Source organism: Oncorhynchus nerka, linkage group LG15, assembly GCF_034236695.1.
Source record: "Oncorhynchus nerka isolate Pitt River linkage group LG15, Oner_Uvic_2.0, whole genome shotgun sequence".
In the NCBI taxonomy this organism is placed as follows: Eukaryota; Metazoa; Chordata; class Actinopteri; order Salmoniformes; family Salmonidae; genus Oncorhynchus; species Oncorhynchus nerka.
The window spans coordinates 74,223,539-74,367,717 of record NC_088410.1 but is presented as its reverse complement, the minus strand read 5'-3'; the positions used below and the strand labels follow the sequence as shown (position 1 = coordinate 74,367,717).

The following is a 144,179-nucleotide window of genomic DNA, read 5'->3' as shown; positions in this document are numbered from 1 at the left end:
GTGTAGACTAACAGTGAAATGCTTACTCACGGGCACTTCCCAACAATGCAAAGAGAAAGAAAATAGAGTAATAAAAGAAAAGAAAAACATGTAATAATAAGTAATAATAAATACACATTGAGTAACGATAACTTGGCAATATACACGGGGTACCAGTACCGAGTCGATGTGCAGATGTACGAGGTAATTGAAGTAGATATGTACATATAACTAGGAATAAATGTACACATAATAACCAGTAGCAGGATCCTGTTGGTTCCAGACTTACCATGCAGTAGCAGAGAGAACAGTCTATGACTTGGGTGGCTGGAGTCATTGAACATTTTTAGGGCCTTCCTCTGACATTGCCTGCTATAGAGGTCCTGGATGGCAGGGAGCCTGGCCCCAGTGATGTACTGGGCTGTACACACTACCTTCTGTAGCGCTGTGCAGTCGGGATGCCAAGCAGCTGCCATACCAAGCGGTGATGCAGCCAGTCAATATGCTCTCAATGGTGCTGCTGTAGAACTTTTTCAGGATCTGAGGGCCCATGCCAAATCTTTTCAGCCTCTTGAGGGGGGAATAGGTGTTGTCATGCCCTCTTCACGACTGTGTTGGTGTGTATGAACCATGATAGATCCTTAGTGATCTGGACACCGAGGAACATAAAGCTCTTGACCTGCTCCTGTACAGTCCCCGTTGATGTGGATGGGGGCGTGCTCGGGCCTCTTGTTTCCTGTAGTCCACGTGGCGGATATGTTGTTGCTTACCCTCACCACCTGGGGGCATCCCATCTCAGTTCCTGAGGTAGGTGTAGATGTTCAGTCCCAGGCTCCTTAGCTTAGTGATTAGCTTGAAAGGCACTATGGTGTTAAATTTTGAGCTGTAGTCAATGAACATGATTCTCACATAAGTGTTGTGTGGGGATACCTAGTCAGTTGCATGCCTCTGAATCAGAGAGGTGTGGGTGGCTTCCTTAAACTACGTCCACGGGAGCAGTTGTTGGGGGTCTTGCTCAAGAGCAGAATGGCAGATTATGCACTTGCTGACTCGGGGGTTCGGACCAACGACCTTCCGGTTACTGGTCCAATGCTCTTAACCGCTAGGCCTCTTGCCGCCCCATCCCTGTTCCTCTTGTCCAGGTGGGAAAGGGCAGTGTGTAGTGCAATAGCGATTGCGTCATCTGTGGATCTATTGCGGTATACGAATTGGAGTGGGCCCAGGGTGTCTGGGATGGTGATGTTGGTGTGAGCCATGACCAGCCTTTCAAAGCAATTCATTGCTACATATGTGAGTGCTACGGGCTGATAATCATTTAGAAATGTTACCATGGCATTCTTGGGAACGGGGGCTATAGTGATCTGTTTGAAACATGTAGGTATTACAGACTGGAGAGCTTGATCACACAGTCGTTCAGAACAGCTGGTGCTCTCATGAATGGTTCAGTATTGCTTGCCTCAAAGCAGAGCATAGAAAGCATTTAGTTTGTCTGGTAGGCACATGTCACTGGGCAGCTCGCAGCCCGAGTTTCCCTTTGTAATCCACATTGTTCATATTTTCTGTCTGTTTGTTATTGTCTAACTCTGTAGCAGCATAATTTCAGGCTTACATGTTGCTTTGTGAGCAAAACTTTTTGTGGAAGCTACTAAGCTGCGTGTAATTTATGAAGTGAAACAGTTAATGCCAAAACATTCAGATCTGGTAAAAGGCTGACATTTGGTGGATTCATTTTAAGAAGACTCTTTGCCACATGACAATAGAAATGGAAACAATGTGATTTTATAGACACAAAGTAAGAATAGCCTCTATGATGAAAGGGATCGGAATCCATCTGTTACTGTGCTCTCACCATCATCATTATCATTATTTACATCATTCAAATTCACAAAGTCATTTTGTTTATAAGCCCGCTAGGCTACTCATTTGTTGTCATTAAATCTTTTGAATAATAGAAAGGAAATACCTTGGGTGTTCGCGAAATTGCCTAGGCTATCCTACGCAATAGGACACAGTAGCCTAGACTCAGTGTCCAATCCGACACACAGAAACATATAAAAACATGAACTCATTACCTTGATGCTTTATTTGTTAAATCTTCTAGACCATGCTCTAAATTAACCAGTCAATAGCTAATAATCAACATAAATAAAGGGGTATTGTATTGGACCCAACGTGGATCACAACTGTCTTCACTGTCGCAACAAACAAGACATCCAAACATTCTTCTGAACACTGTTTTCCCAGACTGTCTGTATTTTAATCATGTGCTATAGGCCTATCACGACAGCTGTTTGTCACTTGACTGTCATTCAGAAAAATATTTCCTGGATCAGCTGATGTTGTTCGACAATATCACTTGGCCTAGCTAAACAGCTGGATACGAAATGCACACCCAACAAATAGGTATATTAGCCTACACATAGAATTTTGGTTAGAAGCATTCGATTTTGCAATCGTAATTATTGGAGTTGTGTGACCATTAAAAACTCTTCACGGTGTAATATAAAATATCAATATGAACATTTGATAAAGCGGTGCTGCTGTTAATAGTGGACCATCTCATAGACTCAGCAATACTTTCGTCCCGCTGATGGCAATAAGGTGATTGATTGATGGGTTAAGCTTGTAAAAAAATCACGCCTAGCCTACTGGTCAATCAGCTCACAGTCATCTGGACACTCCTATGTGCAGTCCAGGTCAGTCATTTTTCCCTCTCCTCTCCATTTTACTAGGCAAGTTAGATAAGAACAAAACATTTTTTTCCATTGACGGCCTAGGAACAGTGGGTTCAGGGGTAGAACGAAAGATTTGTACCTTGTCAGCTCGGGGATTCAAACTTGCAACTTTTCGGTTACTAGTCCAACGCGCTAACCACTAGGCTACGGTGCCGCCCCTCATAGCTGTCACGGATCCCTCCGGAACTTTCATCACGCACACCTGTCCCCAATTCCCACTGATTTGTACTTGTGTAAGTGTGGCCTTTGGTTTCCGTTATCTGTCGATTATTGTTACTATGTCTGTTGGTGCGTGTGTGTACCTGTGCTGTGTGTTTTGGGCTTTCGTGCCCTTGTGGATTGCACAGATGATTACGGGTCTCGTCCCGTGTCTTAATCATTGTGTGCGTGTGTATTTATTCGAGGTACCCCTCGCTCTTTTGTTTGGGTTTCAACCCCGTGTTTTGTGTACGTGTTTGTTTGGTCTTCGTCCCGGTGCCTTTACACGGCACGCCATAATTCTGGCTGAATAAAAAAAACTATTACGCATTCCTGCTCCTGTCTCATGAATCTCTTCATGCCAACGTGAAAATATCGAGAAAATGCAGCTGGTAGCCTATTTATACAGACTTTACATAGGCTATTGGTGATTCTTTATATGTACACGTTTTTTTTTTTTTATGATTTAATGTATAGGTTTATGGATAACATTTTTCAAGTTATTTGCATAACCCTGTTTTATTTATTTTGTCTAAAAGGAAGGCAAGGAATGCAGTACATTTGTATTTATTTATTTTGTACAATATTCTCCCCCATATGAACAAATTTATATTCAATATTCTGCCCATATGATCGAATTGATATACAATATTCTGCCCATATGAACGCATTGATATACAATATTATGCCCATATGGACGCATTGATATACAATATTCTGCCCATATGAACAAATGTATATACAATATTCTGCTCATATGAATACATTCATATACAATGTTCAATATTCAATATTACAATATATATACATTTTTTACGGCATTAGTGAACCAATAGGCTATATACGAGCCTTCAAACAGGCTTAAAGGAGGTTCCCCATGGCGCCACCAACGCACACGCTTTGTTCCCTAGACAATGGCGAGCATGCGGGCGCGCGAATGGACGAAAGAGTCACTGACAAAGGAGTTCGCTTTTGCTGCAGCCTTTGCTGTAAAAAAAATAAACTCATTGGGGCGGTGATTCTGATTCTGCATCTGTTATGATGGCGAGAGGAAAAGTAAGACATACTGACTGTCGCACTCTGCCTTCAAGAAGAGCAGAAACTACGTTCAGCATTCCAGGGAGCAGCTTGTTATATGCCTTATCACACAATGGCTCTGATTATTGCCAGAATGAGACAGCAGCTCCAGACCAAACTCTTCATTCCTCCTCTCTGTGTATCTGATCTGTTTGCATGTGTACTGCATGCCTGCCAGTTGTTATATAGATTCTCGGAGACAAGCCTTCTGCCACAGATTTGCTCTTTGATTGCTTTACATTGAATAGAAACATGAAATACATTGTCCTTTAGGTAACAGCACACACTGTGGCAGAGACAGAGTAGGTTATCAAAATAATCCTGAAAATGTTATTACATTTATGTCTTGTGCTCTCCACCATTATAAAACACTTTGTCAAAGTGTCCCCCTGATGTTAGTGTGAGTTTGATTAATTCGCTGTGTTTACTGTTTACTGTGTGTCCAGAATATGAAATTGGCTACTGTAGATGTTGTTGGAACATAAGACCAACTTGTTTGCCAACGGACAGTAACCCCAGAACGGTCTGGGGAAGGCGTTGACAAGAGGAGACTCAGCAGATATGAATTTATGAGAATAATTGTTCGGAGGAGTTGGGGGGTCAGTGAGGTCATCGGTGGAACATGGAGAGCAATGATTCATCAGTTTAATAGCTTAAGCCTGGAGCCACTAGGAAGCAAAGCTAACCTGCTGTGAGTGGATTCGACACAAGGCTCAGTCTGGACCTGACGATGACACACCCAAGGCCACTGCTTTTTTTCTTCTCCTATCTCTCCTCATTCTAGTTGTGTTCTATGAGGCAGTGGCATCTGAATGGAGTAATATTTCAGCAGCCTCTGTTGCTGTGCAGCATTCTCCAAATGTTCCGAGATGAATACACAAAACCGCTTGAAAGTAGATCTTTTTGAGATCGGTGTCGGTTCTGATTGGTTCTTAACACAGTGCGCATCCAACCTGGAAGCCAGCCGCACCAATGTGTCGGTGGAGACACCATGCACCTGGCGACCTTGGTTGGTGTGCACTGCGCTCGGCCCGCCACAGGAGTCACTGGTGTGCGATGAGGCAAGGATATCCCTACCGGCCAAGCCCTCCCTAACCCGGACGACGCTAGGCCAATTGTGCGTCGCCCTACAAGCCTCCTGGTTGCGGCTGGTTGCGACAGGGCCTGGGCGCAAACCCAGGGTCTCTGGTGGCACAGCTAGCGCTGTGATGCAGTGCCCTAGACCACTGCCCCACCCAGGAGGCCCCCACCTTGTTTTTTTATGAACAAATAACACCTTTACCAAAGAGCACCCTCTATCTACAAAGATCTACTATTTTGTGTCCTAGCAGGGACTCCCTTTAGTATAGTATGGATGTGTGTGCTCAATAGATAGCAAGGATGGTGAACACTTGACTCCGATTTCAGTATTTTAAATCACATCCAACTATCCACATTTAATGTATACTGATTGCATGCTAGGGTGTGTAAGATGGGGAATGACAGATGTGTTTGATGATAATTACCTCCCATTTATGTTCTATACAGTGTCCCTGAGTGATACATTTTTCTCCCCATTCAAATGTGCATAGAAAATCTGAAAGGGAGGTACAGTATGTGGTGCTGAGGGTGAATTTAAATTATAACATGACAAACAGTAGGAGCATGGTGCTTTTTGCTGGGGAGGAGGAAGCCACCACCCACAACTGTACATGGTTCAACATGTTCGCTCTACCATGTAGGGCTCAATACCGTAGTCTAGTGAATACAGTCGTCTAGTGGTCTGTCCTGTTAGGTGTGTATGATTGGGAGTCCTGTACTATGGCTTTGCTTCACTAATCTGAAGATGGATCAACCAACGCCATATCATTTGAGGGTGAAATTGGACCGCTTTGCTCTATTGACCCACCCCTTTTGCGCAATAACTAGAACCACTCAGTGGCAGGTTGTCCTGGTGTACAGTACTTTCTTTTGATGTCATGATCTTCAACATGTACCAGTGACTAGGGTTTAACAAGTTAAGTCCTCTGTGATGGATCAGGATATTTAGTCATCTGGATAGACTAGCCTTGTGTTTACCTCTTGGAGAAAGGGTATTGGAAGACAGATGGTAACTCTGAAAGGTCAGGAAGGAAGGATGAGCCCAGTATAAGAGTCATTATCTGCCCCAGGTCCCAGTGGGCATCTTGGCAGTGCCACCTCCACCATTACTTAGACAGTATACATGGGTACCTTGGCTGGCACTGCGACCTCTTTCATTATCTAGACCACAGATGGATTTATCACCAACACCCTATCACTAATCACTTAAAGGCCAGGAAGACTTAGAGAGCTAATGGTTGGTTTCTTGGGGTGCTTCCCTGCTACATGATCTTTTCCAATTCAACATCACTGTTTTGTATAAGTGTGAGCACTTATAGCAAATTGAGGGCCCAGCAAGGCACCACTCTGTGCTTTCTGTAGTCTAATAGTCTTATGGACAGAAGAGTGATTATTGCACAGTCAAATCAGTCAATCAGCAAAGTAAGTTGAAGATCTCAGTGGTGTAAATGTAATTTCCTCTAAATGTCACAGTTGTGTATCCGTGGCCTATTGGTTGGAGTGGAATAAGGTTGTGGATACTGCAGAGTGCCGTCAAGGTCAAGAAGGTCTGTCCCATTATGGCGTCTGTGAGAGCACGGGCAGTGCCATTGAGGACTTCTCCATTTTAAAGTAGTATATTTAGTCTACTAAATGGCAAACAAACTGAAAGGGTGCATACTGCCACCAGGAGTGTGTTCTTTGAACAAGCATAAAGACAAGGTTGGCAATTTACTGCCATCTGCAGTTATGGAACGTTTGTATAAGTATAATTTATTGGTTTATTCCTCCTGGTGACCTGGGTGGAATTATGTGATCCTTCCTTAACCCACAGGAAGTCCCACCCAGTTGAATATTTCAAAATGGTGAAAGTCCTAAATGTCACTGCCTGTGCTAAAACAGGATTTTGGGAACTAGAGTTCTCTAACTATCTCTATGGACTAGACACTCCTGTGAAGCTTGCCTTCAGCATGATGACGTCGGGAGGAAGAGGAAAGGTTAGGTGGAGCTCTCTGCAATGAGTCACTCTTGTGACGAACAGATGATGACCTGTTTGTCTGCATTCCACGCCATCAAATGTCAAACACATCTCGGCTTCCCCGGATTCTCTTTCATACTGCTTGCTGCTGTGACATTGGTCATTACGTAACTGTCTGAACACTCCGGTGTTTGAAATGCACTTTTATCCTGACACACTCCCACATAGTGCAGTACGCACACGCGTGCGCACACACACACACACACACACACACACACACACACACACACACACACACACACACACACACACACACACACACACACACACACACACAGACAGACAGAGAGAGAGAGAAGATCCTGCTACACTGCCACATTGGGAGGCATGCACACAGCACATGCAGAGCACATGTTGAAGTGAAATGTCAAGGAGATAATCTAAATTGTTTTGCAGCTCCCCAGGGAGCAAGGAGTGCAGGATACAATTACCTTAATGATGGGTTAGTGCTGTCTGCACTGCAGGCTCACTGCAACACTACGCACAGAATGCAAGCTCATTCCAACACTACTCACAGAGGGCAGGCTCACTTCTCAACCATGTACTGTACGTACTTACACACAGACACACCCCTATGTTTGACCACAGTAGTAGGCCTCTTCGTGCTCTTTACGACTAGAAAAGTTTTGTTTTCTCTCTGTTTTGACTCAATCTATTTTTACATGGTAAAGACTCCAGGCAGGCTACTGAGTTTCTTGTATTGTTGTTTCTTGTCTTTACCATGTACATTACTTGTTTTGACTTCAGGCCAGGCTGTAGTTTCATGTTGACCCATATGAGTTCTTCATTCTCTTGTCAGTGTTATTCATCCGAAGGTCTACATGTTTACACAAATATAGTAATTTGGAACTTCTAAACATCAGGGAGAAATCGTATGGAATTACTGACTAACAACGTGGGCAGTCACCATCTACATGTGGGATTACAGCCGGACATGGAAGGCGAGCCTGCATACTGTCGAGGTTCAGGAGACGGCCCTACTGGCCCCCTCTCGCTGGCTTGTTAATATCGAACATCCAATCACTTAGGAATAAAATGTTTGTACTCCTGCATTTGAGCTGAACTAAGAGAAATGAAGGGGAATGCCTTACTGAGACATGGCTGGACCAATCTGTTCCGGACTGCCGTATCCCCCCCGGATTTTACCATCCACCGAGCCGACAGGTCAATCCAGTTGTCTCTAAAATCAGAAGGTGGTGGTATCTGCTTCATGATTAATCAGCGCTAGTGTACCAACTACACAAAATACTACATCAATTATGCTTCCCCTAACTATAATTTGTAAGCCATTATATCTCCCAAGGGAATTTGCTTCAATTGTGCTAACTGGTGTTTACATCCCACCGCAAGCTAATGCCAGCAATGTCATCGGCGAACTAGCACATCACATTTCCACAATGGAAAGATCTTACCCCGACCCCACAACAATCGTGCTGGGAGATTTTAACCCCTCCAATTTGTCCCACAAGTTACCTAACTATGAACAACTGGTGATATGCCCCACAAGAGAAGATACAATTCTGGATCACAGCTATAGTTAAATCTCATCTGCTTACCATGCATTCCCTAGAGCTCCGCTGCGATAATAATTATCTGTATGTTTTACACTGAAGAAAAATATTAACGCAACGTGTAAAGTGTTGGTCCTATGTTTCATGAGCTGAAATAAAAGATATCAGAAATTTTCCATATGCACAAAAAGTTCATTCCCATCAAATTTTGTGCACAAATTTGTTTACTCCCTGTCATTGAGCATTTGCAAAAATAATTGATCCACCTGACAGGTGTGGCAAATCAATAAGCTGATTAAACAGTATGATCACTACACAGGTGCACCTTGTGCTAGGGACAATAAAAGGCCACCCCACAATTTGCAGTTTTGTCACACATCACCATGCCACAGATGTCCCAAGTTTTGTGGGAGCCTGCAACTGGCATGCTGACTGCAGGAATGTCCACCAGAGCTGTTGCCAAGAACTGAATGTTAATTTCTCTACCATAAGTTGCTTCCAATGTCTATGCGAAGGAGATGTGTGGTGCTGCATGAGGAAAATAGTGGTCACACCGGAGACTGACTGGTTTTCTGATCCACACCCCTACATTTGTTTATGTTATCTGTGACTAACAGATGCATATCTGTATTCCCAGTCATGTGAAATCCATAGATTAGGGCCTAATGAATTTATTTCAAGTAACTGATTTCCTTACTGTAACCCAGTAAAATCTTTGGAAATGTTGCATGTTGCGTTTATATTTTTGTTCAGTATATGTTTTTGCCTGCACTATCATTATATTCATTGGCACCCTGTGGTGTTTCTTGCTGAATATTTAAATTTTGTTCCATTCTTTACTAGCTACTGCAATGTACTCCCAACATATCCATGTTTGTGTCTTCCCTGGCATTTCTCGCTTTGTTTCTGCCTCTCTTTTTCCAAATGTCTCCAATGCCTGCAGCTCACAGGGGCATCTGCCCTTGTTATTCTCTATTCCATCTGTCTGCTTTTGTATTTTACTTTGTATTTGTGTCAGTCCTTGGGGAGATTCTGCCGAAGCGTATCATTAGAGATTCATTACAAAGCATTATTAGATTCATGTCTCAACTGAACAGGTTGAATTATTCAAATATGGGAATACTCATCCATTGGAGATTGAGTACACAATTATGTATGCTACCATTCTGAAGAATCTAGATAGTTCTACCCATTCACTTTTAACAGTTTCATATTTACTAATTGAGTATAAAAATGGTTTCTGAGCAGCCAAAACCAGTTTATTGGAATAATGTTTACCGCACATGTAATGTCAAGTCCTATCATGTATTTTACCACAGTTAGGATAGCACTATAACATTGCCCATGCTCTCAGCATGTATCAGTTAATCTGTTCACATCATTTCACACTCATCCCAGTCTCTGTGGAGTTTGTTGGATGTGAGATAACAGTAATGTTCTCCTCCTCTTCTCAGCTTGAAGAGATTTCTCTGTAGCCTGCAGATGTAGGATCACAGCTCTCATCATCACATGAATGTATGTGGGTTCTGTTGTCCAAGGAGTTTTGTGTAGGTGAGGTTTTATAATCAACATTATTTTTGTGGAATGTGTCATGGTATTATACAAAGACATCTGGCGGTGAACATGTACTCTGAGATGTGAGGCTGCCTTGAAGTTTGAGCATCTTTCCCAGCTTGTCTTTGTTCTCTGCTTTTTCGGAACTTCAGCTAGAATGAGGGTCAGTTTGCTGTGGCCTTTCTGTTGGCACACAACTACAACCTCCATGCTTTTGATCGTGTGAATAATTCTGTCCGACTCTCCCAATCCCTGTTTTCTTTACCACAGTATAAGGGTATTCGTTCTTATCTCTGTATCCTTTGGCAGTGTATTATATGGGGTTGCTGATGTATAGATTTCCAAAAGGAAAAGTCATTGTCAGCCTCTGTAAACCCAGTATTTCACTGCCATTTCTCCTGCCTCTGGCTTAGAAAGAAATCCAATACTGCCATGTAATTTACCATCCAGAGGAAGTGGGCTAGTTATGTGCTTCTGAAACTGTGTGGAGAGGTGCAGATACATTGGCAGACCAATTCTTAATATGAACACGTCCTCTCAAACTACACCATGGAAAATCATGTCTGATCATGATGGAAGATAAGCAGAGAAAGTTAGTCTGCTTAACCTCTTAAGTCGACCCTCTACTTTTTCGAACATTCTGTTAAAAATCGCGCAACATTTCAGCGCCCTACTACTCATGCCAGGAATATAGTATATGCATATGATTAGTATGTGTGGATAGAAAACACTCAGACGTTTATAAAACTGGTTAAATCACGGCTGTGACTATAACAGAACGTGCGTTTCATGGAAAAGTGCAGGAAAATCTGATCACTGAAAATGGAAAAATATATCCATGCGCGACTTGAACCCATTTAATGGGGCCGAGCTTGCAATACCTACAGCTTCCACACGATGTCAACAGTCTTGTCATTTGCCTACCTTTTGTTTCTTGGTCAAAAAGACGCAAGGCAACGCCTTTCTTCCGGTCTCTGACCGGATATTTTGGTTGAGATTTACCCGGACATTATTTCCAGACGTACAGCTATAGAATTTACATCGCCTCGTGATCAATTTGATCGCTTATTAACGTTTACTAATACCTAAAGTTGCATTACAAAAGTATTTCGAAGTGTTTTGTGAAAGTTTATCATCAACTTTTTTAATTTAAAAAAATGACGTTGCGTTATAAAACAATGTTTTTTTCCTTGATTACAGTCTTCATAGATTGATATCTAGGCTATATATGGACCGATTTAAACGAAAAAAAGACCCAATAGTGATGTTTATGGGACATCTAGGAGTGCCAACAAAGAAGATGGTCAAAGGTAATGAATGTTTTATATTTTATTGGTGCGTTTAGTGTAGCGCCGACTATGCTAATTATTTTGTTTACGTCCGATGCGGGTCTTTTGGGGTGTTACATGCTATCAGATAATAGCTTCTCATGCTTTCACCGAAAAGCATTTTAAAAATCTGACTTGTTGCCTGGATTCACAACGAGTGTAGCTTTAATTCACTACCCTGCATGTGTATTTTAATGAACGTTTGAGTTTTAACTAGTACTATTAGCATAAAGCGTAGCGCATTTGCATTTCCAGATGTCTAGATGGGACGCCTGCGTGTCAGGTAGGAGCAAGAGGTTAAACCTCTTTTATGGCTAGCGGAACCCCTCGACAACATTCTTCTGAAAAGGCGCGCGAAATTTTTAACTTTCATACATTCACAAGTGCAATACACCAAATTAAATCTTAACTTCTTGTTAATCTACCCATCGTGTCCGAATACAAAAAAGGCTTTACAGCGAAAGCACAACATATGATTATGTTAGGTCAGAGCCTAGTCACAAAAACACATACATCCATTTTCCAGCAAAAGAGAGGAGTCACAAAAAGCAGAAATAGAGATAAAAATGAATCACTAACTTTTGATGATCTTCATCAGATGGCACTCATAGGACTTTATGTTACACAATAAATGTATGTTTTGTTCGATAAAGTGCATATTTATATCCAAAAATCTCAGTTTACATTGGCACGTTATTGTTCAGTAATGTTCTGCCTCAAAAACATCCAGTGATTTTGCAGAGAGCCACATCAATTTACAGAAATAGTCATCATAAGCTTTAATATGAGATACAAGTGTTATGCACAGAATTAGAGATATACCTCTCCTTAATGCAACCGCTGTGTCAGATTTCAAAAAACATTTAACAAAAGAGCAAACCATGTAATAATCTGAGTACAGTGCTCAGACAACAAAACAAGCCATACAGATATCCGCCATGTTGGAGTCAACAGAAGTCAGAAATAGCATTATAAATATTCACTTACCTTTGATGATCTTCATCAGAATGCACTTTGAGGAATCCCAGTTCCACAATAAATGTTTGATTTGTTCGATAAAGTCCATCATTTATATCCAAATACCTCCTTTTGTTAGCGCGTTCAGTTCACAAATCCAAACTCACCACGCGCAGGCAAGTCCAGGCAAAAGTTCAGAAGAAAAGTCATATTACCGTTCGTAGAAACATGTCAAACGAAGTATAGAATCAATCTTTAGGATGTTTTTATCATAAATCTTCAATAATGTTCCAACTGGAGAATTCCTTTGTCTGTAGAATTGCAATGGAACGCAAGCTAACTCTCACGTGAATGCGTGATCAGCTCATGCCACTCTGGCAGACCTCTGACTCATTCAGCTCCCATTCTCCCCTCCTTCACAGTAGAAGCATCAAACAAGGTTCTAAAGACTGTTGACATCTAGTGGAAGCCTTAGGAAATGCGTTGAGTTGAAATGAGTTGAAAAACTACAAACCTCAGATTTCCCACTTCCTGGTTGGATTTTTCTCAAGTTTTCGCCTGCCATATGAGTTCTGTTATACTCACAGACATCTTCAGAGTGTTTTCTATCCAAATCTACTAATAATATGCATACCTGAGTAGCAGGTAGTTTACTCTGGGCACGCTTTTCATCCAAACATGAAAATGCTGTCCCCCTATCCCAAACAGGTTTTAAATGTAAAGTCCCCATATTTGGGGACCTTATTAGATGTTTTAATGTTTTAATTCAGTCTGGCATGAGAATGGTATCCCCTATCTGTAAAAGCTGGGTGTCTGTGGAAACCTGAGTATCTTGGCTGTTGATTGGTGCCTGCAAATCTTTTGTGTGACTTACTACCATATATGGGCATACTAATAAATAAAGGCAGGCTGAGCCGATGACCTCATTTCAAGATGGCTGCTACCTACATTCCGGTTAGCGTTGTGAAGCATAAACAAATTACACACAGAAAGCCGGAACTCCAGAGATTATGAGGATATCTTATTTGTCTGCCTGTGACCTACCGTTATTGATCACCAGCTCCAAGAGTTAAAATGTTTATTTTACATTTTACATTTTCACCAAAAAGCAAACATCTTACAAAGTAAGCTTCAATTTGGTCGTTTGAGCTATAGCTACATGGGGGGTATCAGTCACACCCTGATCGGTTTCACCTGTCTTTGTGATTGTCTCCACCACCCTTCAGGTGTCACCCATCTTCCCAATTATCCCCCGTGTATTTATACATATGTGTTTTCTGTTTGTCTGTTGCCAGTTCGTATTGTTGTCAAGTCAACCAGTGTTTTATCTCAGCTCCTGCTTTTCCCCAGTCTCTCTTTTTTTAGCCCTCCTGGCTTTGACCCTTGCTTGTCCTGTCTCTGAGCCCGCCTGCCTGAGCTGCCTGCCGTCTTGTACCTTTTCCCCACTACTATGGATTATCGACCCCTGCCTTGACCTGTCGTTTGCCTGCCCTGCTGCTATAATAAACATTGTTACTTCGACATAGTCTGCATCTGGGTCTTACCTTCAAACCTGCATCTGGGTCTGAGCTATTATCTGGTGATGTATGACTTAATAGCAACATCGAATGTCCACCGAGTGACTATTTCACGCTCTGTAGGCATCCATTACACAGGAGATTGGCTACTATGGCACCTTGACAGTCTTGCAGCCAATTAGATAAGCTTTCCAGGGATATGCAGTTGACCTGAGTGGGACAAAACAAGGCCTAGAACCTTTTATAATACGAACTATTGCTGCCTGGCCAGGAAACGTCCCGACTAGGAAACGTCCCGTGACCACACCTGACACCACTTACTAAAACTGCTGCCCATTTCGAATTGTTAGGTCTATCAATACCATTTTTTTCTGATATAATTCACTTTGTGGAAGCCATCTGATGTGTTTCCAGCTCTGGGAATCAATAATTCACTTATATCTTGTCAATGAAAGATGAAAATGAAAACAAAAAAAATCAAAACAGTTGTTCTGTGTGTGCTTGATCTTGTGTATTCTGAACTATGTAACTCCTATCTCCTGATGTCACGATCGTCGTATGGAGTAGACCAAAGCGCAGCGTGGTTAGAATACATAATACTTTTAAAACTTGTTAGGGAAGTGCTCCCGCAGTGGGGATCAAATCAGCGGAAATTTCAAGTGCGCCACGTATAGTTTTTGATAAAACTCAAACTTTCATTAATACACACATACAAGGTACTGAATTAAAGCTACACTCGTTGTGAATATATCCACCAAGTCAGATTTGTAAAATGCTTTTCGGCGAAAGCATGAGAAGCTATTATCTGATACCATGCACCCTCAAAATACTGCAACGTCACCTAAAACGACAGATTTTGCGTTAGCCGTCTCCTATTCTCGCAAACCAAACGCTGAAATAAAATATAAAACATTCATTACCTTTGACGAGCTTCTTTCTTGGCACTCCTAGATGTCCCATAAACATCATTTAGGGTCTTTTTTCGATTAAATCGGTCCATATATAGCCTAGATATCGATCTAAGAATACTGTGTGATTAACGAAAAAATTAGCATTTCATAACGTAACGTCATTTTTTAAAATTCAAAAAGTCGACGATAAACTTTCACAAAACACTTCGAAATACTTTTGTAATGCAACTTTAGGTATTAGTACACGTTAATAAGCGATAAAATTCATCAGGAGGCGATGTGAAATGTTTAGCTTGTCCGTGTAGAAAAAGATGTCTGAAAACGGTCGACCAAAAAAATCTGGGATGAGACAGCAGGGAAGGAGTTCCCTTGTTTGCATCCATTAGACCAAGAATCAATTGCGAATCAAATGACATGACTCTAGACAACCTGTGGAAGCTGTAGGCAATGTAAACTCGGCTCTTTTAATTCGGTTCACTTTGAACAATTGCCTGTAGTCGCAATAATTCACTTATATCTTGGAAGGATATATTTTTCATTTTCAGCGAACAGATTTCCCTGCACTTTGCGATGAAACGCCCGTTCTGTAAATGGCACAGCCGTGATTTAAACAGTTTTGGAAACGTCTGAGTGTTTTCTATCCACACATACTAATCATATGCATATACTATATTCCTGGCATGAATAGCAGGGCGCTGAAATGTTGCGCGATTTTTAACAGGTTTAAAGATAGACACCAAATAAACTATAAAAAATAACAAAACGAACGTGACGCTAAGATACAAAAGTGCAAACACAGGCAACTAGACATAGACAATAACCCACGAAATACCCAAAGAAGATGGCTGCCTAAATATGGTTCCCAATCAGAGACAACGATAAATACCTGCCTCTAATTGAGAACCAATCTAGGCATCCATAGACCTACATAAACACCTAGATGGTAAACAAACCCCATAAATCTACAAAACCCCTAGACAGTGGCCACCCTAGATGGTACAAAAACACACATACCACCCTCGTCACACCCTGACCTAACCAAAATTAATACAAAGTATTAACTTAAGGGGGCTGAATAATTTTGCACGCCCAATTTTTCAGTTTTTGATTTGTTAAAAAAGTTTGAAATATCCAATAAATGTTGTTCCACTTCATGATTGTGTCCCACTTGTTGTTGATTCTTCACAAAAAAATACAGTTTTATATCTTTATGTTTGAAGCCTGAAATGTGGTAAAAGGTTGCAAAGTTCAAGGGGCCGAATACTTTCGCAAGGCACTGTACATCACCCATGTCACACCCTGACCTAACCAAAACAATAAAGAAAACAAAGAATACTCAGGTCAGGGTGTGACAGTATTAATGCTGGATCATTACATTACATTTTTAAATCCTGGATTTCTACAGATACAATTTTTTTGAATAATTTCTTTAACACAGGCAGTAAGCTTATAGGACGACTATTAGAACTAGTGAAGGCAGAATCTTTTGTCTTGAATTATGTTTTGTGTGCTATTTGTTCTATACAAGACCAAGGTAATGTTGATTAGAAAGGCTTTACTTCAGCATCCCTCGGTAACATGCATACAGCTCCATTCAGTGCACAGTAAGTAATGCCTAACTTGGCTTGCTAGTACTATATAGTATCACACTCAGATACAGATAACAGCAGCGGCATCTATTGGCTTGGCGACATCTTGTATCACCTTCCTTTAAACAACATATGAAGATTACTGCTCCTTGACTCAAACAGGAGAACTGGGGTTAGACCCTTGCCAGTGAAAACATTACACTGTTAACAAAAAACACATAACTGTGTTCTTATTCAAGTACCTTCAATAAGCATCGCCTTTAAAGTCAATAAGCAGACTACCCTCTTCCCACTTACAAAACAAATACCAACCATTTACAACCTTTAATATTAAATATCATAGTCTCTGGAGTATCTCACGGGCGGCCTGATATTTGCCCTGGTTCTGGTGTGTCTCAGAGTTATATTTTCAGGAAGTGGGGCTGCTTCCATATCAGCAGCCTGTTGTTCACCACCTGCTTGGATGGCAGGTTCATTCCATGGTCCCCAGTCATCCTCATCTGTGTATGTTTATTGGTCGTTCGGGAGGATCCTGAGTTGTTCAGTCACTGCACAAATGTCTTTTCTGTTTCTGCTGTACTTTGTACCATTCACAAGTACCTCATACGACTGGTCACTGAGTTCGTAAGTGCATATTCCCAGCGTCCAATTGCTGGCTGAGTTGTTGGGGTGGAAAATAACCCTTACTGTTAGTGAATGATGTTGGGCATGTCACAGGCATGTGTGTCAGTGGTGTTTTGCTGTCAGCCCTTTTGCTTGTTTTCTTGGAATGACATTTTGTACCACTTGGGGTTAGAGTTTTTTCATGGTGGGTAGGATCATGCGTGTGCGTCTGGACATGATTTTCACACATTTTCAGCTCTGATTCTGCTTTTCCATTACTTTGGCTGTGATACGGTGATGACGTCACATGTTTAAGATCGCACTCATCAGCACATTTTTGAAAGTCCATTCCAGAAGAGGAGGCCATTATCAGAAACAACAGTGTGGCAACGCTATGTCTGCTGAACTGCTTTTTGCAGCATTCAATGATGGTGTCTGATGTGGTGTCATTCAGCTAGTGAGCTCCCAGTAGTCTGAGTAATAATCGACCATGATGAGGTAGTTGCTTTTGTTGACTGTGAGTAAGTCCATCCGGATCTTGGACCATGGGATGGGAGGGGAGGGATTTAGTGGGGGATGAGTGTCTGCTTTTGTTGTCTCTTCTGGATGGAGTTACAGGTGGCATATTTGCTGATAAAATCTTTACATCCTCTGTAATCCTTGGCCAGAAAACAGCATCACATGCCTTTCTGAGACAGGCCTCTATGCCTGAGTGGCCAGAGTATAGAAGTAGAAAGTCTCAGCGTGTAACATGTCCAGGATGAAGAACCTGTAAATATCAGTTCATTTTTTTGTGGTGAGCTCCTCTTTGTACGTCCATAAATCTTTCAGTGCGTGACTCACAGCCTGTTTGGTTCCAGGCCAGCCGTTGTTGATTTGTGCGTACAGAGCCTGAAACAGTGCGTCCTGGGAACATTGTGCTTTGATTGACTCCATTGTCTTAGTTGAGATGTTGACATCACTGCTGTGATCCATCTGTTCCAGGTCAGTTGTGGCTAGACACATAGCGTAGACCGTGGCTGGTGTTTGCATTTGTCTGTGCTCTGTGGTTGATTGAGCTGTTCTGGACAGGAAGTCAGCTACATGTAGTTCTTTGCCTTGTTTGTATTACACATGGAGTTGGTATCTTTGTAGCCTTATCAACATTCTCTGCAGTCGCTTGGGCGCTGTGAGTAGGGATTTCTTGAAGATCATCTTAAGCTGTTTGTGGTAGCAGTGTATTGTGATTAACTCTCTGCCATGCAGATACTGGTCTCTTTTGTCACATGAAAAAACAATGGAGAGACATTCTTTCTCAATCTGTGAATATCTTTGCTCTGTCTGAGTCAATGTTCTGGAGGCAAATGCAACAGGTTGTCCTTTCTGTAGCAGGGCTGTGCCCAAATCTGTCTCTCTGGCATCACACTGCAGTGTGACTTCTTCATTCAGGTCGTAGTATTTGAGCACTGGGTGTTGTGTGACTAACTGATTGATAGTCTCAACTGCTGCGTCATGCTGTGGTAGCCATGTCCAGTCAATGTCCTTGTCAGTCAGTCTTCTGAGCGGCTCACACACATCAGATAGGCGGGGCATGAATTTTGCAAGATAGTTCACAAACCCCAACAGCCGCTGTAGTGACTTGACGTCAGTCGGTGTACCCGTGTTCTGAATGACTGTTATTTTCTCGTGGTCAGGGCGAAGGCCCTCTGTGGTGAGAAGATGACCCATGTATGTTACACTCTGCAGCTTTAACTGGAGTTTCTTTTTGTTCAGCTTCAGGTTGACTTATCTTGCTCTCTGCAGGAGAGCTGTAAGGTTTCTGTCATGATCTACCATCACCTTTTCATGTGTGTCACCACATCCATAGAATAGAATGTCATCCGCGATCACTTTCTGCGCTGGTATACTTCAGCTGCTGGCTTGATTCCAAATGGCATTCTCGGCCATCTATATCTGCCTACATATGTCCGGAAAGTTGTTAGATAGCTGCTCACGTAATCATGTTTGACTTGCCAATATCCATCTTTGGCATCGAGTACTGAGAATATCTTTGCGTTGGATATCTCTGGTAGAATCACTTCTATTGTGGGCATCTGGAAGTGCGATCTCAGTAAGGCTTTGTTGAGTACACTGGAGTCCATGCATATTCGTAGTTTATCAGGTTTTTCAATGACAACCATGTTGCTGATCCCCGGTGTAGGCTCGTGATAATGTCTGCATTGTCCATTGAATGTATGGCCTTGGTGATGCTTTCCTTCAGTGAAATAGGTATCTGTCTTGGTAGCTGCTGCACAGGCCGGGCTGCATTGTCTACTTCAAGGTGTAGCTCTCCAGGAAGGCAGCCAAGCCCATCGAACACGTCCTTGTACTTGGAGATGATCTCCTCAGTTGTCATGATGACCTCAGTGGATGTGGTGCTTGGGGTGTCAACGTAATGTAACACATGGCTGCATTTCTCATGTAGTAGGCTGAGTCTTTCACATTTGTCAGCTGACAGCAAAGAAAGCTGGGATGTCTCCATGACCTGAAATTTGATATGAAACATTTTTCCATCATGATCTGCTTTGAGATTGCATTCTCCAGTTGGCTTTATCAGTGTGCCGTCATATAGCTTGAGTGGAGCTTTGCTGGGTAGGAGAACTGGATTGCTGTCTTACATGACTTGCTGTAGGTCCCCATAGCGTATGACATTCACTGTTGATCATGTGTCTAGCAGACATTTAATTGTATGGCTGGGGTCATATGTCAATGGCTCATCACTGAGTGGAGTTAGCTTAAGGTTAATGAACTATTTCTTTGCTTTGCTTTCCACAAAATTAACCTTTGAGATGTACCACATTGCATCTGTTGTTTGGTCATCTGACTCATTCTCTTCCTCTACTAGATTGAGTTGAGGTTTGTGTTGTGCTTGTTTATAAACTTTGGCAAAGTGGTTTCATTTCCCACATGCTTTACAGGTGACACCGTATGCTGGGCATTTGGCTTTGGCATGTACTGAACCGTAGTAATGACTGGGTACTTCGTTTAGCATTCTATGTTTGTTATTATCCCCTGTAAACGCTCTGTTTACGACCATATTGTCGCTTTGATTCTGAACGTTGCTCATCGGGAGGTATAATGTACAGTCTCTGGTTCACCTCCATCAATTTTCCTGATTTGCCTTTGTGCTTGTTCACTTGAACGACACATGTCAACAGCTTAGTTCAGTGAGGTTCGGTTCTCTGAGGAAGCACGCTCGCGCAGCTATATCTTTAGTGCCTATGACAAGCCTGTCACGGACTAGTTCCTCTCGTAATGCGCCATATTCACGTGTCTGCTAGCTTTCTCAGATTTGCAATGTACTGCTCTGTGGTTCACATTGACTTTGTTGACAAACATTAAACATATACCTCTCCTAGATCACGTTCCTGGAGGGCTCAAAGTGTTTCTGTAGCGCCTCTATAATTTTTACCGGGTCAGTTCTCTCTGCTTCTGGCATATACAAATGCCGCTGTAAGAGATGACATTCCTTTCCCATCACAGTTAGCAGAGTTGCAATGCAGACTTTTGCTTCCTTTTTGTCCGGAACCTATTTGGTTCTGACTTCTGACACCATGTTTTGAGTGCTATTAGTTCTATACAAGACCAAGGTAATGTTAATTAGAAAGTCTTTGCTTAAGCATCACTTGGTAACATGCATACAGCTCCATTCAGTGCATAGTAAGTAATGTGTAACTTAGCTCGCTGGTACAATATAGTATCACACTCAGATACACATAACAGCACCACCATCTATTGGCTTGGCGATATCAGGTAACAAATGAGTGGAATAGCCTTTAACTCGTTCCAGACTTTTGGGCACAGCCCACACATCAAGAACCTACACTGCATGGCCAATAGTATGTGGACACCCCTTCAAATTAGTGGATTCGGCTATTTCAGCCACACCTGTTGCTAACAGGTGTTTACAAATCGACCACACAGCCTTGCAATCTCCATAGACAAACATTGGCAGTAGAATGGCCCATACTGAAGAAAAAATATGACAAATTGGGGTGGATATGTGGTTGGCTGTAGCTCTAAGCAGTTTGCCATCAAGATGATCTGTTTCTGGTAACTTATCATCGGAAAGAGACAACAGCATCCTTTCAACCTCTTCTTTTTCTACTTGTTAAAATTCTAACTTGCAATGCCTCTCATTCATTATTCAGCCTTTTATAAGTGTATATGACAGAGAGCCATCAGTTGGACTCATGGCATTTCTCAACTTGTCCAATTAGCACGTAAAAATATCGATTTAAGTAATTTGAAATGTCACGTGGTTTCATAATAAAAATACCCTCTGATTTAACAAAAGAGGCATCCTACCCATTATGACATTCAAAGTTCTCCACATTTTTACCCCATCACCCTTGACTTAATCGATTTTGTGATTGTCCTTGGTCTCCCCCTCCAGCTCCTCATTGCCTAGGAGTAAATGAGTGCAGCTAGCCCAGACCTCCATCCTGATAAGAGACAAACTAATTACCTACATTATTTGCCACTGACTACATATAGGCTGACAGATTACAGGATAACTGATGATGGTGGTCTATTCATAATAATAGTGGTCTGAGTACATTGTTTATTACTTGTTCAACACGTGACTGTCTGTTTTAAATACATAATAATTAGATTCAATAAACTCATCTCTGCAGAAAATATACTGAGGTTACAAAACATTGGGAACACCTTCCTAATATTGAGTTGCACCCCCCTTTGCCCTCGGAACAGCCTCAATTCATCGGGGCATGGACTACAAGGTGTTGAAAGCGTTCCACAGGGATGCTGGCCCATCTTGACTCCAATGCTTCCCACAGTTGTGTCAAGTTGGCTGAATGTCCTTTGCGTGGTGGACCATTCTTGATACACATGGAAACTGTTGAGGTTGAAAAACCTAGCAGCATTGCAGTTCTTGACACATTCAAACCGGTGCGCCCGGCTCCTGCTACCATACCCTGTTCAAAGGCACTTAAATCTTTTGTCTTGCCCATTCACCCTCGGAAAGGCACACACACACAATGTCCATCCATCCATGAGAAACAGATGTACTATCTCGATTAAGGAAGCTAAATCAAGCTACATTAAGTGCTATCTCTGACTGATGATCCTTCTACATGTTGGAAAACAGTAAATGCACTGAAGTGTACAATTTCCTCATCTTCCCTGCACAAGAAAGTTCTGTCGGGCTCTGGCATCATAACTGAGAAGAATGGGATAAGTGATGCTTTTAGTCATCATTTTATCTCGGCAGGCTTTTTATTCAAGTGAAACTGTGGTTTACTTGACCCTGGTCAGTCAATCGACTGCTCTACCATGTGACAGCCTCTAGCTGACTCGACGGTTAACCTGTCAACTTCTAGTGAATCTATGTTTTCATTTCAACAATTTACTATATGTGATGTGCTAGATGCCTTGCTTAAGATTTATGTTTTAAAAAATCACTGGGACTGATATGCTGGATCCAGCTCTCTGGCCCCCTGATTTGCTGAAACATTAACCCATATTTTTACATGACGATTATATTTGGTACTATCCCCAAGGTTTGGAAGGCAGCCCATGTACTCCTACTTCACAAAGGTGGTTACCTAAATAATTATCGCCCTATTTCTACATTTCTTGCCTAGCTAAAATATTTGAATCCTTGATTAATTCTCAGCTAAGATCTTATCTTTGAAAGGTATTCTAAATCAGTCGGGTGTTAGATCAGGTCATAGCACAATCGCTGCTGCATCCCTATTTATGAATCATGTAGTTAACTTTATGGATAAAAGGCAACATTGTGCTGCACTCTTCATTGGCCTGTCAAAGGCTTTTGACCAATTGAGTCTTTCCTCAATTGGCATAGAACAGGCTGCATGTAACTGGTTACACTGGTAAAAATTATTTGACAGATAGAACTCAATGTGTGTCTACTGATGGTGTTAAATTCAATTTCCTGGATATTATGAAAGGTGTCCCGCCGGGGTTGATTCTGGGTCCTGTACTTTTTACTGTTGACATTAACAATATCGACTGTAATTTTTTTACCTGCACTTGTATGCCGATGATGATGTTGTGTATGATATTGCTCCCACAGTTGACCAGGCTCTATCTGAACTACAACCTGCCTTCATTGTATTACAGAAAAGCGTTGACCTGAAATGAGTATTGAATGCAGTTAAAACTATGTATATGTTGTCTCTAGAGTGCATAAAAATAACTCTGATGATTTTAAGCATATGTCATTTGGATTGTGTCCATATTGATTGTGTCCCTGCTTACAAATATCTTGGCATCTGGATCGATGAAGAGTTGTCCTTTAAAAAGCATATTGATGAGTTAAGAAGCTGAGAAAAAAATGGCTTATTCTATGGAAATAAATAGGTCCTGCCTCTCGCTAAATAGTAGAAAGCAGATTATTCAGTCGACATTCCTACCGGTCCTAGACTATGGCGACATCATCTATATGAATGCAGCTGCCAATTCATTTAAGCCGTTGGATGCACCGCACTTTATTACAGGCAACAATTTTAGTACTCATCACTGCCTTCATCACTGCCTTCATCACTGCCTTCTCTACCAGAAAGTTGGTTGGCCCTCTTTGATGTTACATAGGTTGATACACTGCATCCTGTAGCACTAATTCCAAAAAGTTGTGGGACACTGTAAAGTCCATGGAGAATAAGAGCGCCTCCTCCCAGCTGCCCACTGCACCGAGGCTAGGAAACATTGTCACTACCGATAAATCTACGATAATCGATCATTTCAATAAGCATTTTTCTATGGCTGACCATGCTTTCCACCTGGCTACCCCTACCCTGGCCAACAGCTCTGCACCCCTGCAGCAAAGCTACCCAAGCCCCACCTGCTTCTCCTTCACTCAAATCCAGACAGCTGATGTTCTGAAAGAGCTGCAAATCTCTTTCTCTTTCTAAAACTATCCGCCGAAATTGTTGTAACCCCTATTACTAGCCTGTTCAACCTCTCTTTCGTATCGTCTGAGATCCCCAAAGATTGGAAAGCTGTCGCGGTCATCCCCCTCTTCAAAGGGGGAGACACTCTAGACCCAAACTCTTATAGACCAATATCCATCCTGCCCTGCCTTTCTAAAGCCAAGTTAACAAACAGATCACCAACCATTTTGAATCCCACCGTACCTTCTCCGCTATGCAATCTGGTTTCCGAGCTGGTCATGGGTGCACCTCAGCCACGCTCAAGGTCCTAAACGATATCATAACCGTCATCGATAAAAGACAGTACTGTGCAGCCGTCTTCATCGACCTGGCCAAGGCTTTCGACTCTGTCAATCACCGCATTCTTATCGGCAGACTCAATAGCCTTGGTTTCTCAAATGACTGCCTCGCCTGGTTCACCAACTACTTCTCAGATAGAGTTCAGTGTGTCAAATCGGAGGGCCTGTTGTCCGGACCTCTGCCAGTCTCTATGGGGGTGCCATAGGGTTAAATTCTTGGGCCGACTCTTTTTTTCTTTTTTTTTTCTCAGCTTCCTATTTCGCAACAAAGCCTCCTTCACTCATGCTGCCAAACATCCCCTTGTAAAATGGACTATCCTACCAATCCTTCACCTCGGCGATGTCATTTACCAAATAGCCTCCAACACTCTACTCAGTAATCTGGATGTAGTCTATCACAGTGCCATCCGTTTCGTCACCAAAGCCCCATATACCACCTATCACTGCGACCTGTATGCTCTCGTTTGCTGGCCCTCGCTACATATTCGTCGCCATATTCGTTGCTATGGTGACCAGCTCACTGGTCACCATAGCAACACCTACCCCTAGCACGCGCTCCAGCAGGTATATTTCACTGGTCATCCCAAAGCCAACACTTCCTTTGGCCGCCTTTCCTTCCAGTTCTCTGTTGCCAATGACCGGAACAAATCCCTCTCTAACTTTAAGCATCAGCTGTCACGCCCTGACCTTAGAGAGCCGTTTTATTTCTCTATTTGGTTTGGTCAGTGTGTGATTTGGGGTGGGCATTCTATGTTGTTTTTTCCTATGTTTTGGCCGGGTATGGTTCTCAATTAGGGACAGCTGTCTATCATTGTCTCTTATTGGGAATCATACTTAGGCAGCCTTTTTTCCTTTTGGTAGTTGTGGGTAGTTGTCTTTGTTTGTGCATGTATAGCCTTACGGAGCTTCACGTTCGTTTTTGTTGTATATTGTTTTGTTGGCGACATTTGCAAATTAAGAAAAATGTACGCTCACCACGCTGCACCTTGCTCCATTCCATACGACGATCGTGACAGAACTACCCACCACCAAAGGACCAAGCAGCATGGAGAAAGGGACTCTTGGACATGGGAGGAGATCCTGGACGGTAAAGGACCCTGGAGGCAGGCTGGAGAATATCGCCGTCCAAAGGGGGAGATAAAGGCAGCGAAGGAGGAAGGGCGACTATATGAGGAGGCAAGTCATTGACGGAAGCCCGAGAAGCCACTCCCCAAATATTTTTCCCCATATTGTCATCTTTTTGCTCTTTTGCACCCCAGTATCTCCACTTGCACATCATCATCTGCACATCTATCACTCCAGTGTTAATGCTAAATTGTAATTATTTCGCCTCCATGGCCTGTGGCCTATTTATTCCCTTACCTCCCTAATCTTCTACATTTGCACACACTGTACATATATTTTCTATTGTGTTATTGACTGTACTTTTGTGTGTGAGTAACTCTGTGTTGTTTTTGTCACACTGCTTTGCTTTATCTTGGCCAGGTCGCAATTGTAAATGAGAACTTGTTCTCAACTGCCCTACCTGGTTAAATAAAGGTGAAATAAAAATAAATAAACAAACATCGCCTTATTTTCATTTATAAAGCCCTTGCACAAAAAGTCCCACTATACCTAACATCTTTACTAAACTAGACATATGAGTTACCATGCCCGGTCTCAGGGAAATTCCTTTTGTCTCTGAGTTAGATAAATCAGCTTTTACTTCTCTTGCACCTTGTTTGTGGAACAATCTTCAAAATGATCAAGGCTCAGGAGAAGACCGAGATGCAGACAGTTCGAAGTAACAAAAGTTTTACAAAAACAGGGGGCAGGCAAATGACAGGTCAAGGGCAGGCAGAGGTCAGTAATCCATAGCAGAGTCCGAAAGGTACAGAACGGCAGGCAGCCAGAGTTCAGTAATCCAGGTAAGTGTCATAAGGTACAGAACTGCAGGCAGGCTCAGGGCAGGCAGAATGGTCAAAATCAGGGACTAGAGGAAAAACAGGAGTGCCCACTGGTAGGCTAGGCAAGACAAACTGGAAACAGACAAACAGAGAACACATGTATAAATACACTGGGGATAATGGGGAAGATGGGGAAACACCTGGAGGGAGGTGGAGACAAGCACAAAGACAGGTGAAACAGATAAGGGTGTGACAAAAATGTTCTTAAATTTGATGTTTTGGTGCCAATTTTTGGCAATTAAGAAAGCTAATTGATGACCTCATTACTGATGAACTTGTTTGTTTTTTATGACCATGTTTTTCTTTCTTGCATTTCGTATTTTTATTTTTATTTTTATTTGTGTATTTTCTGTAATTTATGTAATTCAGGGCTCAACTGTAAAAGAGACATTGGTATCATTATGACTTCTTGATAATATAAAGGTTTTAAAAAATGCCTCAATTGTCTCAAAAATCCTTCTTTTACCTGATTTAGATTTGACTAGTCTCAACTGTGTCTGCATTATCGAAGTACAGCTCAATTTACAGACTGCATACAGTATCTATAAGTCTTTCTCACAGGTGTGAAACAGACCTCAGGAGCCCCTGATACTATATGGATGGGAATCACATTTTTTAAGAATTAGAATCTTCAGAGGCTCCAGAGATTGAAAGGCATACTAGTTTTCATGGGTTGGCTTGTACATCACTCCAGAGCCTATGCAGATACACACAATGTAGCCTATATAATGTACATATAGTTTTTTTTCATGCTACAGTATATTAATTATGTACAGATTTTCATGCACAGTGTGTTTTTTACTATTTATGTTGCCTTCCATATCAAGTATCCGGGCCCAACGTGAGAATTGTCATTGTGGCTTTGCTCTGGCATTAACCTGTGATGTTAACTGCCCATGTGCATTCCCATTAACACACACAATGAAACCACCTGCTAATTTTCCTAGCACTTTAGGAATAATTGATTTTCATGATGCAAACAGCTGACAGTTCAATTCAGTTTACTTGTGTAGAAACATTAAAAGCACTATGCTGTCTAGTGTGTAGTCAACCAATTATTTTAAGCAAGATAAAATTATTCCGACACTGATGATGCTGATAGTGGAATACACCAAATCCTGAAATGGGCCCATCACAGTAAGGTGTTTATTAAGATGTTTACGTTTTCTTTGTGATTTAAAGGTATTTTTCGGAAATCAGGAAGAGGAGAATACACAGACATAAAACAGGTAAGACAATGAACATGTTATCATGCTGTTTAACTTCTGACAATATTGAGAGAGAAATTAAATCAAGTTGTTTGTTGAACCTGTGCTGTGTTTGTTTGGTGACCTGACAGACACTTTTGGGCTTGTCAGCTTTGTCTGTTGGCCAGGAACAGGCACACTTGCTGCTCTATTTCCTGCTCTTGATGTGAGCGGCAGAAGCAGCAGTGAGGACGGCTCAAGGTTATGTCCTGTGGCGTTTGAAATGGGGCTGGCCAGTCTGGTGACTCTATGGGCTCAGATTATTGCCCCAGCATGGAGGCAGCAGCAGGAGGAGTATGCATGGCTTTAGTCCCTGCTGTCTGTCACGCATCTCAGTACTGAATCCATTTGGAGAGGGATGGATAGTTGTGTTTTGATGTGAGTGTTTCATCTGCCCAGAGGCAGCAGGAGCTTTGCCTGTGTGATGTTCTATAGTACTATGAGGCCTCCTGTATTTTCAACTGCAATGAGTACACTGACCTGCCATGCCTGTCTTCTCAGGAGTTTCAGAGAATGGCCTATACTCAGAACTCCAACCAGGCTGTATGATTGTTCTATTTATAGGAGCAATAGGTCTTCCATTTCCCTGCCCAGCTAAAAACTCTAGGGAAGAGAGAGCATTTTTACAATGTTACCCGTAATGTTTGAGCGTCAAGTTTTCCATTAGTTAGGGGAACGAACATTCTATCTATGTTAGCAAAAACCTTTTTTTAGCATATTTTGGTGTTAAAGTTAGAACATTCTCTTACGGTTGCCATGATCTCACAATATACAATATGTTCTGGACACGTTTCATGGGACATTGCATTACACATCACGCCTTGTTACAGTTGCCAAGCCTGCCAAGGCCGTAATTGGTGAACCCTTGATCCATTTACAGCTTTTTTTGTCCGTTTGCAAGGTTAGGAACACACACACACGCACTCTGCTTTTATTTATTATTATAATTTTTTAATTTGACCCCCTTTTCGTGGTATCCAATTGTTAGTAGTTACTATCTTGTCTCATCGCTACAACTCCCATACGGGTTCGGGAGAGACAAAGGTCGAAAGCCATGCATCCTCCGAAACACACCCAACCAAGCCGCACTGCTTCTTAACACAGTGCGCATCCAACCCGGAAGCCAGCCGCACCAATGTGCCGGAGGAAACACCGTGCACCTGGCGACCTGGTTAGTGTGCACTGCGCCCGGCCTGCCACAGGAGTCACTAGTGTGCGATGAGACAAGGATATCACTACCGGCCAAGCCCTCCCTAACCCGGACCATGCTAGGCCAATTGTGCGTCACCCCACTGACCTCTCGGTCGCGCCCTCCAGCGTCACCGGAAGTTGTTCCGCTAGCGGGACGCCTTATTGAAAAATACAACTTTAACATTACCCTGCAGTTTACCTATAAAATGGGCTGATGGTGAAGTAGACATACTTGGTATTCATATCACAACATATATAAATAAGCTCACCACAATGAATTTGATCAGAAAACTTGTAAAAATAGACCAGATCCTGCAACCATGGAGAGGTAAATACCTGTGTATTTTTGAGAGAGAAAAAAAGAAAATAAATTGCCCTGATTAACTCCTTAGTCATATCTCAGTTTACTCACTTACTTATGGCGTGGCCTATTCCTGATATGAGCAAAATATTTAGCTTTATCTGGGACGCTAAACCAGACAAAATAAAACATGCCTATGTATATTATGAATATGAATTGAGTGGGATGAGATCAAATATAAAAGCACTAAACCTCTCTCTAAAATCTTCACTTATTCAAAAGTTTAATTTGAACCCTAAATGGTTCTCAAGTAGATTACTAAGAAAAGCATTGTTTGCCTTTATCCTCTTTGCCTTTGTGCAGATTGCCATGTCTCATTTTCAATTAATTGAAGTATCTCTCTTTTTCAAACAAGCATTGCAGAGCTGGCTACAATTTCAATTCCATCCCCCTGAAAGGATAGAACAAATATTATGGCTGAACTCAAATGTGCTGGTTGATGAAATACCTGTATTTATAGGAAAGATTTTTGAAAAAGGTATTTTGTTATTAGAGTTATGTTGTGAGTTATGTCCTTCATGGTGTTATCAGAATTGTACGAGAAGGTCTGCTCATTCCAAGACTATAACCAATTGATTACAGCATTACCCCCAAAATGGAGGAGGCAGGTGGCAGCTGGAGGAGGTAGGGAACTGGTCTGTCTGCCCAATATAAAGGATCAAAACTGGCGGAGAAATAAAAATAGCATAAATAGGAAAGTATACCCGTTTCATTTGAGGACCAGGATGTTGACAACTGTGCCATACAGATTGCAAAATAGTTGGGAAGAGATTTTTGATGTACAGATTCCATGGAACAGGTGTATGAGTTGATATATAAAACAACGCAAGATTCAAGACTTCGTGCTTTTCAACTAAAATTATTATATAGAATTCTTGCCACCAACAAAATGTTGAATATTTGGGGCATAAAATCATTGAAGCTCTGCAGATTTTTTTGCGAGGATACAGAATCAATAGACCATTTATTTTGGTATTGCCCTCAGGTAACCTGTTTCTGGTCTCAGCTTCAGGAATGGCTGAAAATGCAAAGCGTTGATCTAAAATTGACCCTAAAATGTACTCTAAAAGTACGATCTTTGTCCTCATGTACAGTTGTAAACCGTAGTCTGACTTTTTTTATGCCGGTTTTGGAGCAGAGGCTTCTTCCTTGCTGAGCGGCTTTCAGGTTATGTCGATATAGGACTCGTTTTACTGTGGATATAGATACTTTTATACCTGTTTCCTCCAACATCTTCACAAGGTTCTTTGCTGTTGTTCTGGGATTGATTTGCACTTTTCGCACCGAAGTACATTCATCTCTAAGATACAGAGCTTGTCTCATTCCTGAGCGGTATGTCAGCTGCGTGGTCTCATGGTGTTTATACATGCGTACTATTATTTGTACAGATGAACGTGGTACCATCAGGTGTTTGGAAATTGCTCCCAAGGATGAACCAGTCTTGGCTAATTTCTTTTGATTTTCCCATGATGTCAAGCAAAGAGGCACTGCGTTTGAAGGTAGGCCTTGAAATACATCCACAGGTACCTCCAATTGATGATAGGCTAATTTATGTCAATTAGCCTATCAGAAGCTTCTAAAGCCATGACATCATTTTCTGGAATTTTCCAAGGTGTTTAAAGGCACAGTCAACTTAGTGTATGTAAACTTCTGACCCACTGGAATTGTGATACAGTTAGTTAGAAGTGAAATAATCTGTCTGTAAACAATTGTTGGAAAAATGACGTGTGTCATGCACAAAGTAGATGTCCTAACCAACTTGCCAAAACTATAGTTTGTTAACAAGACATTTTTGTAGTGGTTGAAAAACGAGTTTTAATGACTCCAACCCAAGTGTATGTAAACTTCCGACTTCAACTGTATACAGTTGGCATTGCTGATATGATTTTAGTTGCCCTTGATGTCCTTTGTTTTAAATGTATTATTATTTTATTTTTATTTTTTTGCATTGTTGTTTAATGTTTTCTTCTGTCTTTTTCTTTTTCTATTTAGTTCATTCTCTTGGTTGTTGCATTGGGGGGGTTCTTGGGGGAATGGAATGAACTGTATTTTTTTATTACATTTTTTTCTTCTTGGGGGGACTGTGGGAGGAGTCTCGAATTGTTGAGGGACAGCTATTGGGGAACTGTGGGGGGGATCTTGAAGGGTTCGGGTTCACTTTTTTTGGGCCTGGTGGTAGATCTGTCAACATGCCCTTGAGCAGGACATTGACCCTGGATGCTTCTGTGTGTCACTCTGAATGGGAGTCTGTTGGATGACTGGTATGATGTCGTTGTTGAGCGGCTTCACTGCAAGTATATTGTATGTTTCAGATATTTAAAAAAAACACACAAAAAACATACAGTGCAGATAAATTATTCAAATTAATTATTTTACACTACCTTATCACAACACTGGCAAACCATGGTTGACCAACTCCCTGACCATGTATATGGCTCTGGGTATAACCAACCTAGGACCAAGATTCCAAATCATGGACCTAATAGCAACTAGCCGAATTTCCATCAGAAAATATCGCTACAGAATATGGTTTATTAAATCAATCATACAAGACAACACTAATAATGCAGTTTCTAAAGCAACATATTAAAATTCCATTCCAATTCCTCTTTAAGGCATGTAAAAAGCCGTTTTAGACAGTGGACTTATGAATTGATTCAATGTGATTATTCACCATTATGTAGCTCTTTTCTACCATACTAAAGGTCTAGGGAATATTATTTCCAATGCTACGGTTTAGTTTGTTGTATCCAGCTGGTTGTAAAACCAGCACTGCTGTGTGATTTAAAAAACAACAACATTTACTACAGCTTTAATGGGTCTTAGAAAAGTGTTCAAGTCTCAAGTCACTACTTTACACTGCATTAAAACATCAAGCTCCATTCAAATAACACTTTGCTTTTTGGTTTTCATTAGACCGTGGTAGAAATACCGCTCAATTATCAAGGGGCCAAATCACTGTGTGGATGAGTTGGATTTCTACAAGCTTAGATGCCATGAAGTCAAATCCAAACTCGTATTTTACCCTCAGCATCTCCCAGCGCCTCAGGTCATCCATCATTCCCAACACATGATGATTGGGTTTGGTTTGGTGTGGACTGGGGGAGAGGCAGTTTTCCATCCCTGAGCAGAATACTATTATGATTAAATGGGATGTTGCTGTTCACCCACACCTCTGTCACTCTGCTTTAGTCGCCCCCTCATTCTCCAAAACTATTTATAGCTTTCACAGACACTGTTCTCCAACCCATTCCCTAATGGATTATACAGTACTACAGTGCCTTGCAAAAGTATTCATCCCCTTGGCGTTTTTCCTATTTTGTTGAATTACAACCTGTAATTTAAATGGATTTGTATTTTGATTTCATGTAATGGACGTACACAAAATAGTCTAAATTGGTGAAGTGAAATGAAAAAAATACTTGTTTAAAAAAATGATAAAAAATAAAAACCGGAAAGGTTTTGCTTGCATATGTATTCACGCCCTTTGCTATGAAGCCCCTAAATAAGTTCTGGTGCAAACAATTGCCTTCAGAAGTAACATAATTAGTTAAATAAAGTCCACCTGTGTGCAATCTAAGTGTCACATGATCTCTCACATGATCTCAATATATATACACCTGTTCTGAAAGCCCCCAGAGTCTGCAACACCAAGCAAGCGGCACCATGAAGACCAAGGAGCTCTCCAAACAGGTCAGGGACAAAGTTGTGGAGAAGTGTAGATCAGGATTGGGTTATGAAAAAATATCCGAAACTTTGAACATTCCACAGAGCACCATTAAATCCATTATTAACAATGGTAAGAATATGGCACCACAACAAACCTGCCAAGAGAGGGCCGCCCACCAAAACTAACGGACCAGGCAAGGAGACCTTTAATCAGAGAGGCAACCAAGAGACCAAAGATAACCCTGAAGGAGCAGCAAACCTCCATAGCGGAGATTGGAGTATCTGTCTATAGCACCACTTTAAGCTGTGCACTCCACAGAGCTGGGCTATACGGAAGAGTAAGCCAGAACAAAAGCCATTGCTTAAAGAAAGAAATAAGCAAACACATTTGGTGTGCGCAAAAAAGGCATGTGGGAGACTCTCCAAAAATATGGAAGAAGGTTCTCTGGTCAGATGAGACAAAAATTGAGCTTTTTGGCCATCAAGAAAAACGCTATGTCTGGCGCAAACCCAACACCTCACATCACCCAGAGAACACCATTCCCACAGTGAAGCATAGTGGTGGCAGCATCATGCTGTGGGGATGTTTTTCATCGGCAGGGACTGGGAAACTGGTCAGGATTGAAGGAATGATGGATGACACTAAATACAGGGAAATTCTTGAGGGAAACCTGTTTCAGTCTTCCAGAGATTTGAGACTAAGACAGAGGTTCACCTTCCAGCAGGACAATGACCCTAAGCATACTGCTAAAGCAACACTTGAGTGGTTTAAGGGGAAACATTTAAATGTGTTTGAATTGCCTAGTCAAAGCCCAGACCTCAATCCAATTGAGAATCTGTGGTATGGCTTTTGCTGTACACCAGTGGAACCCTTCCAACTTGAAGGAGCTGGAGCAGTTTTGCCTTAAAGGATGGGCAAAATTCCAAGTGGCTACATGTGCCAAGCTTATAGATGTCACGCCCTGACCTTAGAGAGACGTTTTATGTCTCTATTTGGTTTGGTCAGGGTGTGATTTGGGGTGGGCATTCTATGTTTTGGCCGGGTATGGTTCTCAAACAGGGACAGCTGTCTATCGTTGTCTCTGATTGGGACCCATACTTAGGTAGCGCTTTTTCCCTCCTTTCGTGGTGGGTAGTTAGCTTTGTTTGTGGCATTTTGTCCTGTAAGCTTCACGGTTGTTTTCTCGTTTGTTGTTTTGTTGGCGTCATTTTTAAAATAAAAGGAAAATGTACGCTCACCACGCTGCCCCTTGGTCCACTTCTTTCAACGGCCGTGACAATAGAGACATACCCCAAGAGACTTGCAACTGTTATGCAAGCTCAAGTTTTTCCATTTTTTTTGTCTTATTTCTTGTTTGTTTCAAAATAAAACATATTTTGCATCTTCAAAGTGATTTTGTGTAAAAAAGCATGTTGTGTAAATCAAATGATACAAACCCCCCAAAAATACATTTTAAATCCAGGTTGTCAGTCAACAAAATAGGAAAAATGCCAAGGGGTGAATACTTTTGCAAGCCACTGTATGTACTGTACCGTATAGTGAAAGGAAAACTGCTGTCAGAGTAATGGAGTGTGCGTGATTATTTTTTGGAAATAAGCACAAAGAAAAATGTTTATGAAGTCAGCTTTCTGGGCCCGAAGTGGAATTGTGCTGTATTACATTTCGTATGGATGGTGCATGTTTTTCTGACATTTTATGTCAACTCGTCTTTGCATTTTCAAATGAGTTTGATGATCTCTCTCTCTCATCGCCAGGACTCACTTGTTGAATATTCAGAGAATGTGGTCTGAAACACAGTGGTTCATGATACTATCAGGGATGTTTGTACATACCGTACTGTATACTGAAAAGAAGACTGCAGTCAGAGTAATGGAGGGGCGGCAGGTAGCCTAGTGGTTAGAGCGTTGGGCCATTAACTGAAAGGTTGTTAGATCAAATCCCCGAGCTGTCAAGGTACAAATCTGTCGTTCTTCCCCTGAACAAGGCTGTTAACTCACTGTTCTTAGACTGTCATTGTAAATAAGAATTTGTTCTTAACTGACTTGCCTAGTTAAATAAATGTTGCATGTTTTCAGGCTTAATGCAGTCATTGCCCATGTTTTATGGATGTGTGAAGTGTGTTAGTGGTTATCTGGCTGTGATCTCCCTCAGGGGGGGGGGGGATACAGGGATCACACTGCACACAGGGGCCATTCCTTTACAGTACTGTCCATACCCTCAGCAATACAGCTGGCATTGAAAAGCATCAGGTTCATGATCTGGAAAATACTCATAGATATTTCCTCCCACTAATGTGTGCTTATTTGAAATTGCTTGAGTTTGTGAATTAAAGAGTGTATGTGGTACTGTATGTTTCCTTTACTCTACTCTGGCCCCTTTCCAAGCTCGTGCTGCTGTCCATGGTGCTGAAACACTCGAGCAGAAGAAACAATAGAGCCCATTGTTGAGTAAACCCCAGAGTGGCTTGTTGCCGGGAAACCGCACCTGGCATTCTTCCAAAAGCTCCCAGTGAGATCAGTCCTTTTGAAGCAGTAGTATTTTCAACCTCTCCTTTTCCATGTGGTCTGATTGCCACTATTGCTAGTATCCAGGGATTCAGTTGGGATTTTGTGGAAGTTCTGTTTTTGATTGCTTTTTCATTATGATTTTCAAAATGTATATGATGCTGTTACAGTAGCTATGACCAACTCAAGGTTGTAAAAATATATTTTATTTATTAATGGTGGTGAGAGCTAGTAGGCAGGCCTGTGTTATTTTAATAAAGAAGTGTGATGAGACATCCCCACTCTGTCTGTCCCTCTCTGTGTCTGTCCCTCTCCTCTGGATAAATCAAAGTAGGTCTCAAATCTGTGTCCCTCCCAGTATGTGTCTGCAGACTCATTAACCCATGCCTTTGGTCTGTGGGTGCTCTCCTTCTAGTTGAGCTGAAATATAGTTCAGCTTTGGTCTTTTCTATCCCTCCTTCTCCACCTCTCTTTTGTTTCTCCTAGAGGCCTCTGCCTCTCAGTATTCCCCTCTGAAAATGTGTTGCATGTGGTGTAGATGTGTTGTCCTGTAGTGTGTACAGTATGTTGGTTGGTCCAGTTGAGACACACAGGCAGGCAGGGATTTTCTCCATGTCTCTCAGCAGTGTTGCCATACTTCCAGTTCCACAGGATTTGTGTCTTCATATATCTTCTTTATCTCCTCTCCTCTGTCTCCCACCTCACAGTTGTAAATCTGATCAATGTAGGTGTGGAGAATAAAGGTGAATGGATCCTTATTTCCAACCACATTTTCCAGGCTTGAATTGTGCCTAGGTAACAATAATTAGGTGGGCACTTACATTTGTCCTATTTCACACATGCACAAGTGTGTGAATTGGAAATTCGTTTTTTTGCATATCCCACTCCCCCTGAAACACGCTTGGAGAGTGTGGCCACGGCTAGCCATTAACGGTGACCCTGAAACACGCTTGGAGAGTGTGGCCACGGCTAGCCATTAACGGTGACCCTGAAACACGCTTGGAGAGTGTGGCCACGGCTAGCCATTAACGGTGACCCTGAAACACGCTTGGAGAGTGTGGCCACGGCTAGAGACCCTGTGAGAGTGTGGCCACGGCTAGCCATTAACGGTGACCCTGAAACACGCTTGGAGAGTGTGGCCACGGCTAGCCATTAACGGTGACCCTGAAACACGCTTGGAGAGTGTGGCCACGGCTAGCCATTAACGGTGACCCTGTAGCAATTAGGGTTAAGTACCTGTAGCAATTAGGATTAAGTACCTTGCTCAGGGGCACATTGACAGATTGTTCACCTATTCGGTTCAGGGATTCAAACTAGCGACCTTTCGTGTTACTGGCCCAACGCTCTTAACCGCTAGGCTACCTGCTGCTCATGTGATATTCAACTCTCTCATACACTGAGCCTGAACCCCTTCCTCATCCTTTTTTTCTCCTCACACGGCAAAGTCAAGAATGTCCTTCTCTATCCAGCAGTAACCTCATTTTTTAAATCCCTCTACCATCTAATTACATACAGTACCAACCCTTTTTATCTCTCTCTCTCTCTCTTTTCATCTCCCCTCTCCCCTCTCTCACTTTCTCTGTCGCTCATTCTTTCTTTCGCTCTCTCGCTCCACCTCTCTCTCTGTTCTCACCAACCCAATTATTTATGTTGTAATATGCATACATACTTTTCTCTAGCAGTCCCAGAGAAGACATTTGTGGAATTCACAACATTCAGTGGACTAGGCGAGGCTGGACAATAATAGCCTTATTAAAAAAGCAGTCTGTTTGATGACTGGGTTATAAAATGTCTGTATATTTATCTGTGTTTTGCAATTTGAGGCAGGCAGAATCTCATTTGTTTCATTAATTTATGGAACACTGGCTTTCGCTGCATCCTTCCATAATTATAATACTCCTCTAATGAGTGTACAGGTCCTGGCTGGAATAAAAAATATATTATTTTAATATCATTTTAATCTCTGGCTTGGTCAGATAATGAATGGGAAAAGTTTTCTGGAGAGGTCTTTCCTCTCCTTGTTATTCTAATTCCCTTCTGTTGATATATTCTGGGTGTATAGGGGCCTCTGATACTGTAGCATCTGCAAATCCTCCTAAAGAAATTGATTGCGGTCTTGGAATTTCTCGAAAGATCCTTTTGCTCATACTCAAACAAAGAACTGTAGTTTGCAAATGACGCATCACACCATGCATGAAATTCAAACTTATCTGGCTCACACAGCTTTGCAAATAGCCCCTGATACGATCCACTCCATTGCACAACTGAAATGGAAAGTAGTTCCTCTTCTGATCAGGGGGGATGCTCTAAGAGGACTGCATTAGTCCGCTACTCCTTGACTGTTATTGCTTTTCAATTCATTGTGATTTAGTAGTAGTATTAAACTTAATGTCACGCCCTGACCATAGAGAGTCTTTTTATTCTCTATTTTGGTTAGGTTGGGGTGTGACTAGGGTGGGTGATCTAGTGCATTTATTTCTGTTGTTGGCCTGGTATGGTTCCCAATCAGAGGCAGCTGTTTATCGTTGTCTCTGATTGGGGATCATATTTAGGCAGCCAATTTCCCCACTGGTTTTTGTGGGATCTTGTTTTTGTGTTGATGCCTGTGAGCGCTACAGAACGTCACATTTCGTTGCTCTTTATTGTTTTTGTGACTTTCAATTAATAAACATGTGGAATTCTACATACGCTGCGTCCGAGTATGATTACCACGACGATCGTGACACTTAAAGTAAAGGACTATAATAGTACAGGGTACACATTGTATGAATTCTGATTTAGACCAATCTAACCAAATAGAAAAAAGTGCAATATACCATACAATACACATGGTTGGTTAACAGTATTTTTGACCCAACCCAAATTTATTCATCTCTTTTTCTTCCAAGGAAAGGTGCTCTCACACTCATGCCATCTCCCTGTCTGTGTCTCTATGTCTCTTCCTCTTCCAATTTTTCCTCATTTAATTGGTGCTGAAGGCTTCTGACTGATTTATCAGGTGTGATGGGATGGTGTGCGGCACAAGGAATACTGGGCCACAAAACAACAGTGTGGAACTGTGATATGTCAATCAGTGGTGGAGAGGGTGGAGAACACAAAGTTGACATGACATTCATGTAATGGGTTGTTAGCCCTGCGGACCTCTATTAGACGAGGCATACTTTTTCATTTGAAGAAATAGTGCTGAGATAAATTCTTAGTGATTGTCTATACAGTAATATTTCTATGTGATGTTATGGTTCTGTAAGTAAAACAAACAAACATGACCTGGCACACACCCAGAAAAAGCATTTTGCGTGGAGGTGCTGACTAACGGCGAATAAACTATAAAAATAGAGTCGCACATAACCTGGTTCAAGTAGGGTGACATCACCCTGAAGAGTGTACGATGATGCTGAAGGGTTGTTGATTTACCCAATAAATTACTGGGAGTTTATATATGGCGTGTGTGACTCTTTATTTTTTTTATAGTTTATGGTTCTGTAAGTCACCTCTGTCAGATGGTAGAGAAACATGTTATTGTATAGGCCTACCAACCCTTACAAAAAAAACAGTGAAAAAACAGAGGCGTCTCAGGGTGTACTCAACCCCATCTCTGAGGGCAGTCGCTTATTACTGTGCTGCCCTTGTTGCCGTCTGAGACCGTCTCAAAGTTGCGTCTGACCCACTTTAATAGGAGCACAAGCAGCACCGTGGCATTTTGAGACTGGTGGACAGACTAATTATGCTAACGTACCTGTCCCTTTTCACCTGCCCCACACACATTACTCTGGGTAATTGTTTTTGGAGAGGGGCATTGGTCATCTCTGGAGGGGAAAAGCAATAGTCAAAAGACCTCTTCAAAGTGCATTACCTTGTAACATTGACGAGGAGTTAGGAGACTGCAGTACAGATCCAGAGGATCCTGCTTTCATTCTGTTGGAGAAATTACATTTCAGTTGCTATGGCTATCACACACAGCGCCCAGACAGCATACGGTAGTTGGTTAGCTGGAACAAAGTGCAGGCTTGTCCTTAAGATTTCACCTGGTTTGACTCAGTATACAGTATCGCTCATTACTTGTTCAAGACTAGACATGAAACATACTCCCCCAGAGGAACATCATGGGATCTTTATCATTCATCTTGAAAATATGATCCATAAACCATTACGCTGGATAATCAGTTGCCAAATGAAAGAGGTTCTAACATGGCTAACTTTAATCCCACACAGAGCCTGGGTTTTCTTCATTTATGACCTCAGCCCACTTTATATAGAGATTACTGAAGTATGAAAGTGGAGTCCACATCCCATTCTTCTGTGGCCCAACAGATGCGAAGGCACGCCCTACAGACATATCTGCTGTGGAGGTTGTCTGACCAATCTCCACTCAATGGCGAGAGCAAACAAGGGTCAGGCAGGCGAGCGGATGAGAGTGGAGGGGAGCAGACAGGTGCGGGCAGAACAGTCCTATGCTGTGCGTGTTTGTGATTTGATTAAGAGCCAACATCTGGCCACCGTCCATTCTGGCCTAATTGAATAAGAGGAGGTTCAATGGGCACCAGGGCACCCCAACACCACAGCTGATGGAAGGGGAACAGAGTATGAGAGGTTGCTCTGTACTCCTGGACAGGACACTCCTGGAAAAGATGCTCTGACCACAGGACAGCAGGCAGGCTAGAGGGGAATCTACTGATATAGAGGGCAGAGCAGAGGAAGGGAGAAGAGGAATCTGTATGGTGATCCATCCCTGTATCCTTGGTTGACCTTAGGACAGGCTTAGGACCCACTCTTGTCAGCAGATACTCCACCTGCACCACACCCTTAGCCAGCTTTCTATACAATCCACATTTCTATGTGAGATGCAATGCTATTTGTTTGGGTTTGACCTCCTTAACCGTTTAGTTTGCTGGGTTATTTTTATGTAGACTTGTCTAACTTGACTGTAGGGTAGGAAAAATTAATGGGATTCTAATTTCCAGTAGGGGTGAGCTGATTACCACAAGTTCAGTGCAAGTCATTTTCTTCCACTATTCAACCTGTCAGAGCCTTGAATCTGGCTGCTGCTACTAATGAATACACATGTTTTCCCTTGTACAATATTAAGACTACTTGAGTAAAGGGCATATTCTATTCTAGTGATAATACGACTGAGGTTTTAAGATGAAACAAGAATTTACCTCTTTTTAGAATGAGGATGGGAATTGAGGACATGTGAGTGCATAGAAATGAATTTAGTCTAAGTGAGGGAGAGAGGGGCACCTGCTCGTTACCAGGGCAACGGAATGGTTGGACGCACCTTTCTCTTAGTCTGAGGGAGATATGACTTACTGAGGGAGCGGAGGAGAAAAGTGAGGGTGAAAGGAAGAAAGGAGAGAGGGAGGTGGCAGGCAGTGATGCTTATTGACAGAAATGTAGTCTTGTAAAACACACAGCCTCTGTCAGCCTAGAGAGTTTAAAGAGTATAACAGAGAGGAGGTAAGGAGAGAGGGAGGGAGAGCGAGGGAAGGAGGGAGGGGAGAGGTATGAGTGCTCCCATTGCTCACTTGCTGTGAACTCCACTGATGTGGACATTCTCCCCAGAAAGCATCAGCAGCCCAAGCAAGTAGGATGTCACAGAGAAAGAGGAGCTTCACTTTCGGAGCATATGGAGGGTAAGGATGAAAGCCATTCGGACAACAGATAACATTTACTTATGTGTGTCGCTCGGCAGGCTAGAAATAGCCTTGGTGGGGGATAGTAATGGGGAGGTGTTATAGATAGCAATACCTGGTATGGAATTAACTCCATCACTGAAGAATTAGGCCTGAGATCTAATGAGATCACCTGGGGTATAATGCTTTAGATATTGAGCAGACTAGCAGTTGAGAGAAAGATACCAAGGTCAGACAACAGTGTCTGCTCTGAACTACAGCTCGTTAACATCTATGATTAGCTCTGAAAGTGATTTCATAATGAGCTCAATGAAACAGGAGTTGAGTTGGAGATAGAAATAGAGGGGCAATGATGAAATATTCTCCAACACACATTTACCACTGTGATCATTACCTCTTAAATTACAATAGTAATGTGTGTTGGAGAGTAATGTCTTTCCTTTATAACCAACCAGTGAGTTTTATTGTTTTTATTCTCAGCACCGGAAAGTTAGGCATAGTGGGTGTGTGTATGTTTATTTGTTTGCCTGCGAGACAGAGGTTCACCATAGGTTTTAGGTTTGATTCAGGGTACTATTAGATGCTGCTGGGAATTTGTAGCATTGCTGAGGACAAGAGTTCAACCGGTTCAACCGGTCTATATGGGGCCTCCCGAGTGGCGCTGCGGTCTAAGCCATTGTATCGCATTCAAGACAAGACTAACTACCAATTGGGGAGAAGGGGTAAAAAAGTACCCCAAAAATATATAAAAATAAATAAATAATAGTCTCTATATAGTGTACGGTCTCTGTGTAAAACACACATTGACAGATCTGTTACAATTAATTGTGTTTTTGTGGTCGGTGGGTGGCATATGAAGAGTTTAGCTAGATGTGGCTTACATCAATGCATTATAATGGTATGAATGTTGGTTAGTGAGTTTTTACTGTAAATTACACACTTTAGCACAGAAATGATGTGCATTCAAGGATGTATGATGTTGTGTAGACTAGCTGCATCGAAACCCCTTGGCACTGGAATAACTCTTAACTTCCATCATTATGTTGCCCTGGCCCTGGGCACTGACAGCTACATGCAGGAAAAACATTTCCCTCATGAGACTCAGAGTACAAACTAAGCCTTTGGCTGACCCTTAGGCCCTGTGTGAATAGTACAGTACAGTGTGTGGGGAGTTCCATGGACACAGTTTGATTCAAAGTTGAACACAATCGCCCACCCTCCAGCCAAGCATCAACCGATTGTTCAGGCTCTAAATGCTGTGGTTGGCACTGAAGTGAATTCCATGGATAGAGTGAGATTCTTAGATATTTTTGTGCGTCAGGTTTACGCAGCTATAGAAGTGGGGGAGGAACCACCATTCACATGCATGTGTACACACACACAGAGACACGCACACGCACACATACAGCTCTGAGTAGTGGAGCACATTAAATAGTCCCACTGACCGCCATCTGCACTCTGAGAAATGGAGCTTGTCCCCCTGTTAATGGAGATTTTATTCCTCGAATTTGTTTTTTTTTGTCACATCTTTATAACCGCATGCATCTTTCCATACACAGCCTCCCCGAGCATGTAAATCAAACTGTGCCAAGAGGTACTCAGGACATTGGGGGAGAATAATACATAGGGCGAGAACACTAATACATAGAGCCTTTGTCCATATGAAGAAATAAAACACAACAACACTGTTCAGATCAGTCACGTGGTTCAAAATACTATACTGCACCTTATAGAAGGTGTGGGCCTCAGGGAAGAATAAGGAATACTGTATAGAAGGCATGGTGAAAAGCCATGCTGACATTACTGTACAGTGCATTCGGAAAGTATTCAGACCCGTTGAGTTTTGTCACATGGATGAAGCTGGAGAGACGAAGCAGGTACGGGGAGTAAAACATTTAATAATAACGGACATGGCACCAGACAGGAACAGCATTAGCAAAATTAATACTGACACAAAACTATTAATTCAGCAGTGGGGAACAGAGCAGGGAACTGACAAATATAGGAGGGAAATAAAAAGGAGATAAGTGAGTCCAGGTGAGTCCAATAATGTTGATGCGTGTGACGAGGGAAAGCAGGTGTGCGTGATGGATGGCAGGAGTGCGTGATGCAGGAGTGCGTGAAGAGCGGGAGCAGACGTGACAAGTTTATCCCAATGTTCTCTGCAGATCCTCTCAGATCTGCTATTTTCAGGGGTCTCCAGAGATGTTCGATCGGGCTCTGGCTGGGCTACTCAAGACATTCAGAGACTTGTCCCGAAGCCACTCCTGCATTGTCTTGGCTGTGTGCTTAGGGTCGTTGTCCTGTTGGAAGGTGAACCTTCACCCCAGTCTGAAGTCCTGAGCGCTCTGGAGCAGGTTTTCATCAAGGATCTCTCTGTACATTTCTCCATTAATCTTTCCCTCGATCGTGACTAATCTCCCAGTCCCTGCCGCTGAAAAACAACTGCATAGCATGATGCTGCCACCGCCATGCTTCACCGTTGGGATGGTGCCAGGTTTCCTCCAGACATGTCGCTTGGTATTCAGGCCAAATAGTACAATCTTGGTTTCATCAGACCAGAGAATCTTGTTTCTCATGGTCTGAGAGTCCTTTAGGTGCCTTTTGGTAAACTCAAGCGGGCTGTCATGTGCTTTTTACTGAGGAGGGGCTTCGTCTGGCCACTCTACCATAAAGGCCTGATTGGTGGAGGGCTGCAGATTGATGAGGGAAAAAATCAATTTAATCCATTTTAGAATAAGGCTGTAACGTAATAAAATGTGGAAAAAGTCAAGGGGTCTGAATACTTTCCGAATGCACTGTACACTGTACATACTTGAGTGTTCAGGCTGGACATGGTTTTCTATTAGTTTTCTTTGACTGTATGCATTTATTTGTTCATTTTTCAAAAGGAACATTAGCTTTTAGTATCAAGAGAAATTCTTGAGAGGAAGAAGGCCCTGAAAATGTAACAAAGGACATTTCAACCTTCAGTTTAGCCATGAGCTAGAACAACCCTGGAGTAGTACATCCCTGGGAGGAAGGGAGGCAGGTAGGGAGGGAGGTAGGTAGGAAGAGAGGGAGGGAGATGGGGTAGTACAACCCTGGGACATAAGGGAGCTACGGAGATAGGTAGGGAGGGAGTAGTACAACCCTAGGAGGGAAGGAGTTGGGGGGGTCTCATTATCTTTAGATTTTTCTTTTCCTCTCCCTATCCCAACATAAAGAGGGTAAAGGTGACATTGTCCTTTTTTTATGCATAGCTGACTATCATATATTAAATTACAGAAATGCTCCTATCTTTGTGTTACTGTACCTAAAAATGTATTTTCCTTCTACTTTTTATTTGCATATAAGCAATTTATAAATGTTGTACAATCTAAGAGGAAACCCCCCCAAAAAGTGTGTGTTATTGTAACATTGTACAATATAGTATGTTGTGTTTATATTTTTGTTCCGTGTATATAGCAGTCAGACATGAGAGTGCATATTGACACACATGCACGCACACACACACACACACACACACACACACACACACACACACACACACACACCACACATAGCCTATAGGTCCACGCCGAAAGATAAAGGCGTCATGCAAGACAGTATGATTCCCTTGACAAACCCCTAGATTCAGTAGGCTTTAGATATAACTTCCTAATTATGTTACTGACATTTATTTGATAAGATCAAAATAAATGTTTTATATTATTATGGTTGATTTGATACCATGATCTGTATTATTATTATTATTATTGTTATGCTGGCTGCCTGGTTGTGACATTGTTTTTGTGCAGGAGTGTTTTCCACTGTGTACCGTTAACACCAAAACAGAGATTTCCCCTCAGTCAGCAGAAAGAGGAGCAGAGAGCGACTCCTGAGTGACAGCCTGATATTTGTTATTGCTAACAGTCAAACACAAGCAGAACGTGAATGGCCGTTTCCTGTTGTCTTACAACAGCTTTCAAGTTGTGCAGAATGTCATACTCTAACAATGAGGTGGGACTACTTGTTTGTATAAACACAACTATAAACACATCTTGCGAGAGAGTTTAACAGTTGGTTCTGGTTTTTGGATTGTTAAGCAACATGTTGCATTTTTCACGTTATACCTATCTTATAAAACAGGTAGTGCGTCTATAGGTAGTTCCTCATCTCCTTATAGCTGTAGTTCCTCATACTGTATCTTCAGCCATGTAGAGACAAAGAGGAGGTCCTGAGGGAACCTATCACTCTTCTCTACAGACCACAGGAGGCTGCTGAGGGGAGGACGGCTCATAATAATGGCTGGAATGGAATGGTATCAACCACATAGAAACCATGTTGTTGATGTATTTGATACCATTCAATTTATTCCGTTCCAGCCATTACTATGAGCCCATCCTCCCCAATTAATGTGCAAAAAAACTCCTGTTCCAGACTGAACCTTCAGCTCTACTGAGCCATCCAGTGGCACAGCCATTCTACTGCAAGATGCACCCATACATCTAAAGCATGTTTCACCACTCCTCCTGCCTGTCCTGTCCTAAAACCCTTAAGAAGGCCAGAAGCCAAAATGTGTTGGTTCTACTTTTAACAATAAAGAAGCCTTTTTATTTAATTTCATTGTCCTCCAAGTGTTGATGAATATCCTGTCGACTTCAGTTTGCTCCTCAATTCATGCTCCTTGGTTGGAGTAGTAACGTCAGTGATCCCTTTGCACTGTCCTGTCCTCAGGACAGGGATTCATCTAATCTCTGCTGCTAATATCCCCTAGAACTCAAACAAGGCATGAATGGATCACTTTAAATTGTAGAAAATGCCCTCAGAATAGATTAGATAAGGGAGATAATATTAAACCATGCTGGGCTTAAAGTATTCTATTAGGATGCACGTTGGGTCACTGGCTTGGCATTGGAATATCTGAACTGCTTCAGGGGCCGTCGCTTGTCTCATTCATCAATCTGATAGGGCCTGTATGAAAAGAGAGGGAGAAAGGTAGGTGTGTGAAGGGTACCTGTACCTTTTATTTCATCTCTCTCTCTCTGATACTTTCTGATGGATGGCTTTTGTTTGAGTTTGATTTGCTATGAATGACATACATTTGTTTGATTGGCTTAGGATTCAGGGGGGCAGGGATAAGTGGTGATTAGCAGTTGATTGATTGACCGTATTAAGCATTTATTCAGCATTTACTCCATGACGGCTCCTGTGATTGATCCAGGCAGAGCGTTTGCCCGGTTTGATTTGTATGCAGCATGGTAAATGTAGTCAGAATTTGAACCACTATCTCTCTCTGTGCAAACACCAAAAACAATTCCATGGAAAATGGCCAAGAGAATAAAATGGGCTGTTTCTCTATCTATCTCATCCATAGAGATCCTATTAAATTACTAGTGGGGCTATGTCATATACCCTTTTAGTTTCCGAATGGGTTGGTGACAGCCATTGTGGCCAGGGAGAAATCCAAACTAGTCTAATTGGAATGAATGGCCGTAGAGACAAAATCCTGATTTTACTTATGCAGGAAAATAAAAAGCATGTGATATATCAGAAATGGTGTAATATAATTATTGTCAACCTAAAATATTGTCATATCATGTATGAATAGCCTCTAAAATGCATGTAAATAGACCAGAAATGTAAAAAAACATATTGGAAGCTAGGCATGCATGTCTCAATGTTTTCTTGGAAAGATGTGAGTGCTATTATATGATACAATATCAGTACTAGTTGAATTTAAATCTTGTCTAAGTCCCATCATCAATTGATTTCAGCCAGTGTATGGCTGTGGATTGACTGCATTTTCTGTTGGCATATTTGCATTTAATTTGAATAATTCCTCTAAAACTGGCTGGCTAGCTAGCTAACAAACATGCAGTGCAGATAAATTCTTCAAACTCATTGATTTACACAATATCTTATCACAGCACAGGAAAACCATGGTTGATCCACCACCTGACCAAAATGGCTGACCTTTATCCCATCATAAGAAGGTTCATGTCCATTATAGTATTCTATTTTCTAATTCTATGATTCTCGTCATCCTATCCGCTGTGGCTTTTCTCATATCTTGGGCACGACAATGGTTTCTGACTGTCTGACTGGCACCTCAGCCAGACTGCCTACTCACCTAGGAGATGGTGCCAGCCTCAACCTGAGAGTGTGCCCATCGGCTGGTAGTCAGGCAGAGGGAGATGAAATTATTAACCCATTAATCTGGTGCCATGGGTTCATGGAGGTTGATGCTGTTTTAAATACAGACTACGATTAAATTCTCGTTCTAAATGATGATTTTAACAGGCATGTGAATGTCGTAGATATTATTTTCAGCCAAATTAGTCCTCAGCCAAAATCCCTGATGCTTTCACCTTTTTAGATGAAACTCTGTTTACATTTGAGTCATTTAGCAGATGCTCTTATCCAGAGTGTAGTAGTGAGTGCATACATCTTCATACTGGTCCCACATGGGAATGGAACCCACAACCCTGGCATTGCAAGTGCCACGCTCTACCAACTGAGTCAGTCATTTGGTTATGGCATTGTTCTAGACTCTTCTTTAGTCTGGTATCACTTGACACTCAGTGGAACCCATTGATTAAACCAGACCAGTGAAGATGGTGGGAGACCATAAGTCTGATCTGATATCTCTCTTTGTTCTTTCTCTTTCTAGTGTCGACAAGACCTTCTCCAGGACCAGAAGTCTATGGTGAGTTTACCCCCCCCCCCCCACTCATATGTCTATGCTCAATGTGCCATACTGCTGTTGTAGCCACAATTGGGATTCCTTCAGTAAACTGCTACATCAGGCAGTAACATATATGGCACTGAGGAAGCCTAATGTCATGGCTGTGGATCAGGCCATCTGGTAACATAATTAATATTGAGGAGGCCAATGTAATATTCCATCCTTGGCAGCATGAGAGAAAGATGTGTTCCCTGTAAATACAGGCAAGGTAACAGATGGAGAGGGTGCTAGAGAAATGGAGCGTTTGGAAAGAAGGCCTGCACTTATCAGACATCTTTCCTTTTGCCAGGGTGGCGTAGGGCGGGCAAGGAGCTGTGTGTGTGTCTCACACATGTCCTTTTCACAGGTACAAACAGAACACTCACAACCCAGTCTGATTACAGATCAATTCTTCTTTTACCACTGCCACAGGGTGACACATGAGTGATTTAACATAGTACTAGAGAGTAGTAAGAGATTGGGAGTGCTTATTGTCTCACCGGACCCTAATGTATCTAGGCCACTCTACCACTGTCTGTACAGTTTTTGGCCAAGCAGTGTTTAAGCATGAAATAGATTACCTTTGACACAGCACATTATAATCTGAAATGTAATATCTCTGTGTAAAGCAATCTTATAAGAGCTTTGGAAAGGGCTTATAATACGCTGAAAAGAGATAGGGAGAGGGGTGAAGATGGGGGGATGTGAACAGGGTCAATAGAGGTGCAGGATGAAAGACCATCAGAGGGTAACGTTGGGCCCGTATTGCTGCTGAATTTAATTAAGAGGGGATGTGGGGGTTCATTCTGCACTGTGTTCCAAACATGTCTGTAGCGCATGCTAATATAGCGGGACACCAAAGGAAGGGAATGCCTTCTAGCCACTGAACAGTGCTGCTCTGAACAGTGCTGCTCTGAACAGTGCCGCTCTGAACAGTGCCGCTCTGAACAGTCCTGCTCTGAACAGTGCTGCTCTGAACAGTGCTGCTCTGAACAATGCTGCTCTGAACAGTCCTGCTCTGAACAGTGCCGCTCTGAACAGTGCCGCTCTGAACAGTGCCGCTCTGAACAGTGCCGCTCTGAACAGTGCCGCTCTGAACAGTCCAGCTCTGAACAGTGCCGCTCTGAACAGTGCCGCTCTGAACAGTGCCGCTCTGAACAGTGCCGCTCTGAACAGTCCTGCTCTGAACAGTCCCGCTCTGAACAGTGCCGCTCTGAACAGTGCCGCTCTGAACAGTCCTGCTCTGAACAGTGCTGCTCTGAACAGTGCTGCTCTGAACAATGCTGCTCTGAACAGTGCTGCTCTGAACAGTGCTGCTCTGAACAGTGCTGCTCTGAGCAGTGCTCTTGCTGCACTCAGTAAGACATTATGTTCGATTATATCAGCCACTACCTGCAGGCAGATAAGAAACCCATCGTCATGAAAAGCCCTTTTTGGGTTTGTATGTGAGAAAGTTGTATTTTTGAGAAATAAGACAAACATTCTTCTGTATTTATTAAATGCATTCATCACTGCTATAAATCATTTAGGAAGGCTGGCCATGTATGACTTACTAAGAAGTCATAGGAAGGATGTCCCAGACTGACTCCATCTCCATTATAAAGGACTGAAAGTTGTCACTGAATAAGAATAGCAGGTTGATACTCAGATTTACCAGAGCAGGTTTAAAACAGACACAGTATGCTGTCGCATCCCTCTTAAATCCATCAGAGCCTCAGTCATCCTTTCTCTCAGCAGCCGGCAGAGTGTGTGTGTGTGTGTGTGTGTGTGTGTGTGTGTGTGTGTGTGTGTGTGTGTGTGTGTGTGTGTGTGTGTGTGTGTGCTGTTTTTCCTCTTATGGTTAGCAGTGATAATGGTAACTTGACACACACTACATAGTAAACTCCGTCCATGTAGGTTGTGTTGTTTTTTTATCCCTCAGCGTATGTCTGCCAAGTGCCCTCTAGTGGTTAATGATCAATCATGAACATAATGTTCTTCAACATTCTTCAATGTTCTTCTTGCAGTGAAATAGTTGTAAATCTTCTTCACTGCCATGCTGAATATATAACCATACAGTCTCTTCTGAATTACATTTTTTTGTGTTAGTCTTGCTTTTGGAAATAACACTTCCCCAAGGACATAACTCAGATATAAACCATGGTAAAGTACTCCGTTTGTGTGTGTATAACAATTTGATTGTGTGAGGGTTAGAGAGTGTTCATGAGGTGGTGTGGGCATGTGTGTGTGAGTATGCATGCATGTATGCGTGTGTGTGTGCGAGTCAGTGAACACCATGGGTATCTCTTCTGACTGCTGCCGACGCCCTGTTCCCATTCAGGCCCCAGAGCGCTGTGTCATGAAGTCATAAATTGATGGTGAGTGATGAGGAGGGGGAGCTGAAGTAGGACCTCATTACCAGGATGTCTTACTCCTGAGTTCCTCTGTAATGGCTGCCATCCGCCCAAATGCAAGAATGCAGGCAGCAGGTCTTGAGGGGAAAGCTGAACCCAGCCCCAGAGAGAACAATTGTGGATCTGGGCACCAGTGTCAGTGTGTCTTACCTTTCAAACTGGTCCCTGTAGTCCTCTTGGCATCTCTAATGACACAGAAAGAAGGTGAGGGTGGAACTCACTTATTCAATTGCTATTGGGAGTGCTTAAGATCCTGATTACTTGAGTGTTTCGGATTATACATCGGAATGGGGTCTGGTTATTTTGGGGGTACTGTAAGTCACTGAGCATGTACTCTTAGGCCTCATGAGGCCCAGACAGAGTGGTGTCTAGGCTAGTTAGATAAAACCCATTTGGTTGTATGACCTCCATTACCATGAGGTGACACTGGTGGAGGTTGTAGAAAATATAGACCTCTAACGCAACAATGAACTAAATTTGTTGAGCAGAAGTCTTTACACTTCTTGTCTAAGCACCTGTTCTGTTTAATGCATGCTAGACAGCAGGCAGCTGGAGGGGGAGGCACACACACACACATCCGCCCCTTTTGATAATCGCACCAATCGTGCCCTGTTCAACTGGTGTGCCAATCCCATCCCCACAATAACGGACAGCTGCAGGTTTTAAATAAAATATGACCAACTTGATATCCCCAATGGGCCCTGTTATAGTTATATAGGTTACTGTAGATACCATAGGGAGAAACACCCCAATCACCAGCACCCACATTACTAGTCAATGATCATTTGTCTCCACCAGAACACTTACCTTTAAATCATCATCTACGTGCATCATCATAATTTAGGAAGATTATGTGTTGAAGACTGACATAGGGAGGGAGCGGTCTAAAGCGATGTGCACTTTCCCTTCCCATTCTTTTTAATGACTCGATGCCAATTCATCACATTCCCTCTCCAGTTTCCCCTCATATCTGATGACATGATAATGCATGGGGCTGTGAATACCATCTAATCATGTAGGTTAATGCTTCTCAGCGACAACACATAGCACTAACAAATGCCTCCCTTGAGCGTCTAGTTGAGTGGATTGAAGAGGAAACTCTTTCGCGCCTCAGTGTGTCCTGTCCTCTTCACCCCATCCCTCCCTCACTCCCTTCCATCCCTTCCTTCCTCTCCCATCACTCCCGCCGTAGAGGCTTGCTGATTTGCGGCATCTAGCTTTCTGCATTTGCATTTGAGAGTGCATTCACTAAACTGTGATCTAGTTAATCTGTCAAGAGGGCCTCCACTCAGGGTCCATATATTCATGCTATTAATCAATAAGATGAGACTCATTGAGGGAGTAATGTCCCTTGCAGTTGTAGGCCTTCCCTATAGTCTGGAGGTAATTCTCATCTAATCAAGGGTCGATAGAATTGGTTAAGTATGAGCACAGGGAATTGGCCAGAGTAGCGTCCGCCGGGTGAATTCAAGTGTGTAGTGTAGTGTCTTTGGCTATGCCGGATTAAGTGATGTGACATGCTATTCTATAAAATAATTTCTCCGTAATTAATATGACCTGATTGAGCTAATCATGTAAATGTAATTAACTAGAGAGTCGGGGCACCACAAAATAATATTTATAGAGTTGTTATCTTCCGAATAAACTCTTAAAGACCTATTAATATTTTACATTAATAGCAGTCAATATTAATCGTCATCTTAATTCAGTCTCATCTGAAAGTTGTAAATTCCTGGTTATCTGCACGAACCCTGGCTAACAAGTTGAATCAGCAATACAACATTGGGTTTAATTATTTATTTTCTAAATACAGTGCCTTGCGAAAGTATTCGGCCCCCTTGAACTTTGCGACCTTTTTCCACATTTCAGGCTTCAAACATAAAGATATAAAACTGTATTTTTTTGCGAAGAATCAACAACAAGTGGGACACAATCATGAAGTGGAACGACATTTATAGGATATTTCAAACTTTTTTAACAAATCAAAAACTGAAAAATTGGGCGTGCAAAATTATTCAGCCCCCTTAAGTTAATACTTTGTAGCGCCACCTTTTGCCGCGATTACAGCTGTAAGTCGCTTGGGGTATGTCTCTATCAGTTTTGTACATCGAGAGACTGAAATTTGTCCCATTCCTCCTTGCAAAACAGCTCGAGCTCAGTGAGGTTGGATGGAGAGCATTTGTGAACAGCAGTTTTCAGTTCTTTCCACAGATTCTCGATTGGATTCAGGTCTGGACTTTGACTTGGCCATTCTAACACCTGGATATGTTTATTTTTTAACCATTCCATTGTAGATTTTGCTTTATGTTTTGGATCATTGTCTTGTTGGAAGACACATCTTCGTCCCAGTCTCAGGTCTTTTGCAGACTCCATCAGGTTTTCTTCCAGAATGGTCCTGTATTTGGCTCCATCCATCTTCCCATCAATTTTAACCATCTTCCAGGTGGCTTGTGGCAAACTTTAAACAACACTTTTTATGGATTACTTTAAGAAATGGCTTTCTTCTTGCCACTCTTCCATAAAGGCCAGATTTGTGCAATATACGACTGATTGTTGTCCTATGGACAGAGTCTCCCACCTCAGCTGTAGATCTCTGCAGTTCATCGAGAGTGATCATGGGCCTCTTGGCTGCATCTCTGATCAGTCTTCTCCTTGTATGAGCTGAAAGTTTAGAGGGACGGCCAGGTCTTGGTAGATTTGCAGTGGTCTGATACTCCTTCCATTTCAATATTATCACTTGCACAGTGCTCCTTGGGATGTTTAAAGCTTGGGAAATCTTTTTGTATCCAAATCTGGCTTTAAACTTCTTCACAACAGTATCTCGGACCTGCCTGGTGTGTTCCTTGTTCTTCATGATGCTCTCTGCGCTTTTAACGGACCTCTGAGACTATCACAGTGCAGGTGCATTTATACGGAGACTTGATTACACACAGGTGGATTGTATTTATCATCATTAGTCATTTAGGTCAACATTGGATCATTCAGAGATCCTCACTGAACTTCTGGAGAGAGTTTGCTGCACTGAAAGTAAAGGGGCTGAATAATTTTGCATGCCCAATTTTTCAGTTTTTGATTTGTTAAATTTTTTGAAATATCCAATAAATGTCGTTCCACTTCATGATTGTGTCCCACTTGTTTTTGATTCTTCACAAAAAAATACAGTTTTATATCTTTATGTTTGAAGCCTGAAATGTGGCAAAAAGTCGCAAAGTTCAAGGGGGCCGAATACTTTCGCAAGGCACTGTACCTAACTAATCACACAGAATTACACATACACATACACATAATTAAATCATAATTTGATTACAAATTCCGTCATAAAGGAAAACGTCCCTAGTGGGCGGAACAGATATGACAGCTGGTTACACAAAAGAAAAGGGGCTGGGTTTGAGTGAAAGAGCGGGAAGACTGAGGAACAAAGGGCGAAGCTGTGCTATCGTAAATACAGTATCTTATGCATTCTAAATTACCGCCCATTTGGAAAAGGAAAATGCAATAAATATTTACTCTGAGCTGCGCTTCAGTAGGTTGGTGGTAGATGGAAGGCCGTGTTGCCAAACCAAGTCCTTTGTCCTATGAAGAATGTCTCTGGTGGTCAATTGGATACGTTGTAGTAACGTCATTGTGTGGTAGATGGGATACTCTGTCTGTTCCTTCCTAACCTGCATTTGCAGCTGCTGTTGCTAACTCAACGGCTAGGAGGTATCACTTCTGAAGTGAATAAGAGTTCAAAGTTCATACCATTCGCAACCAAAGCTCACGCTGATGTTGGCTTCGTTCTGTAGTTATTAACTGAACCATTCTGACATCAGACCGTTGTCCTCACATCCTCGGAACAGATGGTTATATTGTCGTCAAGGCTTTATATAAGAAGGTTAGAGGAGGGCGTGTTTGAAAAGTTTTATAGCCCATGTCCCTTCACAGGGGTGGGCCACTGATTGAGCAGAGCCCTACCTTATGAAAACCCAAATCTCACATTTTAGAAGCTAAAATCACATTTCATCCCATCACGAATAATTTCATATTCAAACATTTAAATTGAATAACAATTCCATGTGAATCCGATAACTCTGATGTGTAGACTTTCCACTGTAGAGTTTATGTCATCTTCATTGATGAGAATGTCTCAGATGACAACCCGAACTGACATCATATTCATTAAGTACCACTGCATATGTTCAATTTGTCAGATTACCAGAATATAGTTCATTTCCCCCCACCTTCTGATGTTCCCAGAATCTCTATGTTAACCAAGGGTTTTGCAAATGTAACATCAGTCGGGTAGAGAGAGGAAAAAGGGGGGAAGAGGTATTTATGACTGTCATAAACCTACCCCCAGGCCAACGTCATGACAGTAGGCTGCCTCAGTGACGATACAAGGAGAATGTCATGGATCTGGTCTGGTATTGTCAAGGATCTGGCGTCGATAGAGAGGGCATACGAGCCTCTAGCCCCTAAGCAACTTTGCAGTATTTCATTTTTTTATGTAATATTTCTTACATTATTAGGCCAGAAATGTTTTTGTGTTATTACATACAGCCGGGAAGAACTTTGGATATCAGAGGGGCGGTAACTCATCAGCATTACCAGCATTACGACCAGGAATACAACTTTCCTTTGTTCGTACCACCCAGGACAATTGAACTGATTCCAGAGGCTGACCGAAAACATCACCGGCGGAGAAAAGATGCTCACAATGGACTTCTAGTCCCACTCGGGAGGCGCGCACAACACCCACCACATCCGAGTATATTACTCGCTAATGTTCAGTCTCTGGATAATAAAGTTGAAGAGCTGAGGGCGAGAATTTCCTTCAGGGATTGTAACATACTCTGTTTCACGGAAACATGGCTCTCTCGGGATATACTGTCTGAGTCCATACAGCCAGTTGGTTTCTCAGTTCATCGCACAGACATACCTCTCCGAGAAGAAGAAGCAAGGGGGTCTATGTTTCATGATTAACTACTCATGGTGTTATTGTGATAACATACAGGAACTCAAGTAATTTTTGTTCACCCGACCTAGAATACCTCACAATCAAATGCCGACCGTATTACCTCCCAAGAGATTTCTCTTTGGTTATAGTCACAGCCATGTATATTCCCCCTCAAGTCGATACCACGATGGCCCCAAACTGGAAACCACATATCCCGAGGCCGCATTTATTGTAGTTGGGGATTTTAACAAAGCAAATTTGAGGAAAATGCTACCGAAGTCCTATCAACATATTGACTGCAGTACTCGCGCTGCTACAGTAAAACACTCGACCACTGCTACTCCAACTTGTGGGATGCCTACAAGGCCCTCCCCCGCCCTCCCTTCGGCAAATCTGATCACAACTCCGTTTTGCTCCTCCCTTCCTATAGGCAGAAACTCAAATAGGAAGTACCTGTGCTAAGGACTATTCAACGCTGGTCTGACCAATCGGAATCAACACTTCAATATTGTTTTGATCACTCAGACTGGGATAGACTCTGAGAATAACATTAACCTCATAGTCCGCCCCCCCCGCATGCGGTAGCGTAAATACAGCCTCAAGCTCATTACCATAACGCAACGTTAGCGATTTCTAAAAATCGCAAATGAAATGAAATAAATATGCCTGTTCTCAAGCTTATCCTTTTCTTAACAATCCTGTCGTCTCAGATTTTCAAAATATGCTTTAGAACCAGAGAAAATCACTAATTTGTGTAAGAGTGGTGATAGCTAGCTTAGCATTAGCGTTAGCATTTAGCACGCAACATATTCACAAAAACCAGCCAAGGAATCAAATAAAATAATTTACCTTTGAAGAACTTCAGATGTTTCAATGAGGAGACTCTCAGTTACATAGCAGATGTCCAGTTTTTCCTGAAAGATTCTTGTGTAGGACACATCGTTCCGTTTTGTTACTATGCATTTGGCTACCGAAACTAACCGAAAATTCAGTCACCTACATGTCGAACTTTTTTCCGAATTAACTCCATAATATCGACTGAAACATGGAAAACGTTGTTTGAATCAATCATGAAGGTGGTTTGTCATATTTCTCTCCATTGAAAGCACCGTCCTTGTAGCCTGGTTTGTTCTGAGATTTGAATGGAAAAATACCGGGACCTGACTTTTGCGCACCAATTGCCACACAGACACCAAGGGGGACACTTGGCAATTGTAGTCTCTTATGGTCAATCTTCCAATGATATGCCTACAAATACGTCACAATGCTGCAAAGACCTTGGGGAAACAAGAGAAAGAGTCCGTTCATTCCTGTCGCATTCACAGCCATATAAGGCGATCATGGAAAACGTAGCCTCAGAAATCCTGTGCATTTCCTGGTCGGTCATACATCTTGGTTTTGCCCGAAGCATTTGTTCTAAGGGACTCACAGTGAAAATCTTTGCATTTCTGGAAACGTAAGACTGTCTTCTTTCCAAAACTATCAATTCCAAGCATATTCGAGCATCTTTTCGTGACAAAATATTGCGCTTAAAACGGGCACGTCTTTTTATCCAAAAATGAAATACTGCCCCTAGAGTCTTAACAGGTTAACGTATATACTGATACGGTGACTGAGTTTATCAGGAAGTGTATAGTAGATGTTGTACCCACTGTGACTATTAAAACCTACCCTTACCAGAAACTATGGGTATTTGGCAGGGTTCACGCAAAACTGAAAGCGCAAACCATCACATTTAACCAAGGTGACTGGCCTGATTCCAAGGACCATGGACTCTCTTTCTCCATAGCCGACCTGAGTAAGACATTTAAGCGTGTTAACCCTAGCAAGGGTGCCGGCCCAGACGGCATCCCTATCCACGTCCTCAGAGCATACGCAGACCAGCTGGCTGGTATGTTTACGGACATTTTCAATCTCTCCCTATCCCAGTCTGCAGTCCCCACACGCTTCAAGGTGGCCACAATTGTTCCTGTACACAAGAAAGCAAAGGTAACTGAGCTAAATGACTATCGCCCCGTAGCACTCACTTCTGTCATCATGAAGTGCTTTGAGAGGCTAGTCAAAGATCATATCACCTGTACCTTACCTAACAACCTAGACCCACTTCAATTTGCTTACCGCCAAATAGATCTATAGACGATGCAATCGCCATCTCACTGCACACTGCCCTATCCCATCTGGACAAGAGGAATATACCTATGTAAAATGTTGTTCATTGACTATAGCTCAGCATTCAATACCATAGTACCCTCCAAGCTCATCATTAAGCTCGAGGCCCTGGGTCTGAACCCCGCCCTGTGCAACTGGGTCCTGGACTTCCTGACGGGCCGCCTCCAGGTGGTGAAGGTAGGAAACAACACCTCCACTTCACTAATCCTTAACACTGGGGCCCCACAAGGGTGCATGCTCAGCCCCCTCCTGTACTCGCTGTTCACCCATGACTGCGTGGCCACACACACCTCCAACTCCATCAAGTTTGCAGATGACACAACAGTAGTAGGCTTGATTACCAACAATGACGAGACAGCCTCCAAGGAGGAGATGAGGGCTCTGGGAGTGTTGTGCCAAGAAAATGACCTCTCACTCAGCATAAACAAAAAGGAGATGATCGTGGACTTCAGGAAACAGCAGAGGGAGCACCCCCCTATCCACATTGATGAGACCGCAGTGGAGAAGGTGGAATGCTTCAAGTTCCTCGGCGTACACATCACTGACAAGCTGAAATGGTCCACCCTCAGGAGGCTGAAGAAATTTGGCTTGGCACCTAAAATCCTCACAAACTTTTATAGATGCACAATTGAGAGCATCCTGTCGGGCTGTATGACCGCCTAGTATGGCAACTCAACCGCCTGCAAACGCAGGGCTCTCCAGAGGGTGGTGCTGTCTGCCCAACACATAACCTGGGGCAAACTACCTGGCTTCCAGGACACCTACAGCACCCGATGTCACAGGAAGGCCAAAAAGATCATCAAGGACAATGCTGCATCAAATGTACATGATCTTAGGGGCATTGTTAAACACAATGTAATTCAATTAATTTATGTACCCCTAATTGCACCGAATACATCTGTTTATCCTACAGCTGTTGTAAGCAGTAATCATGAGCCTATAAACCAGAGTTACACTGTTAGCACTGAGGCGGTGTGCAATAGTAGGAAGACCACGTTATGCAGCTCACCCTGCCCTATCAGCTCCAATGTAATTAACATGAGTAAGTCTACCTCTGATAAGCTTCCCAGTGAAGCATTAAAAACAATCAAGAAACCCAAACAAGTGCAAACAAATAGCCCATATTAATATATGTAGCCTAATAACAAGGTCCATGAAGTCAATAACTTGCTTGTAACAGATGACATTCATATTCTGACTATCTCTGAAACTCACTGGGCACCGGACTGGGCACCGGCGCAGAGGAAGAACCACATTCATGTAAAGATAATACAGTGGTAGCAATACATGGTTAAAACATCTACCGAAAAGACAGAAATGCCAATGGAGGCGGTTTTGCAGTCTATATTTAGAACCACATTCCTGTAAAGCTTAGAGACGATCTAATGTTAAATACTGTTGAAGTAATATGGCTACAGGTTCATCTGCCTCACCTAAAGCCCATTCTTGTGGGAAGCTGCTATAGACCACCAAGTGCTAACAGTCAGTATCTGGATAACATGTGTGAAATGCTTGCTATGTCACATTTGTTGTATACATAATAAGCGGACCAAGGCACAGCGTGAGTAGAGTTCCACATATGTATTAAAGTGAACCTTCAAAAAAACAACAAAGAATAAACGAACGTGCAGTTCGTAGCGCACATAGCACTAATCCAAAACAAAACAATATCCCACCACACACGTGGGAGAGGGCCACACCAAGTATGATCCCCAATTACAGGCAATGATCATCAGCTGCCTCCCAATTGGGAACCATAGCCACACCAACATAGAAATTAAAGACTAGAACACTCCCTAGTCACGCCCTGACCTAAAACACCATAGAGAACCCTGAGGGCTCTCTATGGTCAGGGCGTGACAGTTCCCCCTTCCCAAAGGTGCGGACCCCGACCGCAAAACCTGAACCTGGATGGGGAGGGTTAGGGTGGGCAACTAGCGTCAGTGACAGCGCTGGTGCGGGACGTAGCACCCGCTCAGACCGCGGATCCAGCCATGAGGCTGGGCTGAAGAGGAAGGAGAGAGGAAGGCTCAGACCCTGGAGTGGGACTGGATGCTGAGCCTGGACTGAGCACTAGCGCAGAGGAAGGCTCAGGCCCTGGAGCAGGATGCTGTGCCTGGACTGGGCACCAGCGCAGAGGAAGGCTCCGGCCATGGAGCGGGACTGGACGCCGTGCCTGGACTGGGCACCGGCGCAGAGGACTCAGGGCTGGTGACACACTCTTCAGGGCGAGTGCGTGGAGCCGGCACAGGACGTACCTGGCTGGGAAGGCGCACCGCAGTCCTGGTGCGTGGAGCCGGCACAGGTTTCACCGGACTGATGACACGCTCTTCAGGGCGAGTGCGGGGAGCCGGCACAGGACGTACCGGGCTGAGGAGGTGCTCTTCAGGCCGAATGCGCTGCAGAATACACCTAACCAACATCTCCGATCTCCCTCCTCCAACAGCTCCATCGACTCCCCGACGGTCTCTGGCTCTCTCCTCGGCTCAACCGACCGCCCCCTGTGCCCCCCCCCCAAAAAAAATCTTGGGGTTTCTGTGGCCGCGGACCCCGGCGTCAACGCTGTTCTCCTATACTCCTATAAGGGTCTTGCATCCACTCATTATTTCCTCACATGTCCAGCTCTCCTTTTCCTCCATGGCACGCTGCTTGGTCCTGTAGTGGTGGGATATTATGTCACGTTCGTCGTATACATAATGAGCGGACCAAGGCGCAGCGTGAGTAGAGTTCCACATATTTATTAAAGTGACCCTTCAAAAAAATAAAAAAAATAATAAACGTGCAGTTCGTAGCGCACATAGCACTAAACCAAAACAAAACAATATCCCACAACGCAGGTGGGAAAGGGCTACACCAAGTATGATCCCCAATTCGAGGCAACGATCATCAGCTGCCTCCAATTGGGAACTATACTCACACCAACATAGAAATTAAAGACTAGAACACCCCCTAGAACCCCGAGGGCTCTCTATGGTTAGGGTGTGACATGCTAATGTATGTGATATCAACAGGGAAGTATATTTTCTGGGTGATTTAAATATTGACTGGCTTTCATCAAGCTGCCCACTCAGGCAAAAACTTCAAACTATAACCAGTGCCTGCAACCTGGATCAGGTTGTCAGTCAACCTACCAGGGTAGTTACAAACAGCCCAGGAATTAAACCATCAACATGTATTGATTTTTACTCACGCTGCAGATATTTGCTTTAAAGCACTATCCAAATACATAGGATATAATGATCACAATATAATAGCAATATCTAGGAAAACCAAAGTTCCAAAGGCTGGGCCTAATATAGTGTATAAGAGGTCATACAATAAGTTGTGTAGTGATTCATATGTTGATATTGTAAATAATATTTGCTGGTCTGTGGTGTGTAATGCAGAGCAACCAGACGCTGCACTTGACACATTTATGAAACTTATTCCAGTTACTAATAAGCATGCAGCCATTAAGAAAATGACTGTAAAAACTGTTAAAACCCCTTGAATTGATGAGGAATAAAAAAAATATGATTGAGAGGGACGAGGCAAAAGTATGGCAATTAATTCTGGCAGCCCAACTGATTGGCAAACCTACTGCAATTTAAGAAGTGACTAAACTAAATAATACACACTATGAAACAAAAATGTATTATATAAGAATGATAGTAAAAAACTTTGGGGCACCTTAATTTAAATTTTTAGAAAAAAAGCCAACTCGGTTCCTTCATTTATTGAATCAGAGGGCTCATTCATCACAAAGCCCACTGATATTGCAAACTACTTTTGTGACTTTTTCATTGGCAAGATAAGCAAACTTATGGATGACATGCCAGTAACAAACGCTGTCACTACACATCCAAGTATATCGGACCAAATGATGAAAGACAAGAATTGTACATTTGAATTCCGTGAAGTCAGTGTGGAAGAGGTGAAAAAATTATTGTTGTCTATCAACAATGACAAGCCACCAGGGTCTGACAATCTAGATGGAACCTTACTGAGGATAATAGCAGACAATATTGCCATTCCTATTTGCCACATCTTCAATTTAAGCCTACTAGAGTGTAATGTCTGGCGTGTAGTGGAGGAAGGAGTCAGACGCAGGAGACAGAGAGTTCAGAGTAGGCACGTCTTTAATACACCGACCAAGTGAAAAAGCAGATGCCACTCAACACAAATACCCAAAACCACAGGGGAACTAAACTGTATCCAAAAAACAGCTCACGTACACAAAACAGCCGTGACATACATGCGGGCACGACAAGTACACATAGAACAATCCCGCACAAAGAGCAGGCGGGCCGGTTGGCTAATAAAGCCCAACTAATAACCAAAAAATAACCAAACAGGTGTAACCAATAAACAGACAAGGAGGGGGAGGAAAGAATCAGTGGCAGCTAGTAGGCCGGTGACGACGACCGCCGAGCGCCACCCGAAAGGGAAGGGGAGCCACCTTCGGTAGGAGTCGTGACATAGAGAGCGTGTGCCCTCGGGCCTGGAGGGAAGCTAAAGTAATTCTGCTACCTAAGAATAGTAAAGCTAACCTAAACTTCTGGGAAAAAATGTGTTTGATCAGATACAATGCTATTTTACAGTAAACAAATTGACAACAGAATTTCAGCATGCTTACGGGGAAGGACACTCAACAAGCACAGCACTTACACAAATGACTGATGATTGGCTGAGATAAATTGATGATCAAATGATTGTGGGGGCTGTCTTGTTAGAATTCAGTGCAGCTTTTGACATCATTGATCATAGTCTGCTGCTGGAAAAACGTATATGTTATGGCTTTACAGCTCTTGCTATAATGTGGATAAAGAGTTACTTGTCTAACAGAACACAGAGGGTGTTCTTTAATGGAAGCTTATCAAATATAATCCAGTTAGAATCAGGAATTCCCCAGGGTAGCTGTTTAGGCCCCTTGATTTTTTCAATTTTTACTATTGACATGCCACTGACTTTGATTAAAGCCAGAGTTTTTATGTATGCGTATGAATCAACACTATACACACCAGCTACTACAGTGACTGAAATGACTGCAACACTCAACAAAGAGCTGCAGTTAGTTTCAGAGAGAGTGGCAAGGAATACGTTAGCCCTAAATACTTCTAAAACTTAAAGTGTTGTATTTGAAACAAAACACTCACTGAACCCTAAACGAAATCTTGTAATAAATAATATGGAAATTGAGCAAGTTGAGATGACTAAACTGCTTGGAGTAACACTAGATTGTAAACTGTCATGGTCAAATAAAATAAAATAAAATGTTATTAGTCAGATACACATGGTTAGCAGATGTTAATGCGAGTGTAGCGAAATGCTTGTGCTTCTAGTTCCGACCGTGCAGTAATATCTAACAAGTCATGTAACAATTTCACAACAACTACTTTATACACACAAGTGTAAAGGAATTTTATTTTTATTTTACCTTTATTTAACCAGGCAAGTCAGTTAAGAACAAATTCTTATTTTCAATGACGGCCTAGGAACAGTGGGTTAACTGCCTGTTCAGGGGCAGAACGACAGATTTGTACCTTGTCAGCTCAGGGGTTTGAACTCGCAACCTTCTGGTTACTAGTTCAATGCTCTAACCACTAGGCTACCCTGAATAATAATATGTACATATAAATATATGGATGAGCGATGGCCGTGCGGCATAGGCAAGATGCAATAGATCGCATAGAGTATAGTATATACATATTAGATGAGTAATGTAGGGTATGTAAACATTATTTAAAGTGGCATTGTTTAAAGTGACTGGCTAGTGATACATTTATTACATCCAATTTTTAATTATTAAAGTGGCAAGAGATTTGAGTCAGTATGTTGGCAGCAGCCACTCAATGTTAGTGATGGCTGTTTAACAGTCTGATGGCATTGAGGTAGAAGCTGTTTTCAGTCTCTCGGTCCCAGCTTTGATGCACATGTACTGACCTCACCTTCTGGATGATAGCGGGGTGAACAGGCAGACTTGAAATCACTTGCCACTTTAATAAATTAAACACTAGTCACTTTAATAATGTGTACATATTTTGCATTACTCATCTCATATGTATATACTGTATTCTATTCTACTGTATCTTAGTCTAAGCCACTCTGACATTGCTCGTCCATATATTTCTATAGTCTTAATCCCATTCCTTTACTTAGATCTGTGTGTATTGTTGTGAAATTGTTAGATATTACTGCACTAGAAACACAAGCATTTCGTTACACCCACAATAACATTTGCTAAACGTGTATGTGATCACAGTGCTTTGGGGATTGTGTGGCTAGATGCATCAGCATAACAATACCTGAGTGGTTCAGATACATCTCTAACATTTGTTTTGAACACAATTTCTATATTTAACTCTGCTGCTTTCAACTGGTGGTATTGTCATGGCTAGCCTTGAGTATGGCTAGCTTTGCTTTTTGCTGCTTTTGGAGTTGAATGCACTTCAGTCAGCCACTGATGTCCACCTGGAGCACATGCTGAGATCACTGGCCATCCTCTTAATGACTGTAATCACCTAATTAGTCACCTTGTCAGCAGAGCAAAAGCCACAGCTGTGCTGGGCTCCCATCGGACCCACAGGGACAAAGGATGACCTGGGTTGGGCCGGAGCTCATTACGGAGCAGAGGAGCTTACCTCCATCCCCAGTGGTCAGGGTGACTGGCGCTGACACTGGGAATGAACTACGAGGCTGCTGCCTGCCTGTATTCCATCATCAGGTTGGGCTTCAGGGGACTGGGGACAGGGGCCATGGCCTTGCCTGTCTGTCTGCCGGGCTGTCGTGTTGTCTCACACCACACTGTTTCCAGCACAGGACTAACAAAATCAATGGAGTTAGAGTTCCAAACACAATTGAATTATGAGAAGCAGAGGTGGTAAGCAGGGTTGACAGGGTTCTCATTTGATGTGTGTCCAGCCATGTGTAGTCCTCCTAGTCCCAGCAGACTCAGAGGGAACGATGAATCCCACAGCCCCAGGACAGACCAGACAGGAGTTACTTACTAATAAAAAAGTGATAAAGTTACTCCTTCAGTCACACTCAGTGAGGAGGCCATTGCCCCTCTCCTTACCTCTCTCTGTCACACACACACTCAATATAGTATCTGTGCCTCCTCCCACATAGGGATTGTTAGTCTCTCAGCACGGAGTGAAGTATCTGCAGTATGACAGTGTGTAAATGTGAAATTTAGCCTAGCTGGCTCCACAGATGACTGCAGGGGCTGAAAAGACAGTGAGAGAGGGAGTGAATGGGGAGGGAGAGAGGGAGAGAGAGAGAGAGAGAGAGAGACAGAGAGGGAGGGAGGGAGTGAATGAATGAATGGGGAGGAAGTGAATGGGGGAGAGAGAGTGAGAGAGATTATGGAGGATCCCTTTAATTAGCACAGGCCAAAGAGCATTCTTTTTCCAAGTATTTCTCAAATACATTGATCTTTGTCTGGGCTGACAATGAGAGTGATTTAGGATACTGACTCCCTATGACCTGGTTTGACTCCCTCATTCTCACTCTGTTTGGGAACAATGATACCTTGCTCATCCTATTGTCAGCTTTGCCAATTGGAGAGGCCCAGATTGAGATATATTTCTAGCCTCACATGCCACGCACCTCATCAGACCCTTCCAGGCTGCCTGGATCTCGGTCTGGTTGCCCTCTCATCAGGGGAAAGGTTATCAGAGGTAAAATGATCTTCCCTGTGTGAGTTCCAAAGTAGTTCACCTGGGAGATAGACAGGGGGAAACTACTGGCTGTGAAAAACTAAGACAAAATGGTTTTGTGTGTCTATTGAGACTGGTGTGGAACCACACCCAAACAATGTGCTTTAGGGAGCTCTGGGCAGGCCTGTAAGACTAAACTCTGAGCTGGGTGTGGACCACTAAACTCTGAGCTGGGTGTGGACCAGGAGGAAGACTAAGTCTTCCTCCCGTCAATGGCCTTTAGTTTCCTCACCAATGGGCATCCACCCTGGTCCTTTGTCTAGCTGAGCCTGCGCGGTCCAGGTAGGTCCAGGTGGAACCCTCTTCCAGTGTAGAGCTGCAGCAGGCAGCAGCCAGAGAACATGCCTCAGAGCAGGAGGACAGGAGCAGGTAGCATGGGCCTTGGAACCAGGAGAGGGAGCTTCTCTGACACAATCCTCCATAAGGTGCAGCATATCTGGTAAATACTCATAGGGGAGGTGGAAAGAGACTGAAGTCTGGCTCAATGGGGAATGAGATAGACTTCTGGTTCTGGTAGACATCGTTTGAAGATTGTGTTATTTACAGATGCATTTGACTGTGTTTTATTTGAATTGTCCTCTATGAAAGACAGAATATCAGCAGAATCAATGGTTAATAGCTGACAGGGTATTCTTGCCTATTATGCTATTTTAATCTCCATATGTGAATCCATAATCTATGTTAGAGATTAGATATTTTTTTTGCGCTTTTCAGCTGTCCGCTACAGAGTCAAATGGAGCATGTGCTGGATGGGATAATTATTGTCAGAGGGATGAGGTAGATAATGGGGAATGAGTGATTTGATATCTAGTATGGTAGATAATGTCCTTCTTAGCACTTCGCATCATGAATCTCACTCATGTCCATACGCCCACTGCACTCTGCTCACTCATGTCCATGTGGTGTGTGTGTGTGTGTGTGTACATGTGAGAGAAGGAGAGAGAGGGAGAGGGAGGGGAGAGAGAGAGAGTAATGAGGAAGGGAGGGGGAGAGAGGGGAGCTTTCCATAGCATCATCTGACAGGAGAGGCTGCGATCTAACAGCAGGTGTTAGAGCTCTAACACTGAATCAGACAGAGAAGTAGAAGGAGAGAAGGAAAGAGAGAAAGAGGGGAAGACATTTGGAGGTGAGCGATAGCAAAAGACCACTCTGAAGCAATTAAGTAAAATGAGAGGAGAGGTAGAAACTAAGAGCCTGTGAGAGACGGAGACAGCGAGAGGGAGAGAACATAGTTGTATCCAGCACTTTCCTGGCTAGGTTCTGCTGCATAGAGCAGTGCTGATCGTCCACTGATCTCTGCATCCCATGCTGGACCTGCCTCTGCGCTCCACTCGCTCTGCTCACACTGGTGCCTAGAGTAAGTAACTCTGCTTTCATTGTGCATTAGCTGCTGCGGTTGATTAGATAGCCTGCTGTCTGTCTGTCTGTGTTCTGTCTGGCTGGACTGGCCGGTTAAGCTCCGGTAACTATCAGTGTGTGTGGGTAGAGGACAGGTGGGTTTGGGCAGTGGAATAGAAAGACGGGACCATTATGCTAGATGTTAGCTATAAGAATACAGGTGATTACTGAGTATGTTGGTGTAGTAGAGGGGTGTTTGTATACTTGATGTTGATCCAGGAATCTGATAGTGCTTGGATTCATGGTTTTATGTCTCTTGGCTATGTTTGCAATCCCAGGCCAAACAGGCATATTGAAATAATGGCATGGGGTGTCATTTTATTTCCATTGCAATTTCCTACCGTCATTACAGGCAACGCAAGCGCCTATGGCCATCCAGTAGGTTCACGACGAGCTAGGGTATTCTGGGTGGGGTTGAGGACGGGCTCAAACCGTGAGCTACGGCTCAGAGGATCACAAGTTCAATCCCAGCACTAGGTACGTGTTTTGTCATAACCCAAACCTTAACCAATGAATACCTAAACTTAATCGTCAAGGTTAACCCTATCCCAAACATTCAGCTTAACCACTCAGAAATTATACCAAAACTTAACTGTCAAGGTTAGTTTTGGGTTCACTGACAGCTGACATATGTCAGTTAACATACTGCAAAATATGCCATAATTAAAATGGCAACACACTCCATAATCTGCAGACTGCACCACAGACAGCCCCACAAGCCATAATTTACGGCCCCACTTGCCCTAATTAAAAGGGCCAGCCATGCCATATCTCTGTTGCTGCAGTTATGGCCAGATATGGTGTTTTCTTTGGAGATTTTGCTGTGCAGTCCTGATGAGATAACAGTCAGTGACGCATTAAATACTCAATGTCTTCATGAAGCTTTATTAGGGACTATGTCCCAGACCCCTGCATTGATACTATACCTCATTAAGTACATGTTGATATGATACTGTATAATATAAGCCCTCCTCAACAGACTTGGTTTGCTGCTGAAGTTAAACACTAGATCAAATTGGATTTTTACTGCATCTTGAACCATAGTATCGATCTGTTGATTGCACCAATAATTAGTGAATGTTTGCATTTAACATTACATTTACATTTAAGTCATTTAGCAGACGCTCTTATCCAGAGCGACTTACAAATTGGTGCATTCACCTTATGACATCCAGTGGAGCAGCCACTTTACAATAGTGCATCTAAATCTTTTAAGGGGGGTGAGAAGGATTACTTTATCCTATCCTAGGTATTCCTTAAAGAGGTGGGGTTTCAGGTGTCTCCGGAAGGTGGTGATTGACTCCGCTGTCCTGGCGTCGTGAGGGAGTTTGTTCCACCATTGGGGGGCCAGAGCAGCGAACAGTTTTGACTGGGCTGAGCGGGAACTGTACTTCCTCAGTGGTAGGGAGGCGAGCAGGCCAGAGGTGGATGAACGCAGTGCCCTTGTTTGGGTGTAGGGCCTGATCAGAGCCTGGAGGTACTGAGGTGCCGTTCCCCTCACAGCTCCGTAGGCAAGCACCATGGTCTTGTAGCGGATGCGAGCTTCAACTGGAAGCCAGTGGAGAGAGCGGAGGAGCGGGGTGACGTGAGAGAACTTGGGAAGGTTGAACACCAGACGGGCTGCGGCGTTCTGGATGAGTTGTAGGGGTTTAATGGCACAGGCAGGGAGCCCAGCCAACAGCGAGTTGCAGTAATCCAGACGGGAGATGACAAGTGCCTGGATTAGGACCTGCGCCGCTTCCTGTGTGAGGCAGGGTCGTACTCTGCGGATGTTGTAGAGCATGAACCTACAGGAACGGGCCACCGCCTTGATGTTAGTTGAGAACGACAGGGTGTTGTCCAGGATCACGCCAAGGTTCTTAGCGCTCTGGGAGGAGGACACAGTGGAGTTGTCAACCGTGATGGCGAGATCATGGAACGGGCAGTCCTTCCCCGGGAGGAAGAGCAGCTCCGTCTTGCCGAGGTTCAGCTTGAGGTGGTGATCCGTCATCCACACTGATATGTCTGCCAGACATGCAGAGATGCGATTCGCCACCTGGTCATCAGAAGGGGAAAGGAGAAGATTAATTGTGTGTCGTCTGCATAGCAATGATAGGAGAGACCATGTGAGGTTATGACAGAGCCAAGTGACTTGGTGTATAGCGAGAATAGGAGAGGGCCTAGAACAGAGCCCTGGGGGACACCAGTGGTGAGAGCACGTGGTGAGGAGACGGATTCTCGCCACGCCACCTGGTAGGAGCGACCTGTCAGGTAGGACGCAATCCAAGCGTGGGCCGCTCCGGAGATGCCCAACTCGGAGAGGGTGGAGAGGAGGATCTGATGGTTCACAGTATCGAAGGCAGCCGATAGGTCTAGAAGGATGAGAGCAGAGGAGAGAGAGTTAGCTTTAGCAGTGCGGAGCGCCTCCATGATACAGAGAAGAGCAGTCTCAGTTGAATGACTAGTCTTGAAACTTGACTGATTTGGATCAAGAAGGTCATTCTGAGAGAGATAGCGGGAGAGCTGGCCAAGGACGGCACGTTCAAGAGTTTTGGAGAGAAAAGAAAGAAGGGATACTGGTCTGTAGTTGTTGACATCGGAGGGATCGAGTGTAGGTTTTTTCTGAAGGGGTGCAACTCTCGCTCTCTTGAAGATGGAAGGGACGTAGCCAGCGGTCAGGGATGAGTTGATGAGCGAGGTGAGGTAAGGGAGAAGGTCTCCGGAAATGGTCTGGAGAAGAGAGGAGGGGATAGGGTCAAGCGGGCAGGTTGTTGGGCGGCCGGCCGTCACAAGACACGAGATTTCATCTGGAGAGAGAGGGGAGAAAGAGGTCAGAGCACAGGGTAGGGCAGTGTGAGCAGAACCAGCGGTGTCGTTTGACTTAGCAAACGAGGATCGGATGTCGTCGACCTTCTTTTCAAAATGGTTGACGAAGTCATCTGCAGAGAGGGAGGGGGAGGGGAAGGAGGATTCAGGAGGGAGGAGAAGGTGGCAAAGAGCTTCCTAGGGTTAGAGGCAGATGCTTGGAATTTAGAGTGGTAGAAAGTGGCTTTAGCAGCAGCGACAGAAGAGGAAAATGTAGAGAGGAGGGAGTGAAAGGATGCCAGGTCCGCAGGGAGGCGAGTTTTCCTCCATTTCCGCTCGGCTGCCCGGAGCCCTGTTCTGTGAGCTCGCAATGAGTCGTCGAGCCACGGAGCGGGAGGGGAGGACCGAGCCGGCCTGGAGGATAGGGGACATAGAGAGTCAAAGGATGCAGAAAGGGAGGAGAGGAGGGTTGAGGAGGCAGAATCAGGAGATAGGTTGGAGAAGGTTTGAGCAGAGGGAAGAGATGATAGGATGGAAGAGGAGAGAGTAGCGGGGGAGAGAGAGCGAAGGTTGGGACGGCGCGATACCCTCCGAGTAGGGGCAGTGTGGGAAGTGTTGGATGAGAGCGAGAGGGAAAAGGATACAAGGTAGTGGTCGGAGACTTGGAGGGGAGTTGCAATGAGGTTAGTGGAAGAACAGCATCTAGTAAAGATGAGGTCGAGCGTATTGCCTGCCTTGTGAGTAGGGGGGGAAGGTGAGAGGGAGAGGTCAAAAGAGGAGAGGAGTGGAAAGAAGGAGGCAGAGAGGAATGAGTCAAAGGTAGACGTGGGGAGGTTAAAGTCGCCCAGAACTGTGAGAGGTGAGCCGTCCTCAGGAAAGGAGCTTATCAAGGCATCAAGCTCATTGATGAACTCTCCGAGGGAACCTGGAGGGCGATAAATGATAAGGATGTGCCCTCCACATTGCAATCTTTTCAATCTTCTGCAGGAGATGTGTTGATACATTTGGACTGGTATGTATTATACCAAACAGGGAACACCTTACTGAGGATATTGAGCTATTGTCTTGGTGCAAACATGCTCTCTTACTCTCTCACTCTCTCACTCTTTCTTTGCCGCACAGGGACTAGAAAATGCATTTGTCATTCCTTTTTGTTGCAATATATGCAAACCAGTCCAGCTCATTTGTATTTCCAGGTATACTCCACACCCATCAGAGGAGTAGAGAGAGCTCATTTGCATCATCTTATCAGAGCCCATGACCCAGCAGTAATGTGTGGAGGAAGGCTTTTCAGGTTTAAAATGTTCTCCTTGACTAGAAGTTTCCACGGTGTGGGACACCCAAACGCACACACACACACACACACACACACACACACACACACACACACACACACACACACACACACACACACACACACACACACACACACACACACACACACACACACACACACAGCATTCATGGAAGTGGCATCTTAATCATATTGTGGTTGAAGGTTGGTGACCTCTTCACCGGGGGATATTTTTGGACAGCTGTATTATGTAATGGCATGACTCTCATTCTCTGATTCAGTTCTCCAGATTAGACCTGGACCAGGACATGCTCTCTCTCTGCCAATCACTCCTCTACTGCAGTATGTTAACTTATGGATGACTAGCTGCACCAATCACTTGTTTCACACAAAGTTCTGTCATTTAGGCCAGTGTCACTATTAAATAAAAATAGTTCAATAAAATAAATGTATAAGATTACTGTACGTAGTGCTAACTCGAGGTGCGCAAAACCATTGCTCTGCTCTGGATTTTTTTTAACATTCATAGTGTGGCAGGTGTCCCTGTAATTGGTATTGGGATGTGACACACTTGGGATAGTATTGTTACTGTCACCAGTCACACTGAGACCATCATCTCTTCTCTCTGTAAAGCTCACCCTTAGTGTTGAGATGATAACACACTCACTGGATGTGTGCTTTGTTTGGTGGCTCATTGATGGGTGCACACACACACACACACACACACACACACACACACACACACACACACACACACACACACACACACACACACACACACACACACACACACACACACACACACACATTCTGCTCCCGTAATCCGATCCATTAAGCAGGCTGTGTGTGTTCCTGGGGTGAGGTGACCAGTTGTCAGGCTGAACCCTCTGATCCCTCCCTGTGTAGTAGTGCCTGCTTTACCCAGCCGCCATCTAAACCAGCCTACTACCAGATGACAATGTGTCGTACTGTTGTAGGATGGAATAAGCACTGCAGGGCCCTGCTTTGTAGTGGGGCAATATTATGATGTGCCATGCTTTGGTTAAGAAAAGCATTTGAATTGAGCTCTCCGACATGATTGTGCAATGTTTTCATATAGAAGATATGAAATAATGCTGTTAAAGGAGTGTCTGCTCCAGGTCAACAGTGTGTTGTCAGTGATGTTCAGTGGTGTGCACTGCCGGTTTCTGAAGGGTTAATGGGCAGGGAACCCGTCAGCTGAGTAGAGCTGCAATTTAAGCATAACAACACCACCTGGTAAATAGGCTTATTGAACCTACAAACCACCCCCTGTTCCATGTGATTGAAAAGTATGCATGTGTATGTGTGTGTGTGTGCGTGCGTACCTGTGTGTGCGTATGTGAGAGAGAGAGATTTACATATTCTCAGCAGCTCACCTTCCCTGCCAGCCAGGTTGTTGTGCCAAGCCTTACTCCTTAATAGAATGCCTCCTACTTCAAGCCTCAGTGTGGTGCCCTCTGTTCAAGGTTCTGTGTATAGAAGGCTCTTCCATTTATTTAATATGGGCCGTTAAAAGCCTGACTGCCAGTCGATCCAGCAGTTGACTGCTTTGTGAGATGTTGTGTGAAGTAACATGTTTTGACTCAATCATACAGCTCTGGCCAGGCTGCTAATAAGATCTTGTCACCAGAGAAAACATGATCAGACAGAGGGAGGGAGGGAGGGATCATGTCCCTTTTCACTCTGTGTTGTTCAAACCAAAGAACAACCCAGTAATTTCAAATTCTATTTCAATGGTTCAGACATTCCAGTTGCCTGACAGCCCTAGTTATAGCCTGTCCTCACCACTTCACAGGCTCAGGAGACAACACTCTAGGCCAGTCGAGCAAGACAGAAAGACAATTATGGGTTAATCCCAAGTATTTACTGGGGAGAGACTGGAAAGACAGTCAGCTCGGTCACATCATCTACAGTGTGCTCCTCTCTTTAATGTGGTGAGGTCCAATCTCGCACCTCCGTGATTGCCAGAATTTACACTACCGTTTCTCTGATCTCTACCGGAGATGTTCAACTCAAAACCAACCAAACATGATTTTTCCAATGTAATCGACCCTAACCCTAACAGTAACCCATAATGTCATAATATATGTCAATAACTCAAACTTTTCCTTTGTGATTCACAGCAAACAGGATGGAAGGATACCTCGTATCTCTGACACACTAGAGCCCTTGCTGTCACACTCCCATCCTCCATATCGCGCTCGCTCGTTATCAAAGGTAGGAGCGGGCTCCAAGCCCCAACTGCACCCTGTCAGCTCAACCTTGACCTCTCAACTATTTTCACAAGTCTCTCTCGTGCTGTCTTTTTCTTTCCTCTTTTCTATTCAGCCCCACTCCTCCCTGTGTTGTTCTATTGCCCTACACTGTGTGCAGGTGAATGGCATCACCAATCAGACAGGGGTGGCAGTTAGCCTAGCGGTTAGAGCCTTTGTTACTGGAAGGTTGCTAGTTCTAATCCCCCATCCAACAAGGTGAAAAGAAAATCTGTCGATGTACCCTTGAGCAAGGCAAAATCAAAGTAATTATCAAGGGCCTATGATCTACTACTTTTAGATAAAATAATATATAGGTTGTTCCAACAGCCAAGGACAAAGCTTTTGTTTTATAGATGCTAGTAGGTGCTAGTAGGTGCTAGTAGGTGCACTTACAAGATGCTAGTAGGTGCACTTACAAAACACCTTAAATAATGATATGATACTGGGGGCTGAGGAATATAGAGAATGCTCTCAATTTTACACATAAATAAATATTTTAGCAAATTGTTTTGATTCTTGGGTCCCAGCTCATCACAGGTACATAGGGTCTCCTAAAGAATATCTGTGTCTCAAAAACCCACATCTACCCCTTACATTATGGAACTCGGGGGAATTGGAGTGTTAGAGTGAGGCAAAGAGAGATTCAGTGGTCTAGACACTGGTGGTCCGTCCTCAACCTCTGTAAACCTGCTGTCACTCACTCAGATGACTGATTCACTCTCTGTGGTTTTGGCTCATGGGAGTTCATTTATGCTGATCTACGAACCCAGGTGATGTGATTCGTTTGGACATGAGGAATATTCAATGATTAAATCTGCAGTAATGCACACATTTTTAGGTGAATGTCCTTGTCAAGAAGCTGTCAATGATATAATGCATTATGCATTATCTTGTAATATATGAACAAATTCAGCAGACTATAAATCATGGAGTTCTTCATCAATGTAGCTGTATCAGGTAAATGCCTTTGGTCCAGACTGTATTGCTGTAGTATCTAGGCATATTTTCACTGCTGTGTGCTGTGGCTTAGTGCCTTAGTACCTCAGCCTGCAGATTTTTCTCTGGTGGTGGTGGTGGTCCTGGAGACACTGCTGCCCACTGCATCAGTCAATCCCTCTGATGGAAGGATGTGTGGAGAGCAGAGCAGACCATACCAGAGCAGATGCTGTAGTGTAAATGTTGTGCTCTACCACTGCTGGCCAGAGGAAGGTCATGCAGGAGCCTGCCGCTGACGGCCACGATGAATGATGGATTTTCTCAGAGGACATGATTGGAGAGGAGTGGACGGTAGGTTGGCGTGGCCAAAACATTGGCAGGTCTCACCACAGGTAGAGGATGGGAAATTCAGATATCTGGTATTGGAGTGGTGGGGCGAGATGAAAGCTGTGATGGGGGCTATGAGTTATAGTGGTGATGGAATAGACCAGGGAATCAGGTCCATCTTCCTCAGCCCAGTTTGTCAGGTCCCTTCCATTATACTATGGGTTTGAAATCATCTGAAATAGTTTGGAATAGCTGAAAGTGTCAAGTCCTTTTATGCAACAGCCTTATAGTGGTCGTAGTCATTGATTTGTGGTCAATAGGGTCAGTGTAAGTGCTGTCATAACGTTGCCCTGTTGGGTGAGATTTATGACCATCCCATAAATACCTTCCCCCCTTTTCTCTTCACTCTACAGAATGGACTCTTGGAAAGCCCTGTGTTACCTCAGTGAAAGTATGGCACCATCAAAAGGTTGAGGAAAGAACAATATTTCCCTTTCTCAACCAGTTGAAAATGTCCGTTGGTACTTAAAGAATATGATGTCTGATCAGTTGTTGTCTGTCTTTATCTGATGATAGGATGACATAAATTGTATCTTGGAAACTCTACACATTCTAGTTATCAGATTCACATGGAATTGTTGTGCAATTTAAATGTTTAAATGTGAAACTATTTGTGAAAAGATTAAATGTAATTTTAGCCTCCTAAATAAGAGAATTGTTTCATAGTAAAACGTAGGCCCACTCAGTGGCCATGCCCAAGTGAACAGACATTGGTTGAGAACTATGAAACATGCCCTTCTCCCTCCAGTACAAAAGCCCGTTGACGCAAGTCAAACCTTGTTACCGATGATGTGAGGACTGGTGTCCATACGTTTAAAAGGGCTCATTTCAACTACAACCGAACAAAATGAACATTTAGTTCCATAAATGTTAAGACTGCTACCCTAAGCTTTAAAAGTGTGAATTTCAACATGAAGGTGACGATCACCACACTGGAATGGTGAATTTCGACTAGACCAGCCAGAGTACAGCGCGAGCTGATTAAGGCAACTTGGTATGATCTTTGAACGTTTATTCACTAAAGAAGAAGTGATACATTCTAGATGTTGAGTTATCAGCTGCAGCTGTAAACATACGTGGCCTAGAAAAGGACAGACAATCTCAGAAGAACGACAGGGTATTTTAACTTATCCACTCTACAACACAACGACCAGAAAGATTCTTCAAAGGACAATGGCGATCTCTGCTGGGTAAACCAGTCTTCCATCTTTGACCCATCTATCGAGGCGCAGCTCAGAGTAAATATATATATCTTGCATTTTCCTCTTCCGAATGGGTGGTTATTAGAATGCGTAAGACTCTGTATTTACTGTAGCATAGCGTCTCAAGGTCCGATAGAGATTCAATCCCTTTGTCCCTCAGTCTTCCCGCTCTTTCATTCAAACCCAACCCCCTTCCTTTGTGTAACCAGCCGTCATATCGGGTTAGCCCGCTAGGGGCTTTTCATGACATGATTAGTAATTGATGTGTGATCTCTCCTGTGCATATAAATATATACAGTATGTAATTCTGTGTGATTATTTAGGTATTTGTAAATAAATAAGACAATTTGTGTATTGCTGATTTAACCTATTAGCTAGGGTTCGTGCAGATAACCAAGTATTTACGACAATCAGAATGAGACCGATCGAGGTGACGATCGAATAATTGACTGCTTTTGATATAAAAGATCTTCAGATCTTTAAGAGAGTGGATTCAGGAGATAACCACTCTATATAAATGAATGCTTCCGTGGTGCCCCAGGTTATTAATGGTATAATTGTTGCATGGTTTCATTCAATCACGTAATCAATTAATCGATTTCATAAAATAGCATGTCATATCATTTAATCATAGTCAGACACGACAGTGCTCGATAATTAATTGATATCAGATAAGCCTCAGCGACTGTCTCTCCCTCCAGCCTGGTATTATACATATTTCTAAGCACCTCCAAGACATATGATACCTACTAATATTCTAGTTACTTTAGACAGAAACAAAAGTAGTGAGGTTGGTCGCAGAGGATGTTTAGGCGTATACTGCGACCGTCTAGCAATCCAAAGGTTGTGCGTTTGAGTCATGTCGGGGACAACTGTAGAATTTTTATTTAACCCTTCCCATAACCCTGATTCTAACCTTAACCCAATTAATCTAGGCCTTGGGCCGTGAGGCGCCTTCTCACTGAGCTCCACCAAGCTGTTTTATTTAGGGTATGGGGAGTGTCATGCCACTCAAACAGACCAGATCTGGTAATTAATACATATAAAATATGCATAGCGTTAGGCTCCCAGGCCAGGGAGGCAGCAAAAGTGATTCAGTGGGAGAGAGGCTCGTTATTGCATCTATTCTAGAGCACTAACCTGGAGTGTTTAAATCAAAGGACTCGTAAAAGGAAATTAAGGTAACGTGTACTTGGAGTCTCAATATGATGGTGGGGCTTGAGAAAGAGTGCTGTGATCTGTTCACTATGCTGTCTGGTTATTACTTCTCTCTTATTAATTTGCCCAAATCCCTTCTCTCTGTGAATACATGGTTTCCATTTTAAGCTACATTGTGCAGTAGACAGACAGCGAGCTGAGATTTGAGTAGTTTCTACTTCATTTTAACATTACCTATGCAGGGTATTTCACTTCCCATCACATCTAGTGGAGAATCGTAACTTCATCTTAGGTCAAATTTTCACACTGTGCATGGATGTCAATGGGAAGCATGGCTTTGACCACAAAGCTAGCATGACTCAGTCTACCCATGTCATTGCGTTTGTGTGTAGGCTACTTTAAATGGTAATACAGATTTGTTGTCTCAGTGTGTTTCAATATCAAATGTTTGCTGTATGTCACCCTGTAGCCTTTGTTGTTCCACAACACCTCAAACATTTGTACACATCTTTGCAATATCAACAGGATTGACCTTCTTTAGGATATTAATGCTGAACAAAGGTTTGGTTATGTGTGTTCTCCTACAAAATCCAACTTAGTCTGCTGCCATTTTTGTAAATGTACACTTCACTCAAAGCTCTTCACACAACAGAAAGTCCTTTACAGTAAAGCCTCCATTTTATTTAACAAAGGACATCAATCTGTATTATAAGTTTAAAGTGGCATAAATACAGTGCCTTAAAGTATTCAGACCTCATTTGTCAGCGATTACAGCATCGAGTCTTCTTGGGTATGACGCTACAAGATTGGCACACCTGTATTTGGAGAGTTTCTCACATTCTTCTCTGCAGATCCTCTCAAGCTGTCAGGCTGGATGGGAAGCTTTGTTGCACAGCTATTTTCATGTCTCTCCAGAGATGTTCGATCGGGTTCAAGTCCGGAATCTGGCTGGGCCACTCAAGGACATTCAGAGAATTTTCCAAAAGCCCTCCTGCGTTGTCTTGGCTGTGTGCTTAGGGTTGTTGTCCTGTTGGAAGGTAAACTTTTGCCCCAGTCTGAGGTCCTGAGAGGTCTGGAGCAGGTTTTCATCAAGGATCTCTCTGTACTTTGCTCTGTTCATCTTTGCCTCGATCTTGACTAATCTCCCAGTCCCTCCCTCTGAAAAACATCCCCACAGCATGATAATGCCACCATCATGCTTCACCGTAGGGATGGTGCCAGGTTTCCTTTATTTTTTTATTTAATCTTTATTTAACCAGGTAGGCTAGTTGAAAACGAGTTCTCATTTACAACTGCGACCTGGCCAAGATAAAGCAAAGCAGTTCGACACGTACGACAACACTGAGTTACACATGGAATAAACAAACATACAGTCAATTTTATAGTAGAAAAAAATCTATATACATTGTGTGCAAATGAGGTTAGATAAGGTAGGTAAGGCAATAAATGGGCCATGGTGGCAAATTAATTACAATATAGCAATTAAACACTGGAGTGATTGACGTGCAGAAGATGAATGTGCAAGTAGAGATACTGGGGTGCAAAGGCGCAAGATAAATAAATAAATACAGTATGGGGATGAGGTAGTTGGATGGGCTATTTACAAATGGGCTATGTACAGGTGCAGTGATATGTGAGCTGCTCTGACAGCTGGTGCTTAAAGTTAGTGAGGGAGATATGAGTCTCCAGCTTAATTGATTTTTGCAGTTTGTTCCAGTCATTGGCAGCAGAGAACTGGAAGGAAAGGCGGCCAAACTGAGGAATTGACTTTGGGGGTGACCAGTGAAATATACCTTCTGAAGCGCATGCTACGGGTGAGTGCTGTTTTGGTGACCATTGAGCTGAGATAAGGCGGGGCTTTACCTAGCAGAGGCTTGTAGATGACCTGAAGCCAGTGGGTTTGGCGATGAGTATGAAGCAAGGGCCAGCCAACGAGAGCATACATGTCGCAGTGGTCGGTAGTATATGGGGCTTTGGTGACAAAACGGATGGCACTGTGATAGACTGCATCCAATTTGTTGAGTAGAGTGTTGGAGGCTATTTTGTAAATGACATCGCCGAAGTCGAGGATCGTAGGATGGTCAGTTTTACAAGGGTTTGTTTGGCAGCATGAGTGAAGGATGCTTTGTTGCAAAATAGGAAGCCAATTCTAGATTTCATTTTGGATTGGAGATGCTTAATGTGAGTCTGGAAGGAGAGTTTACAGTCTAACCAGTTGTAGTTGTCCACATATTTGTCCACATATTCTAAGTCAGAACCATCCAGAGTTGTGATGCTGGACGGGCAGGCAGCGATCGGTTGAAGAGCATGCATTTAGTTTCACTAGCATTTAAGAGCAGCTGGAGGCCACGGAATGAGAGTTGTATGGCATTGAAGCTCGTCTGGAGGTTGGTTAACACAGTGTCCAAAGAAGGGCCAGAAGTATACAGAATGGTGTCGTCTGCGTAGAGGAGGATCAGAGAATCACCAGCAGCAAGAGCGACATCATTGATATATACAGAGAAGAGAGTCGGCCTGAGAATTGAACCCTGTTGCACCCCCATAGAGACTGCCAGAGGTCCGGACAACAGGCCCTCCAATTTGACACACTGAACTCTATCAGAGAAGTAGATGGTGAACCAGGCGAGAAACCAGATTGCATAGCGGAGAAGGTACGGTGGGATTCAAAATGGTCAGTAATCTGTTTGTTAACTTGGCTTTCGAAGACCTTATAAAGGCAGGATAGGATAGTCTGTAACAGGATGGCCGGAGTGTTAAGCATGTCCCAGTTTAGGCCACCTAGCAGCACTAGCTCTGGAGATAGATGGGGGGCAATCAATTCATATATGGTGTCCAGGGCACAGCTGGGGGCAGAAGGTGGTCTATAGCAAGCGGCAACGGTGAGAGACTTGTTTCTGGAAAGGTGGATTTTTTAAAGTAGAAGCTCGAATTGTTTGGGTACAGACCTGGATAGTAAGACAGAACTATGCAGGCTATCTCTGCAGTAGATTTCAACTCAGCCCCCTTTGGCAGTTCTATCTTGTCGGAAAATGTTAAAGTTAGGATGGATATTTCAGGTTTTTGGTGGTCTTCCTAAGCCAGGATTCAGACATGGCTAGGACATCCTGGTTGGCAGAGTGTGCTAAAGCAGTGACTAAAACAAACTTAGGGAGGAGGCTTCTAATATTAACATGCATGAAACCAAGGCTTATACGGTTACAGAAGTCAACAAATGAGAGCGCCTGGGGAATGGGAGTGGAGCTAGGCACTGCAGGGCCCGGATTAACCTCTATATCACCAGAGGAACGGAGGAGTAGGATAAGGGTATGGCTAAAGGCTATAAGAACTGGTCGTCTAGTACGTTCGGAACAGGGAGTAGAAGGAGCAGGTTTCTGGGCGTGATAGAATAGATTCAAGGCATAATGTACAGACGAAGGTATGGTAGGATGTGAATACAGTGGAGTTAAACCTAGGCATTGAGTGATGATGAAAGAGATATTGTCTCTAGAAACATCATTTAAACCAGGTGATGTCACCGCATGTGTGGAGGTGGAACTAAAGGGTTAGCTAAGGCATATTGAGCAGGGCTAGAGGCTCTACAGTGAAATAATACAATAATCACTAACCAGAACAGCAATGGACAAGGCATATTGACATTAGTGAGAGGCATGCGTAGCCGAGTGATCATAGGAGTCCAGTGTGTAGTTAGGCTGGCTGGAGACACAGTGATTCAGACAGCTCACGGGCCGGGGCATGCAAGCTAGCAGAAGGGCCTTAAGAGGGACGTCGTGACGGAGGAAGTCTGTTATAGCCTCCTCATGCGGAACCTCCCCGTGCTGTTACGTCGGTAGTCCAGTCGTGATGAATAAGCAGTGCTCCGTGTAGTAAAAGGGGTCCAGGCCAATTGGCAAAATAGTTAAAGTGGCCCAAGAAATTGGCCGATGGACCTATTCAGCTAACAGTCCGATATGCTCTAGATGGGCATTCAAGGGTCGTCGCAACGTAGTAGCCAGGTGAAGAACCCCCGGGCGGATTACGTCGGTAGTCCAGTCGTGAAGGATCGGCAGGTCTCCAGAACGGCAGGAAAAGGGTTCCAGGTCAATTGGTTAAATATGTAATGTAGCCCAGGAGTGGCTGATGGACCTCTTCAGCTAGCTGGGAGATGGCCCTAGCATGGGCTAGCTGCAATGATCCAGGTGAAAAGGTTCAGAACTTGCGTTTGGAATCCGGTGATATGGAGAGAAAATAAGTCCGGTATGCTCAGGTTTGAATTGCGTTGTGCAAACTGGCGAGAGTTTTCCTAGCTAAAGGTTAGCTGATGACCGCTAGCAGTGGTTAGCTGACTTCTAGCTAGTAGCTAGTTAGCTGGCTAGCTTCTGTTGGGGTTCCGGTTCAGAAGTAAAGAAAAATACTTTAGAAAATGCAGATCCACACCACATTGGGTGAGGCGGGTTGCAGGAGAGTATTTTGAAGTTGAGGTTTAGAAAAATATAAGAAGATATGCGAAGAAAAAATATATTAAAATATATATACATGGGACACGACAAGACGAGGACAAAGACGTGTGACTGCTACGCCATCTTGAGTATACATGCACTGTCAACTGTGGGAACTTTATATAGACAGGTGTATGCCTTTCCAAATCATATCCAATCCATTGAATTTACCACAGGTGGACTCTAATCAAGTTGTATAAACATCTCGAGGATGATCAATGGAAACAGGATGCACCTGAGCTCAATTTTGAGTCTCACTGCAATGGTCTGAATACTTCTGTACATTTCTAAAAATCTGTTTTTGCTTTGTCATTATGGGTTATTGTGTGTAGATTGCTGACGATTTTATTTGATCCATTTCAGAATAAGGCTGTAACTGTGGAAAAAGTAAATGAGTCTGAATAATTTCAGAAGGCACTGTGTAGCCTCCTCATCACAGAACCTCAGATCTCTCCCTGCTAGAGTGTTTTGCCCATTGATTTCTCTCTGCTGAAATCAATTTTGGTGGAAGAACTGATAGTGTTTCTCATTGTATAAATGCAGACCATTATAAAATGGGTCCAATCTGTTTTCATTGAGAGGTTCCTGAAATGTGTTTCCCTGTGGTATGAAATAGGGCAGTATTGGTTGGACATGTGATAGTGGGAGAGTACCTCCGAGATGAGGAGTTCCACAGTGTACACTTTACATAATAATACAACTACTCTTCCCCTATCCTCCCTCTCACTCTTTCTCTTCCTCTTATTAAAACATGTCATCCAACATACTACACAATGACTACCCTTCTTTCTGTTCTGAAAGTTGAAAAGATGAGATGATGAGACCCTGATCTCAGACCCTGGACCTGGCTGTGTCAGCAGACCCTCTCTGGCCTCCTGCAGCCTGCTGACTCCTCTCAGACCCGGCCCATGAAAACTTTCACAGGGTCATTAAAGGCCCCTGAAGAGATGTGCTGTGTCAATAAAGGAACAAGGAGGGTCTTCCTGTAACATCAAGGTCTTTACAGAGCAGTTTATACACGTTATTCAGACTTAAAGGTAGACTTACTTTACTTCTGCATTGTAAAGGCTTTGAGCACAGACTACTCTGAGAGAGAGAGAGAGAGAGAGAGAGAGAGAGAGAGAACAATATGCTTACCATATGAAAGGGTAAAAAAGAGAAGTCCACAAAGCGAGAGAGGAGGTGGAGAAACGCTTTTCCTTGAAAACAGACAGAGTGTGTGAGAAGAGGAAGGGAGGGATGAGGATCTTTACAGTCAGGCACATGCTCACACAGATATAGTACATACAGACCTATACAAACCCATGCATTCTAATGGGCATGCAGACCTGTTAAGAGACCTGAGACGCAGCAGTTCTTGTCTTGTATTTAGGGGCAGTAGAATACAGAGTGTAAAGTGACAGTAGTAGTTAGACCTCTGACACTCCTCTGGTCAATATACACACAGAAACAAATATACCCATACTCTGTTTTTGGAGTCGGAGTTTTGGAGTTATGAGTGACTTCAGGATGACTAAGAGTGGCCATGTGTTCCTCAGTCCTTCGGTTATTACATGGGGCCAGAGGAGAGGACACAGTGATGTAAGTATTCATTCTTACTGTTGTATATGAGTAAGAGATAATGTAGTGCAGATAACTGTGATCTTAGGTATCTTACAGTGTAGTGTTGTAAATCCACATCTGTTCACCATTACTCTGTTGCAGTCAGAACAGCTGTTCGTTACTTGAAGGCACAGCTGTGTCTCTTACTGTTAGTCTTATCACCTATATTAATGTGTAATTTCTCATGTGGACAGAGATTGGTTTTGGTAGGACTCTGTTTCCAGTAGCCACAGTGACAGTGGAGATGCTAGGAAAGGAGATCATTAGATCAGGGTCAGTCTTTACCGCTGTTTCCAGTCCCATCACTTTTACTCGTTACCATGGCAGTACCTCTCAATGGTACCTCTCAATTTGTCTCTGGCAGAGAGTTCAGTCACCCCACATGTGTAGGTTACTACTGCACTCACATTTTTGATAAAGGAGTTGGTGAGGTGAATATTTGTGTTTGGAAAACAGTAATATTTCTGTTTTTGGTTCTGATCCTCACTGACCGTGTTAGTTTGCACTCGTTTGCTTTCAAGGCAGCAGCAGGATCGGCCAGCGTATCATATGACACTGTTTGTTCACACGGTGAACCATGGGTTATTAAAACAAGCCAGTGTTGGTCAGTATGTGTGAATGTGCCCAAACAGTAGATTTCGGTGTACCCGTAGTAAATTCATGTTGTCATGTGGAAACATTAGCTTGACACCCCAGTCCACTTGTGTTACATGGTACAGAGAGTGCCTCACTGGGCTGTCATTGGCAATCTCACCCAATAGCACAGAGTCTTTAATTGGTAACTTCCTAGTCCATGCATTGTGGTCAGGATGGAACTGCCCAGCATCAGGATAGCGGGCATTGTGGAGAACAGCTGCCTGGCTGTGGGTATTCCTTCTCTTACTTTATATGAGTGTCCCTTATCTTGAATAGAGTAGATCCTCAGGCCTCAGTAGAGTTCAACTGCTTGACAGCGGGTATCCTTTCTCTTCATGAGTTCTCATATTTTTACATTTGAGTCATTTAGCAGATGCTCTTATCCAGAGATAGTAGTAGGGTTAAGTGCCTTGCTCAACGGCACAATGATATATTTTTCACCTAGTCAGCTCAGGGATTTGAACCAGCGATCTTTCAGTTACTGGCCCAATAGTCTCAACCGCTAGGCTGCCACTACCTTATCTGGGATAAAATTGATTATGCCGTTAATGGGAGCTGATAGTGAATGGAGTTTGTAATGAGGCTACAGCACTTGTGTTGATTTTTGGTTAAAGGAGTATGGAAGTTATGTATCTTTGGCTCACTTCCTGCAGGACTTGTACAGTAGACTACTATTGATTAGAAATTAACAGAGATGACAGATGGAGGGTACTATTAGATCCAGTTTGTAAACCCATGCATCTCATTTGTTTTCATTTTCAGACTAATATCTCCTCTCCCCATTCCGTGTTGATCTAATGGGCTAAGTGTGTTACAGTCACGCATCAATACATCCTGAGTGTACAGAGTTAGCTGCCTGCCTGAGACTGTGTGTTAAGGTGGTTAGTGGCTGTTTGCAACCTTAATATTCCCTCCCCGCCTTTAGAGGCACTGGGCTTCACCCTGCCTGCTCCTTCAGAGGAGAATATCATTGTTTCCAGGCAATTGTTTTCGTTAGGAGCGATTCAGTGAGTCGTAAATGGAGCCTCAGTGAGGGTGATGGTGTGCTCGGGGGGTGTGACTGGCCTGGGAAAGAAGAACAACACATTGATGCCAAGGAGCATGCAGTCAGAGGCTGGTTGTAATGTAAAGAGGGCTTGGATCAACTACACTCCCAGCTCCACATCCACGAATGTGTTGAGATGAACACAATAAAAATCTCATGTGAAGAAGACTGTAGAGCCAGCATATTTCACCAACCAGTAAACCGCTCTCCTTCTTCGATCTGTCTCTCTCTCCCTCAGACATCAGACCTATTTGCAATGATCGAGAGGATGCAGGTACTGTAAGTTGTCTGAGATCTCTGCTGTATACTTTACTCACTGCTTTGTCTTCTTTGTAGTTTCAATTTGTTTTCAGTTTACTATTCTTGTGGGTACTTCTGGTTAAACACACACACACACACACACACACACACACACACACACACACACACACACACACACACACACACACACACACACACACACACACACACACACACCCTATTTTCCCTAAACCCTAACCCATACCTTAACCCTAACCCAAAACCTAACCTTAACCCTAAACCTAACCCTAGCTCCTAACAATAAAATGAACCCTAGCTCCTAACCCTAACCCTAAATCTAATTCTAACACTAATTCTAACCATAAACCCCTAGAAATAACATTTGACCTTGTGAGGACTAACAAAATGTCCCCCAGTTGGTCAAATGTTTAAACACACACACTGTTTAGTAATTAGAATCCATAGAGCAGCTTTAAGTGATACAGTCTACTGTGTGCTCACCCCTCCTCTCCATAGCATTTCCTGTGTCGTCTGTTGCTGTCTCTCTTGTTGCCCTCTTATGTTGCTGTCTCTTAGTATTCTATGTTGCTTTCTCTTGTCTACCCTCCTCTCTCGTCCTGTCCCAGTTGTAAAAAGTGTGAAAGTAAATAATTGTTTTAATAGTAATTTCACAGGCTTTTTCACCTCACCTGCAAATTCTTTGTAAACCATGTTTAACTTTTCACTGTCTGTATTTCACCTGTTATTATTCCTGTAAATAAATCAAACTAAATAAAATCTATAGAGCAACTTCAAGTGATACATTCTTACGTGTGCTCAACCCACCTTGTTCTCTCTCCATCTGCCCTCTTCTGTCACCTTCTCTGCTTCTTGTCTGTTGGTGTCTGTGTCTTGTATGTTGCTGTCTCAGGTTCTTGTTTGTTACTGTCTCCTGTGTCTATCCTCTTCTGTTATGGCCCGTTCTGTTCTTCCGGTGTCTCTCTCCAACACCTATTCTTCTGTTGCTGTCTCTGTGTTTTATAGTAGAAAAAAATCTATATACATTGTGTGCAAATGAGGTTAGATAAGGTAGGTAAGGCAATAAATGGGCCATGGTGGCAAATTAATTACAATATAGCAATTAAACACTGGAGTGATTGACGTGCAGAAGATGAATGTGCAAGTAGAGATACTGGGGTGCAAAGGCGCAAGATAAATAAATAAATACAGTATGGGGATGAGGTAGTTGGATGGGCTATTTACAAATGGGCTATGTACAGGTGCAGTGATATGTGAGCTGCTCTGACAGCTGGTGCTTAAAGTTAGTGAGGGAGATATGAGTCTCCAGCTTAATTGATTTTTGCAGTTTGTTCCAGTCATTGGCAGCAGAGAACTGGAAGGAAAGGCGGCCAAACTGAGGAATTGACTTTGGGGGTGACCAGTGAAATATACCTTCTGAAGCGCATGCTACGGGTGAGTGCTGTTTTGGTGACCATTGAGCTGAGATAAGGCGGGGCTTTACCTAGCAGAGGCTTGTAGATGACCTGAAGCCAGTGGGTTTGGCGATGAGTATGAAGCAAGGGCCAGCCAACGAGAGCATACATGTCGCAGTGGTCGGTAGTATATGGGGCTTTGGTGACAAAACGGATGGCACTGTGATAGACTGCATCCAATTTGTTGAGTAGAGTGTTGGAGGCTATTTTGTAAATGACATCGCCGAAGTCGAGGATCGTAGGATGGTCAGTTTTACAAGGGTTTGTTTGGCAGCATGAGTGAAGGATGCTTTGTTGCAAAATAGGAAGCCAATTCTAGATTTCATTTTGGATTGGAGATGCTTAATGTGAGTCTGGAAGGAGAGTTTACAGTCTAACCAGTTGTAGTTGTCCACATATTTGTCCACATATTCTAAGTCAGAACCATCCAGAGTTGTGATGCTGGACGGGCAGGCAGCGATCGGTTGAAGAGCATGCATTTAGTTTCACTAGCATTTAAGAGCAGCTGGAGGCCACGGAATGAGAGTTGTATGGCATTGAAGCTCGTCTGGAGGTTGGTTAACACAGTGTCCAAAGAAGGGCCAGAAGTATACAGAATGGTGTCGTCTGCGTAGAGGAGGATCAGAGAATCACCAGCAGCAAGAGCGACATCATTGATATATACAGAGAAGAGAGTCGGCCTGAGAATTGAACCTGTTGCACCCCCATAGAGACTGCCAGAGGTCCGGACAACAGGCCCTCCAATTTGACACACTGAACTCTATCAGAGAAGTAGATGGTGAACCAGGCGAGAAACCAGATTGCATAGCGGAGAAGGTACGGTGGGATTCAAAATGGTCAGTAATCTGTTTGTTAACTTGGCTTTCGAAGACCTTATAAAGGCAGGATAGGATAGTCTGTAACAGGATGGCCGGAGTGTTAAGCATGTCCCAGTTTAGGCCACCTAGCAGCACTAGCTCTGGAGATAGATGGGGGGCAATCAATTCATATATGGTGTCCAGGGCACAGCTGGGGGCAGAAGGTGGTCTATAGCAAGCGGCAACGGTGAGAGACTTGTTTCTGGAAAGGTGGATTTTTTAAAGTAGAAGCTCGAATTGTTTGGGTACAGACCTGGATAGTAAGACAGAACTATGCAGGCTATCTCTGCAGTAGATTTCAACTCAGCCCCCTTTGGCAGTTCTATCTTGTCGGAAAATGTTAAAGTTAGGATGGATATTTCAGGTTTTTTGGTGGTCTTCCTAAGCCAGGATTCAGACATGGCTAGGACATCCTGGTTGGCAGAGTGTGCTAAAGCAGTGACTAAAACAAACTTAGGGAGGAGGCTTCTAATATTAACATGCATGAAACCAAGGCTTATACGGTTACAGAAGTCAACAAATGAGAGCGCCTGGGGAATGGGAGTGGAGCGAGGCACTGCAGGGCCCGGATTAACCTCTATATCACCAGAGGAACGGAGGAGTAGGATAAGGGTATGGCTAAAGGCTATAAGAACTGGTCGTCTAGTACGTTCGGAACAGGGAGTAGAAGGAGCAGGTTTCTGGGCGTGATAGAATAGATTCAAGGCATAATGTACAGACGAAGGTATGGTAGGATGTGAATACAGTGGAGTTAAACCTAGGCATTGAGTGATGATGAAAGAGATATTGTCTCTAGAAACATCATTTAAACCAGGTGATGTCACCGCATGTGTGGAGGTGGAACTAAAGGGTTAGCTAAGGCATATTGAGCAGGGCTAGAGGCTCTACAGTGAAATAATACAATAATCACTAACCAGAACAGCAATGGACAAGGCATATTGACATTAGTGAGAGGCATGCGTAGCCGAGTGATCATAGGAGTCCAGTGTGTAGTTAGGCTGGCTGGAGACACAGTGATTCAGACAGCTCACGGGCCGGGGCATGCAAGCTAGCAGAAGGGCCTTAAGAGGGACGTCGTGACGGAGGAAGTCTGTTATAGCCTCCTCATGCGGAACCTCCCCGTGCTGTTACGTCGGTAGTCCAGTCGTGATGAATAAGCAGTGCTCCGTGTAGTAAAAGGGGTCCAGGCCAATTGGCAAAATAGTTAAAGTGGCCCAAGAAATTGGCCGATGGACCTATTCAGCTAACAGTCCGATATGCTCTAGATGGGCATTCAAGGGTCGTCGCAACGTAGTAGCCAGGTGAAGAACCCCCTCGGGCGGATTACGTCGGTAGTCCAGTCGTGAAGGATCGGCAGGTCTCCAGAACGGCAGGAAAAGGGTTCCAGGTCAATTGGTTAAATATGTAATGTAGCCCAGGAGTGGCTGATGGACCTCTTCAGCTAGCTGGGAGATGGCCCTAGCATGGGCTAGCTGCAATGATCCAGGTGAAAAGGTTCAGAACTTGCGTTTGGAATCCGGTGATATGGAGAGAAAATAAGTCCGGTATGCTCAGGTTTGAATTGCGTTGTGCAAACTGGCGAGAGTTTTCCTAGCTAAAGGTTAGCTGATGACCGCTAGCAGTGGTTAGCTGACTTCTAGCTAGTAGCTAGTTAGCTGGCTAGCTTCTGTTGGGGTTCCGGTTCAGAAGTAAAGAAAAATACTTTAGAAAATGCAGATCCACACCACATTGGGTGAGGCGGGTTGCAGGAGAGTATTTTGAAGTTGAGGTTTAGAAAAATATAAGAAGATATGCGAAGAAAAAATATATTAAAATATATATACATGGGACACGACAAGACGAGGACAAAGACGTGTGACTGCTATGCCATCTTGAGTATACATGCACTGTCAACTGTGGGAACTTTATATAGACAGGTGTATGCCTTTCCAAATCATATCCAATCCATTGAATTTACCACAGGTGGACTCTAATCAAGTTGTATAAACATCTCGAGGATGATCAATGGAAACAGGATGCACCTGAGCTCAATTTTGAGTCTCACTGCAATGGTCTGAATACTTCTGTACATTTCTAAAAATCTGTTTTTGCTTTGTCATTATGGGTTATTGTGTGTAGATTGCTGACGATTTTATTTGATCCATTTCAGAATAAGGCTGTAACTGTGGAAAAAGTAAATGAGTCTGAATAATTTCAGAAGGCACTGTGTAGCCTCCTCATCACAGAACCTCAGATCTCTCCCTGCTAGAGTGTTTTGCCCATTGATTTCTCTCTGCTGAAATCAATTTTGGTGGAAGAACTGATAGTGTTTCTCATTGTATAAATGCAGACCATTATAAAATGGGTCCAATCTGTTTTCATTGAGAGGTTCCTGAAATGTGTTTCCCTGTGGTATGAAATAGGGCAGTATTGGTTGGACATGTGATAGTGGGAGAGTACCTCCGAGATGAGGAGTTCCACAGTGTACACTTTACATAATAATACAACTACTCTTCCCCTATCCTCCCTCTCACTCTTTCTCTTCCTCTTATTAAAACATGTCATCCAACATACTACACAATGACTACCCTTCTTTCTGTTCTGAAAGTTGAAAAGATGAGATGATGAGACCCTGATCTCAGACCCTGGACCTGGCTGTGTCAGCAGACCCTCTCTGGCCTCCTGCAGCCTGCTGACTCCTCTCAGACCCGGCCCATGAAAACTTTCACAGGGTCATTAAAGGCCCCTGAAGAGATGTGCTGTGTCAATAAAGGAACAAGGAGGGTCTTCCTGTAACATCAAGGTCTTTACAGAGCAGTTTATACACGTTATTCAGACTTAAAGGTAGACTTACTTTACTTCTGCATTGTAAAGGCTTTGAGCACAGACTACTCTGAGAGAGAGAGAGAGAGAGAGAGAGAGAGAGAGAGAGAGAACAATATGCTTACCATATGAAAGGGTAAAAAAGAGAAGTCCACAAAGCGAGAGAGGAGGTGGAGAAACGCTTTTCCTTGAAAACAGACAGAGTGTGTGAGAAGAGGAAGGGAGGGATGAGGATCTTTACAGTCAGGCACATGCTCACACAGATATAGTACATACAGACCTATACAAACCCATGCATTCTAATGGGCATGCAGACCTGTTAAGAGACCTGAGACGCAGCAGTTCTTGTCTTGTATTTAGGGGCAGTAGAATACAGAGTGTAAAGTGACAGTAGTAGTTAGACCTCTGACACTCCTCTGGTCAATATACACACAGAAACAAATATACCCATACTCTGTTTTGGAGTCGGAGTTTTGGAGTTATGAGTGACTTCAGGATGACTAAGAGTGGCCATGTGTTCCTCAGTCCTTCGGTTATTACATGGGGCCAGAGGAGAGGACACAGTGATGTAAGTATTCATTCTTACTGTTGTATATGAGTAAGAGATAATGTAGTGCAGATAACTGTGATCTTAGGTATCTTACAGTGTAGTGTTGTAAATCCACATCTGTTCACCATTACTCTGTTGCAGTCAGAACAGCTGTTCGTTACTTGAAGGCACAGCTGTGTCTCTTACTGTTAGTCTTATCACCTATATTAATGTGTAATTTCTCATGTGGACAGAGATTGGTTTTGGTAGGACTCTGTTTCCAGTAGCCACAGTGACAGTGGAGATGCTAGGAAAGGAGATCATTAGATCAGGGTCAGTCTTTACCGCTGTTTCCAGTCCCATCACTTTTACTCGTTACCATGGCAGTACCTCTCAATGGTACCTCTCAATTTGTCTCTGGCAGAGAGTTCAGTCACCCCACATGTGTAGGTTACTACTGCACTCACATTTTTGATAAAGGAGTTGGTGAGGTGAATATTTGTGTTTGGAAAACAGTAATATTTCTGTTTTTGGTTCTGATCCTCACTGACCGTGTTAGTTTGCACTCGTTTGCTTTCAAGGCAGCAGCAGGATCGGCCAGCGTATCATATGACACTGTTTGTTCACACGGTGAACCATGGGTTATTAAAACAAGCCAGTGTTGGTCAGTATGTGTGAATGTGCCCAAACAGTAGATTTCGGTGTACCCGTAGTAAATTCATGTTGTCATGTGGAAACATTAGCTTGACACCCCAGTCCACTTGTGTTACATGGTACAGAGAGTGCCTCACTGGGCTGTCATTGGCAATCTCACCCAATAGCACAGAGTCTTTAATTGGTAACTTCCCTAGTCCATGCATTGTGGTCAGGATGGAACTGCCCAGCATCAGGATAGCGGGCATTGTGGAGAACAGCTGCCTGGCTGTGGGTATTCCTTCTCTTACTTTATATGAGTGTCCCTTATCTTGAATAGAGTAGATCCTCAGGCCTCAGTAGAGTTCAACTGCTTGACAGCGGGTATCCTTTCTCTTCATGAGTTCTCATATTTTTACATTTGAGTCATTTAGCAGATGCTCTTATCCAGAGATAGTAGTAGGGTTAAGTGCCTTGCTCAACGGCACAATGATATATTTTTCACCTAGTCAGCTCAGGGATTTGAACCAGCGATCTTTCAGTTACTGGCCCAATAGTCTCAACCGCTAGGCTGCCACTACCTTATCTGGGATAAAATTGATTATGCCGTTAATGGGAGCTGATAGTGAATGGAGTTTGTAATGAGGCTACAGCACTTGTGTTGATTTTTGGTTAAAGGAGTATGGAAGTTATGTATCTTTGGCTCACTTCCTGCAGGACTTGTACAGTAGACTACTATTGATTAGAAATTAACAGAGATGACAGATGGAGGGTACTATTAGATCCAGTTTGTAAACCCATGCATCTCATTTGTTTTCATTTTCAGACTAATATCTCCTCTCCCCATTCCGTGTTGATCTAATGGGCTAAGTGTGTTACAGTCACGCATCAATACATCCTGAGTGTACAGAGTTAGCTGCCTGCCTGAGACTGTGTGTTAAGGTGGTTAGTGGCTGTTTGCAACCTTAATATTCCCTCCCCGCCTTTAGAGGCACTGGGCTTCACCCTGCCTGCTCCTTCAGAGGAGAATATCATTGTTTCCAGGCAATTGTTTTCGTTAGGAGCGATTCAGTGAGTCGTAAATGGAGCCTCAGTGAGGGTGATGGTGTGCTCGGGGGGTGTGACTGGCCTGGGAAAGAAGAACAACACATTGATGCCAAGGAGCATGCAGTCAGAGGCTGGTTGTAATGTAAAGAGGGCTTGGATCAACTACACTCCCAGCTCCACATCCACGAATGTGTTGAGATGAACACAATAAAAATCTCATGTGAAGAAGACTGTAGAGCCAGCATATTTCACCAACCAGTAAACCGCTCTCCTTCTTCGATCTGTCTCTCTCTCCCTCAGACATCAGACCTATTTGCAATGATCGAGAGGATGCAGGTACTGTAAGTTGTCTGAGATCTCTGCTGTATACTTTACTCACTGCTTTGTCTTCTTTGTAGTTTCAATTTGTTTTCAGTTTACTATTCTTGTGGGTACTTCTGGTTAAACACACACACACACACACACACACACACACACACACACACACACACACACACACACACACACACACACACACACACACACACACACACACACACACACACACACACACCCTATTTTCCCTAAACCCTAACCCATACCTTAACCCTAACCCAAAAACCTAACCTTAACCCTAAACCTAACCCTAGCTCCTAACAATAAAATGAACCCTAGCTCCTAACCCTAACCCTAAATCTAATTCTAACACTAATTCTAACCATAAACCCCCTAGAAATAACATTTGACCTTGTGAGGACTAACAAAATGTCCCCCAGTTGGTCAAATGTTTAAACACACACACTGTTTAGTAATTAGAATCCATAGAGCAGCTTTAAGTGATACAGTCTACTGTGTGCTCACCCCTCCTCTCCATAGCATTTCCTGTGTCGTCTGTTGCTGTCTCTCTTGTTGCCCTCTTATGTTGCTGTCTCTTAGTATTCTATGTTGCTTTCTCTTGTCTACCCTCCTCTCTCGTCCTGTCCCAGTTGTAAAAAGTGTGAAAGTAAATAATTGTTTTAATAGTAATTTCACAGGCTTTTTCACCTCACCTGCAAATTCTTTGTAAACCATGTTTAACTTTTCACTGTCTGTATTTCACCTGTTATTATTCCTGTAAATAAATCAAACTAAATAAAATCTATAGAGCAACTTCAAGTGATACATTCTTACGTGTGCTCAACCCACCTTGTTCTCTCTCCATCTGCCCTCTTCTGTCACCTTCTCTGCTTCTTGTCTGTTGGTGTCTGTGTCTTGTATGTTGCTGTCTCAGGTTCTTGTTTGTTACTGTCTCCTGTGTCTATCCTCTTCTGTTATGGCCCGTTCTGTTCTTCCGGTGTCTCTCTCCAACACCTATTCTTCTGTTGCTGTCTCTGTGTCTTGTCTGGTGTCTCTCTCCACATATCCTACACTTCTGTTGCTGTCTCTGTCTTGTCTGGTGTGTCTCTCTCCATCATATCCTACACTTCTGTGGCTGTCTCTGTGTCTTGTCTGGTGTGTCTCTCTCCATCATATCCTACACTTCTTTTGCTGTCTCTGTGTCTTGTCTGGTGTGTCTCTCTCCATCATATCCCACACTTCTGTTGCTGTCTCTGTCTTGTCTAGTGTGTCTCATTAGTGTCATTAGTTTTGCAATTCAAAATATTCAAGGGGATACTGGGGTAGCTTAACTTGTTTTGTGCCTGTGTCCGAGTCACTTAAATTATCCTCTTTCCTACCATTTGCCCCTGGCTGCTACTGTTCTAAGTGCTCCACTGGCCTGTGGTTCTTATCTGTCTTCTTCCATGGCTCATCTGAAAGGTAGCAAGGTAAAGGTGCAACATGTCTTTAGTTAGTTTTTAAGGGTGACTACACTTCCTGATTTGGCCTTTTTTAGATTTGGTTAATTAAGAAATGCTAGCGGCCATGACTGAATTCAAATGTTTGTTTCGTGGTGTGGTTTGATGTGTGTGTTCGCTTTTGGGAAGAGTTAGCCAAATAATTTAGCCAATTAGCTTGAGCCAGCTGATGTGCAACCTGAATTTGACTCAGGCTTAGGATAGCCTATCTCCGGGACTAGATAGACACCGTCAATACATTTACACAATGTAAATTATACAATTTTCATGTTGCACACCTTTTAGCTTTCTTATTAAATGTTTCAATATTTGTATATGCATTTCAACAATTTATTGCTGGTTTGAGGGTTTAAGTCATAAAAATTTGGAGCTATTGGAATTGTAACATAATGTCCCATGTACATTTCGTAATTTACCAATGGTCCCTAACTAGCCCATCGGGATATCCGAAGTCAACTCAAATTTACAACAGGCATTACGATCGGGTCGCGTGCAGCTGCACTTCAAATGTATGATTACTTGTGTGCTGCCAGCTGTGGGCATGTGGGCAGGATTGAAACAAACCCAACCTTTATTTATGTTGTGATGCAATCACGACCACATGTCTCACAAAACTCCGTTTTGGATGAGACTGACTTTTTGTAGTAAATATTGACAGTAGAATAAATGTTTCTGACTCATATTGGTGCCACATGGGCTGTTTTCTAAATGACAAGTTGGTTTTTAGGGGCAGCCGCTTTTTGAAAGTTACTGTATACTGACACGACCAGGGCAACTAAACTGTAAAGAAAAATGTGTCCACAAACATATAAGGAGCTACATAGCCTCTTGGCTACATGAATATTAAGAGACAAATGGTCCTGTAGACCTTTGTCAGTTTCTACCAGCTAATGTGAGATATTTAGATGACATAACATTTGTGGACACATAACTTAAGGGCCGATGTAGTTTCAATGTTTTGTTCACCTACAATCACAAATAACCACAAAGCTGGCCATCTTTTCCCCTCTCTTTATGGCTGCCCTCCCCCTTCCCTTCTAAGTCCCAGTTCGTTTATTTGTCATATACACATGATGTACAGTTGAAGTCGGAAGTTTACATACACTTAGGTTGGAGTCATTAAAACAAATTTTTCAACCACTCCACAAATTTCTTGTTAACAAAATATAGTTTTGGAAAGTCGGTTAGGACATCTACTTTGTGCATGACACAAGTCATTTTTCCAACAATTATTTCCAGACAGATTATTGCACTTGTAATTCACTGTATGACAATTCCAGTGGGTCAGAAGTTTACATACACTAAGTTGACTGTGCCTTTAAACAGCTTGGAAAATTCCAGAAAATTATGTCATGGCTTTAGAAGCTTCTGAAAGGCTAATTGACATAATTTGAGTCAATTGGAGGTGTACCTGTGGATCTATTTCAAGGCCTACCTTCAAACTCAGTGCCTCTTTGCTTTACATCAGGGGAAAAGCAAAAGAAATCAGCCAAGACCTCAGAAAAAATGTAGACCTCCACTAGTCTGGTTCATCCTTTCCAAACGCCTGAAGGTACCACATTCATCTGTACAAACAATAGTATGCAAGTATAAACACCATGGGACCACGCAGCCGTCATACCGGAAGGAGACGCGTTCTGTCTCCTAGAGATGAACGTACTTTGGTGCGAAAGTGCATAACAATCCCAGAACAACAGAAAAGGACCTTGTGAAGATGCTGGAGGAAACAGTTACAAAAGTATCTATATCCACAGTAAAACGAGTCCTATATCGACATAACCTGAAAGGCTGCTGAGCAAGAAAGAAGCCACTGCTCCAAAACCGCCGTAAAAAAGCCACCATCCCAAAAGTGAAGCACGGGGGTGGCAGCATCATGTTGTGTGCGTGCGTGGCTGCAGGATGGACTGGTGCACTTCACAAAATAGATGGCAGGAAAATTACATGGATATATTGAAGCAACATCTCAAGACATCAGTCAGGAAGTTAAAGCTTGGTCGCAAATGGGTCTTCCAAATGGACAATGACACCAAGCATATTTCCAAAGTTGTGGCAAAAGGACAACAAAGTCAAGGTATTGGAATGGCCATCACAAAGCCTTGACCTCAAGCCTATAGAACATTTGTGGGCAGAACTGAAAAAGTGAGAACTGGCAGAACTGAAGCCTCCTCTGTTAGGAGGAATGGGCCAAAATTCATCAAACATATTGTGGGAAGCTTGTGGAAGGCTACCCGAAACGTTTGACCCAAGTTAAACAATTTAAAGGCAATGCTACCAAATACTAATTGAGTGTATGTAAACTTCTGACCCACTGGGAATGTGATGAAAGAAATATAAGCTGAAATAAATAATTAATTAATAAACAACACAGTGCAATGAAATGCTGACCTGCAAGTTAACATCTCGACAAAGCAACATTAGAAAAAGTAAGTAGCTAAGTGAATAGAAATTGCAATAAAAATAAAAGCTCAATTAAATAATTTCACCTATTTAATAATTGGCCATTTTTCTTACAAATAGTTACATAACCTACAAATATATTGGAAATAACAAACATGAGCCAAGCATGTTGTAAGGGTTTTCCTGTGGTGAAGTACAGGCGGACCAAAACGCAGCGTGGTTATATTGATTCATGTTTAATAATAACAGATAAACATGAACACTACAAAACAATAAACGCAGAAAACCAAAAACAGTCCTATCTGGTGCAAAACACAGAGACAGGAACAATCACCCACAAACACACAGTGAAACCCAGGCTACCTAAGTATGATTCTCAATCAGAGACAACTAATGACACCTGCCTCTGATTGAGAACCATACTAGGCCGAAACATAGAAATACCCCAAAACATAGAAAAACAAACATAGACTGCCCACCCAATTCACACCCTGACCATACTAAATAATGACAAAACAAAGGAAATAAAGGTCAGAACGTGACACATGTTGAATGGAATAGATCATTAGACCTCTATAATTCAATTCATTTGGTCAATTCTACTTCCTCAACGTTGCTATTTTTAAACTGGGTTAAATATAATGTTGTAGTAAAGTTGTGAAATCTCTACCAATAACAGCAGTCACCGCGTCACTCCAGGGACTTCTTGCAGTGCCTGCTACTGCCTAGCGCATCTATATCGCATTGTTTATTTTTGTCATTAAAATGTCTGTATTTATTTATTTTTTAATACCGCATAGTGAAAGTGATATGTGGTTATGGAAACTCATATCAGACTGAAATTTAAAATAAAGGTTTCAGGCTGGATCAAAAACATCCAGGGATGAAGCCTCGGACTCCCATGCCTAATGACGATGGTGTTAACTGTTCTGTTTCAGTGGGTTTACTCCCTCTGATTGACTCAATGATGTGTGTGGTCTGGGCCTGGCTGTTGGTGACGCCTTCTCTGCTGTCCTCTGTCTCTCACACACTCACTCCTCTGCTTCAGTTACTACCTTATCTTTTTTCTTCCACTGACATTTGAATTCTCTCTCCCTTTGCTATTTCTTCATGCTATGTTTAGTTGATATGTTGAAGCAATGTATTGTCCTTAATCTGAAATCTTCCTATTTTTCTCTTTTCCTTTGTACCTGTAATGCCAAGATTGGTTGAGAGAAACATTTAAAACATTATGCTCTTGAATATTATTATTGTTTTGAAGTTAACTTGGAGTGAGAAGTCTATGTTATTTCTTTGCAGCTGTGTGAGTGTGTGTGTGTGCTGTGTATATCACCTGGCCCCTGGCATGCCTCTATTTCCCTCCACAGGGCAGCAGAATGGACGAGCAGAGATGCACCTTCCCTCCACCCCTCAAAGTGAGTCTAGTCCATCCTCACATTTCCCCACAGACTCCCTGTGGACAAAGGCTCCATTATGGCAGAGCCTTGAACCTCTCCTTGTCTCCCGTCAGACAGGCTTTCAGACACACACCGCTCAAATTAGAACCCCAACCTCATCAATCGTATCACACAGCCAGACTACTGCAGTGTTGGAACGCTGGATTGTGTAGCATATCCTCGGCGGGTCGGCAATCTGTGTCCGTTTAAAGGGATGCTCGCCAAAGCTCTGAGTGTCACAATTAGTGGACAATAAGGATGTGAATACATTGTTGTGTTTATTGTGGTGGTCACTCCAAAAATTGGGTCTCATTAGTTGGGATAGCCCACCCAATATCGTCAATGTGGTTTCAATCTATGATTTAATGTGGGTTCCTTTCATTCTAGTTATGTGCTTTGTAGATTGAGCATTTACATATTGGTTGATTGTGCTGTCAACATAAAAGTCACATGCTGCATTAATGAGGGGACTATGATGGTAAATGCATTATTATGACATGTGGTTTTCTTGCAGACAGAGGAGGACTATATCCCTTACCCCAGCGTTCACGAGGTACAAACAATCTAAAACTGACTCACATGCAGAGCTGTGTATGATAAAAACCATTGGAAACTGAAATCTGTATCACATATAGAGCTCTTTGATACATCATAAACAGTCTGAATGAACCCAAAGTGTGGTTGCCCTTTATCTGCTATTGAATTGAATCCCATGTAATTGTGTTTATTTTCATTTAACTTTATTAACTTCATCATCTTGGTTGGAATCAGGTCCTGGGTCGTAGGAGCCCCTTCCCCCTAATCCTGCTGCCTCAGTTCGGGGGCTACTGGATCGAGGGGACCAATCACAAACCCAGTGCCACACCTGAGCCTGAGCAGAAGCCTTGTGCTTCCTCCCACATCAAGCTGGAGACCAACAGCATGGCCAAGATCTACAGGAAACAGTTCATGGGCAAGGTGAGCATAATCTGATAAGCACCATTCTGCTCCCTACTTTTTTTCTGGAGATTTCATTCCAGCTGAAATTGAAGTAGATTGAAATAGAATAGAATAGTATATTTCTTTGCTAGCTGAGAGTCCCTCAAAATGCTTACATCACAGGCTTACATCACAGGCTGAGGCTCAGTCCATTCATTCTCCTGGCAGGGGACTGTGTTTATAACAAATGAAAGTATTATCTGTATGTACCACTGTTGAGTTAGCTGGAGGAGCTTTTCTCTTTGAGCAGTCGAGTTGAGGGGGACTAGGCTGAGGGGGACTAGGCTGAGGGGGACTGGGCTGAGGGGGACTAGGCTGAGGGGGACTGGGTTGAGGGGGACTAGGCTGAGGGGGACTAGGCTAAGGGGGACTAGGCTGAGGGGGACTGGGCCAGTAAGAGGAATAATGAACATTGCCTGAAGTGTGGATTATTTGTTATCTGAGTGTACCTTCTGGTGATGTCTCTATAGGAACACTTTAATTACTACTCCATGGACATCGGCCTGGGCCACCTGGTCTTCTCCATGAAGTATGATGTCATCGGGGACCAGGAGCATCTCTGCTTGCTGCTAAGGTACCATTCATATTATCTTTATCTCTCCCCTGCCTCCTCTTTCTCTCTACACGCCACAGGTGGCTGGTGGCTCCTTAATTGGGGGAGGACAGGCTCATAGTAATGCATGGAAAATAATAAATGGACTGGTTAAAAAAACAAAACATTTTGATACATTCCTTGCACACACTATTCCAGGGATAATTATGAGAAGTCCTCCATCACCAGCCGTCTGTGCTACACACTATTTGTCTCTTCTCTTATTTCATTTCTCTATTGCCCACTGCCCTTCTCCCCCATTCTCTTCTGTCTTCACCACTCTCTCTATCTCTCTCCCCACGTGCCCCCCCCTCTCTCTCTCCCTCTCCCTCTCCCTCTCTCTCTCTCTCTCTCTCTCATTATTCTCTCTCTCTCTCCCTCTCTCTCTTCTTTCATTGTGGCCTCCACTCAGGCTCTCTTCACACTGTTCCAGGACAATACAGCCATTAAAGAACTGCAGGCGCTTTTCAATAACACCTGACCCAGAGCAGAGGACATATGTCTGCTTCAGCCTCTAATAGTGTTTGTTAAGCAGTCGTGTCCACATTTCCATCCCCTACTACAGTATGTGTTCAGGGAGAGGTTCATTTAGCTCAGCATGGCAGCACTCTAGCCTTAAACAATGGCCAGGCGCTGTGCACTGTGCTAACACAAACACACCCACCTTTGCCCAACATGCTCGCTCACTATGAAATTATCAATTCCACCACGTTATAACACTAATGATAGAGTAGTAACATTCCATAAAAGCTGTGAATGAATTTTACAACCCTAGAGAGTGCACTCCAGCTGTAATGGTTGTTTTGTTAGTTAGTATGCTCAGTTTGAAGGGGGTGTATGCTAGAGAGTACCTAGGTATATCGGTTCATGTGCCTGCTGTGCTGTCACTGAAAAGACAGCAGGTGTGAACAGGTTGTGTTGCTCATAGTTGACTGTGGCAAGGCTGGCTATGCAAATCACTATTGTGTCTCCACAGCATCCTTAGAAAGATTATCCACATTGGTTTTGCGTCACATTTGCATCAACAGGGATGTCAACTAAACGGGAAGGATTAAAAAAAAAATGGAACCAAAGTGTTGACATGAGAATCCTATCTCTAAAGAAAGAATGGTGAAATATATATGTGACTGTTCCATCAATTTGTCTTTTAGGACCAAATTAAAAACTCACCATGATGTGATTCCTATCTCCTGCCTGACTGAGTTCCCCAACGTGGTCCAGATGGCCAAGGTAGGATGACGGACAGTCCAGAAGGAGATGTTAATGCTCCAGCCCGGTGGAGAATGGTTGGAAAGGGATTTACAGGATGTGAAGTTGAAATGAAGTTATTGTATAAAGTTGCAATGGCAGGAGGAAAAGTTTAAAGTACTTTTTTATTTTGCAGCTGGTGTTTGAAGAGGTAAATGTGGACAGATTTTACCCAGTCCTTTACCCAAAGGTAGGCTCTGTATTCATCTTGAAATGATTTAGTTACCTGGTCAGCTCTGTACATTTACAATGGAGTAGCTAACTATAACTATTTTACAATACAATAATAGTATGGTCCAACAAGGAGCATTTATTGCTGTTTTAATGTTTTATTTCTCAACTACAGTGTGTTTATGTTCCCCCTCACCGCTTTACATTGCAAGTCCCCTTCACCTTGACTCTGCTGAATGTACAATTCTCATTTTTCCCAGGCTTCAAGGCTCATTGTCACCTTTGATGAGCATGTCATCAGCAACAATTTCAAGTTTGGAGTCATTTATCAGAAGTTTGGCCAGGTGAGTGGTATATAGCCTGTGGTGGTAAAATCATATAAAGTCATATACATTTATAACAGTTGGTTATTCCCATATTTGGAGTATTAGTATGACTGTGCTACTTCCTGGTCATCATATGACTCCAGCTTAGCCATTCTCAGAGTTTAGCCAGTTTAGCCATTCTCAGTGTTTAGGTGTGTGAGCTTCTCCCTCCTTCCCAAACTAAGAGGATTTGCTGTCCTTCCTCCAACGGAGACCTGACTGATTTCCTGTTGAGCTCAGATGTAATACTTCTTCACAGCCTTGTATTTCTCCCTGCAGACCACTGAAGAGGAGCTATTTGGGAACAGCGACGAGAGTCCTGCTTTTGTGGAGTTCTTGGAGTTTCTGGGGGACAAGATTGAGCTCCATGACTTTAAAGGGTAAGCGTGGCCTTAGAATGGTATTGACATGGCAGACGAAAGACTGGTCATGTCTCTCGATTACAATTGACTTTGACATGACTCCCTGAATGATGACACTTCAGAAGTCTAAAGCCTTGTTTATTATGGTAGATCTGCTCTGATTCTCTCGATTTAGAGCAATATAATATTCTGAGTGATACGGAAATCATGATTGAGTGGAAGGGGATAACTGCCCTTGGCATTCACTCTATGATGGATGAGACAGAGTGGTGTGGATGCACTGGCTGGTTGCACTGAGTCTGAGTCGACCTGTGCTACTGCTGTTGGTGATGTAACGGTCTGGTTCACGCTCTGGTTCTGCAGGTTCAGAGGAGGACTAGATGTCACCCACGGCCAGACAGGAACAGAGTCTGTCTACACTAACTTTCACAACAAGGAGATCATGTTCCACGTGTCCACCAAGCTGCCATATACAGAGGGAGACTCTCAGCAGGTAACTAGCTGTCAGGCCCTGTCCTGTCTGTCATTATGTCTGTCAGTAGCTAGATTGGATGTATAGTATATCTACTTAATTTCAATCAAGAAACATCACTGGGGAACAGGGGGCACTAGTGAGCACCACATGGAGTAGACGCTTCTCTGACTACCTCATCCACACTTTTGCTTAAATTTCAAATATACACAATGCTATTACTTTTGCCCGACCAAACTGCTACAATGAGCAACTCCATGAGAAACGCGGCCAAAGGGAAACTAATGCATGGCTAACCCTGACTCAGAGCCCTCACCGACTATTATATTAGGAGCAATCAAAAAAATGGAAGAGGACATGAACACTCAATTTAATCATCTCAACTCATCCTTACAATCGGTGCAAGCCTCCCTGCCTGAACATACAACCCGCATTATTGATCTGGAAGGAAACGCAGGTGACTACAAGAAACACATTGCCACCCTCGAGGGACAGTATGAAGAGCTACTAACAGCAAACAAAACTATGAAACTCAAGCTAATTGACCTTGAAGGACGTTCAAGACGTTTGAATATCAAAATCACAGGCTTGGAAGAAAAAATTGAGAATTTATACTGCATCGGTTTGCTCTCCGCTACACGGCCCCGTGTCATGATTGCCAAAATACACAACGACCCCGAGAAGGAAAATATTTTGTGCCTGTCCCGCCAGCAATTCCCCCTGTCATTCAACGGAGCTCGGGTTAGCATATACCCAGACTACACTGCTGAGGTAACCAGCGCCAGGACTTTCATGGAGCTAGGAAGAAACTCAGAGATGCGGGAATCAGACACGGCCTCCTCTTTCCTGCTCGGCTGATTCTTACCCATGGTACGGTAGAGAAGGTGTTCGAAAAACCACAGGATGCAGAGTCTTTCGTTGACAGGATTACTACTATAGCCACCAACGTCTAGGACCCCATAGGGCCGTCCTGAGTAGTTGTTCACCGTGATCGGTAGAGCGGATTACCCCACTGTTTTCAGATATGACAGCGTTGTGATAGTCCTATACAGGCGGGTAAAACTGATTTCCCTGTTCCAGTAGGGACATATTGACGATATTGTTTTGCTCAATTCAGTTATTTTATAAGAGCAATTGTTATAGACCTCAGGGTAAGGGGTGCCAGTCGGACCACCTGAAGGAAGGCTAATTTAGTTTCATTATAAATTGGTTAGCAAGCCTACAGTTGAAGTCGGAAGTTTACATACACCTTAGCCAAATGCATTTTCACAATTCCTTACATTTAATCATAGTAAAAATGCCCTGTCTTAGTTCAGTTAGGATCACCACTTTATTTTAAGAATGTGAAATGTCAGAATAATAGTAGAGAGAATGATTGATTTATTTCATCACATTCCCAGTGGGTCAGAAGTTTACATACACTCAATTAGTATTTGGTAGCATTGCCTTCAACTTGTTTAATTTGGGTCAAATGTTTCGGGTAGCCTTCCACATGCTTCCTCAATAAGTTGGGTGAATTTTGGCCCATTCCTCCTGACAGCTGGTGTAACTGAGTCAGGTTTGTAGGCCTCCTTACTCGCACACACTTTTTCAGTTCTGCCCACAAATTTTCTATGGGATTGAGGTCAGGGCTTTGTGATTGCCACTCCAATACCTTGACTTTGTTGTCCTTAAGCTGTTTTGCCACAACTTTGGTAGTATGCTTGGGGTCGTTGTCCATTTGGAAGACCCATTTGCGACCAAGCTTTAACTTCCTGGCTGATGTCTTGAGATATTGCTTCAATACAGTGCCTTGCGAAAGTATTTTGGCCCCCTTGAACTTTGCGACCTTTTGCCACATTTCAGGCTTCAAACATAAAGATATAAAACTGTATTTTTTTGTGAAGAATCAACAACAAGTGGGACACAATCATGAAGTGGAACGACATTTATTGGATATTTCAAACTTTTTTAACAAATCAAAAACTGAAAAATTGGGCGTGCAAAATTATTCAGCCCCTTTACTTTCAGTGCAGCAAACTCTCTCCAGAAGTTCAGTGAGGATCTCTGAATGATCCAATGTTGACCTAAATGACTAATGATAATAAATACAATCCACCTGTGTGTAATCAAGGATAAGGATGATTCTTTCTTCTCACATGTGCATAAATCATACACAATAATTGACTAGTTTTGAACAAACTCTAAATTGACATCTAACGTCACCTCTATCAAGTAGCATAATATAATAATTTCCGATCACAGTCTCGTTTTATTACAAATGGATTTCAGCAGAACAAAGCCTCAATTCAGGTGGTGCTTTAATCTAACATTCCTCAATGATGAACAATTTCACCAACAAACAGCCAATTTAATTACGGACTATATGTCCCAGAATGATACTGCTGATGTATCCGACTCCACTTAAGGCTGTTATTCGTGGGCATATAATACCATATGAGGCTACCATGAAAAAATGTAGGCAGAGAAGATTATTTGAAATCGAGGACTAGCTCCCGGTGCTTGAGAGAAACTATATGGAAGCGCCCTTATCTTCCAAGTTGAATGACATCATAAAACTCAAATATAAATACAATACTATTCTCTCTAACCAAGTAAACACAATGCTATTAAAGATGAAACAAAAACACTTTGAGTTGGGTGACTAACCGGATAAACTACTGGCGTGCAGCTGAGAGGTATACAGGCCAATAGAACTATTCATATAATTAAATCTAGTACAGGAGCTGTTACTACGGACCCAAAAGAAATTAATGCATGTTTCACAGAGTTTTATCAAGACCTCTACCCCTCAAAGACCACTGCAGATACCGCAAACATTTCACTTGGAGAACTCTCTGGGTACACTATAAGCTGTGATAAAAGCGAATCCATGCCTCTTAAAGGTGACTTAAACCCAGACTTCCTTAAAAATATAAATTTTAAAATCACAGGGCACAAAATTAAATATTTAGGGGCTGTCATCCCCAAGGACCCTTAAAATTGATTTATGAAATGAACTAACTTGACATGATAGAGAAGTTGAAGCGCAACATTGAGATCTGGAGAGTGTTGCCTCTATCTATGATGGGCCGTGTTAATGCTATTAAAATGGTTACACTCCCCAGATTCCTTTCTCTTTCAGAATCTGCCTATATTTTTAAGTAAAGCTTTTTTCAAATCCTTGGATTCGATTATCTTGCCTTTTGTGTGGGGATACAGAGTACACCATATCTCTAAAAAACATATAATCAAGCCCAAATTATTAGGTGGCCTGAGCCTGCCAAATTTTCAGCATTATTACTGGGCAGCAAATGCTAGAGCACTGGTTTATTGGCAGGATGCATACCCTGGCATGGTAGATCCCTCCACCCCTTCATGGCTCGCTATTGAGCAAGATATACACAACACCTCTCTTCCAGCACTTCTCTTTTCATCAACTAAATCCCCTACAGGTATTACTGGCAATAACTTTTTGCAAAAAAAAGTTGGTATCAAATAAGGAAAACATTTGGTCTCCCGGAGACCTCTGTCTGTACCCCTATTTGCCATGACCATGCTCCCCCCCCCCCCTCACTAACTGACAACACGTTTTATTCTGGAAGAGAAAGGGCACTACTACTATTATAGACCTTTACATCAATAATATTTTTGCTACATTCGCACAGTTGAGGGAAATGTACAATCTCCCCGCATCTAACTTGTTCTGATATCTTCAGATAAGAAACTGCGTTTGCTTAAATATACCACATTTTGAGGCAATTCCACCTGCCCACGAACTGTATATTTTCATGAACCTCGCCCCTGGCTCCAAGAGTTTGATCTCCAGATTTGAAGATCACTTTACAGCACATTACTCTGTATCCACACAACATTTGAAGGAGGCCTGGGAGGAAGACCTTGGTTTGGAAATTACTGACTGTTGGGCTGATTGCCTTTGAGATATTCACTTGTGCTCGATACCCTGGGTACCCTGGGTCACCTCTTCTGGTCATGCACCAAACTGCACACATTCTGGCAGGATATTTTTTTCTCAGAAGTATAGAGCTGCAACCTCATACCAGTCCCTGATACTGCTGTTTTAGGCAGGTCACAGCGCCTAATGACTTCAACCCACTGGGAACAAAAAACTTTACAATATGTCATGGTTATTGTAAAAAGAAGAGACTGTACCTGTTTTTAAAACGTGGTTAGCTGAAGTCACCAGCTTGCTGCACGTAGAAAGGATTCGACATGATATCTCTGGCAGATCTAATACATTTGTTAAGATATGGCAGCCCTTTATCGCGTATCTTTCACATGATGATGGGAAACACAACATACAACCTGCAACCAGCCCTGATGCACTAATGCCGAGCATTGTCCTTATACTGTACAAATATCAATGAAGCAGGGTGCCAATTCCTTAAGAGTACTGTTGTGTTCTGTAGTTTTGGTATTTATTTATTTTCAGTTGAGGGGTGGGGGGTATTCTCAATGTATTGTTTGCTGTCATTACCTGTCTGTCTGTAAAACTGAAAATTCATAAATAAAATATATATATCTTTTTTTTAAACATCACTGGTAATCAGTACCGGTTTGTAAAAAATCCACAAGTGTTAGCCACCATGACCAGACCTGTTCTTATTTTCTCCTGTTGGTGTGCTCAGTGAACCTGTCTGCTTTGACCTGAAGGGGATATTTCTCATGACCAGACCTGTTCTTATTTTCTCCTGTTGGTGTGCTCAGTGAACCTGTCTGCTTTGACCTGAAGGGGATATTTCTCATGACCAGACCTGTTCTTATTTTCTCCTGTTGGTGTGCTCAGTGAACCTGTCTGCTTTGACCTGAAGGGGATATTTATCATGAACAGACCTGTTCTTATTTTCTCCTGTTGGTGTGCTCAGTGAACCTGTCTGCTTTGACCTGAAGGGGATATTTCTCATGACCAGTTGCCACTTCCATGAAGATAAACATGGGGCAACATGTAGTTTCTCATTTGAGGACACAGTTTGTTGGCTTGATGCTTTCTCCTGCTGCTTTGAATGAACTCAGCTACCTCACCTGCCCCCCTGAGAGAACCATCCCAATGAGACTCTTATTCTCAAGAGATGAATGAGCAGAAGATCTGAGCTATGTGGAGAGACAGACACACGTAAAGACACAGAAGATACCCTTGTAGGCTAAGACGATCAGAGATTCACTGTGACACCAACGACATAAAGGCAAAGATGAACAGACACAATGTGTTGAGAGGAAGAGGAAGGGAAACAACTAGCAGTCTAAAGCTGAGGCTGACCTTGTGTTGAGCCTGTGTTGAGTTCATTATAGAATGTCTGTGTTTCACCATGGTTATACATGGCAGCTTTTACTCACTCGCTGTCCATCTGCTCTCATGCATAGTGGATGTTCTGGTACCATCTGGCCCCTACTAACGCGTGTGTGTGTGTGTGTGTGTGTGTGTGTGTGTGTGTGTGTGTGTGTGTGTGTGTGTGTGTGTGTGTGTGTGTGTGTGTGTGTGTGTGTGTGTGTGTGTGTGTGTGTGTGTGTGTGTGTGTGGTGTGTGTGTGTGTGTGTGTGCAAACATCAACAACAGGCCTCAGACTGCCCACTGACCATCCATGCAACACAAGAACCCTGCTCAACATAATCATACTACTGTATAAAATGGCTTGTTTGAGCCTTACATCTGCCTTTGACCTTGTCAGGTGATCAGTCCTGAGTCTCTCACTTTAGTTTTTTAGGAGATTATTAAATAGATAAAGCCTCTATGACAATAACAACTCTTCCTTATTTCTTCAGTGCTTGAAAAAAATGGTGGATTGTTTTCATGTGTAAAACACAGTGGCAAAATACACAACTATAAAGCAATTCAGCAGCTAACAAGAGAGTAAATATCCACAAAGCCCTGAAAATAAATATTTGCCTTAATGTTTTATTCATACAATCAATATGCTCTGTGCTATTTTTTGACAGTACTTTGCCCTGCAGTAAATGTCATTCATCAACAGGTGTCATGTGGTCCTGCTGTGTAGAATAATTCCCCCATGTTGACAATGGTGTGCAGAATAACATGGAAACTGGTGACTGATCAGTGAGTCAACACATGTTAGGGAGCAGGAAGCTAAGCTGCAGAGGTCTATAATCACAGTACAGGGAAAAGGGTCCTGTCTTTTTCAGTCTCCAATCACTGAATGGGTTATAGGCCGCCCTATGCCTTTCAATATGCATCACATGACTGCCACTGATTTATGAAAACTGCTTGTAGAGAGATGTTTCATACTTACAATTAGTAATCACAAATTGTTTCTGTAGTAGACTATGCATTTAGTGAAGTATTTACCTATTTAATTAATCTACATAAGTGTTCTTGGCTGACTTAAATGTAGTGGTAAAGTTTATATCCATAATGGTGACAATGTTGTGTTTGCAGTTGCAGAGGAAGAGGCACATAGGCAACGACATCGTGGCCATCTTGTTTCAGGAGGAAAACACACCCTTTGTGCCAGACATGATAGCCTCCAACTTCCTGCATGCCTATGTGGTGGTGCAGGTGGAGAATGCCTGCTCAGACAATGTCACATACAAGGTACTGTTAGCCGAGGGATAGTTGGACTCCTCACAGTCTATAAACCTGTTCAATACATAGAGACTCGGCATATTCCTTATTAGAGATCAATCAGTAACTGACTGGCAACTAACTGTCCTGCTTGTTCCTGCCTATTACCTGCCTCATAAATGTTTATAGAGGCTAGTCAGTGTTATGTGATTTTGTAACGGTCATCGTCGTCTGATGAGGAAAAACCGGACCACAGCGCTGCGTGGTAAGTGTTCATGATTTTTTTGAACTGAACACTGAAGCAAAAATAACACAGTGCAAAACGAAATTGAAACAGTCCTGTCAGGTAAAGAACACTAAACAGAGAACAACTACCCACAAAACATAGGTGGGAAAAAGCTACCTAAGTATGGTTCCCAATCAGAGACAACGATAGTCAGCTGTCCCTGATTGAGAACCATACCCGGCCATAACAAATAAATACAAAACATAGAAAAAAGAACATAGAATGCCTACCCACAATCACACCCTGACCAAACCAAAATAGAGACATAAAAAGCTCTCTAAGGTCAGGGCGTGACAGATTTAGTGGTGTCGTATGGACTGTTGTCATTTGGGTACATTCTACCTCTCTTCTACCCCTCCAGGTGTCTGTGACAGCGAGAGATGATGTGCCTTTCTTTGGACCCGCTCTACCGGACCCGGCCATCTTTAGAAAGGTGAGAAGTCATGAATCTAAATAATGGATAAACTAGGTGAGCCCATGAGAGGGACAACATATATTCATTCAGACTTTCCTCCTCCCTCCCTTTCTTCTCTAGGGGCATGAGTTCCATGAGTTCCTGTTCACTAAGCTGATCAATGCGGAATATGCCTGTTACAAGGCTGAGAAGTTTGCAAAACTGGAGGTTAGAGCAGGAGCGTGCCATGGCATGCTATGCAGTGTGGGGGCGGAGTCACGCTGCTCTCGCTGCACCATTTACCGTACCGTCTGTCTGTGTTTGTGTGGATGTTGTATGTGAGGGGGAATGACTGGATCATGGCCGTTCCTCATGTTCCTTTGTTTGTATCTCTGTAAAGGCACATGTTTGTGTCTCTGTGTGTGCGTTCATGTGTTGAACTGTATTGTACACTGAATGCCTGCAGAATTGTCTGCACGAGTGTTTACATGTCATTGATTTTTATTGAGGACACTATCCTCTGACTGATGAGTGTGTGTTGTTGTCAGGAGCGCACGCGGTCGGCCCTGTTGGAGACCCTGTATGAGGAGCTACACATCAACAGCCAGTCCATGATGGGCCTGGGAGGGGACGAGGACAAACTGGAAAATGGGGCCGGGGGGGGAGGGGGCTTCTTTGAGTCCTTTAAGGTAACCCCCTACTATGCGAGGTGCAAGCTTAATCGGGCACTTGACCTGCATGAGAGAGGTTGAATATTGAAAAATAAATGCTTTCTTTATTTCCTGGAAGGGATTCTGGGTATTCATGCATGAAAAATAAGGCACAGAAAAGGAAGTGTTTTTGCTCTCTGGAAGTGCGCTGATGCTGTTGAAGATTGGGTATTGCCATATCGTATCCCACTGTGTCACGTGACCAGAGGAGGATCAGAGAGTTGGGAGCGTCTCTGTCAATGTGCATCCAGCACTCTGACTCTAAGTCCTCCATCAATGACCATTAGGGTGGTGGAGCTTGGGCAGGGCAGTGAGCCATGGCAGTGGAGGAGCTGTGATTGTGTGTCTCTGACGAACACTGTAATGGCCTCTCATTAGGGAGCGGATGAGGCTGCCCGCATGGCTCCCCATTTGCCACTCTGCTCTCTTCCTATCTGGCTCTGTCTTGTCTATCTCTCTCTCTCTCTCTTTTCTTGCTCTCTTTTCTCTGTCTCTCTCTGTCCCTCCCACTTTCTTTCTGTCTGTGCCTCTCTCTTATTCTCTGTCTCACTCTCTCTCTCCCTGTGTCTTTTCCACTCTCTTTCTTTCTCTGCATCTCTCTTACTCTCTGTCAGTCTCTCTCCAGCCCTGCACATCATTCATGGATGAGTCTACTGAACACTTGAAAGACATTACAGGATTATTATGCACTCTCCTCTGAATACCCACCCTCAGACTTCATTCAAACCTACCTGTCAGTGTGAATCACTGGAACTGTCTCCTCTCTTCCACTAAAAGACATGTTCTCTCTTTTAGACTCTTTCCCTCTCACTGATCTACACTGCTCTCAAGTGTTCACATACGGTCCTGCACAATCTCAATCACAGGTTATCATTAGAATTCAGGGTTAGTGTGGTTGAGGCGAGGTTTAGGGTCCATACACACTCACCGATCGTGTCTCCTCATCTCTCTCTGTACTCTGTAGCGGGTGATCCGCAGCAGAAGCCAGTCTATGGATGCCATGGGCCTCAGTAACAAGAAGCCACACACTGTCTCCACTAGTCTCAGTAGCAGCTTTACCGAGACCCCCAAAACCCCAGGGATAGTAAGTAACCCTTTTGGTATTACCAGAGGCCCACATGGGCCTGTCTACTGACTCCCCTGTAGTAGACACGGACCCTCCTCTAACAACACCCAATACCAACTACTACATACACTATCCTCTCTCCACTGTGGGATAGTCATTGGCCACCTGCACTTACCTGGGCTCAAATCCCTTGATTAAACACAGTGTTTCATATATGGTACCCTCATATCAGTCATCACCATAGTTTGCCTTTTTCCATAACTTTTTCCATGGCATTTTCAAATGAACCACTGTTTCTTTTACAGTAGTGTTTATTTTCATGTCATGAGAATGGGAAAGGGGGATACCTAGTCAGTTGTACAACTGAATACATTCATCTGAAATGTGTCTTCCATGTCATACAAAGTCATGCTCCACCCTAAATCATATTCATTTCATATAGTTAAATCCAGTTGTTACATGATCAGAGATGTTAGATGTAACTGGACTTGGTATGATGGTATAATCTGCTCACAGATCTGTTGAGGCTATAAGAAGGTGGTGGTGTGCTTTTTGGAAAGTTGATTTTATGTGAATGATCTCAAAGAACCTTTAACCCTTTGTGCCACTTCATAGACTTTGTGGACTTTTGCGTCTCATAAGATTGTGAGGCTTGATTTGCTTTCTCTGGCAACCTGAGAGCCATTTGCGAAGAGATGAGTTTAGCTGTCAGACTACCCAGAGTCCCTCCCTTGTTACCTTGGTGTCATGTGTGTTAAATGGGCACTGCAGGAAGCCAGTCTGGCATGGAGCTGTACATGGCAGGCAGTTGTCGAGATAAGAAGTGTATGCATGCATCTTTTTCCACTTTGTGTCACTTTACAGGTTGCAAGTACTCTGGCATGCAATTCAAAGAAACAGCTGTTGGTTCACTGTTGGATTTACTAATGACTTTTTCCTACATTCCAAAAAGTAAATCTGCCCTTTGGATTGTGCCAGTCCCTCCTTTCCATCTCTCTACCTCTCATCTACCTATTTAAACAGGTCCACTTTGTGATTTGACAAACTCCTCCTTGTGTTTGTTCATTGTCATTACAAGGAAAGAAGAGTGAGACCAAGCTACACGGGCTATTCTGCCCATATGCTATATCTTATTCAATTTCCTTCCGCACTCTGTGGTCACTAACTTTAGTCCAGCTTCAATGTGAATGGCTTTTCAATGTGAATGGCCTTTCAATATGAATGGTCTTTCAATGTGAATGGCCTTTCAATATGAATGACCTTTCAATATGTGCTAAATATGTCTCCTGTCTTCTGTGTCTTATGGTGTACTGTGAGCTCACATTCTAATTTGCACCTTGCTGTTCAAATGGTACCTGCTGCATGAAATGTTGTGGGGTATTATTGTATCTTCTACTCTCATCCTCTTTCTCTTTATCCCTTTCTCTTTCTCTGCTTCCTCCTCCCCTGTGTGGTTCAGTCATTACTTGTCCCAGGGAAAAGTCCCAGTAGATATCATGGACGTCGCGGCAGTGCCATAGGGATAGGAACAATAGAAGAGGTTCATGTATAAATCTCCCTTCTAATGTGCTATTTCTCTGCTCTTTTCTTCGCTTACTTGTGTAGTTCTATGTCTCTTTGCATGACTCAATTACTGTTGCTTTCTGCTGAAACCAATATTCTTACAGCCATTTATAAAGCAATCATTTTCTATATCTCAAGTGTGGGGTAAAACCACTGGGTTGTAAGAAAGCTATAATTTAAGTAATAAGATTTTATGAAGAGTATCCGTCACAAAAGTGGAAAGGTCTGTGAAAATAATTACTGGTTTATTACCTTTGTATATCAATTCCTCTCTTTCACTCATACAACATGATGGAGTAGCTCAAATAGTCTTTCACCATCACTGTCACTTCATTTTAGTTCTCATGTGTTGTAGATAGCAAGTATCAAATACTGAAGGCATTTGAGTCATTGTGCTGTAGAATCTCAATGACATTCAACAAATGCCATTCAACAAATGCCTATTTGAATGGAGTTCACGTTTTCACTGAATGTAAAACAAACCGAGTCGTGTATTATAGCCCTACAGTAGCCTCTGTCTTTTACTACATAAGTCATGCTAGAGGAATATAGTATTGTGGCTGACTAACCTTGCCACTCCTCCCCAGTCTCTGATCATTCCTGGGAAGAGCCCCACCAGGAAGAAGTCTGGGCCCTTCAGTGCCAGACGGAGCAGCGCCATCGGGATTGAGAACATCCAGGAGGTGCAGGAGAGGAGGTGAGAGGAGGGCTTCTTGAGCTACCCGTAGAAGAAAGAGGAAAATGGGGTGTCAGAGAGAAAGCATAGAAAGAGATGGAGAAATGAAACATACCAGAAGTATGGTCCAATGCCCCAAGTCACTCTGAATGGCGGTCAACTGTGTCGCCATTGCGTTAATAACATGGCGACACATACTAATGTTAGCCAGCAGGTTAATGGTAGATTAAGGTTAGGGATAGGTTAAGGGTTAGGGATATGTTAAGATTAGGGTTAGAGTATGGCTAGCTAACATGCTAAAGTACTTGCAAAATGCATTGTGTTTAGCTAAAGTTGGTTATTAGCTAAGACGCTAAAGTTGTCACCGACGCAATTCGAACACACAACCTTTGGGGTAAAGAGATGAGGCATTCAAAGATATGCCAGGTGACTGGAGAGACGTGTTGGTGTTTGACTCTTCCCATCGATAAACTGATATGCATTATAGCGGCAGTGGCGGTCAGTGTCGTTTATGAGCACGGCTTATTTCTATTACAGCATGTTTAGGTGACTGTCATTCATATTCCATTCACCCAGTTCAATGTAACTGTCAAGATCGTCATCAAGGAAATTACCTGACCAAGGTGCAGCATGGTAAGCGTACATTCCTTTATTTTTAAATGTCGCCAACAAAACAATAAACAACAAAATGAACGTGAAGCTCTGTAAGGCTATACCTGCCACTAACAAAGAAAACAACCACCAATGAGAAAAGAGAAAAGGAAAAAGGCTGCCTAATTATGATTCCCAATCAGAGACAACGATAGACAGCTGTCCCTGATTGAGAATCATACCCGGCCAAAAACAAAGAACCAGGAAGCCTAGACTTTCCCACCCCAGTCACACCCTGACCAAACAAACATAGAGAATATAATGACCTCTACGGTCAGGGGCGTGACAGTACCCTATCCCCCAAAGGTGCGGACTCCGGCCGCAAACCTGACACTATAGGGGAGGGTCCTGGTGGGCATCTATATTTGGTGGCGGCTCCGACCCCGGACTGGGGACCCTCGCCGCAGGCCCTGGACTGGGGACGGTCGCTGGAGGCTCCGGACCGGGGATCGTCGCTGGAGGTTCCGGACCACAGATCATCGCTGGAGGCTTCGTGCCATGGATCCTCACTGGAGGCTTTGTGCCATGGATCCTCACTGCAGGCTCCGGGCCATGGATCATCACTGGAGGCTTTGTGCCATGGATCATCACTGGAGGCTTCGGGCCATGGATAATCACTGGAGGCTTTGTGCCATGGATCATCACTGGAGGCTTTGTGCCATGGATCATCACTGGAGGCTTCGGGCCATGGATAATCACTGGAGGCTTCGTGCCATGGATCATCACTGGAGGCTTCGTGCCATGGATCACTGGAGGCTCCGTGCCATGGATCATCAGTGGATGCTTCGGGCCATGGATCATCACTGGAGGCTTCGGGCCATGGATAATCACTGGAGGATTCGAACGTGGAGCCGGAACAGGTCTCACCGGACTGAGGAGACGTACTGGAAGCCTGGTGCTTGGAGCTGCCACAGGGCTTACCAGGCTGGGGAGACATACTGGAGGCCTGGTATGTGTAACCGGAACAGGTCTCACCGGACTGAGGAGACGTACTGGAAGCCTGGTGCTTGGAGCTGCCACAGGGCTTACCAGGCTGGGGAGACATATTGGAGGCCTGGTATGTGTAACCGGAACAGGTCTCACCGGACTGGGGAGATGCACTGGAAGCCTGGTGCGTGGAGCAGGCACCGGATACACTGGGCCGTGGAGGCGCACTGGAGGTCTCAAGTGTAGAGCCGGCACAACCCGTCCTGGCTGGATGGTTACTTTCGCCCGGCATATGTGGGGTGCTAGCACAGGACGCACTGGGCTGTGCAGACGCACTGGAGACACAGTGCGCAGAGCCGACGGAGGATATCCTGGGCCGAAGAGACATACTGGAGGCCAAGAGCACTGAGCCGGCACCAACCGTCCTGGCTGGATGCCCACTCTAGCCCGGCCAATGCGAGGAGCTGGAATATTACAGCACCGGGCTGTGAATGCGCACTGTAGACACCGTGCGCTTCACCGCATAACATGGTGCCTGACCAGTACCACCCTCCCTACCGTGAGCACGGGGAGTTAGCTCGGCCAACCTCACCGCGTGCCCCCCACACACATTTTTTTGGAGTGGCCTTGCGGTCTTCCTTGCCAGCCGTGACCCTGTGTAACACTGGGCCCCTTTACTAGCTGCCTCTGCCTTCCTCGCTGCTTCCACCTGCTTCCACAGCAGGCGAATATTTCCAGCCAGGATCTCCTCCCACGCCCAAGATCCCTTTCCTTCCAGAATGTCTTCCATTGTCCACTCTGTCTGCTCCTCCCGGCCACGCTGCTTGGTCCGTTTGTAGTGGGTTGTTGACTTTCCGACCCGAGTCACACCCTAACCAAACAAACATAGAGAATAAAAGGATCTCTACGGTTAGGGCGTGACAGTAACATCGATAGGTTTAGGCCACCACATGATACTCTAATTTTCCCGAAATCAATCATGAGGTTGCTACATGAATGAACGTTTAAAACACAGGTCGGAAGAAAAAGTGAGATGACAGACAGTGACACATGGACAGACAGTGACACATTCAATACCGCCTTGCACACTCTTGTCTGCATTTAGCTTATCTAGGGTGTAATCATTAGTCCAACAGCTGCAAACAAGTGTTTCTATTAGACAAATTCAGGAATGTTTATCCCGTTTAAGTAAAGTTGTTCGACATAATGAATACACCCCTGATCACACACAAACACAGTTCACTTTCCCAGCAGCCACATAGAAACAGCATGATCCTTTTGATCAATGTCTAATTTCTTCTCGCAGCTACGCACTCTCCTCATCTCACATTTTCCCTTAGCTTGTGGACTTCAGTGCACAACACATCAGCTGTCTGTGACCGGGCAAAAAAAATATTCCAAGTCAAACCTTCATATCATAACCCAGTCAAATACTCACCACATTTTTTGCCCTGCACTGCTAGCTAGCTGAAGCTTATGCTTTCAGTACTAGACTGATTCTCTTTGATTGGTTGGACAACATGTCACTTCATGGTGCAAGGGCTCTGATAGGTATTTTTATCCCCCGTTTAAAAGAAACGTTTTTCAACAGAATCGGCGGAATGAATTCACCACTGATCACGCATAAACACAGTTCACTTTCATAGCAGCCTCGTTGTATTCCTTCTTGCCTCTATGCACTCTCCTCGTCTCACCTTTTCACTTTGTGTGTGGACTTCAATGAACAACACATCACCTGTATGTGACCAGGCGGAAAAACCTTTCCAAGCCAAACCATTTCATAACCACTACACACATACTACATCGTTGTCCCCATATTAGCTAAAGTAACGTCCTAGTCAACATAGCTAATAGAACTAAGTCGCTCTGGATAAGAGCGTCTGCTAAATGACTTAAATGTAATGTAAATGTAGTGCATTAGTAAACCTGCTACAATCATGCAGTAACGTTAGTGTATAGTCAGTAAGCAGTTACACCATCAGGCCCCGGTGGCAATAAATGAATAAAACCTTGAATAAAACCTTGACAACCTTACCTTGACTTGGAAGAGTTCAAGTGTTGTGTTGGATAGTCATAGCCAGCTAGCTAGCATAGCATCCCTTTGTTTGAGCCGGGTGTTTGAGTAACTAAACTGGCCACAGGCATTTGCTAGCTAAGTAAGTGAAAGTGAAAAAAATCTCTCTCTCTCTCTCTCTCTTGCTTCTCCTTCATTTTTGAAGAAATGCATTTGTTCAAAACGGTTAAACTATTGTCTTTCTCTCTCTTTGAGTCAACTACACACCACATTTTATGTACTGCAGTGCTAGCTAGCTGTAGCTTATGCTTTCAGTACTAGATTCCTTGTCTGATCCTTTGATTGGTTGGACAACATGTCAGTTCATGCTGCAAGAGCTCTGATAGGTTGGAGGATGTCCTAATTACTGTGTAAGTATATGGAAGGGGGTGAGAACCAAGAGCCTCCTTCCTAGGTGTTCTATTGAAGTCAATGTACCAAGAGGATGACGGAAGCTAGCTGTCGTATGGCTACACCATGGTACTACCTTACACAGTACTGTAAGCCTTCATTGCAAAACATTGTGTTTTAATCAATTATTTGGTGATGTGAATATATGTAGTGTAGTTTAATCTAAAAAGTATAACTTTTCAGTGTTTTATCATTTTTACTTTTATGAAATACATAGAAGAGGATGGTCCTCCACTTCCTCCTCTGAGGAGCCTCCACTGATTAGCAGTAATGTCTATGAGCCCATCCTGATACCTCTCTATCCCCTCCTATCTCAGTCGGGAAGTGTCCCCCAGCACACAGAGGACTCCAGACAGTGGACACATCTCCCAGGACCCCAAATCAGAGAACTCATCTAATCAGAGCTCACCAGAGATGCCCACAACAAAGAACAGGTGAATAGACAGTACTTAATAGTGCTGTCAAGCCCATGCTGAAGAACGTGTGTGTGTGTGTGTGTGTGTGTGTGTGTGTGTGTGTGTGTGTGTGTGTGTGTGTGTGTGTGTGTGTGTGTGTGTGCGTGCGTGCGTGCGTGCTAGAGTCGTCAGAGTAACCCTGGTGTGTAGTTTGGCCATGTGTTGCAGGGCCCCTTCTATCCCTGAGGCCCAGGATCTGTCCCGCTCCTCGTCCAACGCCAGCAGCTTCGCCAGCGTGGTGGAGGAACACGATAACGAGGGCATCGAAGAGTACGACACAGGACTGGTAGGTGCCCCTCTTTTTCGACCGTCAATCCCTAGCATACAGCACACATCACATAGAGGTCATGTCAATATAATATTGACACACTCAAAATGAACGAAAAGCTAAAGATCCTGACAATTTCTGTTGTGCTTTTGTTTGTTGCAGGAGAGCCTGTCCTTTTCTGGAACACCACACAAGAGAGACTCATTTGCGTACGTCTCCTGGGTAGAGGATAGTGTGAGCAGTACTAGTGCCACCAGCCAGGGCAGCTCTCCAGGTGAGTTGTTTCATGAATTGTTTTCAATACTGCCATAAGGTACCAAAAGTTGAGTTTGTTTGTCATGATGGCCCATTGTCTACCCCTTCCTGACAGCACTTGCACGGTCCCAGCAGCCTGAGGGGGGCAAAGGGGAAGAGCTCAAAAAGGCGGAGAGCCGAGACAAGACAGAGCGGTCACAGGATAAGTCATCATCGGTGAGATCGGTTTTACTAATTTAATAATCAGATCCTCTGTAACATCTCTGCTCGTTCACTGTACTAGCTGTGTACATTGGAAGACAGATTTCATTCTGCTTACATACAGGTATATATAACCATTTATAAATCTGCTTATAAATGTATAAATGCCCTAAACTTTTCCTCTTCATTGTTGTTCAGTAATTGTGGTATTTGTTAACCTTGTCATTCTCTTTCTGTGTCTGTGTCCAGAACTGTTAGCCTCTCCCCATTGATCAGTACATGGATGTCCATTAGCAGGTACCTGTAGTTGTTCAACTCAGTACATGTAGCTTACTGACCATGTGTTACCCATGTCTGTATTTGGATGTTTGTGTGTGACCTGTAGTAGTAAAGATGGTGTCTAACCCCAGTCCCTCCTCCTCCCACAGCATTCCCATAAGAGGCACCCCCTGCAGGAGATGAAGCAAGCGCACGTGTGTTCCACCACAGATGCAGAGGAGGAGCAGAGCTAGTCGCTGGGACAGACAGCTAGACCTGGTATAAACTAGTCCAGTCTGAACAGCCAGGTCCATGGACATGCACTTACAGCCTTCCCTCATCCCAACTCTTTGTGGCTGACTCCCAGCATGCCTAGAGGGGTGAAGGAGAGGATCAGCCCGCACCCATTCCCAAAATGAGTGCCACTCACACAGTATCGCTTCTGGCTGTTGTCTGTTGGCTCGCTTAGCCTACATATATTTCTGCTCCATGAGCTCTGTGAAGCCTAAATCTGTTCATGTGGTAACTCATAGTATACTCTCCCTTGTCCTCTCTATGGCATTGTTTTTGTTTTGGTTTGAAGGTGGAGTGAGGGGAGGATCTTAAGCATTAGACAGATTGGTGTTGCAGGAGATCCGTTGATCATGCATTAGGGGAAGTTTTCTGTTAGGCTAAAGAGGAATGCATGAGGAGGATAAGAGGGTGTTGTCCTGTTGTCATTGTTGGAAGAACTGACATTATTGCTCCCATCAACCTCACATCCCACCATGATGCTGTACATTTGTTATTCTTGGTGTCCCGGATCCTTTGATGTCACACCAAGCCTTGTGTTTTATTAATGGTCAATTAAGAGTGTAATGGGGGATGTTGACTTAAAACTTTTAGTAAATGTTACATGTTTTTGATAGAAGGTACTTTTATCATCATGCTGCTGCTGGTTTTGATTCCATTATTCATTTCCCCTGACAAACTGTACAATTGCAGTTCACAGTTTATGTTGAATGGACAATATTTTACTGACTCCATAATTATAGTCAACGTATTTCAGGCCATTTAAAGGGGTAATCTGCAGTTCAAACAATAACAGTCTTTACCCCGCCACTGTTTCGATAACCAGCTGAGTGATGGGGTTGGCGAAAAGTAACCACTCTCAAATTCCTAGACAGAGCTATGGATGCAAGGACTGACCATCCATGATTGCAAAATTATACTTTTAACCATGTTGAGACTATATAGTGTTTGTTTACAGTTACCTTGTTTACTAACTAATGAGTAAAACACGCTTATGTTTGGGGTTTTGATGGGGTACGACAGTTGAACTAAGCGCATGAAGCATTTATAAGTAATATTCTTCAAGAATCAATGGGTATATAAAATTAATTGAAATGTTTTAAAAAAAGAAGCTATGTAGCAATCGTAGATTGCCCCTATAAACTGAGAAAAAAACATGCAGTATTGAATTACCGATAAGGTCTGGTGTCCAAACTAAATTACTCATCAGTCTTCATCACTGTCCCATACTGTAGATAGTACCACACAGTCAGACATTCCTCCAAGGTGACCTAACCAAAGCACACAGCCTCTAAAGCCAAGCTATTGTCCAGTGACTACTGTCTTCAGTTTATTTTTTAAAACCTCTAGTTTGATTAAAAGTATGTGTTTGGATGTGTATGCATGGTGGTGTAAATCTGCTTGCAAAACCATGTCAACTGTACAGTACCACGCAGGAAATAGATTGTTTCTTCAAACCAGTCCAACTTCTCTAGAAAAGCAGACAGATAAAGAGTCATTATTTCTTCAAATCAGTTTCGATAGAGAAATATGGCGATACAAGTGTAACGTGGAAACCGGCACTACATTTTCAATTAATTGCTGATCATTTGAAAATCTGACTTGTGGCAAGTCTTGAAGTGGCCTTTTTAATGATTGTGTTAAGTAAGCTGCTTTGTAGGAGGGTATCCCCTTCATATAAGGAATCTATCCCATGGTGGATATCGCCAACTGGAATCTATCACCAACTGGTTTGAATGTAAAACTAAACAGATATATGTATTCATTTGTAGACATCTGCTCTCAATGAATGGAACCTTTGTATCTTGTGTAATGTTTTACATTTCCTGATTAGAGACATTTTCCCTCATCTCAGATTTATATAATGAAAATACCTGATATGAAGGCATAGTTTCCATTACTTTTTATTTCAATTAAATGAACAAAAGCTCAAATGGAATTTAGTTGCACTTTGTCAGTTGTGGCATGAATGCATAAACCTTTTACACTCCTTTTGAAATCTTTCAGTTGAATCTAAAGGATCTCTGTAGGTAAGGAACACTACATCAAAATACAGTTAGTTTGACATGTATTTATTATTAAACACCATTCTGAAGATTATGATTCAACAAAAAACTATTACCGGTAATTGAAATGTGATTGGAAAGATGAGAAAGTAACCTTTCATCAGCTTAAGAGAGCCTTTGGAGTCAGTGTGTATTCCAGGCACTGAAACTCAAAATATATCAAACACAATTTTCATCTCAAAGCTTAAAATAAATGTATTAAAACTCACAAGTCTTCAGAAATGCTTGAATAGTTGGATCACACCCTCTGGTGGCTCCAGATTATACTTACACATTCATCTGTGGTCCTGTTCATCTGTACCTGTGTTTGTACATGTAAATGCAAGACACTTGGATTGAGCACCCAGCCAATCCAAACAGATTCAGCCTACAATGTGCTTAATTCAGATGATTGTATTTCTGTTCTCATTGACAATCTCCTTAAGCCCTTGTTAAAGTCCGAAAGTCTTGTTTATAAATATAGCTTTTCATCCTTTTGTAAAAAAAGGCAAATACATGTTTAATAAAGACAAAGGGGTAATACAGTACAAGGACTACTGTTGTTGTTTGAAGATGACTGCTGCTGGCGAATGTTGCTGCTGTTTACGTCAAGCCTTATTCCCTCTTTCTAACTACAACCATTCCTTGCCCCAAATCCCTCACATCTCCAGGTTCCACCACTTGAAGGAGAAGGGTTCCCTGCGAACGTTAGAGCCACAGTGAACCTCTCCCAGCAGTTTGTGGTAGGAGGCAAAGTCATCAATGTATGTGCAGCGGAGTCCCAGGCCCTCCATGAGGGAGGTCATCTCTGCCTCCAGGGCACAGCGGCCATCCACCTTGGGCCCAAATGGTTTAGGGATGCCCAGGTTCTTCCCCAACACAATCATGTTCACCTGGAGGTAGAGACATATGCCTCAATTAGGATTTGCTTCTTGCGCTACTTGGGTAGTAGATGATTTGAGCATACTTCCTAATCACATGTAGAAAATCATCACAAAATGTCTAAAATGATTTGGCAGCATTTTTGAGTTTTGCCATTATGTAATGTAAAATGTATAACAAATCAAATAGGAAGTACTTTTGGTTTGGAGGTGTTCTAGTGTAGAACCTGCGTCTGCTCACCATGTCTGGGTAATAGGCCACTGCCCTGTTCTCCTCCATCACATGGAAAAGGATGGGCAGATCAATGATATCATCGTCATCTAAACCCAGCTCCCTCTTAAGGACATCCCTGTTCCAGTCTATACAGCTCTGTGGGACGGCAGCAGTCACAACATCTACATGGTTATTTCACCAAGCACTGCAATGCTCTGCTAGCCTCTCTGAGTAACTAGTTCATCTGGCGTTTAGTTTCCCTCACCTGGACATAGTTGTTTTCTGCTCTGAGTTTGTCATCACTCAATATCTCATCTACTGTAATCTTTTTTTCTGCTCCAAGACCTGTTAGGATCGAGAAGGAAGTGGGTGTTAATTAGTAACACACACAGTATTATGTATTCCATTCACCCAGCTCAATGTAACATTGATAGGTTAAGGCTACTTGATACTCAAATGTTCCCTATACCCAACGAGGTTGTTACAACTTTGCCTATGAACGTAGATGCACAAGTAAAGAGAATTTTGTGAGTAATCAAGGTGACAGACATTGGCACATTCAGTACTGCCTGTATCTAGCTGATCTAGGGTGTAATCATTAGTCCAACAGTTGCAAACAAGAGTTTATATTAGACAAATTCAGGTATGTTCATCCACATTTCATTCCGTTTCAGTAAAGCTTTTCAACAGAATGAATACACCTCTGATCACATACAAATCAAATCAAATCTTGGGTTCCCGAGTGGAGCTGCGGTCTAAGGCACTGCATCTAAGTGCAAGAGGTATCACTGCAGTCCCTGGCTCAAATCCAGGCTTCATCACATCTGGCTGTGATTGGGAGTCCCATAGGGCGGTGCACAATTGGCCCAGCATTGTCAGGGTTTGGCTGGGGTAGGTTTTCTTTGAATGTAAGAATTTGTTCTTAACTGACTTGCCTAAATATTGTATTGGTCACATACATTTGTTTAGCAGATGTTATTGCGGGTGTAGTGAAATACTTGTGCTTCTAGCTCCGACAGCGCAGTAATATCTAACAGTTTCATAACATATACCCAAAATACAGATAAATCTAAGTAAAGAATGGTTTAAGACAATATATACACCTCTGTTCGAATGTGTGGAGTCACTTAGAAATGTCATTGTTTTTGAAGGAAAAGCATTTTTTTGTCCATTAAAATAACATCAAATTGATCAGAAATATGGTGTAGACATTGTTGTAAATTACTATTGTACTTGGAAAAGGCCGATTTCTTTATGGAATAGCTATATAGGCGTACAGAGGTCCATTATCAGCAACCATCACTCCTGTGTTCCAATGGCACGTTGTGTTAGCTAATCCAAGTTGATCATTTTAAAAGGCCAACTGATCATTAGAAAACCATTTTGCAATTATGTTAGCACAGCTGAAAACTGTTGTTCTGATTGAAGAAGCAATACAACTGGCCTTCTTCAGACTAGTAGAGTATCTGGAGCCTATAATCAAACCCACAAATGCTGATGCCTTGTTCAGGGGCAGAATGACAGATTTTTACCTTGTCAGCTCAGGGATTCAATCTTGTAACCTTTCGGTTACTAGTCCAACGTTCTAACCACTAGGCTACCTGCCGCCCCTACAGTGGCATAGTATAGAGTATATACATATGAGATGGGTGATGCAATGTTTACAAACAACTAAAGTGACTAAGATACCGTAGAATAATATAGAGTACAGTTTACACATGAGATGAGTAATGCAAGATAAGGAGACATTATTAAAGTGGCTAGTGTTTCATTTCCTTAAAGTGGCCAGTGATTCCTAATCTATGTCGTTAAGCATAGTTCACTTTCTATAGGCACAGTTCACTTTCCAGAGCAGCCACATACAAACAGCATGATCCCTTTAATTACTATAATTACTTCTCGCTCTCATTATTTTCCTTTTTATGAAATTCACTGAGGATAGTCCTCCATTGTGGCGAAATCTGTACGGAGCCTTCACCGTGCACTGCCACTTTAAGAGCGCATGAGCAGTAAGGAAGGAGGAAATAAAGAGAGCTCATTCAGCTCTTTGGGGAGGAGCTCTTGGGTGGCGGACAGTTTGATTGTGTGGGCTGTGCTGCAGAAGTTTTGTTTGTTTTCAGCGTGTGTAGTTTATAAAGTATTTAACTCAATCATCGGTGTAATCGCTCTAGGTCGTGGTTGTTTTCGTTTGGGACCTCGCCCGTTATGGATCACATGGATTAGTAGCAACATTGTTGCAAAGCTTTAACATACAAACCAACAAACCAGCGGACAGTCAGACAGCACACCGGCACACCTGAAGACCACAGCTAAGATCTCTCTTGTTCTCTTTCTCTTTTTCTCTTCCCTCCATCGTTCCAGTGCTTTACCCTGCAACAGACTCTCTATTTTTCCAATGCACTTCCCATTGAAGTTCATTAGAGCTGGACTATTATTGCCCTGCCAGAAGTATTTGGGTGGACATTTTAGTTAAAAGGGAGGTTGCTTGCAAGTTATGCATTGTTATGTGAACTGTATTGAGGTGTACTAATGACATGTGGCCGAGAAGATTTTGGACATTTTTAAGGCCTTTGTTGTGTCTATGAACACCCCCCACATTCATACCCTCTGCACTCCTCCACTGGACGATAATACATATTATTGCAAATCCTCTGTTGATGACTGGGTTCTTTCTTGTATGAAGTTGCTGTTAAATTGCTCTGCCATTATTATTATTATTATTATTATTGTATGAGGTATTCTTGTTGGGGTTACTCCTGTGCTGTGATGTGGGTTTTATATGGTGTGTATTCTTTTTTCTCTCCACTGGCTATCTGGTAAACAGGCTACACTCTAGGCAGTCTCTTCTGCTGATGTGTGTGGGTCTGGTAGTGGTACTCTCTCTATTCTACTCTGTTCCTTTCGGCATGGTTAATACCTGCCTGGCGCCCGAACAAAATCATTCTTTACCCCTCTCCAATAAATACCGCTACAGAATTGGCACCCAAACAGGGACTTGAAGAGAAACACTCATGACACCATCCACACAAGGTTGAATCATGTATTTTGTTGGAATCCCTTACTGTGTCAATGTGGACACACCTGATGGTAATCATGTTCGGGATTCTTTCATTGTGGAAGGACTCTATGAACTAATGGAGTTGGATAGCACTGCCCCTAATCCCCAGGCTTCTGGCTCACCTATAACATCTCCACCATTACCCTCCCCTCAACCTTTTCCTGTTACCCTGTCCAGAGAGACTGGGAGAGGTGTCTCTGTGATCACTGGACAAATAGATCTATGGACACACACCAATCATAGTTTGACAATGCAGGAGAATGCCATTCGCAAACTCAGTGAATGTGTGGAGGCTCATCAGACAGATGTGCAGCGGAGGTTGGATTACCTTGCCTGTCAAATGGAGGAAAACCAACAACAAATTGTTCAGAGACAGAAGTATTTACAAGATTCTCTGAAGCAGGATATTCAAGGAAAACTGCACCGGTTCAAAACACAAATAGATTATGACTTGATGATGGTTAGTTTCTATCTTAAGGAGGAACAAAAACAGAGCGCAGAGGAGTCAGCCTCTTGTGAAGGGAGTGTTCTTATCTGAAGGAAGTTATGGAGGACATTAAGAACTCTCTCACAGGGGAATTACGATGTTTGATTGAACAGACTCAAAAGGACACTGTTAATGAGATGGAAAAAGCACAGAAGGCCACAGATCTTCAACTGGAAGTGCTGCACCAGGAGGTAATGCAGCGCTTTCCCTTCTGGACAAATCTTCTGCACCTCCCTCAGGTTTTACCTCTGCCACTGGCTTGGCCAGTAATGGAATAGGAACAGGTAGTACTACAAAAACCCCTCTGAAGATACTGTTAAACAACAGAACTGCCACTGTCATGCCTCCTCTAGAGTGCTCCCTCCCTATCAAACTACTTTTCCCCACTTTTGGCAGCCCAGAAGATGATGTTGATCCACTGTTTTTCTTATCTAAGTGTAATGATTTTCTTTCTGTCCGGCCCCTTACTGACTTGGAGGTTCTTGCTACCCTCTGCAGTGTTCTCCATGGTACAGCAAGAGACTGGTGGGAGATAGCCCGTGAACATGTGTCAACCTGGGAGGAGTTTCAAAAAATATTCCTCTTAGCCTTCCTCTCAGAGGACTATGGGGATGAACTGGCGGAACGTGTTCGTAACAGAGTCCAGGGGGAAGCAGAGCCAATACGGGACTTTGCCTTCTCCTATCGAGTTCTATGTAGGAGATGGAAGGCTGACATTACTGAGCAGGAGATGGTCAAACTCCTTGGTTCCCCGCCTTGCTATTCAACTTCGAGAACGTGTGCAGAACGTGGATGATCTGGTGCGTCTTGGGACTCAGAGAAGGACTGGAAGCACCACCTCCAAACTAAAAACACTGTTCCCCCATCCCAGTATACCCATAACTCTCCTGGGGCTAAACCTTCTCAGATATTTGTACCCAAGATCCAGGACAAAAGTCCAGTTATGTGTTGGAGGTGTAAAGTCCAACATTCTCCAGATTCTTGCCCACTCTATGTCCAACATCAGGATTCAGGAAAAGGTCAGAAAGGACCGAAGACTGAAAGTCTAGACAGGCGTGGTGGCTTGCATACAATTGGGTCAGCCTTAATGCCCACCATGAAGCCTTTAGACAGCACAGCTAGCAGTCTTATTCCTATTCCGCAACAACTATTGGTTCCTCTGACTGTTACGATCTGGAGAGGGAAGGCCATAATCGACACAAGGGCATCTTACACCCTGATGCAAGAGGCCCTGTGGCGGAACATGGCATTACCTCATGAGGAGCTATGAACATGGGAGGAGGGACCACTGTACTTGGCCAATGGAGAACCTACCACCCCCTTGGGCTGGATTAGTATAATAATAAAACTGCATGGTGAGACTATTAACCTTCCTGTGGCTATTCTTGCAGATTCAAGCCTTGCATTTGCTGTAGTCCTTGGCCTAGACTTCCTGTTCTTCAGTGGACTGACCATCTCGATGTCCGAACCCTCCTATCGGCTGCACTCTGACTATTCTCAGCCTCATCCATTTCAACCTAGTAATGCACTGATTTCAGGCTTGAGCCTGCTACATTATGCAGAGTCCGGACAAGGTCAAGTCAGAGAAAATATAAAAAGACAAAAACATGTTCCACCAGTGAAGTCTGAGAACCCAGCTATCACCCTGAGTACCGCCGTACCCTCCCCCCCTCTTCTATCCGAGAGCAAAAACAAACCTGATGCGAATTTCTACATCAAACAAGCAGTGGAACAGGCATGTCTGTCGGATGATGAAAGGTGGCAGCTCTCCCAGATGTTGGACGTGAACAGGGAGGTCTGTACTCTTACACTCGGCCGTACAACAGTCTTCAAACACAAAATCTATACCCAGCATGAGGTCCCCATTAGGCAGCGTCCCTACAGGCTGTGCCCCGCCAAACTGGCAATTCTCAATGAACAGCTCAAAAGCATGTTGGAGAATGGAATTGTGGAACCTTTTTCCGGATGGGCTTCTCCGGTTGTCCTGATTCCTAAGAAAGATGGTGGATATAGATTCTGTGTGGACTGCAGGAAGCCGAATGCCATAACAGAAAGCGATGCCTACCCTCTACCAAACATAAATGACATACTGGAATCTCTGGCAGGAGCATCCATCTTTAGTAATCTGGATCTGAACAGTGGCTATTGGCAGGTGTCAATGGATCCTGCTAGTCAGGATAAGACTGCCTTTGTCAACCCTGCTGGTTTGTACTCCTTCAAAGTCATGTCTTTTGGTTTGAAGAATGCTCCAGCAAACTTCCAAAGGTTGATGGAGACTGTCCTGGGAGATCTGAGGGGTATAAATTGTCTTGTGTATCTGGATGACATCATAATCTACTCTTCCTCTATCGCGGATCATCTGCAAGACATGCAGTCCGTCTTCGACAGACTAAAGGCTGCAGGTTTGACCTTGAACTTGAAGTGTCGTTTCTGTCTGCCAGAACTCAAGTTCCTTGGTCATGTGGTTAATGCTGAAGGTATCCATGCAGATCCAGCCAAAGATGCAGCCGTGCAGGAATTCCCAATTCCCACATCCCTCAAGGCTGTTCAGCGGTTTTCTGTGTATGCCACCACAGGTTTGTGCCTGACTTTTCAAAGGTAGCCGAACCCCTCAACCACCTTAAGAAAGAGGTGAAATTCCAATGGACCCCTGCATGCCAAAGTGCATTTAAAGCACTCAAAAACAGTCTAATTACTCCTCCAGTGCTTGGACATCCTAACCTGAATGCTCATTTCATTGTGTACACGGATGCAAGTCAAACAGGACTTGGAGCAGTCTTGGCTCAACAAACAGGACTTGGAACAGAAGAAGTTCTTGCCTATGCAAGTCGCACCCTTAATTCTGCCGAGAGGAATTATTCAATGACTGAAAGGGAGTGCCTCGCTGTGGTCTGGGCTTTGGAGAAATGGAGCTACTACTTGGAGGCAAAGATCTTCACCGTTGTCACAGACCATGCTGCTCTGCAGTGGGTTCTGGCATCAGGCAAGACCAACAGCTGTCTTATTCGCTGGTCTATCAGACTGCAGAAGTTTGACTTCATCATTGAGTATCGCAAAGGAAAACTGAACGTTGTACCAGATGCCCTTTCTCGGATTACAGAGACTGCCAATGTTTGTCCTCCCTTGTGCAGTACTTATACTACCGCTAAATGTCTGGATGATTATTTTCCTCTGGATGATGAAAGTGTATGGAGAGAGCACAGCAGAAGGATGCTGCCATCATGGTGATCCACAAGAGTCTGTCTGAAGAAGAGTCGCTTCAATGATACGTATAGCATAATTCAGGATAAAGTGTATCGAAATACTCCAAGAGGAGATGGAATACACAGTACCCATTATCGCGTCTTCATTCCCTCTACATTGAGTGACCAGATAATCCAAGTTTATGACAATCCCATGAGTGGCTATCTTGGAAACTTATCGAAGACTACAAGAGGTGGTTTACTGGCCAGGCATGGCTATGCATTGTTATGTGAACTGTATTGAGGTGTACTAATGACATGTGGCCGAGAAGATTGTGGACATTTTTAAGGCCTTTGTTGTGTCAATGAACACCCCCCACATTCATACCCTCTGCACTCCTCCACTGGACGATAATACATATTGCAAATCCTCTGTTGATGACTGGGTTCTTTCTTGTATGAAGTTGCTGTTAAATTGCTCTGCCATTATTAGTATTATTATTATTGTATGAGGTATTCATGTTGGGGTTACCCCTGTGCTGTGATGTGGGTTTTATATTGTGTATATTCTTTTTTTTCTCTCCACTGGCTATCTGGTAAACAGGCTACACTCTAGGCAGTCTCTTCTGCTGATGTGTGTGGGTCTGGTAGTGGTACTCTCTCTATTCTACTATTTTCCTATCGGCATGGTTAATACCTGCCTGGCGCCCGAACAAAATCATTCTTTACCCCTCTCTAATAAATACCGCTACACCATCTTCTGAAGAGCCTCCACTGATACAGTTGTAACTGTGGTGATACACACTGAAATTAGACCCTTAACTGAAATCCTACCGTCAAACATTTTGGCTTGTCCATGCCCGTCGTTCTGTAAGCCCCTGAAAAGTTTGTAGCCTGCGTCAGGGCTAGCGAGCAGCAGCCGGAATCCCTACACAGAGAAACAGAGGACAAAGACAACATTGGCTGTGCGCTTCATTTGACTTCCTGACAGCTTTACATTATCACATAAACCACATGGCAGCCACAGCCTGCGTCATGTCTAAATATTTTGTGCAAATGGAAGGCATTAACAATTCTTTGCTCGCCGTCATTTCTACTCTATATTAAAGAACACAGTGTATTTACTCACATGTTCTACTGGAGCGGGCAACTATACTTTGACAATATTGTTTTACCTTTTTGTCAGGAGCTGGAACAAAAGTCATGAATTCATCCACATGCCCAACCAGAAGCCAATCAGAGAACAGTGCAATGGGCTCCTGGACTTTCTGTGCCCAAAGGAAGTCTTGCACTACTTTTGTCATGTTGCGGCCCTTGGTTGCCCTGAAAAGTTAAACAGCCTTATCACCACTGCTCACAGCCATATCATATCATATTCTAAATATTCATGAATCATTAGCAAGAGATTTAAAGAAGGAAGAAGCATCAACTTTATTTAATAAGTCAATCAACTTTGGAATAAAGGCAAATATTGGTATCTAAAAACCAGACTCTTCCACTGAAGCAAGTTACACTCACGTGGGGAAAGCCACTCCAATTATGATCCTGCCCAGAGGGTAGATTTTTCCATTTACAATAACTGGAGGGCTAACTTCCAGGTTACCAAACGAGTCCAGGCTGCTCACTTCCTCATCATATGCTGTCCTCGTCACATAGCCAAAGTCTGGGCCCTGAGGGCACCAGGCAGAGAGAGGTTGAGAAAGAGTTCCACCACATCCCTGACAGTATGGAAATAAGAACATTTTAACTGCAGGTGTGGTGAATGCCTTTTCTTACCAGTAGCACATCATAAGGGAAATCCTGTAGTTTTCCGTCTCGGGGGGAGTCCAGCACAACAGGGAAATGTTGGTGAGGAGAGTCAATGTAGCCAAACTCTATCTCATCCTGAGAGAGAAACCTTCTTTACATGTCTATTATATTTCTATATTTGTTATGCAGTTAGAAACAAAGACACTGGTCTATGTTCTGATTTCTTTTATTTAAAACCGAGAGACAAGACTGACAATGATTTACATTGATGTAAAAGGATGTGAAATAAATGGTGTTTAAAAAAGGTTGGAATTGAAAAAAGTTCAAATGCACAAAAGTGCATGATAGGCTAGGAGCTGAATCAAGACTGACAATATCGTGTTTTAAACAAATTGGAATTGGAAAACGGTCAAATGCGCAAAGCTACATGAAAGGCTAGGAGCTGAATCTCACTGCTTACCTGCATCCAGCGGTCTCCTCTGTTCATGTACTCATGACAAACCTTCAGCTTATACCCACTGTTCTCCACCAGCCTCCTCATTCCCTTTAGGAACTGGTAGTTATCAGATGTGCTGGGTAACCAAATGCACAGAAACAGTTGTCAGAATAAGTTTACAGACAGCGCCATCATTATTTCCATCAACATCAATTTCCAACAACAAACATCAATCATCATCATCTCTCACCTGCAGACAAAGACCTCCACAGGGTTGAGTGTGTTGGGTGTCATGATCCAGGGAGCCACACGGAACACCACCCTGTCTGTAAAGATAGGCGTCTCAGGGAAGCCCTGGCAAAATAACGGAACAAAAACATGAATGATAGATTCCACGACAGAGGTACAGTATATACCCTTTGAAGTTTTAAACTAGGAACAGTGAAATAGTTTCAATGTACCGGAGAGCTGGGCTCCAGCAGGCTGAGGCTGATGCTGATGAGGCCCTCAAAGTCTTTGTCAGGGAATCTCAGGCCCTCAACGTAGAAATTCATCTCAGCGTTTCCCCCGAGGTACGGGACCTCCTTGGACAAATCCTCACTGCCCAGCACCAGCGGGTAGTCCTTCACAAAGCTCTTGTAGAACAGGTTTTCTGCAGCAGTAAATCATGTTTTATAATGAGGATCAAATGTATCTCCATTTATATGCATACACAGCATTAAAATCCTATTGTATGCACATTATACATGCATGGACAGCCACAAGAACACAAAAGATCTGACTGGACAAAATGTCCTTGACTCACTCAGTGTTTGGTGCATGCCTGCTGTGGACCTGGTTCTGAAGACCCTGACACTCTCTGCATCCCCCTGGGAGATGTGCATGGTCAGCTTGTAGCCCTCTGGGAGCTTGGCAGGGCCACTGGTCCGCAGCACCATTGGGGACATGTCTTTCAGATCTGACATTTCACAAATACTGACATTATTGTACATCAAGTGTCAACCCATCAATGTCATAATCAATGTGACCTCATCTCAATGTGGCTCCCAGGATTTGGTAGGCCATCATTGTAGATAAAAATGTGTTCTTAACTGATTTGCCTAGTTATATAAAGGTTAAAAAACACATAGGTATGACAGTGTGTAATACAACTACTTATCCTAGAAGGATAGTGGTCGTGAAGGAACCATCAAACCACACCAGACACACCCCTAGCTCAGGCAGTTTGTGTTTAGCTAACACAAATACACACATCCCTACTGCTCCTCTCTGCTGACTACACACAAAACACAGACCTGCAGCCTTTAAAATGTTGATTTATTGCAATGCCTGCAGCACTGTCAGCCAGTCAGCTCAGTGGGCCAGGATGACTTGGCTGTTGTTATATACCTGAGACTCTCGTGACCTCAGCACACTCACTGTCCCGCCTCTTCCCATAGGTGTGTTCTGAGTCACAGTTGACCAGTAGGATGGCACCATGGCCATTAGGCCCCCACATCCACGATCCCTGCAGAGAGATAAACACTGTCTTTCAAAAACAAGAACTAACACCGCCCTGCCGAATGAGCTTTTCCCAATGTGTTTCCATGAGGTTAGATTAGATTTACAGCTGAAAAACAACCTTCAAAAAATGTTCCCACTTCCAGGAATATAGTATGAACAGTATTTTGATGTACCTATTAATATCAGTGGAAGGCTGTGCCCTGTGTGAGTTGACAGAATTAGCTAGAAGTGCCTTGGCAATCTTCCTTTGTGTTTTGGAAAACAGCATGAACACTAGTCTTCTGACATGCCTATTCATGTTAGAACGTCTCCTTATGTACCCTGCTGTGTTAAGAAACAAAGATAGTGACCTCTGAGCTGAAAGAGACCTGCCTGGACGGACCCAGCAGACATAACCCACCTTGTTGGGGTTGTTCCTCTCCACCTGGCCATCTCGATCAGCATCTACATCCAGAGAAATCTCTACAAGACAGAGAGGCCCTGGGTGTCACTGAAGCTCATGAGCTGCTTTGGGGTCTCAAGTGAAATATCAAAATGTACAAATGACATTCACAAAGGTATGCTTTGAAGGTGGGGGAGGGTGGTAGTTTATATGGGTGTGCTCTCCTGTCCTAAGCATAACACAACATACCAACAGCGGTGAGGTGAACGACAGCTTTCCCTAACACCTCCGTCTTCTCTCCATAATACATGACCGATAGCTGCACAACAAAGGACAACGTTTACAAAGTTAAACATCTAGAACACTGGTGACTAAGCAGTGGTTGTGTTTTGATGGGGTCTTCTATGATATATTCATGTCCAGATATGTACAGTACATAATTTCTAAACAACTGGCCCATTCTGGAACTGACTAAAGGTGTCCTTCAATTCCTTATCAATAGAATTGGCACTGTGATTAACCACATCACTTTCCACTGTTTGACATCTCTCTGGTATCAGGTTGAGTGCCACATTTGCATTATTTCAGTGTGGTTTGCACGCCTCTCTTAAGAGGCGTAGGAGCAGCAAATACTTGATTTGTTTTTCTTATTAACATAATTCACTGTAGCGTGTTCAGTCCCAAGTGGAAATATTCACCTCAGGATTCTATGAATAAGATCAGGGTACACTCTTAGAAAAAAGGGTTCCAGGGTCGCCTTAGGAGAACCCTTTTGTTTCAAGGTAGAACTCTTTTGGGTTCCATGTAGAACTCTCTGGGGAAAGGGTTCTAAATGGAATCCAATAAGGTTCTACCTTGAACCAAAAATGGCTCTTCAAAGGGTTCCCCTTCGGGGACAGCCAAATAACCCCTTTAGGTTCTAGATAGCACCTTTTTTCTAAGAGTATAGCTATCATGGCTGTGGGAGTGGCCTACTTTATTTACCTTGCTATCATTTCCCACTTCACTGGCAGTGTCCATGGTGATAAGAAGCATTGTATTACCATTGAGAGAGGTGGGGAGGGTCCCACTCTCTAGTGGGGGTGGGGTGATCCTGTACTGCACTCTGGGACTGCATTGCACAGAGAAGTACTTGGAGGTAGGAGGGGCACTCCTTGGGGAACAATAAATACATGTGACAGTTACACATCACAGCCTGATACTTTTCTTATACAAATCTATAGCAATAACAGCGAAAACACAAGAGGACGTACCTATAGTGCAGTGGAGCACCAGCAGTGAGTGCAGTTCATTATCCCCTATTTCCAGAAGCAAGAGGTGGCAGTGCTAGTTCTAAAGTTACATCGCTATAGTAATGGTAGAGGTATGATGTCTTCTACATGAGTAAAGTACCAAAGAGGGTGAAATACTGGACTGTCAACCTACACAAGAATACTGGCAAAAAGGATTGTACATATGTCTAAGTATCAACCAACATCCCGAGTTGTTACACTCAGTATGACACTTGTTTCTAAACATTAGGCTTAGCTGTAAAACCTAACACCTGGAGTCCAGACTGAGGCTGTCACGCTGTATAATGATAGGAGACAGGCGCAGGAATACGTAATAGGGTTTTTTACGTCATGAAAACGACGGGGACGAAGCCCAAAACAAACACGTATATATAACACAGGGATGTAACCCAAACAAAAGAATGAGGTGCAAACCTCTAAATAATACACGGGACGAGACCAGTAATAACAACTGCACAAAAACACGTGGCATGAAAGCGGATACAGCAGAGCACAAGAAGAACGGATATGTGACAATAATCAACCAGGACAATGGGGAACAGAGGGCACATATATAACATACTAATCAGGGGGAATGGGAACCAGGTGTGCGTAATGAGACAAGACAGTCCGAGGTTTGTGGTGATGAATCCAATTCAGTGACGCCTAGAAAGCCGGTGACGTAGACTTCCGGAGCTGGTGAACGCTGGTGAACGGAATGAGCAGCAGTAGGGGGGATCCGTGACAGAGCCCAGGAGGTGGTTCACACCAAAGGAACATTAGGTTTGTGGGGGAGGGATAGTATTCGCCCGAACAACAGAGCCTAGGCTACTCTGAACAATAGCAAAAAGAGAAGTTCTTAACAAGAAGTGGAAGTTGTTACACACCAATGCTGTGAAACCATCTGTATCTGCTGTGTAATCATACCATGTGGAGAGTCTGATAAACTAACTGCAGTCGTAGTCAAGATAGTCCCACAATATGTTTAATTCTTCAGGTTGGCGATTTGTGTTGGGCTTACCACTTTTTTGTATCATGTTAACTTGGAAATCATAGGCCATAATAACTGCTTATAAAACCCATTGAATTCAGTTGCAATGGAGTAATATGAATTGACAACTTTTTTTTTTTTTTTTTAGTCTGTTGGGAACATGAGGTCTGACTCCTCCTCTGAATACAAATGCCATTCACAAACAGTTATTTCAGCCCAATTTTGGGGCATGATCATCCAAATCCTTCTGCAGTTGGAATATCCAAGAAGTAAAATGACAACAAAATAGTCAGTGGATGTAATCAGTCTTTTAAAAACCTATTATCACTGCAGGAACTACACGTGGAATAAGATTATAAAGCTATTAAATTATTAGAATCAATTCACTTAAAGAAATAAAGCAATTCAGTACTGTGCGCCTCCAAACCTGGGACAAACTATCCAGCTAGTGCATAATATTCTGAGAACCACATGTTCAATTCAAAATAAAATAAAAGGTTATTGGTCACATGCACATGGTTAGCAGATGTTATCGCGAGTGTAGCGAAATACTTGTGCTTCTAGTTCTGACAGTGCAGTAATATCTAACACGTAATCTAACAATCAGCGAAGTGGAGATGTTGTTTCCTACCTTCACCACCTGGGGGCGGCCCGTCAGGAAGTCCAGGATCCAATTGCACAGGGCGAGGTGGAGACCTAGGGCCTCAAGTTTATTAATGAGCTTGGAGGTTATTATGGTGTTGAATGCTGAGCTGTAGTCAATGAATAGCATTCTTACATAGGTATCCCTCTTGTTCAGATGGGATAGGGCAGTGTGCAGTGTGATGGCAATTGCATTGTCTGTGGACCTATTGGGGCGGTATGCAAATTGAAGTTGGTCTAGGCTGGCAGGTAAGGTGGAGGTGATATGATCCTTGACTAGTCTCTCAAAGCACTTCATGATGACAGAAGTGAGTGCTATGGGGCGATAGTCATTTAGTTCAGTTACATTTAACTTCTTGGGTACAGGAACAATGGTGGCCATCTTGAAGCATGTGGGGAAAGCGGACTGGGATAGGGAGAGATGGAATATGTCAGTAAACATACCAGCCAGCTGGTCTGCACATGCTCGGAGGACGCAGCTAGGGATGTCATCTGGGCCGGCAGTCTTGCGAGGGTGAACACGTTTAAACGTCTTACTCACGTCGGCCATGGAGAAGACAAGGGAGGGCCTGCAGTCCTTGGTAGGGGGCCACATCGGTGGCACTGTATTATCCTCAAAGCAGGCAAAGAAGGTGTTTAGTTTGTCTGGAAGAAAGACGTCGGTGTCCGTGACTTAGCTGGTATTCTATTTGTAGTCCAGGATTGCGTGTAGACCCTGTCACATAAGTCTCGTGTCTGAGCCATTGAAGACGCCTGTTAGATTGCCTTGCGGAGGGAATAACTACACTGTTTGTATTCGGCCATATTCACAGTCATCTTTCCATGGTTAAATGCTGTGGTTCGCTCTTTCAGTTTTGTGCGAATGCTGCTATCTACCCACAGTTTCTGGTTAGGGTAGGTTTTAATAGTCACAGTGGGTACAAGATCTCCAATGCACTTCCTTATAAACTCACTCACAGAATCAGCTTATAAATCAATATTATTCTCAGAACATTAAGACAACTTTCCATAAAAAACACCAGAAAACATTGACGTATAGAGAATGTTGTAAGAATTTGATTTAAAACATATACACTCAGCATCAACAAGACTATATATATTCTCTATATTGTTAAGTGTGTTCAGGTGTGTTGGCCATGCCCACTAATTGGCCACACCTGATCTTAATAAGTGCTCGTTTTCTTTGAAATTAGGGTCTGTTTGAATAGACTAAAATGAACAGCTTTGGAGCTATCTGTGCTTGTAGTTCAAAACAGTTAACCCAAATTAACATAGCAGTTTTATTGAAACATGTTATCAAATCAATTAACCTAGAATTTCAGTTATCTGAATGTTAATAAAACCTCTCAGGAAAACATTTAGGGAACCATAGAAAAACATTCTCTGAACCTCCCTACAACCTAAAAATGTATGTTCGCAGAACAGGCAAAATTTGGGTAGGCTACTGAGCGATAATCCCCAAATAGTTTATATAGCAGTATATAACTGGTGAAACTATACATTGCCATACACTTTACCGTGTTTTAGGCTACAATGTGGAGACATCTATTGGTGCAGTAGCCTAGCATAGATACACACACTCACCTGTTTAGGTTCACTTTCAACACCGTGCCAACAACATAAAGAGCCCTCAAAGTTTTCTCAATGTCGAGACGAAATGTCTGTTGATACGGTATTGGCATGTCGGTTGCTTTTCTCTTATTAAGGTGCTGAAGAAGATTAGGGTGCCTGGTCATAGAAACTTGTTCCTGTGAAACATCCATGGTGATACAGTATATTGCAGAGGAGCAGATTGATGAAATGAGATATGGCGGTGGAGGGTAGGCTTGGCCCTATTGTTAAGGGGGTGTGTTCCAGCCAGTAATTTGAGGCAGAAGAGGCTGCAATTACCCAGCAAACCAAACATGTGCCAACTTGCATTGCAGTCAGAACTTGAATAGCAACAGGATAATGTAGGCATAGGCCTAAACTAAGCCTGCAGTATACATTTTGTTGTCACACTGATTGTCATGTTGAAGGCCATATTTGAATCACATAAAAACAGTTGATGTCGGAGGTTTACATACACCGTAATTAAATACATTTAAACTCAGGTTTTCACAATTCCTGACATTTAATCCTAGTAAACGTTCCCTGTCTTAGCTCAGTTAGGATCTCGACTTTATTTTAAAAATGTGAAATGTCAGAATAATAGTGGAGAGAATTATTTATTTCAGCTTTTACATCTTTCATCACATTCCCAGTGGGTCAGAAGTTTACATACACTCAATTAGTATTTGGTAGCATTGCCTTTAAATTGTTTAACTTGGGTCAAACTTTTTGGGTAGATTTCCACAAGCTTTTGGCCCATTCCTCCTGGCAGAGCTGGTGTAACTGAGTCAGGTATATAGGTCTCCTTGCTCGCACATGCTTTTTCAGTTCTGCCCACAAATGTGATGGCCACTCCAATAGGTTGACTTTGTTGTCCCTAAGCCATTTTGCCACAACTTTGGAAGTATGCTTGGAGTCATTGTCCATTTGGAAAACCCATCTGCGACCAAGCTTTAACTTCCTGACTGATGTCTTGAGATGTTGCTTCAATATATCCACATAATTTTCCTGCTTCATGAAGCCATCTATTTTGTGAAGTGCAACATGATTCTGCCACTCCCGTGCTTCATGGTTGGGATGGTGTTCTTTGGCTTGCATGCCTCCCCCTTTTTCCTCCAAACATAACGATGGTCATTATGGCCTAACAATTCTATTTTTGTTTCATCAGACCAGAGGACATTTCTCCAAAAAGTATGATCTTTATCCCCATGTGCAGTTGCAAACCGTAGTCTTTTGTACCTGTTTCCTCCAGCATCTTCACAAGGTCCTTTGCTGTTGTTCCGGGATTGATTTGCACTTTTCGCACCAAAGTACGTTCATCTGTAGAAGACAGAACGCGTCTCCTTCCTGAGCGGTATGACGGCTGCGTGGTCCCATGGTGAAGGTACCACATTCATCTGTACAAACAATAGTACGCAAGTATATTGCATACTATTGTTTGTACAGATGAACCTGGTACCTTCAGGCGTTTGTAAATTGCTCCCAAGGATGAACCAGACTTGTGGAGGTCTACAATTGTTTTTCTGAGGTCTTGGCTGATTTCTTTTGATATTCCCATGATGTCAAGCAAGTGGGCACTGAGTTTGAAGATAGGCCTTGAATACATCCACAGGTACACCTCCAATTGACTCAAATGATGTCAATTAGCCTATCAGAAGCTTCTAAAGCCATGACATAATGTTCTGGAATTTTCCAAGCTGTATAAAGGCACAGTCAACTTAGTGTATATACACTTCGGTCCCACTGGAATTGTGATACAGTGAATTATGAGTGAAATATTCTGTCTGTAAACAATTGTTGGAAAAATGACTTGTGTCATGCACGAAGTAGATGTCCTAAGTGACTTGCCAAAACTATAGTTTGTTAACAACAAATGTGTGGTGTGGTTGAAAAACGAGCTTTAATGACTCCAACCTAAGTGTATGTAAACTTCCGACTTCAACTGTATGTCCTACAAATCAATCTCTGCCCTAAAAGCTATGCAGTGGCTAGACATTAGGTACAGGCCTCTGTATAGAGCCTAGGATTCTGGACCTTCATGGCACCATTAATTGTTCCTTCACCAGGACCATACGTACATATTCTAACCAGAAACCATGGATTACAGGCAACATCCCCACTGAGATAAGGATAGAGCAGATTATTATTAATCACGCAAGTTATGACTGCAAACACCCTGAAAAGGCTACTCTCCTTGATGTTATCCTCAAAAATAATCCTGTTAGGTATCAGTCTGGTGTTTTCTGTAATGACCTTAGTGATCACTGTTTTACAGCCGTAATGGCTGCTCAGTGAAACGACATCTCCTGATTTGTCATAGATGCTTGCAAACATTTATGAGCAAGCCTTCCTTTATAGCCTGGTCTCTGTAAATTTGTATAGAATCAGCTTGATCCCATCTGTTGAAGACGCTTGGGCCTTCTTTTTTGATAATTTAAGTGGTATTGTTAACAAACATGCCCCCATAAAGAAAATTAGAATTAAAAACAGGTTCAGCCCCTTGTTCGAGTTACTCCATCTCAAGAATTCCATTTGGCGAAAGGCTCGGCACATGCATACTCAGGCTGACTGGCCCTCGTTCAGGAAAATGAGAAATAAGTGTACTCATTCTATCCAGAAGGCCAAAGTTAGTTACTTTAAGGAGCAGATCTCTCTCTGTGGGTCTAACCCCAAGATGTTCTGGGAAATTGTTTAAGACCTGGAGAATAAAACCTCCTCCTCACAGCTGCCCATGTCCCTTAATCTAGATGATGTGGTTGTTACTGATAAAGAGCACATGGCAGAGCTCTTTAATCACCACTTCATTAAGTCAGCCATGCCTCATTGCCCGTCCAACATTTCCTCATCTCCCACCCCTTCTAATGCCTCTAGCCCCAATGCTCCTACCTCTTTTCCCCCTGCCCGCTACAAAGTTTCTCCATGCAGGTAGTCACTGAGTCTGAGGTCCTTCAATTGACCCCAAAAAACATTTGGGATCCTTTCTTCTTTAAGGTTGCAGCCCCTATCATTGCCAAGCCTATCTCTGACCTTTTTACACAATACCCAATTATGACCTCCCTCTATTTCACCCCAGCTGCCAAACTCTGATTCAGATGACCAGCCGACCCATGCTATATTATGGAGACGTAATTTATAGATCGTCAGGTAAGGGTGCTCTTGAAGTGGCTTGATGTTCTTTACCATTCGGCCATCAGATTTGCCACCAATGCTCCTCATAGGACACATCACTGCGTTCTATACTCCTCTGTAAACTGGTCATATCTGTATACCCATCGCAAGACCCACTGGTTGATGCTTATTTATAAAACCCTCGTAGGCCTCACTCCCCCCTACCTGAGATACCTACTGCAGCCCTCATCCTCCACATACAACATTCGTACCTCCAGTCAAATTCAGTTAAAGGTCCCCAAAGCACACACATCCCTGGGTCACTCCTCTTTTCAGTTCACTGCAGCTAGCGGCTGCAACAAGCTGCAAAAAACACTCAAACTGGACAGTTTTATCTCCACCTCTTCATTCAAGACTCAATCATTGATACTCTGACTGACAGTTGTGGCTGCTTCATGTGATGTATTGTTGTCTCTTCTTAAGGGGCGGCAGGGTAGCCTAGTGGTTAGAGCGTTGGATTAGTAACCGGAAGGTTGCAAGTTCAAACCCCCGAGCTGACAAGGTACAACTCTGTCGTTCTGCCCCTGAACAGGCAGTTGACCCACAGTTCCTAGGCCGTCATTGAAAATAAAAATTTGTTCTTAACTGACTTGCCTAGTTAAATAAAGGTAAATAAAAAGGTATCGGTGGGACAACATCCAGTGAAACTGGAGGGCGTGCAATTCAAATAAATAATCATAACAATTATGGATTTTAAACATTTAGGTAAGTATAAGTGTCTTGTATCAGCTGAAAGATTAAATTCTTGTTAATCTAACTGCACTGTCCGATTTACAGTAGCTATTACAGCGAAAAACATGCATTGCGATTGTTTGAGGGCAGTGCCCCACATCAACATATTTTTCCACCTGTACAGGTTTCATACATTCACATATAATGATTAAATATTCATTTACTTTTTGAAAATCTTCCTCTGATTTGTCATCCAAAGGGTCCCAGCTATAACATTTAGTGCCGTTTTGTTAGATAAAATCATTCTTTATATCCCAAAAAGTCAGTTTAGTTGGCACCATCAATTTGATTAATCCACTCGTTCAACTTGCAGAGAAAGGAATTTGAAAATCTACCCCTAAACTTTGTTTCAACAAGTCAAAATACGTTTCCATTGACTTCGCAGATGCCCTAAAATGTAATAAAACTTTAATATTTCTTTCGGAAAAAGTATGTTCAATAGGAAACCGATTTTAGCAGGTGCGTAATGTCTTCATGGCAAGCGCAAACACAAATTTCCAAGACTGTCCCTCTACTAAAACTGTTATTTCTTATTAGTTTTTTAAGTTACCAGCCGGAAACCTTGAACATAGACTGCTGACACCCGGTGGAAGCCGTAGGAATTGCATCCAATTTTCAATATGACCTTTCTCTTGCATTTCTAAGAGGATGGTCTCTCTCTCAAAAAGGTTGTTTTTTCTTTGGATTTTCTCCTACCATATCTATTGTGTTATATTCTCCTACATTATTTTAACATTTCTACAAACGTCAAAGTTTTTTCTTTCCAATCGTACCAATTATATGTATATCCTGACTTCAGGGCCTGAGCTACAGGCAGTTTACTTTGGGCACATCATTCAGGCAGGAAGTGGAGAAAAAAGGGGCCTAGCCCTAAGAAGGCCTTTGTGCTGTTGTCAGTGCCCAATAATGGTTGTACCATGTTGTGTGTTACTACCATGTTGTTATCATGTGGTGTTGCTGCCATGCTGTGTTGTTGTCTTTAGGCCTCTCTTTAACTACAACTCTCTCACAACTACTGTTGTGGTGTCACTCTTGTCGTGATGTGTGTTTTGTCCTATATTTGGTAAAGGCCTAAAGACTCATTGCTACCGTTGATGAGCATGTCATCAGTATCAATTTCAAGCTTGGAGTCATTTATCAGAAGTTTGTCCAGGTGAGTGGTATATAGCCTGTGGTGGTAAAATCATATAAAGTCATACATTTATAACAGTTGGTTATTCCCATATTTGGAGTATTATTATGACTGTGCTACTTCCTGGTCATCATATGACTCCAGCTTAGCCATTCTCAGAGTTTAGCCAGTTTAGCCATTCTCAGTGTTTAGGTGTGTGAGCTTCTCCCTCCTTCCCTAACTAAGAGGATTTGCTTTGCTTCCTCCTGTGGAAATCAGTGGAGGCCCGATTGATTTCCTGTTGAGATTCGATGTAATACTTCCTCTCCACGGCTTTGTATTTCTCCCTGCAGACCACTGAAGAGGAGCTATTTGGGAACAGCGACAAGAGTCCTGCTTTTGTGGAGTTCTTGGAGTTTCTGGGGGACAAGATTGAGCTCCATGACTTTAAAGGGTAAGTGTGGCCTTAGAATGGTATTGACATGGCAGATGAAAGACTGGTCATGTCTCTCGATTACAATTTACTTTGACATGACTCCCTGAATGATGACACTTCAGAAGTCTAAAGCCTTGTTTATTATGGTAGATCTGCTCTGATTCTCTCGATTTAGAGCAATATAATATTCTGAGTGATACGGACATCATGATTGAGTGGAAGGGGATAACTGCCCTTGGCATTCCCTCTATGATGGATGAGACAGAGTGGTGTGGATGTGCTGGCTGGTTGCACTGAGTCTGAGACGACCTGTGCTACTGCTGTTGGTGATGTAACGGTCTGGTTCACACTCTGGTTCTACAGGATCAGAGGAGGACTAGACGTCACCCACGGCCAGACAGGAACAGAGTCTGTCTACACTAACTTTCACAACAAGGAGATCATGTTCCACGTGTCCACCAAGCTGCCATATACAGAGGGAGACTCCCAGCACGTGACTAGCTCAGTCAGGCTCTGTCCTGTCTGTCATTATGTCTGTCAGTAGCTAGTTTGGATGTATAGTATATCTTGTATAGTATACTTCCTTTCAATCAAGAAACATCACTGTATAATCAGTACCGGTTTGTAAAATCTGAGGGGGAAAATCCCCAGGGGCTAGCCACCATGAACAAAACTGTTATTATTTTCACTGTTATTCTTTTCTCCTGTTGGTGTGCTCAGTGAATCTGTCTGCTTTGACCTAAAAGGGATGTTTCTCATGACAAGTTGCAACAACATGTAGTTTCTCATTTGAGGACACAGTTTGGTGGCTTGATGCGTTCTCCTGCTGCTTTGAATGACCTCAGATACCTCACCTGCCCCACTGGGGGAACCATCCCAATGAGACTCTTATTCTCAAGAGATGAATGAGCAGAAGATCTGAGCTATGTGGACAGACAGACACACGTAAAGACACAGAAGATACCCTTGTAGGCTAAGACGATCAGAGATTCACTGTGACACCAACGACATAAAGGCAAAGATGAATGGACACAATGTGTTGAGAGGAAGAGGAAGGAAAACAACTTGCAGTCTAAAGTTCATTATTGAATGTCAACAACAAGAGCGCCTACTGCCCATGAGCCAGACCAACCATGCAACACAAGAACGCTGCTCAGCATAATTCTACCACTGTATAAAAGTTGCTTGTTTGAGCCTTACATATGCCTTGTCAGGTGATCAGTCCAGAGTCTCTCACTTAATTGTTTTATGAGATTATTAAATAGATAAAGCCTCTATGACAATAACAACTCTTCCTTATTTCTTCAGCGCTTGAAACAAATGGTTTATTGTTATCATGTGTAAAACTCCAAAATACATGACTATATCACGATAAGGTAAGACCCAGATGCAGACCGTGTCGAAGTCACAATGTTTATTACAACAACAGAGGCAAAGGTACAGGACGGCAGGCAGGTTTGGGGTCAGGTCAGGCAGAGATCGGAAATCCAGATAGGGGCAAATGTACAGGACGGCAGGCAGGCTCAGGGTCAGGAGCAGGCGGAGTGGTCAGGAGGGCGGGTTCAGGACAGGCAAGGGTCAAAAACCAGGAAGGCGAGAAAAAGAGAGGCTGGGAAAAGACAGGAGATGACAGGACAAACGCTGGTAAGCTTGACAAACAAGACGAACTGGCAACAGACAAACAGAGAACACAGGTATAAATACACAGGGGATAATGGGGAAGATGGGCGTCACCTGGAGGGGCGTGGAGACAATCACAAAGCCAGGTGAAACAGATCAGGGCGTGACAGACTATAAAGCAATTCAGCATCTAATAAGAGAAGAAATATCCATGTCCTGAAAATAAATATTTGCCTTGACAGTACTCTGCCCTGCAGTAAATGTCATTCATCGACAGGTGTCATGTGGTCCTGCTGTGTAGAGTAATTCCCCATGTTGACAATGGTGTGCAGAATAACATGGAAACTG

General features: G+C 43.2%; 2 protein-coding genes across 7 annotated transcripts; one reads left to right on the top strand and one right to left on the bottom strand.

Moving 5' to 3' along the window:
- The first annotated feature begins 47,477 nt into the window (after positions 1-47,477).
- On the top strand, positions 47,478-120,870 carry LOC115143293 (rap1 GTPase-activating protein 1-like). 4 transcript variants are annotated; one of them, XM_065001896.1, is made up of 23 exons: positions 89,535-89,875; positions 91,817-91,852; positions 97,095-97,142; positions 97,678-97,716; positions 97,935-98,120; positions 98,612-98,715; positions 99,885-99,963; positions 100,118-100,171; positions 100,413-100,496; positions 100,797-100,897; positions 101,243-101,372; positions 107,743-107,898; positions 108,516-108,587; positions 108,690-108,776; positions 109,097-109,237; positions 110,223-110,342; positions 111,784-111,864; positions 112,475-112,584; positions 116,923-117,039; positions 117,211-117,346; positions 117,491-117,602; positions 117,699-117,799; positions 118,213-120,870. In XM_065001896.1, the coding sequence occupies exons 1-23, from the start codon at positions 89,789-89,791 to the stop codon at positions 118,294-118,296; spliced, it is 2,265 nt and encodes a 754-aa protein (XP_064857968.1). In that variant the 5' UTR covers positions 89,535-89,788; the 3' UTR covers positions 118,297-120,870. The 4 variants fall into 4 exon arrangements, with proteins under 4 accessions (XP_029539401.1, XP_064857968.1, XP_064857967.1 ...); XM_065001895.1 differs by lacking the exon at positions 111,784-111,864 and adding an exon at positions 118,034-118,081 and having other exon boundaries at positions 118,213-118,299; XM_029683541.2 differs by lacking the exons at positions 89,535-89,875; positions 91,817-91,852; positions 111,784-111,864 and adding exons at positions 47,478-47,509; positions 72,343-72,436.
- LOC115143295 (protein-arginine deiminase type-2-like) lies at positions 120,390-136,979 on the bottom strand. Of its 3 annotated transcripts, none has more exons than XM_029683543.2 (16): positions 136,759-136,975; positions 133,255-133,423; positions 132,520-132,589; positions 132,289-132,350; positions 131,775-131,892; positions 131,191-131,343; positions 130,847-131,037; positions 130,636-130,739; positions 130,410-130,521; positions 129,977-130,084; positions 129,719-129,870; positions 129,376-129,523; positions 129,035-129,128; positions 121,739-121,818; positions 121,501-121,629; positions 120,390-121,271 (listed from the first exon to the last, which is right to left on the bottom strand). In XM_029683543.2, the coding sequence occupies exons 1-16, from the start codon at positions 136,935-136,937 to the stop codon at positions 121,038-121,040; spliced, it is 2,103 nt and encodes a 700-aa protein (XP_029539403.1). In that variant the 5' UTR covers positions 136,938-136,975; the 3' UTR covers positions 120,390-121,037. The 3 variants fall into 3 exon arrangements, with proteins under 3 accessions (XP_029539403.1, XP_029539405.1, XP_029539404.1); XM_029683545.2 differs by lacking the exon at positions 136,759-136,975 and adding an exon at positions 133,524-135,142; XM_029683544.2 differs by having other exon boundaries at positions 121,183-121,271; positions 121,457-121,629; positions 136,759-136,979.
- Between the last annotated feature and the right edge of the window lie 7,200 nt (positions 136,980-144,179).

Bases quoted from the DNA above. Each gene is read 5' to 3' on its own strand.
- LOC115143295 (XM_029683543.2), bottom strand. From the start codon at position 136,937: ATGGATGTTTCACAGGAACAAGTTTCTATGACCAGGCACCCTAATCTT. The intron at 131,038-131,190 runs GTGAGTCAAGGA...TTACTGCTGCAG, and splicing joins AGGCATGCACCAAACACTGA to AAAACCTGTTCTACAAGAGC. The intron at 130,085-130,409 runs GTAAGCAGTGAG...TTTCTCTCTCAG, and splicing joins GAGGAGACCGCTGGATGCAG to GATGAGATAGAGTTTGGCTA.
- LOC115143293 (XM_065001896.1), top strand. From the start codon at position 89,789: ATGAGTGACTTCAGGATGACTAAGAGTGGCCATGTGTTCCTCAGTCCT. The intron at 117,347-117,490 runs GTAGGTGCCCCT...TGTTTGTTGCAG, and splicing joins AAGAGTACGACACAGGACTG to GAGAGCCTGTCCTTTTCTGG. The intron at 117,800-118,212 runs GTGAGATCGGTT...CTCCTCCCACAG, and splicing joins CACAGGATAAGTCATCATCG to CATTCCCATAAGAGGCACCC.